Source organism: Ustilago hordei (assembly GCF_900519145.1).
Source record: "Ustilago hordei strain Uho2 genome assembly, contig: UHO2_mito, whole genome shotgun sequence".
Classification (NCBI taxonomy): Eukaryota; Fungi; Basidiomycota; class Ustilaginomycetes; order Ustilaginales; family Ustilaginaceae; genus Ustilago; species Ustilago hordei.
The window spans coordinates 1-144,179 of NW_024545271.1; the positions used below are offsets into that span (position 1 = coordinate 1).

At 37.9% G+C, this 144,179-nt stretch overlaps 27 non-coding genes across 27 annotated transcripts; 14 read left to right on the forward strand and 13 right to left on the reverse strand.

Annotated features, from left to right (window-relative positions):
* Positions 1 to 4,990: 4,990 nt before the first annotated feature.
* tRNA-Lys(TTT) lies at positions 4,991 to 5,064 on the forward strand. The gene has a single exon. It is a non-coding gene; the product is annotated as a tRNA-Lys (tRNA).
* Positions 5,065 to 8,136: 3,072 nt separating this feature from the next.
* On the reverse strand, positions 8,137 to 8,207 carry tRNA-Pseudo(TTG). The gene has a single exon. It is a non-coding gene (tRNA).
* A 1,061-nt stretch (positions 8,208 to 9,268) lies between these two features.
* tRNA-Thr(TGT) lies at positions 9,269 to 9,339 on the reverse strand. The gene has a single exon. It is a non-coding gene; the product is annotated as a tRNA-Thr (tRNA).
* Positions 9,340 to 9,483: 144 nt separating this feature from the next.
* Positions 9,484 to 9,554, reverse strand: tRNA-Glu(TTC). The gene has a single exon. It is a non-coding gene; the product is annotated as a tRNA-Glu (tRNA).
* Positions 9,555 to 10,279: 725 nt separating this feature from the next.
* tRNA-Met(CAT) lies at positions 10,280 to 10,350 on the reverse strand. The gene has a single exon. It is a non-coding gene; the product is annotated as a tRNA-Met (tRNA).
* A 2,137-nt stretch (positions 10,351 to 12,487) lies between these two features.
* tRNA-Trp(CCA) lies at positions 12,488 to 12,558 on the reverse strand. Its single transcript has one exon. It is a non-coding gene; the product is annotated as a tRNA-Trp (tRNA).
* An 11,675-nt stretch (positions 12,559 to 24,233) lies between these two features.
* tRNA-Gly(TCC) lies at positions 24,234 to 24,304 on the reverse strand. The gene has a single exon. It is a non-coding gene; the product is annotated as a tRNA-Gly (tRNA).
* A 2,045-nt stretch (positions 24,305 to 26,349) lies between these two features.
* Positions 26,350 to 26,421, reverse strand: tRNA-Asn(GTT). The gene has a single exon. It is a non-coding gene; the product is annotated as a tRNA-Asn (tRNA).
* A 2,356-nt stretch (positions 26,422 to 28,777) lies between these two features.
* On the reverse strand, positions 28,778 to 28,851 carry tRNA-Pro(TGG). Its single transcript has one exon. It is a non-coding gene; the product is annotated as a tRNA-Pro (tRNA).
* A 22,696-nt stretch (positions 28,852 to 51,547) lies between these two features.
* On the forward strand, positions 51,548 to 51,618 carry tRNA-Trp(CCA). The gene has a single exon. It is a non-coding gene; the product is annotated as a tRNA-Trp (tRNA).
* A 2,137-nt stretch (positions 51,619 to 53,755) lies between these two features.
* tRNA-Met(CAT) lies at positions 53,756 to 53,826 on the forward strand. The gene has a single exon. It is a non-coding gene; the product is annotated as a tRNA-Met (tRNA).
* Positions 53,827 to 54,551: 725 nt separating this feature from the next.
* tRNA-Glu(TTC) lies at positions 54,552 to 54,622 on the forward strand. Its single transcript has one exon. It is a non-coding gene; the product is annotated as a tRNA-Glu (tRNA).
* A 144-nt stretch (positions 54,623 to 54,766) lies between these two features.
* tRNA-Thr(TGT) lies at positions 54,767 to 54,837 on the forward strand. The gene has a single exon. It is a non-coding gene; the product is annotated as a tRNA-Thr (tRNA).
* Positions 54,838 to 55,898: 1,061 nt separating this feature from the next.
* tRNA-Pseudo(TTG) lies at positions 55,899 to 55,969 on the forward strand. Its single transcript has one exon. It is a non-coding gene (tRNA).
* A 3,071-nt stretch (positions 55,970 to 59,040) lies between these two features.
* On the reverse strand, positions 59,041 to 59,114 carry tRNA-Lys(TTT). The gene has a single exon. It is a non-coding gene; the product is annotated as a tRNA-Lys (tRNA).
* A 4,021-nt stretch (positions 59,115 to 63,135) lies between these two features.
* Positions 63,136 to 63,209, forward strand: tRNA-Ala(TGC). Its single transcript has one exon. It is a non-coding gene; the product is annotated as a tRNA-Ala (tRNA).
* A 2,481-nt stretch (positions 63,210 to 65,690) lies between these two features.
* On the forward strand, positions 65,691 to 65,762 carry tRNA-Phe(GAA). The gene has a single exon. It is a non-coding gene; the product is annotated as a tRNA-Phe (tRNA).
* A 968-nt stretch (positions 65,763 to 66,730) lies between these two features.
* tRNA-Tyr(GTA) lies at positions 66,731 to 66,814 on the forward strand. The gene has a single exon. It is a non-coding gene; the product is annotated as a tRNA-Tyr (tRNA).
* A 573-nt stretch (positions 66,815 to 67,387) lies between these two features.
* On the reverse strand, positions 67,388 to 67,474 carry tRNA-Ser(TGA). Its single transcript has one exon. It is a non-coding gene; the product is annotated as a tRNA-Ser (tRNA).
* A 4,059-nt stretch (positions 67,475 to 71,533) lies between these two features.
* tRNA-Ile(GAT) lies at positions 71,534 to 71,605 on the forward strand. Its single transcript has one exon. It is a non-coding gene; the product is annotated as a tRNA-Ile (tRNA).
* Positions 71,606 to 86,184: 14,579 nt separating this feature from the next.
* Positions 86,185 to 86,258, forward strand: tRNA-Asp(GTC). The gene has a single exon. It is a non-coding gene; the product is annotated as a tRNA-Asp (tRNA).
* A 19,091-nt stretch (positions 86,259 to 105,349) lies between these two features.
* Positions 105,350 to 105,423, forward strand: tRNA-His(GTG). Its single transcript has one exon. It is a non-coding gene; the product is annotated as a tRNA-His (tRNA).
* A 429-nt stretch (positions 105,424 to 105,852) lies between these two features.
* tRNA-Met(CAT) lies at positions 105,853 to 105,926 on the forward strand. Its single transcript has one exon. It is a non-coding gene; the product is annotated as a tRNA-Met (tRNA).
* An 860-nt stretch (positions 105,927 to 106,786) lies between these two features.
* tRNA-Arg(TCG) lies at positions 106,787 to 106,860 on the reverse strand. Its single transcript has one exon. It is a non-coding gene; the product is annotated as a tRNA-Arg (tRNA).
* A 210-nt stretch (positions 106,861 to 107,070) lies between these two features.
* On the reverse strand, positions 107,071 to 107,153 carry tRNA-Leu(TAG). Its single transcript has one exon. It is a non-coding gene; the product is annotated as a tRNA-Leu (tRNA).
* Positions 107,154 to 114,965: 7,812 nt separating this feature from the next.
* Positions 114,966 to 115,036, reverse strand: tRNA-Val(TAC). The gene has a single exon. It is a non-coding gene; the product is annotated as a tRNA-Val (tRNA).
* Positions 115,037 to 143,752: 28,716 nt separating this feature from the next.
* Positions 143,753 to 143,826, forward strand: tRNA-Lys(TTT). The gene has a single exon. It is a non-coding gene; the product is annotated as a tRNA-Lys (tRNA).
* Positions 143,827 to 144,179: the final 353 nt, after the last annotated feature.

Here is a 144,179-nt window from a genome sequence, read left to right on the forward strand (position 1 = left end):
TTTGATTTTATATGGCGCGAGCAGGGAAAATTAGCAGAATATTTAGACCTTTAACAGAATTATTAGTAATAACAGTAAAAATAAAACATACTATAACCATCCCCGCGACTGCTCCTTGAAATTTTCTAAGCCAAGAATTCTCACTAGTCACAGCACCTTTATTATAAATAATAGAACTAGAAATAGTCCCGCCCCGCGCCTAATAAAATGAAATTTACTAGGCGCGCAAAATTTAACTAGTTAAATTTCTTCTCGAAGATTTTGCGCTACGCGCGGCATTTCTAGATTTAGACAAATCGGACGCCGAAGGCACCTTCTAGTGGTAGTAGTATATATTTACAATGTTTAGTTAGAAATTTCTACAGATCACTATCTTTATCTAGAGGCCGCGCCAATAAAAATCGGCGCAGAGCGCTTTTTATAGGCGCCATACATTTTTTGTATGTTCTTGTTGAGCTTTACTAAGCGCGTACGCGCGGGTCGGCTTTTAGTAGAAATAAGAAGAGTAGTCATAGTATATGTAAGTGATTTTAACTACAACTTTATCCTCAATGTAAACATTTATATCGGAAGCTATAAACATAGTAATAGTTTCATACATTTGTAGTGCGAAATAAATAAGGATTACACTTAGAATAAAATCTACAAAAGTGATTCGGTTGGAGCGTTCACCTTCGTTAGAAATAAGGGAAATAATTGTGATTTTATTGATTAGGATTTTTTAAGATAGTTTTAAATAGAAATGAAATTAGATAGTACAACAGTATAACATTTTATAATTACACTGGCCGCGCTACGCGCAAAATCTTCGATTGGGCGCCCTTCTTTTTTTTATAAAAAAAGCGCGGCCTAGTGAAAAATCTTTGATTGGGGGCTTCGCCCGCCCCCCGTTGTGTGGAGAGAACAGGACTCCGAACCTGCATCAGCTTCCTTGCAAAGGAAGTATACTAACCAATTGTAATATCTCCCCGCCGAAGGCTTTTACTAGATCTATACCGCCGAAGGCGCCTTCGGCAGTATAAAAAAGGAAAGTAGAATAATAAATAATAAATTTCGAACCTCCTTAAATAAATATATATTTCTATAAAGAAAGAAACTTGCAGTATACTAACCAACTATACTATGCATTCTTTTTGTGCTAATATAATCGAAGATTCTAGCGGATTCCTTTTTGTTTTTTAAGAAGGGCTTCTTCGATTGGGCTCCGCCCGGCGCGGTAATTTTCCCCGCGCCTTAGAAAATATCTGATTTGATTTTATATGGCGCGGGGCTTCGCCCGGGGCGCTACGCGCATAAGAAAAAGGCGCTTACGCGCGGGGCGCCCAATCTTCGATTTTATAACCCCGCGCGGAGCGCTAATATGGGGAATATTTATATTCCTTTATAAACCTTTATTATTTAAACTAGTCATAAATAAATGCGTTTAACAATGGGCGGAGCCCGAACTATTATGTACTAAGAATAAGTGAACCTAATTATTTTCGTAGGGGCGTAGGAATTATATCCCGCCGCGTACGCGCGGCTTCGCCCGCCCCGCTATTATGAGGGCCACTAATGAATATATTAGCCCCCAATCTTCATCTTCGATTTTATTAGGCAGTATATAAAAGCGCTATAAAAGATGGCTTATTTACACAAACTATAATAAGATAAACATGGTGGGTATCCTGAACATTATAGCGCCTTATATAATCTTCGATTATATTAGCCAGCACACTAAAAAAGAAAGACTACATTTTTTGATTTCTTTTTCTTATGCGCGTTATAAAATCGGCGCAGAGCGCCCCTTCCCAAAGGGGCGCTTCTTTTTTATTAAAAAAGCGCTACGCCTAATCGGGCTTCGCCCCCCTAGGAAATTTTTGCCGCCTATAAAAAAGATTCTATCTTTTATTGGCGCCCAGGCGGGCGCGCGTAGCGCCCCGCGCGTACGCGCTTGAAATTTTCTAGGGCGCGCGTACGCGCTTTAAAAAAGAAGCGCGTACGCGCGCCCAATCGAAGGCGCTACGCCCTCTTTTTTTATTTTAAAAAAAGAAGGCGCCCAATCGAAGAGGGCGCGCGGGTGGAACCCTATCGAAGATTTTGCGCTACGCGCGTCGCCTTATTTTTCCGGAGCGGAGGGCGCTACGCGCATTAGAAAAATTAGCAGCGCCAATAAAAAATAGGCGCGCCGAAGGCGCGCTTTTTTATAGGCGCCGATTATATTAGCAGGCGGGGGGAAAATAATTTTATATTAACTTATTGGAATATAGTGTGTAAAAAGGTATAGAATACCATGAAATGCACCAATAAGAGCGATAGATGTGTTAATTTGTAGGAAGATTACTAGAATATTATAAAATAGGTACTGATTATTATAGTCTTGTTTTTCTTCTTTTAGATTAGGTTGGAGAAGCGCTTCGCGCGGACTGATAACACTTTTCTTAAAGAAGTAAATAGTCTTTTGAAGTGTTACGGAAATTAGCACGGCAAGTAGTGAGTAAAATAGTAGCTTGGTAGACGCATTACATGCTTCACACATCTTGATGAATGGAATATCATTTGTAGTATCATTATCTACTAGTACGACTTTCAGGATATAATCACTAATTTCATGGAAGTAATAGATAATTGTAATCCCTAGAAGATGTTTTTTAAAGTTAGACCATTCTAGTGTACGAACTAGAAGATATGTACGATAAAATCCAAAAGCTATTCCTAGTACAAGCTGAGCTGCTTTTTGGAAGTAATGTACTGGAAGAGTTAGAATAGTTATACCAATAGGAACCTCTATAGATGTATTATATTTCGCTTTCAGAATTTCACAAAAATGGCTAGAAAAATAGATAGGAATAGTATAGTTCTTATAAAGAAACATACTTAGAATTAGAAGAATAACAAAAAGAGAAACAATAACCACTTTGTTAATTGAAATAATACCGCGCATAGCGCCTAGTGATTTATTGAACTCTACTGTTTTCAGGTCAGTTTCGTTTTGCCCTGAAAAAAGTTTACTAACTTTACCTAGCCATGACGGAATCTTTTTGCTAAAATAGCTAATAAAGATTTGTGTAAAGATAGAAAGTACAAAAAATAGTGCCACTGTAAACAGAATATAAACAATTAGATAGGGCTCCGCCCGTAGTAAAAAAAAGAATACATTGAGATTCCTTCACTAGAGACGCAATCCAGTTGACTTACATCTGTGTTAGATGGACATCGACTAGCATCATGGAATTTCATCCAATTAACTAGATAATCATAGATAGAAGTTACAATATTAGTATAAGCATTCGGCGTATCCTCAAGAGGAGAATGAATAGGAAAATCCTTGTTACCACTGCTAGTGTCAGCTAGAGTATTAGGAGTATTATTAGCTAGTTCAGCTTCTCGAAATTTAGCTTGTAGACGATCGCGGTCTAGAAGATTATTTTCATGTTGTTGAAGGCGCGTAGCGCGGGTTATTACTTTGAGTAACTTTGTTAATAGTTGAGACACTATTATTAGTATTATAGGCTGTATTCCCTTTGGGTTGACCATATACCGCTGTGGTAATAGTAGATGCGGTATGTTTTATAAACCCTTCCTGATTCAGCGCATTTACAAATAGTAGTCCCGCAAAAGTTGCAATTTTCGTTTTGGGACCTCCCCGAACACTCGACGTTGCTGTAAGAATACCCGTTGTAATAACCCCCTGGTAAAGGGCTTCTTTCCACCAGTTAAAAGATGGTAGTCGTTGCACTGCTGATTGGATGTCCTCAGCTGTTGCTCCTACTTGTACAGAGATACCAGAATTCATTGCTTTACGAGCTAGCTCTTTGCCTACTTTAGTAACAGTTTCTTCTGTCTCACTCTGTTGAAGCTCTGTACAATAATTTACATCCTCCCCACTATAAGCATATGCTACTTCTATAGTAAAGTAGAGATAAAGAAAGAATCCAGTTACAAACAGAAGAAATTTGTAAGGAAGACGTGCCTTTTCTAGTTTCCAGAGCAGAAGCTCCATATTGTCCTTAAGCCAAACAAATACACTTAGATTCTTAGTTACAGGATTATTTGTGTGAGAAAGAGCGAAAGTACAATACTCTTTATAAGAAGTATAAAGATAGTGTAGAATAAATACTACCGGGACGACGACCCAGTGTGGGGACTGTAGGTTTAGTGATACACCATTGTCTACAAGTGCAAGGAGTGATAGCTGGGCCTCTTTTAGAAATCCAAGAATAGTAAAACTATTCCAGTATTCTGCTGCAAAGTATACTAGTTTCATTAGAATTAGTACTGAAAATGCTGTCCCAATCATAGCTGCAAATACAGCAAAGATTAGATACAGTGTACCAATATCTTTAGCATTTGTAGAGTAAAGCCATCGTACCACTGCAAATTGCTGTGGGAAATCCTCTTAGTCTAGTTACTTTCTTTTTAGTTCAATCTTTTGCTTTATACTAATGCATTTTACTATTTTATTCTCGCTCCGCGCCTAATCAAATTTACTAGTCGCCGAAGGCTTCTAAGCGTAGCCGCGCCTAAGATTTTGCGCGGCTACGCCGGAATAAAAATCGTATATTTTTTTGCGCATTTTTGTAATAAAAAAATGAAAATAAAAATGAAAATCAAAATCAAAAAAAAGAAAAAGAGGGCGCCCCCCGATCGAAGATTTGGCGCTACCCGCCGTAGGCAAAATCGAAGGCGCTACAAAATAAAAATCGAAGATTTTGCGCTACGCGCGGCGCATTTCCTAATTAGCAAAACCAAAAACAAAAAGCGCGTACGCGCGGGAAGGCGAAGCCCAGTCGCGTTGAGGACTTCATTTTTAGTAAATACGAATATGAAGAGAGTAGCTAAAAAAGTTTCCCATTTTTTATGTATTTTGGAATTCCTATATATAGGTATATTATTACTAACAACGGACAAAAGGAGATTCGAACTCCTAAGGGAGTTTGTAATATCCCAGACAATTAGCAATCGCCGACACCTCGCCAATAGTGGTTTGTCCTTAAGTAACCTATATAAAGAAGGTATAACTCAGTTGGTTAGAGTGCGATACTTTTAATATCGAGGTCGTAGGTTCGAGCCCTACTATCTTCATATATTTCTATGCGCGTACGCGCGGGGGGGGGGGCGAAGCCCCCCTATCGGAGAGGGCGGGCGAAGCCCGGGTTGAATCGAACAACCATTCTCATTACATTCTCTAGCAGTAAAGAGAGATATCGTTTATAAGAATTTATCTTCCTATATTAGTAGATATCTATAATAAACTTTATATACTTCTTTATTATCCAATACATGCACTATATAAGAGATTTATTATATAGGGGCCCCAATGTTATAAACATTGTCAGGTATTCCTTCATTTTAAAGGAATATTCTTAGTAGTAGATGTATTAAGCTATCTACAGAACCTTTTCATAATTTCTTTCTCATTAGAACGGGAAATGTTTTCTAAGACGGTCAACTTTTTTTTGGGTCCCCTATCGCGCCGCCGTAGGCGCCCTATAAAATTGAAAATAAATTTGCCTACGGCGGGGGCGCTCTGCGCCGATCCCTTCGGCGCCCGCAAATTTCTTTGAAATTTTCTAGGGCGGCGCATTTTTATAGGCGCCTTCTTTTTTTTTTAAGAAAAAAAAAAGAGGCGTAGCGCATTTTTCCAAAAATTAGCATAAATTTACAAAACAAGAACGTAAGAGACGAGATATTACAGAAATTTCTAATGGTACTGATCCGCGCCCGCTTTTTTTTAATGCGCTTTATATAATCTTCGATTATATTAGCGTCAAAAAGAAGAAAAGAATGCGCCGTCCACTACCTCTATATGCTAAAAGTGTAAATACAAAAGTTAGTGGTGCAAATTGGAGTAAGAATTTTCCGCCAAACGGCGGAACAAGTAACCTACCTCCATGTACTTTTGATATGCTAAAGGTTAAAGACCCGCGCAACAATCGAAAACTAATTAATGAGTTCAGTGCGCGGCCGCGGCCCCTCTTTTTTTGGCTCTATATTTGGACTTATAATCCAACAGGAGTATCTCTAGTAGGCCAAAGTACACGTAAGACACCGAAATATTCATTTTATACCGCCACTATACTTTAATGAGAATTTTCTATCAACACAGCTACGACCTATAAAAATCGTAGATTTTTATTGCTACGCGCGTAGCGCATTCTTTTACTATTATGGGAGGCCGGGCCTATAAAAAATATTCTATCCCTTCGGCGCCTACGGCGGCCCGCATCTTTGATTTTATAACTACGCGCGGGTTACACCCGGCCGCTAATAAAATCTTTGATTTTATAACGCCGCGCGTACGCGCGCGCGCAAAATCTTCGGCCCGCGCAAAATTTCCGCCTACGGCGGGCGCGCGTAGCGCCCCTGATTAGGCGTAGCGCCTTCGATTTTCTAACGCGCATAAGAAAAAGAAGCAAAAATATTTCACTAACTCTTCTACGTATTGATCCTACTCAGTACAAACCAATTGATGTAACTAAGATAAAACAATACTTTATCGATACACTACATTCAGAACTAAATGTAGTTCGAGATCTTTTTAATCCGACTGTTACAAGTGAGACACTATCACAAAAAAGGAAACTTATTAAAGCGGAAAAATCGCACCTGTTTACTTTTATAAGCGCTACGCCGGGCGAAGCCGCGCGTACGCGCGCCCAATCGGCGCCGCCGTAGGCAAAAAGATTCTATCCCTTCGGCGCCCGCAAATTTCTTTGAAATTTTATAGGGCGGCGCGGGCGCGCGTAGCGCCCCGCGCGTACGCGCTTGAAATTTTCTAGGGCGCGCTACGCTTCTTTGTTTTTTTTTTAATGCGCTACGCCTAATAAAATGGAGGGCGGGCGAAGCCGCGCGTACGCGCCCTAGTAAAAGTAAATTTTGCGGGCGCCCAATCGAAGGCGCTACGCGCGGCGCTACGCCATAAAAAATCGAAGATTTTTGCGGTGATAAACTACTTTTCAGCTTTGAATCTAAAGCACAAGCACAACTACTTGCTGGTATTACCTCTTCTACAATTAAAAAGGCTATTGAAAGAGCCTAATAAAAATCGGCGCAGAGCGCTTTTTATAACGCCGCGCGTACGCGCGCGCGCAAGGGCTTCGCCCTCCTAGTCGCCGAAGGCTTCTAAGCGTAGCCGCGCCGAAGATTTTTATAGGCGCCTACTTTGCCATTACTACTACACCAATTGAAAATGCTACCACAGAATATCAACTTACTATGGAGTTATAAAATTGAAAATTTTCTTAGCCATTCTTTTTGTCGCGCCTTATTTTTCCGGAGGAGCATAAAAAGGCGCGTACGCGCGTTATAAAAGATTTTATTAGGAGCCCCGCGCGTCAGCGCCTTTTTGTTTTTTTTAACCCGCAAATTTCAAGCGCGTACGCGCGGGGCGCTACGCGCGCCCGCCTGGGCGCCGCCCTATAAAATTTAAAAGAGGGCGAAGCCCGCCCAATAAAATTTCTTTGAAATTTTATAGGGCGGGCGCCGAAGGGATAGAATATTTTTTATAGGCGCCGATTGGGCGCCCTTCTTTTTGTTTTTAAAAGCCTTCGGCGGGGCCGCGCGGCTACGCTTATAAAATTTCCTAGTAAATTTTGCGCTCCGCCTCTTTTTTTTTTTAAAAAAAAAAAAGAAGGCGCGGAGATATTTTATTAGCATTCATGAAAGTTCGTAATGAAAACATGAAAGAGAGTAGTTATAATTCTTCTATTCAAAAACCTATTCTATGCACGCGCCAATGGGCGAAGATTTTTGCGCGCGCGCGTACGCGCGGCGTTGCCCTAGAAAATTGAAAAGAGGGCGCCTACGGCGGGCGCGCTCTGCGCCGAAGATTTTGCCTACGGCGGCGCATTTTATTAGCGCACTCTAGAACCTAGCCAAACATTTATTGCTAACTCTCTCTCGTAATAAAGCTTGTGAGAAACTATCCCAACTAGAAGGAATTCATATCCCTTCGTATTTGTTCGACTACAAGATGGTAAACTATACCTTAACAAGTGGATTCTTTCTTACATTAATATAGCCGCGCCTATAAAAAATATTCTATTTTTTATTGGCGCGCGGTTATAAATTTAACTAGTTAAATTTCGCGCGGCCGTTTAAACTTCTACTTTTATAAATACTTATAAATATTCGGTTTATAAGCACAAACAATAACTAGGATGAGTTGAATCGAACAACTATTTTTCTCACCAAAAAAGAAAGTCTTTCCTTTAGACGACATCCTACATTTTACTTTATTAGTATTCTTATCATAGTAGTCTACTATCAGGTAGTATTACTATTACTTTTTTTAACCATTCTCATTACCGCCGCAGGCTTTCCTTTAGACGAGATCCTATATTACCACTTATACTTATAATTCTATACAATTATGTAAAAATAGAATACTATATCAATAGGAACAGAACCTCACTATAAGGAGGGCTAATAAAATGCGCTACGCGCGATTTTATAACTACGCGCAAAATCGAAGATTTTTATTTACATTTGTAAAATTTTGCGCTACGCCTAATCAAATTTACTAGTAAATTTTGCGGGCGCGCCGCCCTATAAAATTGAAAATAAATTTGCCGGCGCCGAAGGGATAGAATATTTTTTATAGGCGCCCCACCCTATCGGCGCAGAGCGCGCCCGCCGTAGGCGCCCTCTTTTCAATTTTCTAGGGCGCGCTACGGAATAAAAATCGAAGGCGCTACGCGCGCCTATCGGCGGCCCCTTCTTTATTACTACAATCTATAAGATCCGCGCTACGCGCGATAGCACATTTATATTAACTATTATTAGGTGATAGCCACATTCCATTTATAGAATTTATATAGTGGAAATTTCTAATTCGTTTATATATAAATTTCTTTTTATAAAAAGATTCTAAGATTTTAAAAGACGCGCCTAATCAAATTTACTAGGAAATTTTTCGCCTTTTTTTAAAACGGGCGCCCCCCGCCCTATCGAAGGCGCTACGCGCGGCTCCGCCCTATAAAATTGAAAGCGCGTACGCGCGGGGGGCTGCGCCCGCCCGCCCAATAAAATTTCTTTGAAATTTTATAGGGCGGGGGCGCTACGCGCGATTTTATAACCCCCCGCCGTAGGCAAAATCGAAGATTTTGCGCTACGCGCGGCGCTTTTCCCTTATTTTTCCGGAGGGCGCATCTTCGATTTTATAACGCGCATAAGGGAAAGCGCCTATAAAAAATCTTCGATTTTTTATTGGCGCGCACAAAAAGAATGCGCGATCTTAGATTATATAGTATTTTTATAGTTACTACTATTTATATTTACAGTATATTGCCGACTACTAGAATCGAACTAGTGTCAAGTAATTACAAGTTACCTATTCTACCACTAAACTAAGTCGACATTTTTATTATATTATAACTAGGCGCGTACGCGCGGCTTCGCCCGCCCATTACAATTTAACAGCCTACGGCGGTTTTAGAATATCGCGCGTAGCGCACTATTCCGCGCGGAGCGCATATCTCTTTTTTATAGATCTAAATCTACTGATCTCTAGGAGAATCGAACTCCTATTAGTAAAATGAAGATCTACTGTTTTACCTTTAAACTAAGAGACCTATACCTATATATATATATATACATAAATTAAACCCATCCGCGCGTAGCGCTTTATTAGTAGTGGCCGCGCTACGCGCAAAAATCGAAGATAGGGTGGGGCGCCTATAAAAAATATTCTATCCCTTCGGCGCCCGCAAATTTCTTTGAAATTTTATAGGGCGGCGCCCCCGCAAAATTTACTTTTACTAGGGGGCGCGCGTAGCGCCCCTGATTAGGCGTAGCGCCAAATTTTCAATTTTATAACCGCAATAAATCACAATTTATAAAGTAGTGGCTATAAAATCCCTTATTTTCAGGGCGGGCCTATAAAAAATATTCTATCCCTTCGGCGCCTACGGCGGCCCGCATCTTTGATTTTTTAACCGCTAGTAATTTTATTAGCACTATACAAATACAAGCATTATGATAGGGAGAATTAAAATCGAAGGGGGCGGTAATAAAGTATGATAGAATATTTCTATATTCAACTAGATGTGAGGTTAGAAAATTTTCAATTTTGCGCTACGCTTATAAAATTTACTAGTAAATTTTGCCGCTTTTTAAAACGGCCGCATCATTTTAGTTTAATAGTGCGCCGCGCTATGCGCAAAAATCTTCGGCGCATAGCGCGGCTACGCTTAGAAAATTCAATTTACTAGTAAATTTCATTTTATTAGGCGCGCTCTTTTTATAATATTAATTCATTTTTAAATATTCCTATTTCAAGGCGATAATTATTTAATTGAGTACATTCCAGGATTCGAACACTGGTCTAGCAGGACATGAGTCTGCTGTGCCACCTTTACACTAAAGTACTTTATATATTTAATCTTTGCTATTCTTATACTAACTATATATATACAGATCTATTATCAAATAAAAAGTTACTCTCTAATGATTGAAAATATATATAGAAATATATTTGGTTGGGCGCGCGTACGCGCGGCTTCGCCCGCCCCCCGCGGGGTCCCCGCGCCAATAAAAAATAGGCGCTTTTTTATAGGCGCCCCGCGCTACGCTTCTTTTTTAAAATAACAGCGCTACGCCTAATCAGGGGCGCTACGCGCGCCCACTAGTAAATTTTGCGGGGACCCATTTTTATAGGCGCTGACGCGTGGGGGATAGATATATAATATCGTTTAATTGAATACAAATGGATGGTTGATTATAAACTTTAGCCCTACAACAATTGTTGAAATGTTAACAACTACAATAATTTGTAGAACAGTAATTAGATTATATACCACTTTATCTGATGGGATAATATTACTAAGTAGTGTAAATTTCTCAACGATACTATCTCGATATTTTACACAGTATCGGTAGATGGTAATTAGAACAAGGGGCGCCAATAAAAATCGCGCCGCCCTATAAAATTTAAAAGAGGGCGGGCGCAGCCCCCCTATTGGGCGCGCCGAAGATTTTTGCGCATAGCGCGGCGCATTTTTATAGGCGCGTACAATAATTGCAGTTACTCCAATTAGAAGTACAACGATGTTGTATTGGAAGTGTAGCACGTCAATAGCGCTTAGTTCACTGAAATCTGTTGCAGGTACTCGATTTCGCAGTTCCTGCTTCATAGAATTAGGAAGAAGTGAAAATAGCCAATCAAAAATAGACCAGGGCGAATCCCCGCGCGTAGCGCCAAGTGGGGGCGGAATGAGATGATTGCTATTCGTAGTATTACTACTACTGTTCATGTTAAGGCTACCTGATAGTTTGTTACCGCGCCGCCCTATAAAATTTCAAGCGCGTACGCGCGGGGGGCTGCGCCCGCCCGCCGTAGGCGGGCTTCGCCCTCTTTTCAATTTTCTAGGGCGCCGAAGGGATCGGCGCAGAGCGCCCCCGCCGTAGGCGGGCTTCGCCCTCTTTTAAATTTTATAGGGCGCCTACGGCGGCGCGATTTTATAACTACGCGCAAAATCTACGATTTTATTGGCGCGGGCGCGGAATGTTATTTTATACGTACTGAGGTATCGAAGGTGGAAAGGGGGAATATCTATCCCCCCCCGGATAGGTTAACTTAGCGTTAAGTACTCAATAATTATGAGTAAAGTAGCAGGAATGATACCATTAGCGCAAATAGTCCAGTAGCCTCTGATAGGGCAAATCCTAGAATTGCGTAAGTAAATAGTTGCATTGGGTATTAAACATACCTATTATTAGGTATGACCTAACTCTTTTTAATAAGTTAGCTAGTAGTCACCTACTAGATTAGACTATGTCTTCTATTTATAATACAATATAAATAGCAGGGCGCTCGTGTCCGGGTTATTGTTAGTGCAACTCACCGATTAGTCGTTGAACTTTCTTAAATCGCTTTCTAGTTTCTATTCTATTTACTAGAAGGGCACTGACTTAAGCTTAGCTGCAAATTCTCTTATCTTTACATAAGATCTCCTTGCAATTCACCCTGTAGAGGCCAGATTTTAACCTCGTAGGCTAGGGTTTCGTGAAACTCCTTGGATTAGAGCAGCGAATACGATTCCAACTCCGATTCCAGCTCCGATTAGTCCTAGAGCAGCTACTCCTGATCCGATGTATTTAGCAGCAGCAAGCATAGTAAATAACAATGATATGGTGCGCCAGTATGCCAATAATAGAGAGAAAATCTTTATTACGGTAAACACTAGCTGGTGAACAGATGCTGAATATCTTTATAAAAGATGTTTTCAGTTCCTATACAATAATCTTAATTAAGCGGAGCCCGCCCTATAAAATTTAAAGCGCGTACGCGCGGGGGGCTGCGCCCGCCCGCCCAATAAAATTTCTTTGAAATTTTATAGGGCGGGGGCGCTACGCGCTGATTTTATATGGCGCGGGGTTTCACCCGGGGCGGGGCGCTACGCGCATAAGAAAAAGGCGCTGACGCGCGTTAGAAAATCGCGCGTAGCGCATTTTATTAGGGCGCGCGTACGCGCGCCCAATAGTAGATTTTATTAGCACAAGTTTACAAGAACAGCTGGAATCGAACCAACATAAATGACTTTGGAGATCATAGTATTACCATTATACGATATTCTTTTCTAATTATTTCTTACTATACTTATAAAATACTTCATACTATTTTATTGACAAAAGTATCCGCGCCTAATCAAATTTACTAGTCGCCGAAGGCTTCTAAGCGTAGCCCTATCGGCGCAGAGCGCGCCCTATAAAATTTAAAAGAAATTTTATAGGCCGCGCATTTTTTATAGGCGCATTTTATTAGCGCTTTGTTTTTAAAAGGCGCGGGGTTAGAAAATCGCGCCGCCCTAGAAAATTTAAAGCGCGTACGCGCGGGGGGCTGCGCCCGCCCGCCTACGGCGGGCGCGCTCTGCGCCGAAGATTTTTATAGGCGCATTTTATTAGGGCGCCCCCCTTTTGACTGCTAATCTATATATATAAATAACTAATAGTTGCGCGGATATATTTTCATGTATCTAAACGCGCTTCTAAAAATTTTTTGTTTGATTTAGTGGCTCTTATAAAATGCGCTACGCGCGATTTTATAAGGAGGGAGCAGATAAACCTTATAAATCAAAGGTTTTAACTCGCGCTAATAAAAATAGAAGGCGCCTATAAAAAATGCGCGGCGCTACAAAATAAAAATCGGCGCAGAGCGCTTTTTATAGCCTACGGCGGCGCGGTATTTACAATAATGAGTTGGTAAGATATTGTAGAGTCGAGAGGGAATTGAACCCTAGATGGTAGAATTTGCAGTTCCCCAACAGAAGCCATCTGTACTCGACTCAGAGTATATAAAAGATAGCTATTCTTATAAAGGGCGCCAGTCGTGGGTTCCATCATTTTATCAAGGCAATAAAATAGGGATTAATCAGTATTACTTTTATTAGGCCGCGCCGAAGGCATCTTTGATTTTATAACGCGCAGGAAAACAGAGCGCGTACGCGCGGTCTATTGTAAATAGTAATCCAATCCTTATCTAAAAACTAGTTACGATAAAAAAATATTTTCGGCCGTCGCGCCTTATATAATCTTCGATTATATTAGCAGGGGATAATTATAGTTGAATTATCCCCTAACACAAAGTTATAAAATGAGCGCGGGGTACAATTATTAGATTGTCACATATCATTCCGCGCGAAGCGCTCTCCTGGAATAGGGTTTATGTAAAGAAAATAAAGTCCATAACTATATGATACAGCATAAATGATAAGCGATACTTTATTTATAAGGATGCGCTACGCGCGCGTCAAGAACTGATTTAGAAGGTAGAAACTTAGCGAGAAATGTTGGTAGTACCTTTTCAATCAGATACTCTCGATTGTTTTTAGTCCATGTAAGAATACTGATCAGTCCAATACAAAGAAGAGTAAAAAAAAACAGGATACACAGAATATAAATAAAAAGATTATATTGCATAAATAGGCGCTACGCGCGGTATGTCCCATTATTCGGAGAACTAGGAAGTCGACTAGCAATATCCTGGTTCATCCAGTCAGGTAGGAATTTAGGTAGGTAATCCCAAAATAGTGAACCGGTAGAGTCCGTGTTATTCTCGAGAGGTGAATGAATATTGTATGTTCGTTGCCCTGCGCGTACGCGCGGTCTTCTCCCGCGTGTAGTGTGGGCTACATCTGAAATAGGAGTACTAGGAGTAGGAGCTTTACGCGCAAATACTGGCGCGCTCATATTTGCCATGTGGCCTTTATTAGCTGTTTCAAGCATTCCGTTAATACCGCGCCTATAAAAAATATTCTATTTTTTATTGGCGCCCCCCGGCGAGTACCGTTCCAAAAAAGATCCCTGTTTTAACTACTGGTGATCCTGCTTTCACCTTGAGAATAGCAGCACCAACCGTTCCAACCATCCCAGTATACGCGACAATTGCTGCTTTGGTATTTTCGCTCATTGAGCGATTTGTGTCTTTTCGTAGCTCTAGCTCAAGATCTAGTTCTGATGCACATTCGATAGGTCCGGGACCTAGATAGTTTCATACTAGATAGAAGAGGCAAATAATACTAATATAGATAAGTACATCTGCTACTATATTTAGTTCTTTATTATACTTATCTCGATAAGTATCATTGCAACTAATAAGAACAAGAATAGATAGTAGAAAGACTAGTGAGATACAGTAAATAAGAGATGGTGATGCTCCATCTTGGAATCCTAGTTGCCAAGGTTGTGGTGCTTCGTTAAAAACTACTGTAATAGGAGCTCGAGATAGATTAAACATTTTAACAATATATTTATATAGAATAATAGCTTTGCTAACCCTAGATCATTACTAAGTAATTGTAACCAATTATAGTAAGAAAATAGTATTCTATAAAACAAAAGAGTGCCGCCGTAGGCAAAATCGAAGATTTGGCGCTACGCGCGGCGCTTTATTTTATAGAATAACTTTATAAGATAGAAATATAGTAATATTACTAAACTGTATATAAAGCAGTACTTTTAGATTGATTAATTAATAAATAAAATAACCGCGCGCCAATAAAAAATAGAATATTTTTTATAGGCGCGGCTTTAAAAGTGAAAGCAGCACAAAATAATGAAAGTAAAGAAATGAAAATTTCTTCATTTCCTATAAAATAGTAGCGCCAATAAAAAGCGCTCTGCGCCGATTTTTATAGGGGGGCGGGCGAAGCCGCGCGTACGCGCCTCCTTTTAATTAATTAATTTTATACTTCAGTCGTTCTTTTTTATCTTTATATGTAGAGTACTAAAAGTTTTCTTCTTTTTTTTTTAAGCGATTATAGATCTATGACTTTATAGCGTTGTTGTCATACTAATAGTTGTTTATTCTAGCGCTTTCTTTTTTAAGGCGCGTAGCGCCTTCGATAGGGCTACGCTTAGAAGCCTTCGGCGACTAGTCAATTTTATTAGGCGCGACTATTATATTTTAATCAATCATTATTCTAGCGCCTTAGAAAATAGAGCCTACTAAAAGTCTAAGATTATATTAGTACTATTTTATCTAATAAGTAAATTCGATTGTAAAGTAAATAAGAAGAATTTGTAAGGCGCGCGTACGCGCATCCAATTTTCTATTTCCTAATCACTGTTGTTAAATTTTTATACGTATAAAAACTAGTCTAGCAATTTATTTACTAATATAGATTCCTCTTTTTGCATCAACAAAAGATTTTAGAGTAAAACGTCCCTTCCTTTTTGTTTTAATTTGAGTGCTAATTTTTCTAATTTTTACCGCGCATTCTTAAAAAAAAACCCGGCAAAAAATAGAATATTTTTGCGCATAGCGCGGCGCCGATTATATTAGCAAAAAAGAATGCGCCTAATTAAATGCGCTACGCGCGGCCTTCTTTTTTTTTAAGAAAAAAAAAAGGCGAAAAATCGAAGGCGCCTATAAAAAATCTTCGGCGCGCGCGCGTACGCGCGGCGTTATAAAATCGCGCCGCCGTAGGCGCCCTATAAAATTGAAAATAAATTTGCCTACGGCGGGGGCGCTCTGCGCCGATCCCTTCGGCGCCCGCAAATTTCTTTGAAATTTTCTAGGGCGGCGCATTTTATTAGCTACGCTTAGAAAATTCAATTTACTAGTGGCCCTCATTTTATTAGGCGCGGTGGGCGGGCGAAGCCGCGCAAAATCGAAGATAGGGTTACACCCGCGCATTTTTTTAAATTAAAAAAAAGGCCAAATTTAAAAGAAATTTGCGGGCGCGCCAATAAAAAATAGGCGCGCCGAAGGCGCGCTTTTTTATAGGCGCCGATTGGCCCCCCTTCTTTTTCTTATGCGCGTAGCGCCCCTGCTCGCGCAGCGGGGCCGCCGATAGGCAAAATCTTTGATTTTGCGCAACGCGCGGGAAAAATTAGCAGCGCCAATAAAAAATAGGCGCGCCGAAGGCGCGCTTTTTTATAGGCGCCGATTATATTAGCTAAAAAAAGAATGCGCGAGCAGGGGAAAATAAGGCGCTGCTAATAAAATCGAAGATTTTATTAGCGAGAAATAATTTAATTAGCAGAAATTTTGTTCATTGAAAGTGTAATAGGTCCGCTAGAAGAAGGATAACACTTGCTACAATTAGCCATAGAGCACCGCCGAAGGCGTATAAATACTGTAACCAATACGCCTTCGGCGGATTTGTAGGAAACTAGCTAATTGTGTATCAGCAGCGCCCTGTTTCCCGAAGGGAGGGCTTCGCCCGGGCAGTATTAAATGTGTAGTGTACATCACTAATAGGGCGCGCGTACGCGCTTGTGCGGATTTAACACCGCGCATACAGAATTAAACCAATTAAGGATACCTAGTTCAGCTTGAGGTAGAAGATTAGTAACTGTACTAATATTAAATGTACCGTCTGATCCTGAGCCAAATCCTGGTACAATTGATACTAGTACAAATAGGGCGCATTCTTAAAAAAAGGCCGCAAAATTTAAAGCGCGTACGCGCGGGGGGCTGCGCCCGCCCGCCTACGGCGGGCGCGCTCTGCGCCGAAGATTTTTATAGGCGCATTTTATTAGGGCGAAGCCGCGCGTACGCGCGCCCAATCGAATATTTTTATTGGGAGGGGCGCTACGCGCATTAGCAGAAATGATTACCTTGTACAAAATAATTTCATTTTATTAGGCGCTACGCGCGTAGAAATCCCCCGCAAATTCAATTTCTTATAAAAAATAGGGCGGCGCGAGAGTTAATAAGTTTAATAAAATGCGCAACGCGCGGGACTCTTAATAACTTAGTGGATCGTACTAAAATGCGCTAATAAAATGCGCCGCCCTATAAAATTTAAAGCGCGTACGCGCGGGGGGCTGCGCCCGCCCTATAAAATTTCTTTTCAATTTGCCTACGGCGGGCGCCGAAGGGATCGGCGCAGAGCGCCCCCGCCGTAGGCGCCCTCTTTTAAATTTTCTAGGGCGCCTACGGCGGCGCGATTTTATAACTACGCGCGGGCGCGCGTACGCGCTTGTTTTTTAAAAGAAGGCGCGGGGGGGGCGGGCGCCGCTATGAGAACTACAATTTAGAAAATTTGTATTGAAAGTTTATTTCTAGATTAACAAAAAAGCGTCAAAAAATAAAAAAGAAGGCGCGGGCGGTTATAAAATCAAAGATGCGCCCGGCGGTCCATTGTAAAAGAATACTTAGTGTGATCTACTAAATATTAAATACAAAAGAGAACACTTTTTTATAATATGATCCGTAAATAGTAACTAAACTTTTAACGCCTTTTATGTAGATTGAGAAGGGCTCATTTTATAAAAGAGAGGGCAAAATATTCGGCGCATAGCGCGGCTACGCTTATAAAAGAGGGCGGGCGAAGCCGCGCGTACGCGCCTACTAGGAAATTTTGCGGCTTTTTTAAAAGAAGGCGCGGGAATATTACGACTACGCGCCAATAAAAATCGAAGGCGCTACGCGCGGCTACGCCCGGCGCTAATTAAATTGAGTAAAGTAGTCCGGATGTGGAAGCATGAACGGAATCTAGGAGAATATTAGGGAAGATACCGAATACTACTGCAACAAATAGAAGAGGTAGTAGAAGCATAAATTCTCGTCGAGTAAGATCAGTAGTGTTGTTTAGGTATTTACTCCAAGAACCAAAGGCGATTCGGTTGTATAGCCAGATAGAGTAAGCAGCACTTAGAACAATACCAGTACTTCCTAGTACTGCAAATACAGGGTTTCGTTGGAATGCTCCAGCAAGACATAGGAATTCACCAGCCCAATTAGCACTTAGAGGTACAGCAGCATTAAAGATTGTAAATACAAAGAACATAATTGAGAATAGTGGCATATAAGCAGTCATACCTCGGTAGTATCGAATAGTTCGTGTATGGTATCGATCATATAGAACACCACCAACTAGGATAAATAGTGCTGGACTAACAACACCATGAGCAATACTTAGTAGTAGAGCACCATCAATACCTTGGATAGTATTACTAAATAGTCCAAGTACTACTACAGCCATATGACCAATAGAAGAGTAAGCAACTAGAGCTTTGAAATCTGTTTGTCGTAGTGTTGCTAGTGAAGCATAAATTAGAGTAATAACAGCAATTGTTTGTACTAGTGGAGAGAAGTATGATGTAGCATCTGGTAGGAATTGAATTAGAATTCGCATGTATCCATATGTAGCTAGTTTTAGAATTAGACCAGCTAGAATAACACTACCAGCTAGAGGAGCTTCAGCATGAGCTCGTGGTAGCCAAACATGGAAAGGTAGTAGTGGTGTTTTAATAGCCATACTAATAAATACTGCTAGCCATAGTAGTTTTTGTGATTCAAGATTAATTTCAGATAGTGATACTACTTGGAAATCTGTTGAACCTACATTGTAATAAATTACTAGGAAAGCTAGTAGCATAAATAGTGATCCAAATAGAGTATAAAGGAACAGTAGGAAAGCAGCTCGTACTCGTGTTGCGCTACCACCCCAAATACCAACAATAAGGAATAGAGGAATTAGTACACTTTCAAAGAATACATAGAATAGTAGAATATCAAGTACAACAAATACAGCAATTAGTAGTGTTTCTAGTACTAGGAAACACATTAGGAAGTATTTAAGTTCTTCTTTAATATTCTCCCAATTACTTAGAATACAAATAGGTATAATAAATGTAGTAAGTAGAACAAAGTAAAGTGAAATACCATCTACTCCAATGTGTAGATGACAGAAATTAACTTGATTAAATTCTTGTGTAAATTGGGATTCACTAGTACTTGAATCAAACTCACCCCATAGTACAATACTTAGAAGAAAATTAATTAGTGATGTTCCTAGTGCTAGTCGTTTCATTTGTGACTCTGATTGTACTGTATTTCCTTGCATAGGTGCTAGTATTAGAGCACCTACCAGAGGAATAATTAGTAGTAGTGTTAGCATTCTCTTTTTCTTTTTTTCTTTTTATTATGCGCTCAGCGCCTCCTTCTTTATTTTTCCTTATCTCTTTTATTATTTTCTGCTAAGAAAATCTCGGAGATATTCTTTCTTTTCTCGCGCTTTCCTGCGCCTTCTTTTTGACGCGCCTGGCCGCCCTATCGAAGGCGCTACGCCTAAGAAAATTTTCTAGTAAATTTTGCGGGGGGGGGTTTCACCCCCTAGAAAATTTCTTTTAAATTTGCCTACGGCGGGGGCGCCAATAAAAAATAGAATATTTTTGCGCGTAGTTATAAAATCGCGCCTAGCGCTTTTTATTAGCGCCGATTTTTCGCATAGCGCGGCCGGGTGTAACCCTATCGAAGCGCGTAGCGCGGCCCCGCGCTACGCGCGGGGTCTTTTTTTAGGCGCTACGCCTAATAAAATGGGGGGCTTCGCCCCCCCTAGTAAATTTTGCGGGCGCCCAATCGAAGATTTTGCGCGTAGCGCGGCCCCTAAGAAATTACCTTATATAATAAAAGTATAAGTACACCTATACTATACTTTTAATAAACAGTATAAATAAAAATAGAACTTAAATTCAGTAGCGCCACGTTAGAAAATGGATGCGAATTTTTTCACGCGCCTATAAAAATCTTCGATAGGGCGGGGCGGTAGAAAAATTAGCAGCGCCGCCCTATAAAATTTCTTTTAAATTTGCGGGCGCCGAAGGGATAGAATATTTTTGCGCATAGCGCGGCGCCGATTATATTAGCAAAAAAAGAATGGCGCTAGGATAAACAAGTAGGATTGAATTTCCACCCATTAGCAATACACTTACGAATAGAGTTAACACTAGCATATTTATTAGGACCTAGTGTCTTTGTGAATTTACTCATTTGAGTAATACTTTCCTTATAGTAAGTATTCCCTGTATCTAGACCATATGCTGTAATACCGCTTCTGTGTATTAGATGCTAGTAGTTTTTCAGGTGTTAAGTGTGCTTTAGGCATATTAGCATAAACAGTACGAGCTTTATTGATCTCATTAATAAACTCTTCTCTTGATAGTAGGGCAATTGTATTACTATTAATTGGAGTATCTTGACTAATAGTAAATTTCCCATAAACTAGGTGATTAGGATTTGCTCTTGCTACACCGATCGACTAATACCTCTTTCACGTTTTAGTTGTGCAGCACTGGGTTATAAAAATCGAAGGCGCTTCTTTTTTTGAATAAAACAAAAAGAACGAAATCGAAGCGCCTATAAAAAATCTTCGGCGCGGGTGGGCGGGCGAAGCCGCGCAAAATCTTCGGCGCGGCTACGCTTATAAAATTGACTAGTCGCCGAAGGCTTCTTAGGGGGCTTTTTGACGCATCGAAGATTATATAAAGCGCATGAATGGGGGGCGGGCGCAGCCCCCCTATAAACTAGTTTCTCATTATCGTAAATGTAAATAGGCGTAGAGTTAGCTTTTGTAATACTAGCTTTAGCTTCCTCTGTAAGTTCAGTGATTGGAGCAATACCAGCAACTTTAATAGTATGCGCCTTCTTTTTGTTTTTTAGAAAAAAACAAAAAGGCGCCGCGCTATGCGCAAAAATATTCTATCCCTTCGGCGCCCGCCCTATAAAATTTCAAATAAATTTTATTGGGCGGGCTTCGCCCTCTTTTAAATTTTATAGGGCGGCGCCGATTTTTCGCATAGCGCGGCCACCCGCGCGGGTACTATTAAGAGTAAAGATATAATATTGTTCTAGACTTAGAACAAGACTTTGTACTTTATAGTAATTATCCGACTTATATCCGTTTTTACTAATCTAAATATCAAGTTTGAAATCTGTAAATAAATAAAGTGCTAGATGTTTAAAAAATTTACGAGTACTAGTAGCAATAGTACTAGGTTTGAAGTAATGAGCTAGTCGAACAGAAAGATTCATACTGCTACCGCGGGCCGCGCTACGCGAAAAATCTTCGATCTCGTTCTTTTTGTTTTTTTATTAAAAAAAAAAGAAGCGGCCCGCAAAATTTACTAGGAAATTTTCTTAGGCGTAGCGCCAAATCTTCGATCTCGTTCTTTTTGTTTTTTTAAACAAATGCGCGGGAAAAATTAGCGCCTTATAGAATCTTCGATTATATTAGCACAAAAGAATGCGCGGTAAAAATTAGCAAAATTAGCAAAAAAAGAATGCGCTAGAGCCTTCGGCGCCTACGGCGGGCGGAATATAATGAGGAGCTTTCTGTACCTCATTAATAGTTGTGTGGTCGCGCCTATAAAAATAAAAATCTTCGGCGCGGCTACGCTTAGAAGCCTTCGGCGACTAGTCGCCGAAGGCTTCTTAGGCACCACTTTGAATATGCCGTTGTGCTTTAATATGCACGTTCTCCGTAGATTGTCCGCGCGTAAGCGCCTTTTTCTTTCTTTTTGTTTTTTTCTTTTTCCGGAGGGCGCACAAAAAGAATGGCATCAGCTAGATAAGTGGATTTTTTTCTTATCAACTTCGTTATTGTTAGTTTCATTTTTACTATTTTTTGAAGCGCCTATAAAAATCTTCGGCGCGGCTACGCTTATAAAATTCAATTTACTAGTAGGCCCTCATTTTATTAGGCGCGTAGAATAACTTCGTTTTTGATTAGGCGCTACGCGCGGGGGAATTAGTAGGTTTAACCCCTTTTGAATAGAAGATCGTTTATCTGTGAAGTATAGAGCACCACTACCAAACTCGTAAACAAAACCAATAGTTAGTACTAGGAAGAAAATAACAAATACCCAGAAACCATAACTACCAGTCTCGTATAGGCTTACAGAGAAAGGGTAAACTAGTACCAGTTCAAGATCAAATACAAGGAATAGAATACCAACTAGATAAAACTGGATTGAAAAGGGATTACGTGTCTGACCATATACAGGCGAGAACCCGCATTCATATGGTGTTACTTTTTCTGAATCAGGTCGGTGTACGGCTAGTAGAAGATTAGCAAATAGAAGAATAACTGCTAGAATAGGGATAAAAATAAAAAATAGTGTAATTGTGTTCATTAGTAGTAGAATAGTGATAGAGCTAGGATATGAGAGCTATTTAGTAGGATTGACGGTTGAAGTACAAATAGTACAATAATCATAGTTAGACTAGAGATTAGTAGACTATGTACATTAGTAAGGGCTACGCCCGGTGTTGTAATAGTGGGCCCTGTTAGAAAATCGAAGATTTGCGCGGGCGCCCGTGAATTTACAGTACTATCAGTATATACTAGATCAGTATTAATATCTTGAGTATCAAAGTAGATAACTCGAATAATTTTTAGGTAGTAAGAAGCACTAATAACACTTACTAGAATTGCAATAATAGATAGGAAGTAGTATCCACCGTGAGTACTTGAATATAGAACCATTTGTTTTGCAAAGAATCCAATTAGAGGTGGAATACCAGCCATAGAGAATAGACAAAGAGCTAGACTAAGTCCTAGTAGAGGATTTTCTTTAAATTGACCTTTAAGTTGATCAATAAATTGAATATCTATCTTATTAATTGATTGTTTATTAGTAGTTCGACTTGATAGTTGATATGATTTACTTGTACTCATAATATATCCAAATGCAAGAAGAATTAGGAATGTATTAACATTTGTTAGTGAGTATTGAATTAGGTAGAATAGGAAAGATTCAATTGATTCTTCAGTATTGATAGCTAGAGCTAGTAGTAGGAATCCAACATGACTAATAGTACTATAAGCTAGAAGTCGTTTAATTCGGTATTGGCTTAGTCCAACAACAGTACCAATAATAAGACTAAGAAGACTAGCAATAAGTAGAAGATTTTTCCAGATATTAATAGCTGTATCCTCATTTAGAAGAAGACTTAGTGATTCAAAGCTACCTTCTAGTCCAGATTGTAGTTCTAGAAGGAATACAAAGATAGAAATTTTTGGCATTGTTGTTAGCCAAGATGTCACAATAGTTGGTACACCATCATATACATCAGGTGCCCAATTATGTAGTGGAGCAGCAGCTACTTTAAATAGAAAACCAATACCAATTAGAAGTAGTCCATATGTAAGACCACCACTATAAGCAGCACTATAAGCAATAGAATCAGCACCGGGCGAAGCCCCTTGTACTAGAGTATAAATACTTTCAAATTGTGTTAGACCTGTATAACTATAAATTAGAGCAGTACCTAGTAGGATTAGAGCTGATGAGAGTCCACCTAGTAGGAAGTATTTAAGACCAGCACTTGTGGCAGATTCAGAATCTCGGTAAAGTGTTGCTAGAATATATACAGCAAAACTTTGTAGTTCAATACTTAGATACATACTTACTAGATCTGAACTACTTAGTAGTAGTGTAGCACCCATAGATGTAAATAGAATCATTAGTGAATATTCACTAATTGTTGGAACTATTGTTGTACCACCTCGTACAATTGATTTCTCTGTAACTGGTCCCCAACCTAGTAGAATTAGAGCACCAATGAAAAGTAGAAATCCTTCAATAGCTAGTGATACTGTAGTAACATGAAATAGTCCACTGTAGATACCTACTCCGGAAGCTAGTGACTCAATATGTAGACCATTAAAAGCCAGTAGAGCAGAATAGATTAGAACTACAGATGTAATTCGATTAAATAGACTTGGGGTAATTCGGTAGGAGAAAACAGGAATGGCTACTAGTAGTGAAATTAGACCAATTGAAAGCATTACTACAACTACGCGCGAAGCGCTAATTAAATAAGGCGCCGCGCTACGCGAAAAATCGGGTGGCCGCGCGTAGCGCAAAATCGTAGATTTTTATAGGGGCCCCCTAGAAAAATCTTCGATTTTTTATTGGCGCGATTTTATAAGCCGCGCAAAATCTTCGATTTTTTTTCGCATTAAAAATAAAAATGTTCCGCAGTACAGGGTATAATCAATTTTTATTTATACATATTATACTAGTATTCGGAATCGAACCGAAAATGTGAGAGTGGAAGTCCCAAGTTTTACCATTAAACTACACTAGCTTTATAATTACTAATATTATAATAAATCATTAGAATACTATACTATAATTCATATCCCTATATAAAATAAGGATAGCCGCGCGTACGCGCGGTAACAGATAATAAAGATTTATTTAAATAATCGCGCTCCGCGCGGGCGCGTACGCGCGTTATTAAATCAGAAATGCGCTAATTTTTCCCGCGCGTACGCGCGGCTTCGCCCTAATAAAATGCAATGCGCCTATAAAAATCTTCGATTTTGCCTACGGCGGCGCGATTTTATAACGCGCCGGGCGTAGCCGCGCTATGCGCCGAAGATTTTTGCGCGTAGTTATAAAATCGCGCCAATAAAAAATCGCGCGTAGCGCATTTTTTATAGGCGCATTTTATTAGCGCTTTTGTTTAATTGGCGGGCGCGCGTACGCGCGGCCGGGCGCGAATTAAACAAAAAGGCGCTTACGCGCGGGGCGGTAGAAAAATTAGCAGCGCCGCCCTATAAAATTTCTTTTAAATTTGCGGGCGCCGAAGGGATAGAATATTTTTGCGCATAGCGCGGCGCCGATTATATTAGCTAAAAAGCGCGTACGCGCGGGGGGTAAATGAAAAAAGAGAAGTATTTCTTATATTTAAGCTCGTTGAGAGATCCAAACTTTTACTGTAAAAGCACCTAGTTCATTTTTAGTTGTAAATTTACTGTAATCAATAGAGGCCCGGGCCAGTGTACTATTGTTAGCATTACATTGGAAAGAACCAATAAGAGAAGATTTTACAGTAATTCGTGGAATTGCGGTTTCAGTAACTAGTCGTCCAGATACTTTTACTTTAATACCACTAATATGTGCTAGTAGATTCGTTTTATGTAGACTAGGATTAGTTAGAATAGCTTCTTGGAAATCCATAAAAGTGTTACTTGGTGCATTGTAGGCAAGGTATTGACTTAGGATATGACTATTTAGATATGGATAATATAGTCGAGTAGCAATTACATTCACTTTTTTTGGATATAGCTGATCAAGTGTAGTATTTAGTTCAGAGAAGTTTTTTCGGAATGATTCTAGTTCATTTGTTGAGGAATTTTTATCACCGAATGCTGTATTAGAAGCAGTATAATAGAAGAATTGAATAGTAACTTTACTATTAGTATGACTAAAGTTTGGTTTACTAATAATAAAAAGAGAATTAGATACGTTACCACTAACTGTATTCATTTTATTTGCTGTAGTAGTATTATTATTTAGTGTACTAAAATAAGCATTAATAATACAAATAGCACTATTATTTAGTGAAGTATTTCCAGATAGAGTTGAACCTAGTCCTGAAGATTGTTTACTAAATGAATGCGCTGGCGCGATACCATAATTGTTCATTTGCATTTGTGGCTCTTGTAGACGTCCACTACTTTTTAGGTAAACACTAGGAATTGTTGGCATAGTAATGTTCATTTGAGTTATATAAAAGTCGCCAAAGGCGTGGGTAAAGAAATGCTATGTATAAAATGATTTAATTCATTATTTAAATAATATCACTTTATAAGCCCGCGCCCTTCTTTTTTTTATTAAAAAAAAAAAGGCGCTGACGCGCGCTTCGCCCAATCGGCGCCTATAAAAAAGATTCTATCCCTTCGGCGCCCGCCCTATAAAATTTCAAAGAAATTTTATTGGGCGGGCTTCGCCCTCTTTTCAATTTTCTAGGGCGGCGCGGGCGCGCGTAGCGCCCCTCTTTTAAATTTTCTAGGGCGCGCTCTGCAATAAAAATCGAAGGCGCTCTGCAATAAAAATCGAAGATTTTGCGCTACGCGCGGCGCTTTTTAGTAGTAAGTAAATATATACTATTAAAAATAGGTACAATTACCAGAAAGGAAGAAGTATTTTTGTATTTTCTTTTTCTTGGAAAGCGCCTATAAAAAATATTCGGCGCGGCTACGCTTAGAAAATTCAATTTACTAGTGGCCCTCATTTTATTAGGCGCGCAGAAAAATTAGCAATCTAAGATTTTGCGCTACGCGCGCATAAAAAGAATCCTTTTTTATTTATAGTATGAGACTATACTGTTAAACTATGAAAATAAGGCACTAGAAAGAATCGAACTTTCGTTAAACGTATTAACAGTACGCCACATTACCACTATGTTATAGTACCTACATATTCTAGCGCTGGCGCGACAACTATTATTTGTATAACTTATAGAAATATTCTATTTTCTTTTCTTTTTCTGCTTATTTTTCCTTATGCGCCCTTCTTTTTTTTAATTCGCGCCCTCCGGAAAAATGCGCGGGTGTAACCCGCTACGCCGGGTGGAACCCTATCAAAGATGCCTTCGGCGCGCCTTTTTGTTTTTATTAAAAACGGGCCGCGCTACTCGAAAAATCTTTGATTTTTATAGGCCCAGGCGCGCGTAGTAAAAATCTTAAGTATAAATATTTCAGAAGCGCCTATAAAAAATCGCGCGTAGCGCATTTTTTATTGGCGCGTAGTAAAAAGTACTAGTCTTATAAATTTTACACAATTCATAATAGAGAAGAATTCTTTGTATATTCTATTTACCTATAATAAAGTAGTTATTATATTGATAATAATCAAAATGCTGAGACTTGAACTCAGTACTATCTAGAATTTAGTATTCCCGCTTTCTTTGAAATTTTGCGCGGCTTATAAAATCGCGCGTAGCGCATTTTATTAGCGCTATGCGAGAAATATTCGATAGGGTGGGGCGCTACGCGCGCCTAATCAAATTTACTAGTAAATTTTATAAGCGTAGCGCGCCCCGGCCCAGTAATAGACTATAATAGGACGTTAACTCTTGTAATAGGCGCCTATAAAAATATTCTATTTTTATTCCGTAGCGGCGCCTATAAAAAATAGAATATTTTTTATTCCGTTTTTTAAGCGCCCCCGCCGTAGGCAAATTGAAAGCGCGTACGCGCGGGGGGCTGCGCCCGCCCGCCGTAGGCGGGCGCGCTCTGCGCCGATTATATTAGCACAAAAAGAATGCGCGGGGATAACAGTTAATATTCTAAATTAAGTCCGCGCGTACGCGCCCATCAATAAAATCAAAAGAATATTCCTGATAAGGTTTATCACTCATATGTTTAATTCGTTCTGATTTTTCTTTAGCTCTTACCCGCTTTTTCTAATGCGCCGCCACTCTGTTAGAAAATCGAAGATGGGGGGGGGGGGTTTCACCCCCCCCGCGCGTCAGCGCCTTTTTTTTTATTAAAAAAAGAAGGCGCGCAAAAATCTTCGATTTTTATGGCGTAGCGCTTCAATTTTCTAACTCCGGAAAAATAAGAAAAATAAGGCGCCTTATATAATCTTCGATTATATTAGCAAAAAAAGAACCGGAACATGTTTAAGTACATAATATTTACTAGGATAGATTTCACTTCGAACGTTTGTAGTAGCATCAATAAGTACAACTCGTTTACTAGGAGCACGATTTGTAGAATTCTTAGAAAGTTTTTTCGCGCGTAGCGCATTCTTTAAAGTCATTTTATAGGGGACCCCGCGCGTAAGCGCTTTTGTGCTTATTTTTCCTTATGCGCCGCCACTCTGTTAGAAAATCGAAGATGGGGCCCGCGCGTAAGCGCTTTTTTTTATTAAAAAAAGAAGGCGCGTACGCGCAATTTTCAATTTTCTAACTCCGGAAAAATGCGCGGGTGTAACCCGCTACGCCGGGTGGAACCCTATCAAAGATGGCCCCGCTTTTGTTTTTATTAAAAACAAAAAGGCGCTGACGCGCGGCTTCGCCCTGGGGCTTAAAAAGAAGGGCGCCCCGATTTGGCGCTACGCCCTTCTTTTTTTTTAATTAAAAAAAAAGAACGAGATCGCGCCTATAAAAAAGCGCTCTGCGCCGATTTTTGCCTACGGCGGCGCATTTTGCGCGGCCCAATCAAAGCAAAGATGGCATATTCTCTTTACTATTTTTAATAGGGGGCTTCTGAGAAAAAAAATAAACAAGCGCGTACGCGCGAAGAAAAACAGTATTACGATACATGCCACCACGGTTGATAACTTGAGCAACCCGCCGAAGGCTATAATAATGACCAAGAATACTAGCTAGTGCATTATGGCTAGAAGAGATTTGAATTAGAGTGTAAACTTAATTTTCTAAGGCGCGTAGCGCATTTTCCATTTTATAACCTCACATAGATTTTCTTACCGCCCCGCCCCCTAAGAAGCCTTCGGCGACTAGTCGCCGAAGGCTTCTAAGCGTAGCCGCGCCGAAGATTTTTATAGGCGCCCGCCGAAGGCTTTCTATAGAAAAAATAGGCGCTTACGCGCGATCTTGAATACTTTAATTAAAAAGTGATCTCAATTATAACAGGAAAGATTCGAACTTCCTATCATATTTTTCTATTTAGATTATATATTATACCGCAAAAACACTCTTATATAATAAAGCGCGTACGCGCGGGATAATATATATCCCCACTAAGTAACATTATAGTGTATCTATTATAAATAATGAGTAAAAAACTATCTTAAAAAAAAAATCTCAGACTGGAAAGACTTGAACTTTCGACTATCACTCCCAAAGTGATCGCCCTGAACCATTAGGCCATCAATCTGTTATAACTTACTTTAGTATAACTGTATATATATTTACTAAGAATCTATATATAATTCTAACTAGCGCATTCTTTTTGTGCGCGCCTAATCCGGGCTTCGCCCACTAGTCAATTTTATAAGCGTAGCTAATAAAATGCGCCGCAAAATCTTCGGCGCAGAGCGCGCCCGCCGTAGGCGCCCTCTTTTCAATTTTCTAGGGCATTTTATAACGCCGCGCGTACGCGCGCGCGCCGAAGCTTTTTGCGCTACAAAATAAAAATCGAAGATTTTGCGCTACGCGCGGCGCTTTTTCTAATGCGCGTTATAAAATCGAAGGCGCTACGCGCATAAAAATATTCTATTTTTATTCCGCGGGTTATAAAATCAAAGATTTTATTAGCGCTACGCGCATTAGCAGAAAATGGAAGATTTTATTGGCGAAGCCTATATCTAAAAGCCGGTGTTAAAAAAGCTTCGCTTTTTTTAGCTAACGAAGGTGGACGTTACTAATTAATATATAATATAGAATATACTATAAAATAGTAGACAATGTTTTACGATTAAGTAAATCAATAAATTAGTAGTGCTAAACTGAATATATTACTATACTTACATTTGCACCCTATGGCTATTCACAATATAACTTTCCATATTTATAGTTTAGTTTATAAGCTAAGCTATAAGAAAAATTATATCTAAATAACAAGAAGTAGTCTTCTTCTTATTTCTTGTAATCTAATAAGGTGTGCTTCGTGCTTAAGATGCTTTCAGCGCTTATCTCTCATGATTGTGGCTACCCTACGGTGCTATATCTAAAAAGACGTAACAATAGGTACACCATGGAATCATCCCCAGCGGTCCTTTCGTACTAACCGGAGGTCCTTAATCGATTACTTTTTCCTTCAGAAGATAGGGACCATACTGACTCCTAATACATTAATATTCTAATTTACAGAATACTTATGGTATGGCCTATTTTAATGTTATCGTAATATTTAGAATATTACTTCTAATTATCTCTAATTAGTTCGGACTATATCTTATCTTATTATTCTTAAGATGGAAACACATAGTCTCTGAGGATCCTACTTGTTAATAAACTTAACTTTGGTTTCCTGCTGATTGCCTAATTTCTTAGATTTTAACTGAATAATTTCTAGTACTAAGAACTATAAAGGTGTTCCAGCATACAGTTTCCTTACGACGCGAGTCTTATCTTCTGTTTATTTTGTTTATTTATGTGTAAAAATTAAGGGGGGGGCATAGCCCATTACAGTTTATTATTACTGAATAGTTTACCTTGGTAAACTTGATTATATTTACGTACTCGTTTTAGATGAGTACGACTAATATTGTATTTCAGTTCACATTCTTTTACATTTTTCTCATAACTAAGAAATTTTTTAGTGTTGGCATCATAAACCCGCCGAAGGCACCACGAGATCGCTTATCTGATAGTTCTTGATTAATATCAACAGAATTTACAATTACATTATTTGTTAGAGGTTCATCTGAAAAATAAAATTTATGTGTTGGTGTAACCCGCCGAAGGCTCATTTTATTATCAAAATGTCCTTTTAGAGTATCATACTGAATGGAGAAATGTTTATTATCCATACTAGTAATTCCAAGTCGACTAGTTTCTTTAAGTCCGCGCGTAGCGCAGAATTTTTTCAGTATTAGGGATAATAGCATTATTACTATCAATTTCATATTGATAAATCATAGTACTAATCTTCATTCGATCCTCTTCAGACATGATACTTCCACTATTACTTGATACCGCCCTTCGGGCGACTACGATTTAGTGTTGGATTAAGCATCATCCATAGCTGTTCCCAGTTTTGAATTATTGACTTATCAAGTTTATTAGAAATTTCTTGCTGAGGAATTAGTAGTGTAAAATTTTCAATACCATAAATAGAAATAGCAGATGCTAGATCTTTACTTACTTTTGTACGCCGAAGGCACCTTCTAGACTCGCTTTAACACGTCCTGGCATGAAGTAGTCCGTTAGTCGACCTTTATTAGTAAAGAATCGTAGAGCGGAACCTACATAGAACATACCGTTACTTTCACACCAAAGTACATAAACACCACCGCGCGTAGCGCTTACTAAGTTCAAATTGAGCTTTAGCTTTATCTGTTTTAAGATTATAAATTAGGATATTATTAGGTAGTGAATAACGTTCTTGCATAACTTTAATTCGTTGAATTAGAGATTGTAGAAAGATAGGATATTTAGTAATAGTGGTAATTGGGATGAAAAAATCCTGTGAATTGAAATGAATTCGCTTCATAACTTTAATTAGTGCCGTTGTCATTATATAAATTATAATTAACATGTATATTACCTGCTTATTTTGCTGCTATTAAATAAACTATTTGAATTAACCTATGCGATATAGTTGGGAAATCAATAATTAAAATTAAATTTCACGTCGTATTGAACCCAACTCGCGTACCTCTTTAATCAGCGAACAGCTGAACCCTTCCAAGCTACTGCACCTGGAGGATGAGATGAGTCGACCATTTTCCTCTTCATTACTATTAGAATGAATGGGAATCTAATATAAAGGGGATATTTATCCCCTGATGAAGAGTGTAAGTTGTTTATACTTACGCCATTAGTCACCTAATGGATTAGACTATATCATCAATTATACTACAGTTTACGTGGTAGTTTGTATTGCATAGTTGGAATAAGATGTGGCTTAATAAGATCATGTAGCTTATTAGCATCACTAGTAGTGAATTGTACTACAAACTTATTCTTATGCTTTACTACTTTACTCTTAAACCCGCCGAAGGCTTTTAGGTTTAGTTCTTCGCTAATCATTTTATTCTCGTCATGACTAAATCCTTGAGTATGTAGAGTAAGTACTCGTCCTTCTCGATGGAGACTTCCATCTCCTATTACCCAGTATGCTAGACCGCCCGAAGGGCCATCTAGATAGTTAAGAATTGTACCGCCCCCTTCGGGGGCATTGATAGTCTTCTTAATTACATCATTAGAAGTATTATAGAATGGGGCTGCGCCCCCCCAAATAACAGAGAAAGATTTATGACTAAATGTCTTAAACCAGTAACTCTTCACTTCACCTTGTTTAGTTCCATGAATATGTTTACGAATTCCAGGTTCAGTCATAAAGCAATATTCTTTACACTCTTGGAATAGATGAAATAGAAACTCTTTCTGATCGGGGCTACGCCCCCCTTGTTCAAACTTAACTAGAGCTTCATGGCTAACACGATACATTGTAGCATCACTTAGAACCATACCTAGAATAAGTTGAAATAGTTTAGGGTTGATCATAGGGAGGCGCGTACGCGCCTTCCAATCTTGCCAATATTTAGAATTGAAATGATAACCGTTTCGAGTATTAGTAATCTTCTTCATTATTTAAATTGTATGAGAAGTACGTCAGTATGCCAATAATTACTAATTAATTACGGTAAACACCAACTGGTGAACAGATGCTGGATATCTCTAAGATGTTTCCAGTTCCTATATTAATCACATCAAAATACAATTTAAATAAGGTATAATTGTCGGGCGCTCGTGGAAGGATTATTGTTGGTATTACTCACCTTCTAGTCGTTGAACCTTTCTATTACAATTTAGTTATACTAAAATACCTTAATAGACTTGGCTGCGGATTGTCTCACTATTGAGTTAGATAATGAGAGTTTCCCGCAATTCACCCGATTTAACCTCGACTGTGACTCTTTTATTTAATCGAGGTGTCAAACCGTTTGGACAATATGAACTCTCGCAAACGATAAACCTGTTCATTTTTTATTACTAATAGCACATTTAATACTATTTTTCTATATATCACTATATAGTTTAGACTATGTCATCATTTAACTACTAACACAAGACTAACTCTATTGAAATGAGAGCTCGGTCCTGAAATAAAAATAAATCACTTGAAAAGGGGGATATTAATCAATAGATTATCGCATCCGAAATTTATGTTTCATACTATCATAGATATATTTACCGCGCGTAGCGCCTTCAATAAATCGTTCATATTGATTAGCAGGAATATTAATAACAGGTTTAGATTTATTTACACCCATCCAAGCATTAAACTTATATCGTGAATTTAGAACTTCACAAAGTTTATTAACTTCAAAATGGCTAAAACCTTGTGTATGGAATTGAAGACCATGTGAATGGCTACCGGGCGAAGCCCTCCACCGGGCGAAGCCCTCCATGAACCAACAAGCTAGTGTCTGGGGGCTAATGTTTTCATAGACTTTACTATTAAGCACCGCGCGAAGCGCACCATCTTGTAGGAACAGATCCCCTAGATAATCTAGATCGGGATGTACAATAGTTTGAAAGCACCATGTGATATTTTCATTTCCACTAGTATTAATACGTTTTTGTTCCCGTGGTGGCGTAATAACATAAGATTTAAATTGTTCATAAACATCCTGTGCATATTCTTTACTAGCCCATTCAAACTTCATCAGATGTCCGCCGAAGGCCCGCTTTTGGCCTGTTCGATTCGAGCATCTCCTAGAAGATGTCCGCCGAAGGCGCACTATCTTTTTGAGATTCAGATAGTCCAGTTAGCGTTTTTTTATATTCTTTAAAATAATTTGAATTAGGACTAAGTGGGGTTTCACCCCCCTTGTTTAGCTAGTTCCTCCTTAATAGAAACTAGCATTTCACGTGTCATTTTTTTATTGTTCATGATATATTTTATTATTTTATTTCTCGTAGTCTGTATTAGTACTGTTAAATGTCGGGCGCTCGTGTCCGGATTATTGTTAGTGCAACTCACCGATTAGTCGTTGAACTTTCTTAAATCACTATCTAATATATATATATTTATATATAGATGGGCACTGATTTAAGCTTAGCTGCAAGTTGTCTTATCTCAAGATAAGATGTTCTTGCAATTCACCCGATTTTGTATCTACTTACTTTTATGTTATAGCGGTTCTAAATCTACAGTATAGAATTAGTAGCTATTTCTAACGAAGTGGCCATTAACATAAAGAATAAATAGATAGGGACAACAGTTTATCCCTAGCGTAACTTTTATTTCTTGAGCGATGACCATTCCATTATGAATCACCGGATCACTATATCCTACTTGCGTATCTGATCGACCGATCAGTCTTTCAGTCAAGCATGCTTATACTATTACGCTTTAATAAACTTTACATAGTTCATTGGTTTCTGACCAATATATGCATACCTTTGAAGGCCTCTGATACTTTATTAGAGGCTACCGTCCCAGTCAAACTGACCACCTGATATTTTCCCAGGGAAACCCTTATCTCCTCTCTCTATAGTCCAGTTGTATGCTGGCGCTAGGTCTTTAGTATAACTGTAACAAAGCTATACTAAAAATGGACTGTCCCTATTCATTTACTCTTAGAGAGGGGTTTGACCCCCCCCCCGCGCGCCTGCGCCTTTTTTTTAATAAAAAAAGAGGCGTAAGCGCTTTCTTTTCCTTTTTCTAGCGCCTATAAAATTTCTGCGAATTTTTCCCGGGCCCCCCCCCAAAAAAAAAGCTTCGACTTTTTCTTTTTCTTTCTCTTTTTCTTTTTTTAGGGGATTTTTCAGGGCGCGCCTTTTAAAAAGGGCGCGCATCCGCGCCTAATAAAATTCCCTTGGGAATTTTATTAGGCGCGTTAAATAATCATAGATAATGCGCGGGAAAAATGAGGCGCACAAGTGAAGTCTTATAATGATAAATGAATAGATATTTTAGGAAATTAAATGAAAATTGAAGCTATAGAGAAATAAAATATCATAGAGAGAAAAAGATAAGAATAACGTTAAACTTCTTAACATTAGGTGAGTTACTTCTTTAGACTAGTCAAGGTATTTCACTGACGTAGAAAATAGAAATCTACTCCCTTGTATACTACATCTAGCTATAGAAGTAACAATATCAAGTTACAGTAAAGCTGCATAGGGTCTGTCGAGATAGGTCGGATTCTCACGAATCTTTCCCCCTCCAAGAACTGTACGTGCGACTTTCATCGCATACAGCTCAAACATTTCAATTAATCAAAACTTATTTTCTGAGGGGGTTTCACCCCGCCCCATATATTATTTAATAGTAATTATTTACGATAACGATTCATCATCGATTTCATTTTTCTCCATTGCTTCACGTCCGCGCGAATGCGCTCTGTTTTATGTAGACCTTCGTTCTTCATATCGCGCGAACGCGCTGTTTCTTCCAGTCTAGATAATCCAGTTGTTTCTGTCTTTTTAGCGGATAGTCATCCAGAAAAGCTGTTACTTTACCTTCATTGTTAGTAACATATCGACTAACAGATCGACTATCAAGAGTTTCTGACAGAGACGTCGTGTCAAACGCCCGGTTTTACATAACCTGATTCTATAAAACTTTTAATTGCTTCTAGAATAACTACATCATGGTTACTTTGAGCAATCTCTAGTGTTGGATTAGCTGCAATGTAATGACTGTTTCGGCTAATTTGATCCCGAAATTGAAATGATCCGCGCGTACGCGCCCATCAATAAAACCTTGTACCCAATTAGGATGTAGCTTAATGATGCCCTAATAAAATGCGCCGCGCTATGCGCAAAAATCTTCGGCGCGCCCAATAGGGCTTCGCCCTCTTTGAAATTTTCTAGGGCGGCGCGATTTTATAAGCGCTGGATCATTCAGATAATTCCACCGCTCTGCTTTAGGTCGAGCATTATTCATACTTCCCTTAATATCAATCAGAAGTTGTTGGTTGATAATGCGACTTATTTGTCAGTACATCCGCAGCTTTACTCCAATCTTTGTAGTCTAGAGCTTTACTTGTTTGTAGTGGATATTCTTGAAAGTGAGGAAGAATACGTTCATGAATTGATACTAGATCTTGTACTTGATATTTTAGAGTTCCTGTACTACGATTATCGATATGTACTTTCCCTGTTTTAAAATAGTCGACTAGATCATGTAGTACCTCTTCGCTACTAGCTAGTTGTGTCACTTTGTATTGAAGACCGGCTTTAAGTTTGTCAGTGGCTGTAGTTGTTGTGTTGATGCTAAAAGAACCTTCCGCATCTGTAAATCCTGTCACATACCAGTTTAGAAAAACTACGGATTTTGACAGAATACTACGAGAATAGTCTAGTAGTGGTTGCTCAATTAGTGTATCTTCTACAAAATTTTTTTCATAGAAAGTAGAATCATAAGTGGTATTCATATTCATTTCTGAAAATTTCTCACTTATAGTGACCCTCCGGAAAACTGAGCGTCAATAAAATTAATACAAATTGTAACTGTAAATAAAAAAGTAAATTATGTTAATACTATTACTTTCGAGCTCTATCGTAGATTAGGGTGTCAGCCTGTTACGACCTCGATATTCTGGAATATTTTAGTTACTAACTATACGGGTACTCTACAATATAATAGTATATTGTGTAACGCCGAAAGGCTCCCTGATATAGGCATATCAGTCTATATTTTATATACTAATTTCACAATGAAACTAGTGAAAATAAGTTTGTAAAACAGTAAGGGACCGGGCGAAGCCCCATTGATTATAAAATGCCTGCTCTAAGTCTGCATCCTTTCGGATTAGCAAAAATGCGCGGGTGTAACCCGCGCGGCCTATATCTACCATTACCGTAAATCATTCGCTTTTTAGAGCATCCTTTACCCACTAGTAGTTATTTTACTTTACAGTAAAACCTCTATTAATAAATAATAGATACTATTGGGCTTACCAAGTTCCTATTATAGCACTTTAATGTTATCCTTAGAACCCCACTATACGTAGGTTGAAATTAGATCCATAAAGTAAAGTACGGGAACACTTTACTACATTCAACAGTCGATTATTCTCAAGGATAATCGTCAGTTCTACGCTTCTAACGTGGATTCACTTATGTTGTTCATAGATAACTAGCTCACCATCTATTCAAATATTATCGATAGATGGATTTAGGTGGGCTTCACACTAAAGTATTACTACTCTAGCATGCCACTTGAGCTCAGATAATGGATTATCAGGAGGGGTTTCACCTCATTACTATAATAGACTTCTTGTCGCACTCCCGTCTAACTGAAGGTAAACCGCATCTGCACGGCTAATTCAATTTCACTGAGATGCTTGTGGAGACAGCAGGGCCACGTTACCTCATTCATGCAGGACCACATTTAATGGCCACATAGTAATCAAATTTATCGTATTTTTTAGTTTTATCTTTTCTACTACTTCTATCCATTCTTTAAATTGTTGATATTTAGTCCCTATAACGGGATATTGTATGAAAAATTTCGCAATAATTATAGTGTTCATTTTATTCGAATAAACATTATAACTTGCTGTTTTTCGATTAATATAAACCGTACCACACTGAAAATATTCACAAATTTTGTTCATTAGATCAATATCACGCACATGTTGTGTGATGTTAAATCGAAGACGCACTTGTGAATTACTTTTTCGTAGTACAGTAGTGAAACATCCTTCTCCAGTAACAAAACCTGAAATTCATTCGGGATGGCGCGCCAGCGCGCCGGAAAAAATAATAGGTCGTTCTACTGGCACTGTATTAGGAAAATAACACATTAGAGTATTATTAATCCCCCAATTTATACTTGCCTTAAGTGATACAATATCTTCTATACCAGACGTAGTAAGATGAGATTTATTTTTTATCATATGAAAAGCTTTTGCGAATAGGATGAAATCAGCTCCTTTTTGAGTTTGTAGAGGAAATTCTGTAAAATGAGATACAACAACATCTAGATCTTTAATTGATCGAACAGAATAATAGATAACATTATTTGTTTCACGAAGAGTTCCAACATTAAAGAATTTATAAATCTGTTGTAGTAGTTCTTTATCACGAATATGCATTCCAACTGTAAAATCCAGTTGTACTCGCCATCCAATTACAGTTTTTGCTATTTTAATAGAGAAGCATCCCTCCCCATCAATTAGTCCAGTTACAAACATGGGGTGAAGTTTCTTTCCTATTTTTGTACTAAAAAATTTAGAAAGGATTTTGATTGGATATCCAATTTCTTGGACCATTAGAGTATATCTTACCTGTATATTATTATAGCCAATACAAAAACTGCCGTATACTCGTTGCACTTTTACAAATAGTTTATATAGACTTTGGCTAAAAAGAGAATATTCTATATAGTGGAAGGTTCCTCTATTTGACTTAGCTACGCGATTTTCCATTTCACTTTCGTTCATTTTATGACTTGTTACCATCTCTGAGTAATTACTTCAGCCACACATAATGTTTCCATTATGGCTTGGTATCATAAACTTTAGGAGGTCCCCATAGTTTGACAGTTTACACCCATAGAGTCGATTTCCTAGATCGACAGACAGGAATTTCGCTACTTTCAGATCCTTATAGTTAAGACCGCCATTCACCATGGCATCAGTTAGTGACTCTATTTATTACTATTAGTTTTCACTATAGATCATAAAAAAGATCACCTTCTTTACACGTCATGGCATTGGGCAGAGTTCACAACTTATACAAATACTATTCGTCTTAGCAAGTTGCTGTGTTTTTGGTAAACAGTCGCAGCCCTCGATTTTGTGACACTCAAAATAAAGGGGGCGTGCGCCCCATCTATTCTGGTTACCCTTATCGTCTAACTTACGGGCACAATTTGCCGAGTTCCTTCACAAGCATTATCTCTACGCCTTAGTATTCTCTACCTACGAACCTGTGTCGGTTTAGGGTACGGATTCACTATTTATATAGTGACACTTTATTCTTTCTTGATCATAACCATTCCTTTTGAAAATTTCCTAACCAATATAATGACCGTTATATAGATAATTCTGTGTAATTCTAATTGTTCTCATCAGATATAAGCATTCGCTTATAATCCTTAGAGTCCGCATAACTCATGGCAGATTAACTTCTCCATGAAACCCTCTCGTATTCGGCGAGGAGTGTTTTAACTCCTTTCTACGTTACTCATGTCAGCATTTTCTCTTCAGTACTGTCCAGAAAATGAAACATTCTCCTTCAATCAGATACTGAGTGTTCTGCTACCCTTATTTATAAGAAATTAATATTATTATAAATAGTCACGGTGTAGGTATATTGTCTAAGACCCGTTAATTTTCGACGCTTCACTCCTCAAACAATAAAAATGAATTTATTGAATTTTATAGGACCACTGAGTTGTTACACTATCATTAAAAGATGGCTCAAATTGTTCTATAATTTTCATTATAGTTTAGACTATACCTTCAACTCTATTTTTACCTTAGACCTTGTTTACAATTAAACATCGATCATATTTATAATAAAAGCTCCACTCTGTTAGAAAGGGGGGCGCGTACGCGCATTCCCCATAATAAATGTATTACAAAGGTATTAACTTCAGGATTTTTGATAGAAAAGTAGCCTTATCCACTTTTCGTTTCAGTCCGCGCGTACGCGCCGATTCATATCATAAACTAGATTTACAATCTCTTCTAGATCGGCATTTGATTTTACTCGATTTTTAGTCATAATATCCCATGCTTTAAGAGTTGGCTCAACATAGAACTGTTTCACCGTATTAAGGTGAATAGATAGTAGTGCGCTACGCGCGGTTGAATTTTTTCTAGTAGATTTTTATAACTATGAATTCGATATACACAAGCATCCTTATTAGTATATTTCTTTACTTCACCGCATCCGAAATAGTCCATAAGTGCTATAAGCACATTATAATCATCATTAGATTGAGTTACTTGAAAGAAACTAGTAATTCGTGAACTTGTTGTACTAAAATTAAACCCGCGCGTACGCGCCTTCCATCCCCATCGATAAGCCCTGCTAGATATTCTAGTGTTATTGATGTATTCATCTTTTGACTAAAATCTAGCATTAGCATATTATAATTCTTTGATTCATTATATACTGAAGCAAACTCAGAAGAACTACTCATAATTGTATCTAGAATTACTTTAAAAGATTCTGGATTCCGAGTAGAAGTATTGTTCATAAAGTAACATAGATTAAGAATATCTAGGAAACCGCGCTTACGCGCGCAGTTAGATGATAATTATCATTCATTGCTAGAACAACTTGACGGAAGATTAGATAAGATACAAACTTTCCACCCGGTATTTCTCAAAGTGTGGCAGAATTACAGTAATAATCTCTTTTAGAGAAGTTACTACAATGCTAACACGTTCTCGATTAATAACCAGTCGACCGACACCAAGATAAGTGTGAAGAGCTTGCATTAGTTCAAGATCATGAATACTTTGAGAAAGTTCAAAAGTAGGTACAAATCGATAAAGGAATTTACCGCCCTACGGGCGGTTGTTTCTTGATAATAACCAGCGCGTACGCGCCTTCCATCAGCTTGAGTAAATCCGCGCGTAGCGCAGCCACCAAGGACTAAATTTAAATAGTTGTTTCATTGTTTTCATTGTTTTCATTGCTTTTATTAATAAATATATATAGTAAACTGAGATTCATAGAGTGCCAACGTGTTATAGTGTATTAAATACGGATTTGGTTCACCTTGTCCATACATTTATACTACTATCTCTTCTTTCGAATCAGTCGTTACAGGGTCAATATCAAAGTGAATGCTCTATAATGCATTCATATTTATTTTAGAATCTCTACGATGATACGACTTACCCACGGTATTACCATAATTTAATTAATCAATTAAACCTTAGGCTTCACCGTTTTGAGTTGGTACTATAATAGTAATCACTTACTATTGAGGCACTGACGGTCTCCCCGTACCTCCAAGCCTACTTCATGGTTGTATTAGGAGTTAAACTTTCTTATATTCACTTAACAATATTTTGGGACCTTAACACGTGCTCTGGGCTGTTTCCCTTTTGTCTATCCACCTTATCATGAATAGACTGTGCCCTTATCATTCACTATTATCCTTCCGAGGTTAACCATCAATGGTAGAGTTGTGAAACCCCCCAATTTAACATAGTGATGTAGAAACATCTAGCTAATGTATGATGATCAGTGCTGTACATATAAAAGTGTAAATAAAGGCCCTACCTAAATAGGTTTCGCAGAATACCAGCTATCATCCAAATTAGATTGGCCTTTCCAATATGCGCCCAATAAAATGTGCGCGGTTATAAAATCAAAGATTTTGCGCGGGGAATAAAAATCGGCGCGCCGAAGGCGCGCTTTTTATAGGCTCAATTTTATAGGGCGCCAGCTATAATTTTCATTATAGTTTAGACTATACCTTCAACTCTACTCTTACCTTAGATAATATAAAAAGAATACTATGATTTTAACTTTCATTTACATAGCGCGTACGCGCGGGGCCCCGAATTAATAATAAATTATTATAATTCGCATAATTCAATCTTTGATTGAATGGATGCCTCATTAATATATAGATACTCTTCCTTGGTATATTTACGTGATTTACCTGCCTGATTTATATTGTAAACTAGATTTACTACTTGAATAAAAACATGCGCCAATAAAAATCGGCGCAGAGCGCTTTTTATAGGCGCATCATTCATTTTTTGTGTTGAAAGAATATTTCAGACAAAAAATGTTGGTTTTAGATATAGTTGTTTTACAGTGGGCTTCGCCCGGTGAATATTTTCAAATACTGGTTGAACATTACTCATTAGATTATTTAGTCCGGGGCTTCGCCCCGGTGAAAATACATGCATTAGATTTTAGTTTATAAGTATGTCCGCAACCAAAAAAAGTAATGAGATCATTTATAACAGAGATATCTGTAATATCTCCGCGCGGAGCGCCTTTAAAATAGGTTGAAATTTTTCGTTTATTACTAAAACCAAAATAAAACCCTCCGCGCGTAGCGCCCATCAACAAGACCGGGGGGCGCCCACATATTCAGGATCTAGCATTGTTGATGTATTATTTTTCAGTTCTACTTTATATGTAGGAATAACACTTGTTATCTTAGGAAATTTTTTTTTATCGCTTTCATAATTTCTTCTTTAGTTTCAAGTGTACGATAGCTAGTACCGTGTGTAAAATAAGCTATATTAAGAATACTAATAAAACCCTCTTTGTTTTGCATAAGAAGAACAACTTGTCGAAATGCCTGACGGCGGTAAGAAATATATTTACCACCACGACAAGGATACTTATCAAAATGAGGTAGAATTACAAGAATCAGATCCTCTAGTTTATTAATAACTAGATTTGCAGAATCACGATTAATTCGTAGTTTACCTACACCAATGTGAGCATGTAGTGCTTTTATCATTTCAAGCTCCGAAATATGTTGTGTTAGAACAAAAATAGGACGAGGTCGATATGGTGGGCTCCGCCCTACCTTGTTTTCGCTTTTCGAAACACACTACGAAGCTACCATCCGCTTGAGTAAATCCGCGCCGCCCTATAAAATTTCAAAGAGGGCGAAGCCCGCCTACGGCGGGCGCGCTCTGCGCCGAATATTTTTTATAGGCGCAGCCACCAGGCTGTAAATTTAAAAATTCGTTTATTCGTTGTGTTCATGGTCATATTATTTAGTTATTATTTTTCTTTTATTATCATAGTAAGTTGAAACTGTAGAGTGCCAACGTGTTACATTTACTTATGGACTTACATCTAATTGATAGAATGCCAGGTTTTCAACGTCTCCTCTTTCGAATCAGTCGTTACGGGGTCAATGTAAAGAGAATATTAATTCTATTTCATTTTTCATATTAGAAAAATGAAAGCGCTTATAAAAATCTTCGATTTTGCGCTAACGTTATAAAATTTACTAGTAAATTTTATTGGGCGTAGCTGCGCGGACGCGCCTTATATTTTTATAAGCGCGGACGCGCCTTCGATTTTTATAACGGAGCGCGAATATTTTTATAGGCGCGGGATATTCAAATAAGTAAATTATTATAATACTTATGTTTCACTATTTACATGACTTCCCACGGTATTGCCATAATATTTAGTAGTTTATTTTAATATCTTAGGTTTCACCGTTATGAGTTGGTGCATAGTAAATATCACTATTTACCTGGGCAAAAGATCAATTCTAGTACCCCTTACCACAACTCATCAGAGAATTTTGCAACATTCACCTGTTCGGCCCTTTTTTAGCCTGGTCATGGTAAGATCATTTGGCTTCGGGTCTAGTTCATAAAACTATTTTTGATCCACTTATTACAGTCGCTTTCGCTTAGATTATTCATCTTGCTCTATAAACTAACTCGCTGACCCATTATGCAAAAGGTACGTTGTCATTTTTTACTTAAAACTCCAACTGCTTATAGGATTACTAGTTCAGGTTCTATTTCACTAGTCATCTACTTTCTTTTCACCTTTCACTCACGTTACTCTCCACTATCGCTAGATATGTTATACTTAGCCTTGGAGGATGGTACCCCCTTATTCATACAAGGCTGACGTCCTCATATTACTTATTAACATTCTTACTTTCAGAACATACAGGACTTTCTCCTTCTATGGGATTAGAAGAATTTTTTTACTATTCTAATGTCTACTTATTCCAAAGTACTATGTCCCTCAGTAAAAATTTAGGCTATTCTGGTTTCACTCACCATTACTCCCAGAGTCTCTTTTGATTTCCTTTCCTATTGGTACTGTAATGTTTTACTTCCCAACGTTCTATACTCTTCGGTTTACCTTAGGATTGTATGATTCTCCCTTTATGTATCTAATCTATACTTTTAGTATTCTACTTCCTTTTCAACATATCTGCTAGGCATCCCTAATAATCCCTTTAATTACTTAACCGTACATTCAACATTGTCATCGATTCCTATATTAATTACCGCGGAATAAAAATCGGCGCAGAGCGCTTTTTATAGCCCGCAAATTTCTCTGAAGCCGCGCTACGCGCGCGCCTCTTTTTTTTTTTAAGCGCTACGCGCGGGCAATCGAAATCCGCGCCAAGAAAAACCGAAGATTTTTCGCCTTTTTTTTTCTTAAAAAAAAAAAGAAGGCGCTATCAAAAGTTAAATCAGCACACAAAACACTTATCTGCTGCCGCGCGTACGCGCTTAATTTCCCTAGTTTTTAAGCGCGTACGCGCGGCCTGAAAATCTTTATTCTCTATAAAATAGATTTTATATGACTAATAACAAAAATTGTTATTAAATTAGCAAAATAACCTAAAACTCTATTTAATAAATTGGATTGCGCGGTATCGAAGATTTTGCGCATAGCGCGGCTATTATTCTAATTCTACTAATTCTTCTTTAAATTCAACTTATTATTATTCTAATTCTTATAATTGTTGAATTATATAAAAAAAGATCTCATCTCATTAGATGGGCCTCTTTTAAAAAAGAATGCGCCTATAAAAAGCGCGCCTTCGGCGCGCCGATTTTTATTCCCCGCGCAAAAATCTTCGGCGCGGCTACGCTTAGAAAATTCAATTTACTAGTAGGCCCTCATTTTATTAGGCGCGTAGTAAAAGCCGCGCCTATAAAAAATATTCTATTTTTTATTGGCGCGCGCTATTTTTCATTTTTATGTAATATACATAACATTGTATAGGAGGATCCTATAAGGACGATAGTATATAGATACTCTCAGATATTCATATAATTAGTTATACATTAAAAAATGCGTACGCCCCTTTTTTGTTTTTTTTTAAGAAGCGTAGCGCGGGAAGGGGCGCTACGCGCTGATTTTATATGGCGCGGGGTTTCACCCGGGGCGGGGCGCTACGCGCGCCCCCCGGGAAAAATAAAGATAGATTTTCTGCGCGGATATTTTTATTTAGTGCAATATTATTTATTAAGATAGAATTCAATAAATGAATTAGTAGCGCTACGCGTGGATATTATTAATAGTAGGAGCAAAGAGCGATCTACAAGACCTTTTCTTTGAGGATATTACTTAGTTTATTTATTTAGTAAACTATTTTTATTTTCTAATACGGTCGTATTTTACTTAAAATTCAAATTATGAACAACTTTCTACTTGATTTTCTAGCACTTGGTGCTATTCTTTCTGGAATTCTAGTTATTACATCTAAAAATCCAGTTATTTCTGTACTATTTCTAATCTCTGTATTTGTTAATGTTGCAGGATACCTTGTACTACTAGGAGTTGGATTTATTGGTATCTCTTACCTAATTGTTTATATTGGAGCAGTAACAGTACTATTCCTGTTCGTTATTATGATGCTTAATCTTCAACTTACAGAGCTTAGTGCTGTTGGTAATGAGTATACTCAAAATCTACCTCTAGCAACTATTATTGGAAGTCTACTCCTATTTGAACTAGTTTCTCTTGTACCTTCTTTTGATGGTTTCTATCAAATTAATACTACTTCAACTATTTTTAAATATCTAGGTGTAGGTATTCTTAATTGGTTTAATTCGGTTTCTCTAGGAGTTGGAGATACTTTTGCTTTTGCAGAAGTTCACCAAGCATTCAATAGTTTCGCTGCTGATACGCAATTTGCTAGTTTCCTACAAATTCAAAGTATCGGTCAAGTGCTTTATACTAATGGTGCTCTTTGGCTAATCGTAGCTAGTGTTATTCTACTTCTAGCGATGGTTGGACCTATTACTCTTTCTATGAATAAGAAAGATTCATCCCCAGCCCCGCGGTATTACAATAAATCACCTAGTAAACTAACAGGTAAACGGTTTTACTCTAGTAATAGCCGATCACATCTACCTGGAGATCATTATCGACGACGCCCTATAAAATTGAAAAGAAATTTGCGGGCGCGCCAATAAAAAATAGAAGATGCCTTCGGCGCCTACGGCGGCGCCTTAAGAAACTTTTTACAGAAAAAAACAAAAAGACCGCGCTTAATAGTAAAGAAAATCTGGATATGGCACTGGGTATTTCTATTTCTAAGGAGACTATTGATCTTTGTATGACTATCGTAGAAAATAGTATTACATGTGACTTTCCATATGCTAACACGGAAGCAAGTAAAGCTTTTACGCTTATCGCTGGTCCACATTCCACAAAAATCCTGCTAAGCGTAAAGCTGGTTCTTATCACATTCATGGTAATATTGATAATGTGCGCTACGCGCGGGGGGGGGGTAGGACAAAGTATTCTTCTAGGTCATCGTGTACGGGAAGATGCTAATCTTCGTTTTTCAACAACTAGTAGTTATATCACATCACTACAGAGCGCCTATAAAAATCTTCGGCGCGGCTACGCTTAGAAGCCTTCGCCGCCTAGGGGGCGAAGCCCTTGCGCGCGTTATAAAAATATTCGATAGGGGGGCTTCGCCCCCCCCGGCGCGGGGCGGGAAAGTAACTATTTATCTTGTACCGCCCTCTTACAATCTACCTCTAGATATTGCTACATTCCTAACTATTCTAGAACGCGCGCCAATAAAAAATAGAATATTTTTTATAGGCGCGGCTTCTTTTCTTCGTTCTTCAACCATCAGTCAATATTCGTCTAGTTGCTACTCCGCCCTATAGGGCTTCGCCCTCTTTTCAATTTTATTGGGCGCGCGTAGCGCCCCTTCTAATAAGGAACGTACAATTAGTGACGAACTACTAAAAGCGGGTGAAACTATATATTTACCGATATAATCTCTCAGATAATTCCTTTGAACTAATTCAAATTCTACCTAATACAGATTCTTTCTCTAAAATTGCTGGTAAGAGTAAGCTATGGGCTCGAGATATTCTTCGAGAAGGCGCCTATAAAAAATATTCTATTTTTGCGGGGTATCGAAAAGAACTATCTCTTTCTACTACTCCACTGGATACTAATAAATCATGTCTAATGAATCAAGAGGAACTTACAGATCTAGTTAGTAAACTTCAACAAAAAAAACGGGAAACAAATCATGGTTATTGCGGCCCGGGCCACTACAAACAAATACAGAAATTATTTCCCGCCGCGCGTACGCGCGCTATCCGAAGTTGTGCACGAGCTCTTAATGTTAGTCAAACTCCTATTAAACATGATGCTATCATTAACGCCGAAGGGATCTATAAAATTGTATCCCTTTAAAAAAATAGTATGCTCTGCATTTCCAAATTAAAGAAAGAATGAGAATAGAATGCGCCAATAAAAATCGGCGCGCCACAAATAAGGAGCTATTGCTATTCTATTCCTATTTGTTCTTATGATGCTTAATCTACAACTAACTTAACTAAGTGCAGTTGGTACAGAATATACAAAAATATACCACTAGGTACAATTATTGGAAGTCGCGCCAATAAAAATATTCGATGGGCGCGCGTACGCGCGGCTTCGCCCTAATAAAATGCGCCTATAAAAATGCGCTACGCGCGCCCTAGAAAATTGAAAAGAGGGCGAAGCCCTATAGGGCGGGCGCAGCCCCCCGCGCGTACGCGCTTGAAATTTTATAGGGCGGCGCGATTTTTTTATAAGGCCCTAATAAAATGCGCCTATAAAAATCTTCGGCGCAGAGCGCGCCCGCCGTAGGCGGGCGGGCGCAGCCCCCCGCGCGTACGCGCTTTAAATTTTGCGGCCTTTTTTTAAGAATGCGCCCTATTTGTACTAGTATCAATTGTACCAGGATTTGGCTCAGGATCAGACGGTACATTTAATATTAGTACAGTTACTAATCTTCTACCTCAAGCTGAACTAGGTATCCTTAATTGGTTTAATTCTGTATGCGCGGTGTTAAATCCGCACAAGCGCGTACGCGCGCCCTATTAGTGATGTACACTACACATTTAATACTGCCCGGGCGAAGCCCTCCCTTCGGGAAACAGGGCGCTGCTGATACACAATTAGCTAGTTTCCTACAAATCCGCCGAAGGCGTATTGGTTACAGTATTTATACGCCTTCGGCGGTGCTCTATGGCTAATTGTAGCAAGTGTTATCCTTCTTCTAGCGGACCTATTACACTTTCAATGAACAAAATTTCTGCTAATTAAATTATTTCTCGCTAATAAAATCTTCGATTTTATTAGCAGCGCCTTATTTTCCCCTGCTCGCGCATTCTTTTTTTAGCTAATATAATCGGCGCCTATAAAAAAGCGCGCCTTCGGCGCGCCTATTTTTTATTGGCGCTGCTAATTTTTCCCGCGCGTTGCGCAAAATCAAAGATTTTGCCTATCGGCGGCCCCGCTGCGCGAGCAGGGGCGCTACGCGCATAAGAAAAAGAAGGGGGGCCAATCGGCGCCTATAAAAAAGCGCGCCTTCGGCGCGCCTATTTTTTATTGGCGCGCCCGCAAATTTCTTTTAAATTTGGCCTTTTTTTTAATTTAAAAAAATGCGCGGGTGTAACCCTATCTTCGATTTTGCGCGGCTTCGCCCGCCCACCGCGCCTAATAAAATGAGGGCCACTAGTAAATTGAATTTTCTAAGCGTAGCTAATAAAATGCGCCGCCCTAGAAAATTTCAAAGAAATTTGCGGGCGCCGAAGGGATCGGCGCAGAGCGCCCCCGCCGTAGGCAAATTTATTTTCAATTTTATAGGGCGCCTACGGCGGCGCGATTTTATAACGCCGCGCGTACGCGCGCGCGCCGAAGATTTTTTATAGGCGCCTTCGATTTTTCGCCTTTTTTTTTTCTTAAAAAAAAAGAAGGCCGCGCGTAGCGCATTTAATTAGGCGCATTCTTTTTTGCTAATATAATCGGCGCCGCGCTATGCGCAAAAATATTCTATTTTTTGCCGGGTTTTTTTTTAAGAATGCGCGGTAAAAATTAGAAAAATTAGCACTCAAATTAAAACAAAAAGGAAGGGACGTTTTACTCTAAAATCTTTTGTTGATGCAAAAAGAGGAATCTATATTAGTAAATAAATTGCTAGACTAGTTTTTATACGTATAAAAATTTAACAACAGTGATTAGGAAATAGAAAATTGGATGCGCGTACGCGCGCCTTACAAATTCTTCTTATTTACTTTACAATCGAATTTACTTATTAGATAAAATAGTACTAATATAATCTTAGACTTTTAGTAGGCTCTATTTTCTAAGGCGCTAGAATAATGATTGATTAAAATATAATAGTCGCGCCTAATAAAATTGACTAGTCGCCGAAGGCTTCTAAGCGTAGCCCTATCGAAGGCGCTACGCGCCTTAAAAAAGAAAGCGCTAGAATAAACAACTATTAGTATGACAACAACGCTATAAAGTCATAGATCTATAATCGCTTAAAAAAAAAAGAAGAAAACTTTTAGTACTCTACATATAAAGATAAAAAAGAACGACTGAAGTATAAAATTAATTAATTAAAAGGAGGCGCGTACGCGCGGCTTCGCCCGCCCCCCTATAAAAATCGGCGCAGAGCGCTTTTTATTGGCGCTACTATTTTATAGGAAATGAAGAAATTTTCATTTCTTTACTTTCATTATTTTGTGCTGCTTTCACTTTTAAAGCCGCGCCTATAAAAAATATTCTATTTTTTATTGGCGCGCGGTTATTTTATTTATTAATTAATCAATCTAAAAGTACTGCTTTATATACAGTTTAGTAATATTACTATATTTCTATCTTATAAAGTTATTCTATAAAATAAAGCGCCGCGCGTAGCGCCAAATCTTCGATTTTGCCTACGGCGGCACTCTTTTGTTTTATAGAATACTATTTTCTTACTATAATTGGTTACAATTACTTAGTAATGATCTAGGGTTAGCAAAGCTATTATTCTATATAAATATATTGTTAAAATGTTTAATCTATCTCGAGCTCCTATTACAGTAGTTTTTAACGAAGCACCACAACCTTGGCAACTAGGATTCCAAGATGGAGCATCACCATCTCTTATTTACTGTATCTCACTAGTCTTTCTACTATCTATTCTTGTTCTTATTAGTTGCAATGATACTTATCGAGATAAGTATAATAAAGAACTAAATATAGTAGCAGATGTACTTATCTATATTAGTATTATTTGCCTCTTCTATCTAGTATGAAACTATCTAGGTCCCGGACCTATCGAATGTGCATCAGAACTAGATCTTGAGCTAGAGCTACGAAAAGACACAAATCGCTCAATGAGCGAAAATACCAAAGCAGCAATTGTCGCGTATACTGGGATGGTTGGAACGGTTGGTGCTGCTATTCTCAAGGTGAAAGCAGGATCACCAGTAGTTAAAACAGGGATCTTTTTTGGAACGGTACTCGCCGGGGGGCGCCAATAAAAAATAGAATATTTTTTATAGGCGCGGTATTAACGGAATGCTTGAAACAGCTAATAAAGGCCACATGGCAAATATGAGCGCGCCAGTATTTGCGCGTAAAGCTCCTACTCCTAGTACTCCTATTTCAGATGTAGCCCACACTACACGCGGGAGAAGACCGCGCGTACGCGCAGGGCAACGAACATACAATATTCATTCACCTCTCGAGAATAACACGGACTCTACCGGTTCACTATTTTGGGATTACCTACCTAAATTCCTACCTGACTGGATGAACCAGGATATTGCTAGTCGACTTCCTAGTTCTCCGAATAATGGGACATACCGCGCGTAGCGCCTATTTATGCAATATAATCTTTTTATTTATATTCTGTGTATCCTGTTTTTTTTTACTCTTCTTTGTATTGGACTGATCAGTATTCTTACATGGACTAAAAACAATCGAGAGTATCTGATTGAAAAGGTACTACCAACATTTCTCGCTAAGTTTCTACCTTCTAAATCAGTTCTTGACGCGCGCGTAGCGCATCCTTATAAATAAAGTATCGCTTATCATTTATGCTGTATCATATAGTTATGGACTTTATTTTCTTTACATAAACCCTATTCCAGGAGAGCGCTTCGCGCGGAATGATATGTGACAATCTAATAATTGTACCCCGCGCTCATTTTATAACTTTGTGTTAGGGGATAATTCAACTATAATTATCCCCTGCTAATATAATCGAAGATTATATAAGGCGCGACGGCCGAAAATATTTTTTTATCGTAACTAGTTTTTAGATAAGGATTGGATTACTATTTACAATAGACCGCGCGTACGCGCTCTGTTTTCCTGCGCGTTATAAAATCAAAGATGCCTTCGGCGCGGCCTAATAAAAGTAATACTGATTAATCCCTATTTTATTGCCTTGATAAAATGATGGAACCCACGACTGGCGCCCTTTATAAGAATAGCTATCTTTTATATACTCTGAGTCGAGTACAGATGGCTTCTGTTGGGGAACTGCAAATTCTACCATCTAGGGTTCAATTCCCTCTCGACTCTACAATATCTTACCAACTCATTATTGTAAATACCGCGCCGCCGTAGGCTATAAAAAGCGCTCTGCGCCGATTTTTATTTTGTAGCGCCGCGCATTTTTTATAGGCGCCTTCTATTTTTATTAGCGCGAGTTAAAACCTTTGATTTATAAGGTTTATCTGCTCCCTCCTTATAAAATCGCGCGTAGCGCATTTTATAAGAGCCACTAAATCAAACAAAAAATTTTTAGAAGCGCGTTTAGATACATGAAAATATATCCGCGCAACTATTAGTTATTTATATATATAGATTAGCAGTCAAAAGGGGGGCGCCCTAATAAAATGCGCCTATAAAAATCTTCGGCGCAGAGCGCGCCCGCCGTAGGCGGGCGGGCGCAGCCCCCCGCGCGTACGCGCTTTAAATTTTCTAGGGCGGCGCGATTTTCTAACCCCGCGCCTTTTAAAAACAAAGCGCTAATAAAATGCGCCTATAAAAAATGCGCGGCCTATAAAATTTCTTTTAAATTTTATAGGGCGCGCTCTGCGCCGATAGGGCTACGCTTAGAAGCCTTCGGCGACTAGTAAATTTGATTAGGCGCGGATACTTTTGTCAATAAAATAGTATGAAGTATTTTATAAGTATAGTAAGAAATAATTAGAAAAGAATATCGTATAATGGTAATACTATGATCTCCAAAGTCATTTATGTTGGTTCGATTCCAGCTGTTCTTGTAAACTTGTGCTAATAAAATCTACTATTGGGCGCGCGTACGCGCGCCCTAATAAAATGCGCTACGCGCGATTTTCTAACGCGCGTCAGCGCCTTTTTCTTATGCGCGTAGCGCCCCGCCCCGGGTGAAACCCCGCGCCATATAAAATCAGCGCGTAGCGCCCCCGCCCTATAAAATTTCAAAGAAATTTTATTGGGCGGGCGGGCGCAGCCCCCCGCGCGTACGCGCTTTAAATTTTATAGGGCGGGCTCCGCTTAATTAAGATTATTGTATAGGAACTGAAAACATCTTTTATAAAGATATTCAGCATCTGTTCACCAGCTAGTGTTTACCGTAATAAAGATTTTCTCTCTATTATTGGCATACTGGCGCACCATATCATTGTTATTTACTATGCTTGCTGCTGCTAAATACATCGGATCAGGAGTAGCTGCTCTAGGACTAATCGGAGCTGGAATCGGAGTTGGAATCGTATTCGCTGCTCTAATCCAAGGAGTTTCACGAAACCCTAGCCTACGAGGTTAAAATCTGGCCTCTACAGGGTGAATTGCAAGGAGATCTTATGTAAAGATAAGAGAATTTGCAGCTAAGCTTAAGTCAGTGCCCTTCTAGTAAATAGAATAGAAACTAGAAAGCGATTTAAGAAAGTTCAACGACTAATCGGTGAGTTGCACTAACAATAACCCGGACACGAGCGCCCTGCTATTTATATTGTATTATAAATAGAAGACATAGTCTAATCTAGTAGGTGACTACTAGCTAACTTATTAAAAAGAGTTAGGTCATACCTAATAATAGGTATGTTTAATACCCAATGCAACTATTTACTTACGCAATTCTAGGATTTGCCCTATCAGAGGCTACTGGACTATTTGCGCTAATGGTATCATTCCTGCTACTTTACTCATAATTATTGAGTACTTAACGCTAAGTTAACCTATCCGGGGGGGGATAGATATTCCCCCTTTCCACCTTCGATACCTCAGTACGTATAAAATAACATTCCGCGCCCGCGCCAATAAAATCGTAGATTTTGCGCGTAGTTATAAAATCGCGCCGCCGTAGGCGCCCTATAAAATTTAAAAGAGGGCGAAGCCCGCCTACGGCGGGGGCGCTCTGCGCCGATCCCTTCGGCGCCCTAGAAAATTGAAAAGAGGGCGAAGCCCGCCTACGGCGGGCGGGCGCAGCCCCCCGCGCGTACGCGCTTGAAATTTTATAGGGCGGCGCGGTAACAAACTATCAGGTAGCCTTAACATGAACAGTAGTAGTAATACTACGAATAGCAATCATCTCATTCCGCCCCCACTTGGCGCTACGCGCGGGGATTCGCCCTGGTCTATTTTTGATTGGCTATTTTCACTTCTTCCTAATTCTATGAAGCAGGAACTGCGAAATCGAGTACCTGCAACAGATTTCAGTGAACTAAGCGCTATTGACGTGCTACACTTCCAATACAACATCGTTGTACTTCTAATTGGAGTAACTGCAATTATTGTACGCGCCTATAAAAATGCGCCGCGCTATGCGCAAAAATCTTCGGCGCGCCCAATAGGGGGGCTGCGCCCGCCCTCTTTTAAATTTTATAGGGCGGCGCGATTTTTATTGGCGCCCCTTGTTCTAATTACCATCTACCGATACTGTGTAAAATATCGAGATAGTATCGTTGAGAAATTTACACTACTTAGTAATATTATCCCATCAGATAAAGTGGTATATAATCTAATTACTGTTCTACAAATTATTGTAGTTGTTAACATTTCAACAATTGTTGTAGGGCTAAAGTTTATAATCAACCATCCATTTGTATTCAATTAAACGATATTATATATCTATCCCCCACGCGTCAGCGCCTATAAAAATGGGTCCCCGCAAAATTTACTAGTGGGCGCGCGTAGCGCCCCTGATTAGGCGTAGCGCTGTTATTTTAAAAAAGAAGCGTAGCGCGGGGCGCCTATAAAAAAGCGCCTATTTTTTATTGGCGCGGGGACCCCGCGGGGGGCGGGCGAAGCCGCGCGTACGCGCGCCCAACCAAATATATTTCTATATATATTTTCAATCATTAGAGAGTAACTTTTTATTTGATAATAGATCTGTATATATATAGTTAGTATAAGAATAGCAAAGATTAAATATATAAAGTACTTTAGTGTAAAGGTGGCACAGCAGACTCATGTCCTGCTAGACCAGTGTTCGAATCCTGGAATGTACTCAATTAAATAATTATCGCCTTGAAATAGGAATATTTAAAAATGAATTAATATTATAAAAAGAGCGCGCCTAATAAAATGAAATTTACTAGTAAATTGAATTTTCTAAGCGTAGCCGCGCTATGCGCCGAAGATTTTTGCGCATAGCGCGGCGCACTATTAAACTAAAATGATGCGGCCGTTTTAAAAAGCGGCAAAATTTACTAGTAAATTTTATAAGCGTAGCGCAAAATTGAAAATTTTCTAACCTCACATCTAGTTGAATATAGAAATATTCTATCATACTTTATTACCGCCCCCTTCGATTTTAATTCTCCCTATCATAATGCTTGTATTTGTATAGTGCTAATAAAATTACTAGCGGTTAAAAAATCAAAGATGCGGGCCGCCGTAGGCGCCGAAGGGATAGAATATTTTTTATAGGCCCGCCCTGAAAATAAGGGATTTTATAGCCACTACTTTATAAATTGTGATTTATTGCGGTTATAAAATTGAAAATTTGGCGCTACGCCTAATCAGGGGCGCTACGCGCGCCCCCTAGTAAAAGTAAATTTTGCGGGGGCGCCGCCCTATAAAATTTCAAAGAAATTTGCGGGCGCCGAAGGGATAGAATATTTTTTATAGGCGCCCCACCCTATCTTCGATTTTTGCGCGTAGCGCGGCCACTACTAATAAAGCGCTACGCGCGGATGGGTTTAATTTATGTATATATATATATATAGGTATAGGTCTCTTAGTTTAAAGGTAAAACAGTAGATCTTCATTTTACTAATAGGAGTTCGATTCTCCTAGAGATCAGTAGATTTAGATCTATAAAAAAGAGATATGCGCTCCGCGCGGAATAGTGCGCTACGCGCGATATTCTAAAACCGCCGTAGGCTGTTAAATTGTAATGGGCGGGCGAAGCCGCGCGTACGCGCCTAGTTATAATATAATAAAAATGTCGACTTAGTTTAGTGGTAGAATAGGTAACTTGTAATTACTTGACACTAGTTCGATTCTAGTAGTCGGCAATATACTGTAAATATAAATAGTAGTAACTATAAAAATACTATATAATCTAAGATCGCGCATTCTTTTTGTGCGCGCCAATAAAAAATCGAAGATTTTTTATAGGCGCTTTCCCTTATGCGCGTTATAAAATCGAAGATGCGCCCTCCGGAAAAATAAGGGAAAAGCGCCGCGCGTAGCGCAAAATCTTCGATTTTGCCTACGGCGGGGGGTTATAAAATCGCGCGTAGCGCCCCCGCCCTATAAAATTTCAAAGAAATTTTATTGGGCGGGCGGGCGCAGCCCCCCGCGCGTACGCGCTTTCAATTTTATAGGGCGGAGCCGCGCGTAGCGCCTTCGATAGGGCGGGGGGCGCCCGTTTTAAAAAAAGGCGAAAAATTTCCTAGTAAATTTGATTAGGCGCGTCTTTTAAAATCTTAGAATCTTTTTATAAAAAGAAATTTATATATAAACGAATTAGAAATTTCCACTATATAAATTCTATAAATGGAATGTGGCTATCACCTAATAATAGTTAATATAAATGTGCTATCGCGCGTAGCGCGGATCTTATAGATTGTAGTAATAAAGAAGGGGCCGCCGATAGGCGCGCGTAGCGCCTTCGATTTTTATTCCGTAGCGCGCCCTAGAAAATTGAAAAGAGGGCGCCTACGGCGGGCGCGCTCTGCGCCGATAGGGTGGGGCGCCTATAAAAAATATTCTATCCCTTCGGCGCCGGCAAATTTATTTTCAATTTTATAGGGCGGCGCGCCCGCAAAATTTACTAGTAAATTTGATTAGGCGTAGCGCAAAATTTTACAAATGTAAATAAAAATCTTCGATTTTGCGCGTAGTTATAAAATCGCGCGTAGCGCATTTTATTAGCCCTCCTTATAGTGAGGTTCTGTTCCTATTGATATAGTATTCTATTTTTACATAATTGTATAGAATTATAAGTATAAGTGGTAATATAGGATCTCGTCTAAAGGAAAGCCTGCGGCGGTAATGAGAATGGTTAAAAAAAGTAATAGTAATACTACCTGATAGTAGACTACTATGATAAGAATACTAATAAAGTAAAATGTAGGATGTCGTCTAAAGGAAAGACTTTCTTTTTTGGTGAGAAAAATAGTTGTTCGATTCAACTCATCCTAGTTATTGTTTGTGCTTATAAACCGAATATTTATAAGTATTTATAAAAGTAGAAGTTTAAACGGCCGCGCGAAATTTAACTAGTTAAATTTATAACCGCGCGCCAATAAAAAATAGAATATTTTTTATAGGCGCGGCTATATTAATGTAAGAAAGAATCCACTTGTTAAGGTATAGTTTACCATCTTGTAGTCGAACAAATACGAAGGGATATGAATTCCTTCTAGTTGGGATAGTTTCTCACAAGCTTTATTACGAGAGAGAGTTAGCAATAAATGTTTGGCTAGGTTCTAGAGTGCGCTAATAAAATGCGCCGCCGTAGGCAAAATCTTCGGCGCAGAGCGCGCCCGCCGTAGGCGCCCTCTTTTCAATTTTCTAGGGCAACGCCGCGCGTACGCGCGCGCGCAAAAATCTTCGCCCATTGGCGCGTGCATAGAATAGGTTTTTGAATAGAAGAATTATAACTACTCTCTTTCATGTTTTCATTACGAACTTTCATGAATGCTAATAAAATATCTCCGCGCCTTCTTTTTTTTTTTTAAAAAAAAAAAGAGGCGGAGCGCAAAATTTACTAGGAAATTTTATAAGCGTAGCCGCGCGGCCCCGCCGAAGGCTTTTAAAAACAAAAAGAAGGGCGCCCAATCGGCGCCTATAAAAAATATTCTATCCCTTCGGCGCCCGCCCTATAAAATTTCAAAGAAATTTTATTGGGCGGGCTTCGCCCTCTTTTAAATTTTATAGGGCGGCGCCCAGGCGGGCGCGCGTAGCGCCCCGCGCGTACGCGCTTGAAATTTGCGGGTTAAAAAAAACAAAAAGGCGCTGACGCGCGGGGCTCCTAATAAAATCTTTTATAACGCGCGTACGCGCCTTTTTATGCTCCTCCGGAAAAATAAGGCGCGACAAAAAGAATGGCTAAGAAAATTTTCAATTTTATAACTCCATAGTAAGTTGATATTCTGTGGTAGCATTTTCAATTGGTGTAGTAGTAATGGCAAAGTAGGCGCCTATAAAAATCTTCGGCGCGGCTACGCTTAGAAGCCTTCGGCGACTAGGAGGGCGAAGCCCTTGCGCGCGCGCGTACGCGCGGCGTTATAAAAAGCGCTCTGCGCCGATTTTTATTAGGCTCTTTCAATAGCCTTTTTAATTGTAGAAGAGGTAATACCAGCAAGTAGTTGTGCTTGTGCTTTAGATTCAAAGCTGAAAAGTAGTTTATCACCGCAAAAATCTTCGATTTTTTATGGCGTAGCGCCGCGCGTAGCGCCTTCGATTGGGCGCCCGCAAAATTTACTTTTACTAGGGCGCGTACGCGCGGCTTCGCCCGCCCTCCATTTTATTAGGCGTAGCGCATTAAAAAAAAAACAAAGAAGCGTAGCGCGCCCTAGAAAATTTCAAGCGCGTACGCGCGGGGCGCTACGCGCGCCCGCGCCGCCCTATAAAATTTCAAAGAAATTTGCGGGCGCCGAAGGGATAGAATCTTTTTGCCTACGGCGGCGCCGATTGGGCGCGCGTACGCGCGGCTTCGCCCGGCGTAGCGCTTATAAAAGTAAACAGGTGCGATTTTTCCGCTTTAATAAGTTTCCTTTTTTGTGATAGTGTCTCACTTGTAACAGTCGGATTAAAAAGATCTCGAACTACATTTAGTTCTGAATGTAGTGTATCGATAAAGTATTGTTTTATCTTAGTTACATCAATTGGTTTGTACTGAGTAGGATCAATACGTAGAAGAGTTAGTGAAATATTTTTGCTTCTTTTTCTTATGCGCGTTAGAAAATCGAAGGCGCTACGCCTAATCAGGGGCGCTACGCGCGCCCGCCGTAGGCGGAAATTTTGCGCGGGCCGAAGATTTTGCGCGCGCGCGTACGCGCGGCGTTATAAAATCAAAGATTTTATTAGCGGCCGGGTGTAACCCGCGCGTAGTTATAAAATCAAAGATGCGGGCCGCCGTAGGCGCCGAAGGGATAGAATATTTTTTATAGGCCCGGCCTCCCATAATAGTAAAAGAATGCGCTACGCGCGTAGCAATAAAAATCTACGATTTTTATAGGTCGTAGCTGTGTTGATAGAAAATTCTCATTAAAGTATAGTGGCGGTATAAAATGAATATTTCGGTGTCTTACGTGTACTTTGGCCTACTAGAGATACTCCTGTTGGATTATAAGTCCAAATATAGAGCCAAAAAAAGAGGGGCCGCGGCCGCGCACTGAACTCATTAATTAGTTTTCGATTGTTGCGCGGGTCTTTAACCTTTAGCATATCAAAAGTACATGGAGGTAGGTTACTTGTTCCGCCGTTTGGCGGAAAATTCTTACTCCAATTTGCACCACTAACTTTTGTATTTACACTTTTAGCATATAGAGGTAGTGGACGGCGCATTCTTTTCTTCTTTTTGACGCTAATATAATCGAAGATTATATAAAGCGCATTAAAAAAAAGCGGGCGCGGATCAGTACCATTAGAAATTTCTGTAATATCTCGTCTCTTACGTTCTTGTTTTGTAAATTTATGCTAATTTTTGGAAAAATGCGCTACGCCTCTTTTTTTTTTCTTAAAAAAAAAAGAAGGCGCCTATAAAAATGCGCCGCCCTAGAAAATTTCAAAGAAATTTGCGGGCGCCGAAGGGATCGGCGCAGAGCGCCCCCGCCGTAGGCAAATTTATTTTCAATTTTATAGGGCGCCTACGGCGGCGCGATAGGGGACCCAAAAAAAAGTTGACCGTCTTAGAAAACATTTCCCGTTCTAATGAGAAAGAAATTATGAAAAGGTTCTGTAGATAGCTTAATACATCTACTACTAAGAATATTCCTTTAAAATGAAGGAATACCTGACAATGTTTATAACATTGGGGCCCCTATATAATAAATCTCTTATATAGTGCATGTATTGGATAATAAAGAAGTATATAAAGTTTATTATAGATATCTACTAATATAGGAAGATAAATTCTTATAAACGATATCTCTCTTTACTGCTAGAGAATGTAATGAGAATGGTTGTTCGATTCAACCCGGGCTTCGCCCGCCCTCTCCGATAGGGGGGCTTCGCCCCCCCCCCGCGCGTACGCGCATAGAAATATATGAAGATAGTAGGGCTCGAACCTACGACCTCGATATTAAAAGTATCGCACTCTAACCAACTGAGTTATACCTTCTTTATATAGGTTACTTAAGGACAAACCACTATTGGCGAGGTGTCGGCGATTGCTAATTGTCTGGGATATTACAAACTCCCTTAGGAGTTCGAATCTCCTTTTGTCCGTTGTTAGTAATAATATACCTATATATAGGAATTCCAAAATACATAAAAAATGGGAAACTTTTTTAGCTACTCTCTTCATATTCGTATTTACTAAAAATGAAGTCCTCAACGCGACTGGGCTTCGCCTTCCCGCGCGTACGCGCTTTTTGTTTTTGGTTTTGCTAATTAGGAAATGCGCCGCGCGTAGCGCAAAATCTTCGATTTTTATTTTGTAGCGCCTTCGATTTTGCCTACGGCGGGTAGCGCCAAATCTTCGATCGGGGGGCGCCCTCTTTTTCTTTTTTTTTGATTTTGATTTTCATTTTTATTTTCATTTTTTTATTACAAAAATGCGCAAAAAAATATACGATTTTTATTCCGGCGTAGCCGCGCAAAATCTTAGGCGCGGCTACGCTTAGAAGCCTTCGGCGACTAGTAAATTTGATTAGGCGCGGAGCGAGAATAAAATAGTAAAATGCATTAGTATAAAGCAAAAGATTGAACTAAAAAGAAAGTAACTAGACTAAGAGGATTTCCCACAGCAATTTGCAGTGGTACGATGGCTTTACTCTACAAATGCTAAAGATATTGGTACACTGTATCTAATCTTTGCTGTATTTGCAGCTATGATTGGGACAGCATTTTCAGTACTAATTCTAATGAAACTAGTATACTTTGCAGCAGAATACTGGAATAGTTTTACTATTCTTGGATTTCTAAAAGAGGCCCAGCTATCACTCCTTGCACTTGTAGACAATGGTGTATCACTAAACCTACAGTCCCCACACTGGGTCGTCGTCCCGGTAGTATTTATTCTACACTATCTTTATACTTCTTATAAAGAGTATTGTACTTTCGCTCTTTCTCACACAAATAATCCTGTAACTAAGAATCTAAGTGTATTTGTTTGGCTTAAGGACAATATGGAGCTTCTGCTCTGGAAACTAGAAAAGGCACGTCTTCCTTACAAATTTCTTCTGTTTGTAACTGGATTCTTTCTTTATCTCTACTTTACTATAGAAGTAGCATATGCTTATAGTGGGGAGGATGTAAATTATTGTACAGAGCTTCAACAGAGTGAGACAGAAGAAACTGTTACTAAAGTAGGCAAAGAGCTAGCTCGTAAAGCAATGAATTCTGGTATCTCTGTACAAGTAGGAGCAACAGCTGAGGACATCCAATCAGCAGTGCAACGACTACCATCTTTTAACTGGTGGAAAGAAGCCCTTTACCAGGGGGTTATTACAACGGGTATTCTTACAGCAACGTCGAGTGTTCGGGGAGGTCCCAAAACGAAAATTGCAACTTTTGCGGGACTACTATTTGTAAATGCGCTGAATCAGGAAGGGTTTATAAAACATACCGCATCTACTATTACCACAGCGGTATATGGTCAACCCAAAGGGAATACAGCCTATAATACTAATAATAGTGTCTCAACTATTAACAAAGTTACTCAAAGTAATAACCCGCGCTACGCGCCTTCAACAACATGAAAATAATCTTCTAGACCGCGATCGTCTACAAGCTAAATTTCGAGAAGCTGAACTAGCTAATAATACTCCTAATACTCTAGCTGACACTAGCAGTGGTAACAAGGATTTTCCTATTCATTCTCCTCTTGAGGATACGCCGAATGCTTATACTAATATTGTAACTTCTATCTATGATTATCTAGTTAATTGGATGAAATTCCATGATGCTAGTCGATGTCCATCTAACACAGATGTAAGTCAACTGGATTGCGTCTCTAGTGAAGGAATCTCAATGTATTCTTTTTTTACTACGGGCGGAGCCCTATCTAATTGTTTATATTCTGTTTACAGTGGCACTATTTTTTGTACTTTCTATCTTTACACAAATCTTTATTAGCTATTTTAGCAAAAAGATTCCGTCATGGCTAGGTAAAGTTAGTAAACTTTTTTCAGGGCAAAACGAAACTGACCTGAAAACAGTAGAGTTCAATAAATCACTAGGCGCTATGCGCGGTATTATTTCAATTAACAAAGTGGTTATTGTTTCTCTTTTTGTTATTCTTCTAATTCTAAGTATGTTTCTTTATAAGAACTATACTATTCCTATCTATTTTTCTAGCCATTTTTGTGAAATTCTGAAAGCGAAATATAATACATCTATAGAGGTTCCTATTGGTATAACTATTCTAACTCTTCCAGTACATTACTTCCAAAAAGCAGCTCAGCTTGTACTAGGAATAGCTTTTGGATTTTATCGTACATATCTTCTAGTTCGTACACTAGAATGGTCTAACTTTAAAAAACATCTTCTAGGGATTACAATTATCTATTACTTCCATGAAATTAGTGATTATATCCTGAAAGTCGTACTAGTAGATAATGATACTACAAATGATATTCCATTCATCAAGATGTGTGAAGCATGTAATGCGTCTACCAAGCTACTATTTTACTCACTACTTGCCGTGCTAATTTCCGTAACACTTCAAAAGACTATTTACTTCTTTAAGAAAAGTGTTATCAGTCCGCGCGAAGCGCTTCTCCAACCTAATCTAAAAGAAGAAAAACAAGACTATAATAATCAGTACCTATTTTATAATATTCTAGTAATCTTCCTACAAATTAACACATCTATCGCTCTTATTGGTGCATTTCATGGTATTCTATACCTTTTTACACACTATATTCCAATAAGTTAATATAAAATTATTTTCCCCCCGCCTGCTAATATAATCGGCGCCTATAAAAAAGCGCGCCTTCGGCGCGCCTATTTTTTATTGGCGCTGCTAATTTTTCTAATGCGCGTAGCGCCCTCCGCTCCGGAAAAATAAGGCGACGCGCGTAGCGCAAAATCTTCGATAGGGTTCCACCCGCGCGCCCTCTTCGATTGGGCGCCCTTCTTTTTTAAAATAAAAAAAGAGGGCGTAGCGCCTTCGATTGGGCGCGCGTACGCGCTTCTTTTTTAAAGCGCGTACGCGCGCCCTAGAAAATTTCAAGCGCGTACGCGCGGGGCGCTACGCGCGCCCGCCTGGGCGCCAATAAAAGATAGAATCTTTTTTATAGGCGGCAAAATTTCCTAGGGGGGCGAAGCCCGATTAGGCGTAGCGCTTTTTTAATAAAAAAGAAGCGCCCCTTTGGGAAGGGGCGCTCTGCGCCGATTTTATAACGCGCATAAGAAAAAGAAATCAAAAAATGTAGTCTTTCTTTTTTTAGTGTGCTGGCTAATATAATCGAAGATTATATAAGGCGCTATAATGTTCAGGATACCCACCATGTTTATCTTATTATAGTTTGTGTAAATAAGCCATCTTTTATAGCGCTTTTATATACTGCCTAATAAAATCGAAGATGAAGATTGGGCGGCTAATATATTCATTAGTGGCCCTCATAATAGCGGGGCGGGCGAAGCCGCGCGTACGCGCGGGATATAATTCCTACGCCCCTACGAAAATAATTAGGTTCACTTATTCTTAGTACATAATAGTTCGGGCTCCGCCCATTGTTAAACGCATTTATTTATGACTAGTTTAAATAATAAAGGTTTATAAAGGAATATAAATATTCCCCATATTAGCGCTCCGCGCGGGGTTATAAAATCGAAGATTGGGCGCCCCGCGCGTAAGCGCCTTTTTCTTATGCGCGTAGCGCCCCGGGCGAAGCCCCGCGCCATATAAAATCAAATCAGATATTTTCTAAGGCGCGGGGAAAATTACCGCGCCGGGCGGAGCCCAATCGAAGAAGCCCTTCTTAAAAAACAAAAAGGAATCCGCTAGAATCTTCGATTATATTAGCACAAAAAGAATGCATAGTATAGTTGGTTAGTATACTGCAAGTTTCTTTCTTTATAGAAATATATATTTATTTAAGGAGGTTCGAAAATTTATTATTTATTATTCTACTTTCCTTTTTTATACTGCCGAAGGCGCCTTCGGCGGTATAGATCTAGTAAAAGCCTTCGGCGGGGAGATATTACAATTGGTTAGTATACTTCCTTTGCAAGGAAGCTGATGCAGGTTCGAGTCCTGTTCTCTCCACACAACGGGGGGCGGGCGAAGCCCCCCAATCAAAGATTTTTCACTAGGCCGCGCTTTTTTTATAAAAAAAAAGAAGGGCGCCCAATCGAAGATTTTGCGCGTAGCGCGGCCAGTGTAATTATAAAATGTTATACTGTTGTACTATCTAATTTCATTTCTATTTAAAACTATCTTAAAAATCCTAATCAATAAAATCACAATTATTTCCCTTATTTCTAACGAAGGTGAACGCTCCAACCGAATCACTTTTGTAGATTTTATTCTAAGTGTAATCCTTATTTATTTCGCACTACAAATGTATGAAACTATTACTATGTTTATAGCTTCCGATATAAATGTTTACATTGAGGATAAAGTTGTAGTTAAATCACTTACATATACTATGACTACTCTTCTTATTTCTACTAAAAGCCGACCCGCGCGTACGCGCTTAGTAAAGCTCAACAAGAACATACAAAAAATGTATGGCGCCTATAAAAAGCGCTCTGCGCCGATTTTTATTGGCGCGGCCTCTAGATAAAGATAGTGATCTGTAGAAATTTCTAACTAAACATTGTAAATATCTACTACTACCACTAGAAGGTGCCTTCGGCGTCCGATTTGTCTAAATCTAGAAATGCCGCGCGTAGCGCAAAATCTTCGAGAAGAAATTTAACTAGTTAAATTTTGCGCCGCGCCTAGTAAATTTCATTTTATTAGGCGCGGGGCGGGACTATTTCTAGTTCTATTATTTATAATAAAGGTGCTGTGACTAGTGAGAATTCTTGGCTTAGAAAATTTCAAGGAGCAGTCGCGGGGATGGTTATAGTATGTTTTATTTTACTGTTATTACTAATAATTCTGTTAAAGGTCTAAATATTCTGCTAATTTTTCCCTGCTCGCGCCATATAAAATCAAAGATTTTTCGCGTAGTTATAAAATCGCGCCGCCGTAGGCAAAAATATTCTATCCCTTCGGCGCCCGCGGGCGGGCGCAGCCCCCCGCGCGTACGCGCTTTAAATTTTATAGGGGGGCGCATTTTATTAGCGCCTTCTTAAAAAACAAAAAGAGGCGTAGCGCGCCCTATAAAATTTCTTTTAAATTTGCCTGGGCGCCAATAAAAAATATTTTTTATAGGCGCCGATAGGGCTCCCGCCGTAGGCAAAATTTACTAGGGGGCGCGCGTAGCGCCCCTGATTAGGCGTAGCGCCTTCGAGAGGGCTACGCTTATAAAATGAGGGCGCCCAGTAAATTGAATTTTATTAGGCGCGGGGAAAATAAGGCGCGACTCTAATTAAGATTACTTGTTCTAGTAGTGAACTTGCTAATGAGATTAAAAACCGCCCTCCATTTAGTCGTCCCCACATATTGTACAATTTACTAGTATTAAAGCTGCACTATCTATGCTAAATTCCCTAGAACAATATCCACTTCGAATTAAGCAAGATATTCAGGTATGGTTCCAAGACATTATTAAACTAATTGAAGCAGGTGAAGATCGATCTACAGACCCTACTGTATTTACTAATCTTAAGAAACGAATTAAAGAACGACCAGAATAATAATAATAATAAGGGCTTCGCCCGCGCCAATAAAAAATCGAAGATGCGGGCTCCGCCCGGCGCGCTACAAAATAAAAATCGGCGCAGAGCGCTTTTTATAGGCGCATTTGTTTTTTTTTAAGAGGCGTAGCGCGCCCTATAAAATTTCAAAGAAATTTTATTGGGCGCCTACGGCGGCGCGCGTAGCGCATTTTGTTTTTAAAAAGAATCGCGCGTAAGCGCCTAATAATATATTCCGGTAGGTACTGATAAAGTAGAAAAAAATGCGCTACGCGCGCCCAGTCAAATATAAATACAGAAAACTACGCTCGGCCGCGCTACGCGCAAAATCTTCGATTGGGCGCCCTTCTTTTTTTTTATAAAAAAAGCGCTACGCGCGGCCTAGCGAAAAATCGAAGGCGCTACGCCATAAAAATCTTCGATTTTTCTAGGCGGGGGATAAATAAAGTAGGGGCGCCAATAAAAATCGAAGAGAAGATTGGGCGCCCCGCGCGTCAGCGCCTTTTTTTTTTAAGGGCGCGGGGAAATTTTAGAGAGTAGTATATATAGACTATATAGGAAATATAGTAAGAATATGTAGAGAAAGGATGAAGGATGGGAGAGAGGTTCGAGTCCGGGCGAAGCCGCGCGTCAGCGCCTTTTTTTTTTTCAGAAAAAAAAAGAGGCGTAGCGCAAAATCGAAGATAGGGTTCCACCCGCGCGCCCTCTTCGATTGGGCGCGCGTACGCGCTTTTAAAAAACAAAAGCGGGGCCGCGCGGGTTACACCCGCGCAAAAAAGAAGGGCGTAGCGCCTTCGATTTTCTAACGCGCACAAGGAAAAATAAGCAAAAAAAGGAAATTACTTTTACGCGGTCCATATAAGAAGATATTGAATTCTATATGGACTCTTAATATTAGCTTGTATATTTCAATTGTATACTATATGTAAAATGTATATAAGCCTCAATAGCTTAGATGGTAGAGCATAGAACTGAAGCTTCTAACGGATTGGTTCGATTCCAGTTTGAGGCATTTTTATTTTATAGAGTGGCTACTTATAAACAAAAGTTTTGTTAAGTAGATAGCGCTTATTAAAAAAAGAATTTTCTTAAAAAGAGATACGCGCAAAAAATGAATTTCTTTTTGTCGCGCCTAATTTTTACCGGGCGAAGCCCCGCTGCGCGAGCAGGGAAAATTAGCAGATATTTTGCGCTACGCGCGGATAAAAAAAATAGTCGCGGCGCAAATTTCTAAGAGAAATTTATTAGCCAGCGCAGAAAATCTTCGCCTAAGAAATTTAACTAGTTAAATTTTGCGCGGGGGGCGCGCGTAGCGCCCCGCCCTATCGAATATTCTTGCGCGCGCGCGTACGCGCGGCGTTATAAAATGCCGGCAAATTTAAAGCGCGTACGCGCGGGGGGGCTGCGCCCGCCCTATAGGGCTTCGCCCTTCTTTTCAATTTTCTAGGGCGCGCGTAGCGCATTTTTTATAGGCGCATTTTATTAGCGCTTTTGTTTTTTTAAAGAGGCGCCCGCCGTAGGCGGGCTTCGCCCTCTTTTAAATTTGCCTGGGCGCCGCCCTATAAAATTGAAAATAAATTTGCCTACGGCGGGCGCCGAAGGGATAGAATCTTTTTTATAGGCGGCAAAATTTCCGCCTACGGCGGGCGCGCGTAGCGCCCCTGATTAGGCGTAGCGCTTTTTTTTAATTAAAAAAAAGGCGCTGACGCGCGGGGCCATCTTTGATTTTTCGCGGCCCCTCTTTTTTTTTATAAAAAAAAAGAAGGGCGCTTCGCGCGGGAGCAGATAACGGATTAAAAAAAGAAAAAATAGAATCTTTTGCGCTACGCGCGCTCTTATTTCATTTTTGCATATTTGCATGTTAATCATATTCAGAAAATTGTATTAATCTATTTAATACAATGACCAACAATGTAAACAGATTGTATATATATATAGGTATAATAATAAGTAAAGGGCCTGGCCCTTTATGTAAAACAATGCAGATATGCTCTATTGGTAGGGGCGGTGCTCTGTAAAAGCATTGGCTATATGCCGTGGTGAGTTCGAATCTCACATCTGTAATTCTCTTTCATTTTTCCTAGCGCCTTACAAAATTTCACAACTATTCATTTCATAATAAAATCCCATTTTTTTCGGCGTACTAATTTATAGGTTGAATTTTCATTTCTTACTAAATTAATGTCGTTTATGGCTATGGCTCAATATAATAAAATGTGCGCTATGCGCGGGGCATTCTTTTTGTGCTAATATAATCGAAGATTATAGCGTTACGCGCGGTCCCGCGCATTTTTGTTTTTAATTAAAAAAAGAACGGGGCCCCTTCGGCGCGCCTATAAAAATATTAGATTTTTCGCTACGCGCGGCCGCCCAATCTTCGATTTGGCGCTACGCGCGGCCCCACTATAGCACTAGATTCTTTATTCTAGATATATCCTTGATTTTTTGTAAAAAATCCAAATAGATTGTTTTTCTAGTAAACTTGCGCTGGACGTCTGATCCTTTTATTAAAAAAGAAAAGACATTAATACTATAAATAATACTTTATCTATATTGCTTAAGACTGGTTAATTATTTATAGGGCGGGCGAAGCCCCCCGGTATATATTATATATATATAGTAAATAATATGAGTATACGGACGCGGGGAGATTCGAACTCCCGGTTCTCGGGTGAGAACTCCTAGACTCAAGCCAGGTACATTAAACCACTCTGTCACACGTCCATTCTAATTAGCTATATCTATGTAAAATCTGCTTTTCTATTTTCTTTCAGAAATGGACCGCAAATCGAAGCTTTGCGCTACGCGCGATCCACTATTTTATTATAGGATTAAGCCTTTTATACGGTTATAAAATCGCGCCGCCCTAGAAAATTTAAAGCGCGTACGCGCGGGGGGCTGCGCCCGCCCGCCGTAGGCGGGCTTCGCCCTCTTTTCAATTTTCTAGGGGGCATTTTTTATAGGCGCATTTTATTAGGGCGCGCGTAGCGCCCCGCCCTAATAAAATATAGATTGAAATTTTACATTTCTTTTTATTTCACTATGATATATAAATATATTTCCTATATATAGTTACTTATATAGGTATCGGTAAGCGTAATTAAAAAGAAAGCAGTACAAACGAGGTAGCGCGTAGCGCAAATCTTTTTGATATTCTCGCGAGTTAGAAAATATACAGTTTTATTAGACTGCTTTTCTTATCTTAATTTTCTTGCCTTATTAAGCAATCAAAGAATTTATTATCAATTAATATAATAAATAAATACCAGCTATTATATAGCAAAATTTCCGCTGAAGAGATCTAAAGAATTTGTGCAAATTAATCTACAGTTTAAGTTACTGACGCTAATAAAAATAGAATCTTTTTTTCATTTTTTTGTTTGTTTTTTTATTGGGCGAGGCAACTTAATTTTAGATTATAGAGCGTGATACTAAACAATTTTATTAATAGTAAGTAGTTTAGTAGCCAGTACAGAAATTTATATTCAATTTTGCGCTCTGCAATAAAAATCGAAGGCGCTCTGCAATAAAAATCGAAGATTTTGCGCTACGCGCGGTGCTTTCTTCGTCATTTAATATAAGAAAAAAATGGCAGTATTTCCAGTTATAAAAGTGGAATATTTTTCGGCGCATCTTTTTAATGTACACACTGTTTTTATTTGTATATCTACTTACTTTCTAGTTTAATTATTACTAAATTATTCTCCGCGCGTACGCGCGGCTTCGCCCGCCCCCTTCTTAAAAAAAACAAAAAGCGCTACGCCTAATCAGGGGCGCTACGCGCGCCCCCTAGTCAATTTTGCGGGGGGCTTCGCCCCGCGCCGAAGATTTTTCGCATAGCGCGGGGCGCCCTAATAAAATGCGCCGCCCAATAAAATTTAAAGCGCGTACGCGCGGGGGGCTGCGCCCGCCCGCCCTATAAAATTTCAAAGAAATTTTATTGGGCGGGCTTCGCCCTCTTTTCAATTTTATAGGGGGCATTTTTTATAGGCGCGATTTTATAACCCGCGCCGAAGATTTTTATTTTTATAGGCGCTTTCATTAGAAATATAGTTATTAGTATATATATTAATAATAGTTAAGCATGCAGATAATATATAAATAGGAAGTTTTCATTTAATTACTTACTTTTATTATTGCTTATTATATAAATTTATACAGTAATTAAAAGGTATATTATTGATATATGAAAAAGAATTCTTTTAATATAGATACATTAATTATCTATTTAATATAATTAATGTATCGCACTGTTGGTTTGTATTAATTATAACGCGCGTACGCGCCTATTTTATAATAATAGCTTTAGCTAAGTACTATAAATTGGAATATAGATTATGATTAATGTATCCAGCTAAATTAACATCCTTTTGCGAAGATAAGACAAAAATAACAATGAACACACAAAACACAACACTATCACGAACACAATTTCAATTTCAGCCATTCCATCTAGTTACACCTAGTCCATGGCCACTACTAACATCATTTGCACTTCTAATCCTAACTTCAGCTGCAGTAATGTACTTCAACGGTTACGCTAACCCTCTAGGAGGTTCAGGAGCTCTACTAGTTGGAATCGGGCTAGCAACAACAGTTGCTGCTATGGCACTATGGTTCCGAGATGTAGTAGCAGAAGGAACATTCCTTGGAGATCACACAATTCTAGTACAAAAAGGAATTACTATGGGTGTTGCCCTATTTATTATCTCAGAGGTATTCTTCTTTATCTCTGTATTCTGGGGTTTCTTTCATTCTAGCCTCTCTCCAACTGTGGAGCTAGGTTCACAGTGGCCTCCTGTTGGTATTGCAACTATTAATCCGTTTGAGCTACCACTGCTTAATACGCTGCTGCTTCTATCTTCAGGTGCTACTGTAACATATTCTCACCATGCACTTATCCAAGGAAATCGACGTGCAGCAATTCTAGGACTAGTTATGACACTAGTATTTGCTGTACTATTTACAATTTGCCAAGGAATTGAATACTATAACGCACCCTTCACTATCGCAGATGGAGTGTACGGAAGTACATTCTTCTTCTCAACAGGATTCCACGGTGTACATGTAATTATCGGTACTATCTTTATTGGAGTAGCGTTCTTCCGAATGCTAAGTTACCACCTTACAGATCATCACCATCTTGGTTTTGAGGCGTCAATTCTATATTGGCACTTTGTCGACGTAGTTTGGCTATTCCTATTTATTTCTGTTTACTGGTGGGGAAGCTAGTAAACTAAATATTCCAATTATTTCTCCCCGGGCCCTTCTTTTTTTTTTTTAAAGAGGCGTAGCGCAAAATCGAAGATTTTTCGCGTAGCGCGGCCCGACGCGCCTGGGCGAAGCCCCGCGCGTAGCGCATTTTCCCGCCGAAGGCATCTTAATAAAAAAAAAAGGCGCTGACGCGCGGGGGCGCCCAATCTTCTCTTCGATTTTCTAACGCGCATAAGGAAAAATAAGCAAAAAAAGAATCCGCTAGAATAAGAGTGTTATACTCTAAGAAAACTAGAATTTGTAATATACTTTAAATTATGTACTAAGTATTATTTACTATATCACCTAGTTTTTTCGTTATTAAATATTAATATGAATATGAGAAGTATGCAACCTATGCTAATGGATCTAATTAATGATCCTAATACACCACGATGTATTGCAGAGCTAGTTTCACGACTACTATCAGATACAAGAGAACTAGTACAAGTAAAAGAGCTGACACCTCAGGCACTAAAAGCTCTTCAAACACTAATCGATATGATTAATTCACTACCCCGCGCGTAAGCGCCTAGATTTCCTAAATAACTATGTAAAATATAGTGTAAGACCGGGCGAAGCCCCATGGAAAAAGCGGCCGCGCTATGCGCAAAAATCTTCGGCGCGGGGCGAAGCCCCCCGCAAAATTTACTAGTAAATTTGATTAGGCGTAGCGCGAATTTAACTAATTAAAGCCTTCGGCGGGGCGCTACGCGCGCCCCCCCTGTGTAGAATATTTTAGTCAACCTCTTAAATATTCAATGAGTGTATATTCTTCAGTATATTGTCTATCTGGCATTACAGATACACTAAATTATTATATAGTATCAGCTAGTAATACAGTAAATCGAATAGGTCAAGATCAGGATTGTCTATTTGGTAATCGACCAAAAGAATCTGTACATATTCGACTACTTGAATCATTTAATGCAAGTGATCTAACATGGAGTCTATTTTATACGCCTAATAAAATGCGCTACGCGCGATTTTTCGCGCCCCCGCGCTATGCGAAAAATCTCCGGCGCGGCTTCTTTGTTTTTTTTTTTAATAAAAAAAAAGGCGAAAAAATTGACTAGGGGGCGCGCGTAGCGCCCCTGATTAGGCGTAGCGCTTTTGTTTTTAATAAAAAAAAAGCGCCCAAAAATATTCTATTTTTTGCCTACGGCGGCGCCCAGGCGGGCGCGCGTAGCGCCCCGCGCGTACGCGCTTTAAATTTTCTAGGGGGCCCCTATAAAAATCTACGATTTTGCGCTACGCGCGGCCACCCGATTTTTCGCTTCGCGCGGCGACTAATTATTATAAAAGAGCTCTATCACTACTACCTAGTTCATATGAGCTTAGTTTTGGTGAAATTCAAATTCTACGTGCTATTACTGAATTTGTACCACGTATTCTTGAACGCCATTCTTTTTTTTTTTAAGCGCTTTATATAATCTTCGATTATATTAGCGACAAATAGTTTAATTTACTATGACTTACATAAAAATACTGCTATATACTACTATTATATAAGAATAGTAAATATTGAAGTTGTCCTTAATTCAACGGTTAGAATGTGTTTCCGATAAAGACATTATAGAGGTTCGATTCCTCTAGGACAAATTAAAGTTCTTATAATAATTAAGAGGCGCGCGTAGCGCCTTCGATTTTTATTGGCGCGTATCTAATTTTATCGCCCCGCGCGTAGCGCCTTTTTGTATTTTTAAAAGAGGGGGCTTCGCCCCCCCTATAAAATTTATTTGAAATTTGCCTGGGCGCCCCCCTATAAAATTTAAAGCGCGTACGCGCGGGGGGCTGCGCCCGCCCGCGGGCGCCGAAGGGATAGAATATTTTTTATAGGCGCCGATTGGGCTCCGCTTAGAAAATTTACTAGGGGGCGCGCGTAGCGCCCCTGATTAGGCGTAGCGCTTTTTCCAAAAATTAGCAAAAAATTTTATAGGCGCGCGTAGCGCGGCCTCTACAAAAAGGAGGGGACGAACCGCCTACTGCAAAACAGTTTAACTATTTTTTTTGTTTTTTTACTTCATTTCTATAGGTGTTGAGATAATTGAATCTATTAAAAAATATAGAAAATTTCGTAGAAATAGTAATATACCAAAGGGTAGCGTATATTTACAGAAGAGCATGAATATACATTCATGGAATATTCTAGAAGTGTTTTACTTCTTTATCTATTCTAAATCTGAAAATTTCTAGTATTCTGTAAATAATGCGCTTTATATAATCTTCGATTGATTATATTAGCGAGAAAAAGTTTATTAGGCGCCTTCTTTTTTGTTGCGCTCCGCGCTTCTTTAAAAAAAAAAGAGGCGTAGCGCAAAATCGAAGAGAAGATTGGGCGCCCCGCGCGTCAGCGCCTTTTTTTTTTTATTAAAAAAGGCGCTACGCCTAATCAGGGGCGCTACGCGCGCCCGCCGTAGGCGGAAATTTTCTAAGGGCGGGCGAAGCCGCGCGTACGCGCGCCCAATCGAAGATTTTTGCGCCTTAAAAAAAAAGAAGGGCGCGGATACAGAAATAATCGGATTAATAGATAAAATCCTTATCATAATATAAAAAAGAATACTTTAAAAAATAGGCGCGCCTTTTTATTTTATAGAATCTTCGATTATATTAGCGAAAAAATGAGAGGATTAAAAAAGAAAATAGTTAATGCGACTACTTAAATCACATCCTATTCTAGGTCTAGTTAATAGTTACCTAGTTGATAGTCCACAACCTTCCAATATTTCTTATATGTGGAACTTTGGATCACTACTTGGTGCTTGTCTAATTATCCAAATTCTTACAGGAGTATTTCTAGCTATGCATTATACACCTTCAGTTGATCTAGCATTTATTAGTGTTGAGCATACTTTTTTAAGTCCTATTGATGTGCTCATTAAACTTCGCTATATGCTGGAAAGCCTACTAAGCCTAAAGTACTAATATATCTAAATTAGTGAAAATCTTTATGGATCATAAGGGACAATCAGCAGGAAACTAAATCCTTTATTAAGAGATATTAGGACCCTCAGAGACTACACGCGAGGCTTTTATTTAATTATCAACCGCGCCGCCGTAGGCTATAAAAATGCGCCCCCCTATAAAATTTAAAGCGCGTACGCGCGGGGGGCTGCGCCCGCCCGCCTACGGCGGGCGCGCTCTGCGCCGAAGATCCCTTCGGCGCCTACGGCGGCGCGATTTTTATTCCCCGCGCCGAAGATTTTTTATAGGCGCACTAAAAAGACAATTGAATGTTAAATAAAAGATGATATAGTCCAAGGTAACGAGCACACATCTTAGCGTATCAGGTACAGTGCTTTCACTATATAAAAAAGAGATATGCGCTCCGCGCGGAATAATAAAGAATTTAAACAGTGGCTGCGCCCTATAAAAATCTTCGATAGGGTGCGCAAATTGAAAAGAAATTTGCGGGCGCGGATTTATTGATGCGCCCTTCTTTTTTTTTTTAAAAAGAGGCGTAGCGCCAAATCGGGTTCCACCCGCTTTTGTTTTTTATTAAAAAAAAAGGCGCGCGGGAAATTTCCAGGTTTTTATGGATCGTAAATATGTGCGTGTTATGTTTCGAATTCGACTGCATGTCGATGACGTTGCAATTCTTTCCCGAATTAAAGGCGCCGCGCGTAGCGCAAAAATCTTCGATAGGGTTCCACCCGCGCGGGTGCGAAGCCCCGCGAAAAATCTTCGATTTTGCGCGCGCGCGTACGCGCGGCGTTATAAAAATATTCGATTTTTATTAGGTGTTGGGAAAGTAGTTATTGAGAAAGATGCCGCGCGTACGCGCGCGCTCTATTTGTTATTACTAATGCAGGAGATCTTATTAATGTACTATTTCCAATTCTAGATCAGTATAAGCTTCTAACTACGGGCGAAGCCGCGCGTACGCGCCTAGATTATCTAGACTTTGCTAAAGTAGTTAAAAAGCTAGTAACTAATAAAAGTTCTGTATTCACAGGTGAAGATCTAACATGGCTTAAAAATTGTATTAAAAATCTGAATGCGCCTATAAAAAATGCGCTACGCGCGATTTTTTATTGGCGCGGCCGAGATGTTATTGACTTTTCTAACGAAGGTGTTAAAAAAGCTTCGCTTTTTTTAGCCGCGCCTTTTTTTTTAAGAAAAAAAAAGAGGCGTAGCGCACACCTGTGACTCTGCTCTGGCTTCTTGGTTTTATTGAAGGGCGCCGGGCGTAGCCGCGCAAAATCTTCGGCCGCGCTTTTTTTTTTAATAAAAAAAAAGAGGGCGTAGCGCCTTCGATTGGGCGCGCGTACGCGCGGCTTCGCCCTAATAAAATGCGCTACGCGCGATTTTATTAGGCGCCTTTTAAAAAAAAAAAGAATCCGCCATAAAAAAATGCGCTACGCGCGATTTTTTATAGGGCGCGGATTTAAAAATCTAGTACCGCCCCCCTTTCAAATCGGACAGCATGCTAAGAATACTTATGTTCTTGTTGCCATCAGTAAATTCCTAAGTTCACTATCGAGTGAATTTAAATTCAGCACATTTTCTGAAAAGCTATCACTAAAAGAGAATAGTACGCTTAATAAACGTACTAATGTACTAGTTATTTCGTATAGTAACATTGATTCTCTTCATGATATCCTAGCTCATTGTCTAATTCAGTTTCCATTCCAAACACGAAAAGGAATTGACTTCTATTACTGGTGTATTGTACTGTATATGCACAAATTTTGTTATATTTATCTGACGCGCCCGCTTTTTTTTTATTAAAAGCGCTACGCTTAGAAAATTTCCTAGGGGGCGAAGCCCTGATTAGGCCCTATAAAATTTAAAGCGCGTACGCGCGGGGGGCTGCGCCCGCCCTATAAAATTTCAAAGAAATTTTATTGGGCGCCGAAGGGATAGAATATTTTTTATAGGCGCCCCACCGCGCCTAATCAAATTCAATTTACTGGGCGCCCTCATTTTATAAGCGTAGCCGCGCTATGCGCCGAAGATGCCTTCGGCGCCTCTTTTTTTTTTTTCTAAGGCGCCGGGCCTCTTTTTTTTTTTAATTAAAAAAAAGAAGGGCGAAAACTAGCAGTAGCTGTCGCTGCTTTCGTTAATAAATCACGATACAGTACATCACCTAAACAAGTTGATAGACCTATTATTGATATAACACTATTCAATCAATGGGGGCCCGCGCGTAGCGCAAAATCTTTGATTGCGCTGTTTTTTAAAAGCGGCCGCGCACTCCTGAAATGACTCATCTGGAACTAGCACAAAGCTTTGCTAAAACTTATAAAACACGAGGTGCGGGTTTATGACAATGGGCGGAGCCCGTACTAGTAAAAGGTAGTCCTTTTATGAGTAATGCTGATGCTGCCGCTAGTGTTGGACTAAATCGTACCACACGAGCTGTAGCACGATATCTTGATACTGGAAAGTCATAACAAGAACGATATCAGTTTATAACAAAAGCTAAGTAAATATTCTTTATTTTTCCCCCCGCGCTATGCGAAAAATCGAAGGCGCCTATAAAAATGCGCTTCGCGCGATTTTTATTGGCGCGGCTCTTTTTTTTTTATAAAAAAAAGAGGGCGTAGCGCATTTTTCATCTCTCTTTTATGTGGGATAATTAAAATAGTATTTTTATGTGTGTATCATTCTTTGATTATGCGAGATGTTAACTACGGATGGCTAATTCGATACCTACATGCTAACACAGCATCATTCTTCTTTATCTTTGTATACCTTCACATTGGACGAGGACTATACTATGGATCATACAAATCACCACGAACACTACTATGGTCAATTGGAGTCGTGATCCTGATCCTCATGATGGCTATTGCTTTCCTGGGTTTTATTGGCCTGGCCCAAAATGAAATAATCTAACTATTGAAAATCTTAATATAGATATATCTATCATAACTTCTTTTGGTATTATTAATATACCAAGTAAACGACTACAATATATTCTTGATCAATACAATCTTAATTTCAAGATAGTGCTAGAAATGAATGGGAAAACTAAAGGTATTAAAAAAATGCGAAATGAAAACGCAAGCATCTACATGTGTGTTAACCTTACTAATGGTAAAATATATATTGGTAGTGCTAGTAAAGGATATCTTTATGACCGTTATCGTGCTCATCTTTTTCTAGCTAAAAAGCAAGGTAGTAAAATTGTTTGCGCCTATAAAAATGCGCCAATAAAAAATCGGCGCAGAGCGCTTTTTTATAGGCGCGATTTTTATTGGCGCGGGAGTAATCAAATATGGTATTGAGAATTTTGCTTTTGTAATTCTAGAATATGTGAAAAATGAGAAAGTTAGAATTCTAGAACGGGAACAATATTATATTGATCTACTTAAACCTGCTTATAATATTGCTAAAATTGCGGGTAGTGTTATGGGTATTCGACGATCTATGGAACAACGTATAAAACTTAGTATTAATATGAGACAAGATCATATTAATAAAATCATTAAGGCACATACTGGTAAAACAGTAAGTGTGGAAACTCGTGAGCTGATTCGTCAAGCAGCTCTAGGACGAATCATAACTAGTGATACACGTATAAAAATAAGCGATAGTAATGCTAAAAAAACAGAAATTCTGCTATTTGAAAATAATGAACTCAAATATACATTTCCAAGTATTGCTAAATGTGCTCTTCACTTCTTTAATGATGATAAAAAACGAGGAGCTATTCGTTGGTCTATTTCATCTGGAAAACCATTTATAAACAAATATATTGTAAAACAAGTTAAGTTAAGTTAAGTTAAGGTATTCTACATTATTTTATTTCATTACGTTTTTTATATTTATAGTCCTATTACTTCCCCCTTACAAATCTGTATAGAGAAAAGGGGTTATAAAATCGCGCCTATAAAAAATGCGCTACGCGCGATGCCCAATAAAATTTCTTTTAAATTTGCCTACGGCGGGCGCCTACGGCGGCGCATTTTATTAGGGCGCCGCGCGTACGCGCGCCCATAGTAATAGAATACCTCGACAGGGGTATTGGAGATTATTTAATCTCTGGCAATGCAAGTGAAAACGGTCAACGAGAGTTATCACCTTTCAAGACCGTCGGTTGTATACACGATCGCTACAGACTGGGTCACTTGTGGGTGCCTGTAATGGTGCTTAATGTACAGTCGGACATCTAAAGTATAAGAGCCATACTTTTCAAGGCCTAAGATGATATAAATAATAGTAATATGATTATTTATTGATTAGGTACAACTACTATTTACTGTGATATAAAATAGTAAATAGATAGAGATGTTGTATGTTCTTCCTTACGGACAAATGAGTCTTTGGGGTAAATTTTATTGCCCCACATGCATTAATAACAGTTATACTATCTTTGGATCCTTTATCTTCATTACTGTTTATCTTAGCAAAAATCTCCTAGCAAAACGCCTACCAGCTACATCTCGAGTTGGAGCACATAATGTGGATATTCTATCTATTATTTTTGGTTCTCTTCTGGGGGATAGTCACGCTGAACGGCGTGCTATTGGAAATGGTACTCGTATTAGTTTTACGCAAGAAGCTATTCATAAAGAATATCTTTTCTGGATTCACAATCTTATTTCAAGTCTAGGGTATAGTACACCTAATGTACCAAAAATTCAAACTCGACTAGGTCTAGGTGGTAAACTTCGATATGTTCTTCGATTTCACACTTTTACTTATAGCAGTCTAAATTGGATTCATGATCTTTGGTATGGCGCTACGCGCGGTGTTAAATGCGTTCCAAAAAATATTGGAGAGTTTCTAACACCTCTTGCCCTTGCTATCTGGATTATGGATGATGGAGGTCGAGTTGGTAAAGGACTTAAATTTGCTACTAACTCTTTTTCTTATGAAGATTGTCTTCTACTATCTAATGTGCTATTTGATAAGTACAATCTACGTACATCAGTACAATCCGCAGGTGTTGAAAATCAGTATATTATTTATGTATTTAAAGAGTCAATGCCTGCTCTTCGTGAGATTGTACAACCATATATGGTTTCATCTATGCTATATAAACTTGGAGATTTGCACTTCTTAAATATATTTCTGTTATTAATGTATAGTCTTAAATATATATTTTTTTTTTAAGGCGACACTGATGAAAACGGTCAAAGATTTTATCTCAAATCTAGACCGTCGGCTATTCTATTGCTCCGCGCGTAGCGCACTAAAAATTAAGTACCGCCCCCGCGCGTACGCGCTCCCGAAGGGGGGAGGGCCGCCGATAGGCGCGCTCTGCGCCGAAGATTTTTATTCGCCCGGGCACTATCAAATTTAGTATGCACCCCGCGCCATTCTTTTTTAAAGGCTAATGCGCGTAGCGCCCTCCGGAAAAATAAGGCGCGACAGAAAGAAATATCTCCGATATTTTATAAGCTGCTAATAAAAATGCGCTTCGCGCGATTTTTATAAAGCGCGGAAAAATAGAATGATCGCTACAGACTGGTCCATCGGTGGGTATTTTTCCTCTAATAAAAGAAAAATGCTTAATGTACAGTCGGAGTGTTTTTAGTTTATTACTAACACAAGGCCCATTTCAATTTCTATGTATCATGGATAAATAGGGTACAGGGTCATATATTAGGAGACAAGGTTATTACCACTATATATGATTAAACACTTGGCTACAGTTATTACTAACCTTCTAAGTGCTATTCCATGGATTGGTCAAGATTTCGTTGAATTTGAAAAACTACTACTATTTATTATAACACGCGCGTACGCGCCTATTTTTTTATTATCTTATTACTAAATGCAACAACAATATGAATACTATTGGAAAAGTAAATGAATCTGCTCTACGAGGTAAAAAATCTCGTACTGATCAAGAAAAACAAGCTTTTCTATCTTCTATTTCTTACGAATTTATAAGTATGTTGCGCCCGCCGTAGGCGGGCTTCGCCCTCTTTTAAATTTTATAGGGCGGGCGCAGCCCCCCGCGCGTACGCGCTTGAAATTTTATTGGGCGCGGTCTTATTGACGGGCGCTACGCGCGGTTATATTGCTATTACTAAAATTGGACTTGATAACATTCGAATGGAACTAATTCTAAGTGTAGATATTAAAGATCTTAAAATACTACAACATATTCAAAATGTACTAAAAATTGGACGTATTAATGAATATCCAAATAGTAGTACTGCTAAACTAATGCCCCCTTCGGGGACGGTAAAGTAGATCTACAAGAAGTTCTTTTTCCACGCGCCAATAAAAAATCGAAGATTTTTTATAGGCGCCTTCAATATAAACTATTCTTTCTGACTGAAACACGACGAAAACAATTTAATCTTTGTATGCATCTTCTAGAAAATAATATTACTAAATTTAGTACTATTGCTACTATTGATAATATCAAAGATCTATTTAGTCTGCCTCTATCTAGTATTGGATATGTTAATCTACCTTTCTTTACTGCCTCCGGCGGATTGTTGGATTTACTATTGCGCGCCGCCGTAGGCAAAAATAGAATATTTTTTATAGGCGCGGGTCTTTTCATATTAAGAGTAGTGGAGAGCATTTCTTTTCTCTACGACAACGATCACACGCAACACTGTTTGAAGCATTTAAACTAGTATTTAATACAAATCGTAAAATTGAAGGCGCCCGCCGTAGGCAAATTTAAAAGAGGGCGCGCCGATTTTTTATTGGCGCGGTAAACATATGAAATTTAGTGTCTCTTCTACGCGCCAATAAAAATCGAAGATTTTTATAGGCGCGATCTAATTAATGTTGTTACATTCTTTAGTAATAGTGGACTGTATAGTCTACTCGGACTAAAAGCTGATCAATACAATGCTTGGCTGACTAGTCTTAAACAAAATAATAAGAAGTTTCAAATTTAGTTATAATAAATAAATAGTAATAAAGTTCCCTTATATCATGAGATATATTGAATAATCGGGTGAATTGCAAGAAACTCTTCGTGTATCCCCCTAATAGTACTTACTTATAAAATAATCTTTTTTTGTAGTACTATTTAGGATACAAAAGACAATTTGCAGCGAAGCTATTATCAGCACCTTACTTTACTATAATACGGTAAAATATAGAGGTAATAGAACGTTCAACGACTAATCGGTGAGTTGTGCTAACAATAAACCGGACACGAGCGCCCGACATCTATAGAGCCTTCGGCATATTTATAGAGGATGACATAGTCTAAGCTTATTAGAAATAATAAGAATATACAATTAAATGTTGTATAGATAATAAAACTGTTGTTTGGGGTGGATTCTCAGTTAATAATGCAACACTAAACCGATTCTTCTCACTACACTACCTTCTTCCATTTGTACTAGCTGCTCTAGTAGCTATGCACCTACTAGCTCTACACGAGCACGGAAGTAGTAACCCACTAGGAGTTTCAGGAAACACAGATCGACTACCATTCCACCCTTACTTTACATTTAAAGATCTAGTAACTATCTTTGTATTCCTACTAGCTCTATCACTATTTGTATTCTACATGCCTAATGCACTAGGACACTCAGATAACTATATCCCAGCTAACCCTATGCAAACACCAGCATCAATTGTTCCAGAGTGGTACCTACTACCATTCTATGCTATTCTACGATCAATTCCTTCAAAACTTATTGGTGTACTAGCAATGTTTATGTCACTACTAATCCTTCTTCTTATGCCTGTACTTGACACTAGCCGAGTACGAGGAAACCAATTCCGACCTTTCGCTCGGTTTGCATTCTGGCTATTTGTTGCTGATTTCTTTGTTCTAATGTTCATTGGAAGTCAACATGTTGAAAGTCCTTACATTGAAATTGGAGCTGCAGCTACAGCATTCTACTTTGCCTGGTTTATTATCGTAGTACCTGTTATTGGTATCATTGAAAATACACTAATGGATATTGCTCTAGCAGAAGGAACTTCATCAGAAGTTATTTCACAAAAAACACCGGGGCGCCTATAAAAAAGATTCGATTCTATTTTTTATTGGCGCGCGCGTACGCGCGGGGTTTCACCCCTAATAAAATGCATAAAAAATAGAATATGCCTTCGGCGCCCAATAAAATTTCTTTGAAATTTTATAGGGCGGCGCGATTTTATAACGCCGCGCGTACGCGCGCGCGCAAAATCTTGGATTTTTATGGCGTAGCGCACTACGAAGTGTTGTATAATATAACATTTTCCCCCGGCAAAATAATAGAATATTTTAGCGGGCATACACAATAATAAATAGTAAAAGCAGTATCCGCCCACTAGAAAACAGAAAATATTTTAACCTCTTTATGCGGCCCTTCTTTTTAGCTAATATAATCGAAGATTGCGCGACAAAAGAAAATCAAAAATTTCGTTCTTTGTTTGCGCTACGCTTATAAAATTTACTAGTAAATTTTGCCGATTTTTGCGGGCTGAAATGAAAATAATAGATAGGGTTCCACCCGCGCGTACACAAAATTAGAAATTTCTCATAAATACTAATTAAAATAGAATATAAAAAAGATATAGTATAAATAGTTATATAAATATATATTCTTCTCATGATAGTAACTTTAAGATAATTTCATTTTATTACAGTGCGCCCCGAAGGGAGGGCTTCGCCCGGGCTTTTAAGCGTTTATATACTTTTGATTCCTTGTATCTTTATATATGAGACCCTTATTAATACTTTGTTTATATTAGTTTAATATTAATATCCGCGCGCCCCCTAGTCGCCGAAGGCTTCTAAGCGTAGCCGCGCCGAAGATTTGGCGCGGGGAATAAAAATCGCGCCTATAAAAAATCTTCGGCGCGCCCGCCGTAGGCGGGCTTCGCCCTCTTTGAAATTTTATAGGGCGGCGCATTTTTATAGGCGCTTAATCTTATATTGTAATACGGAAGAACTACATTGCTATTCTATATATAAAAAATATAGATTCAATTTCTTAAAATATTAGTAGTGATAGCAAATTAAAGCATAGAAAGAATATAAATGTAAATAGGCGCGGTATTTATATCTATGTTTATAAAGGTATAGATAAGAATGATCACTGAAAAGTGTATCCAATAAATAATAGTAACTGAGTAAATTTAGTTAATTATTATGAGATGCGTTTTAAGTTTTAAAAGAGAGTAAACGCTTAGTAATTGTTTAATCGTGGCAAAGTTAGAACGTTATCTGGTAGTTTTACTCATGCAAGTCGTATGGTATTAATGAATATCATGGCGTACAGGCGAGGATGAAAAAGTACATACCTTTAGTAGATGATAGAAACATCTAATTAAGAAGGAAATTTTCCGACTAAAGATTGGCTTTATATTTAGCAGGTAGTTGGAGTGGTAAAGGCGCTCCAAGCCTATGACGGATAGGAAATAGCGAAAGCTTCAATTCCCGCAATTGGTTTGAGAATAACCAATGGTGTCTTTAAGACATGCTGCAGAGGAGGATCTTGGGCAATGCTCGAAAGAGTGACCCAGCTAACCAGAACTCGAAAGAGTGTCGTAAGGGAGGATAATGACGTTACCTTACTAATAGTCCAATCTAAGTCTCGTGCCAGCAGACGCGGTTATACGAACTGGGCAAACGTTTAATAAATTAATAGGTATTAAGGATCCGTAGGCCGTTTCTAATAAAGAAACTAGAATCTAATAGAGGATAGTGGAATGCTAGGAGGAGGGATGATATCCATTGATATCTAGCGGAACACTAATGGCGAAAGCAGCTATCCAGCTAAAGATTGACGCTCAGGGATGAAAGTCTGGGGAGCAAAACAGATGTGCGACCTGCTAAGTCTATATAAATATAGTACTAAAAGTACAATTTCTTTCGTTCGAAATTAGTCTACTTAAACATGCATCTCGAGTAATTGGTTTGTATGAAGCTTTAAGGAAAAATAGTTCTATTAATTATTAAATTAATACGAATTATCTGGCTGATTCCTAAGATTAGGGAAACCGAATCTATGTAATAAAACTATCTTATTTGACATTATGTAATCTGTGCTTAATGGGAATGAACAGCTATATTTAGCAAAGTAAGAATAGTAAAGTAGGAATCTAAGGGAATCTATCGTATTTATATAGAAACAGGGTAATGCCAATAATCTGCAATATACTACATTATTATTTATTTATAACTTGTATTCTTATATATAATTTATTCTATATTTATTTTTTAAGGTGGTTTATTGCTAGCTATTTTGTGAGAAATAGTACATGATTAGTGGTAAAAGGATAATGCAAAAAGCAAAGGCTAGCCTGTAATGGGTTAGATAGGTCCATTGACTAACCTGAAAGGGTGCTGACTTGCATATAGGTGGTTATTCCAATCGACTTTCTTCTTATAAACTATTAATTCATTATATACTTTCATTTATACACCGCGCGTAGCGCAATAAATATATAGATATATACCGTTGATCATATTAAATTAATATTGTTAATATATTGTACCTTTTTATTTACATCTTTGAATAATTCTTATTTTACTATATTGGCTTAACAATGGGCCTATAAAATCACAGATTTTATTGACCCGTACAACTATTAATACAAATAAACTCCTATCTGACTAATTCATTTTTTGTCAGGTTGTAAAAGAAAAGAGATTATCAGTCAATATCTACACAGCACAAAGTTAGTCCTAGAGCAGTTAGAATCCGTATATATTAAGTAGCAATAAAGCAATAGTAAATGATATAGAAATAATGAAAGAATTTCACATGAAAAAAGATTTTATTAATTGGCTAATTGGTTTTCTAGATGCTGAAGGGAATTTTCAAGTATTTCCTAAAGTTCAAAAGAATAAAGAAGGTCTTATTACTCGTTATGGTATTGGTGTGGGATTTCATATTGGTCTACATATTCGTGATATAGCTATTCTAGAACTTATTAAAATAGAACTAGGAGATCTAGGGAAAATTTATGAATATGAGAAAAAAAAGGAAGCACACTATGCTATTACTAAAAAAGAAGAGCTTCGAGAGTTTATTTGTAAACTATTTAAAGAGAATAATCAACTACTAACAGATTATCAGTATAATCGTTTTATAGTAATAAAAACAGTACTAGATAAAAATCTAAAGAGTACAATTACAAAAGAAGAATTTGAGAAACTAATTAATATGCAATTTAATAATGAATCCCAATATGATAGTATTACTAAGGATATTCAATTTGTAAAAAGTTGGATTATTGGCTTTATTAATGGTGAAGGTTCTTTTTATACTGTTAAAAATGCTCATCGATTTGTTATTGAACATACAGATATAAAAGCACTATCTCTTATTAAAGAACATATAAATCTATCTGTAACTATTGCTAAAGTAAAAATTCGAGGTAATCGAAAACAAACATATTGTATTTCAACAACATCAAAAGAAAATAGTAATAAAGTAATTCAATTTATTGAGAATAACAATCAACTACAAGGTTATAAACTAAAGCAATTTAATGAATTTAAAAATAGTTTTTATAAAAAGAAAGTAGATAATTTTACAGACTATGGTAAGAATAACTGCTTGAGCCGTATGCGGTGAAAGTCGCACGTACGGTTCTTAGCGGGGGAAAGATTTGTGAAAATCCTACCTATCGCAACTAGATACCTGTGTAGTCCAGACCGTAAACTATTTACATTTCTTATTTGGCCACAAATCATATTGATTTATAATGTCAGATAAGCAGCAAACCGCTGTATGTGTAACACCTTGTAAGTACAGTCCCAGGACCGAAAGCAAAAAGATTAGACCATCCTAAAGACCCGGAGTGGAGCATGTTGTTTAATACGATAATCCGCGTAGAACCTTACCTCTCCTTGAATGGCTTACAGAACTTTGTTTGTAAGATCACAGGCGTTGCATGGCTGTCGGCAGTTCGTGTCGTAAGATGTCAGGTTGAGTCCGCCAACGAACGCAATCCCTATAAGAAGTTGTTTTCAGTAGTAATACTGCTCTTCTTATTTGCATTCAATAAGAAGCATTTTTGGGAATACGATAAGCCTTCATGACCCTTATGGAGTATGGGCTACAGACGTGCTACTTGAACCTAACAAACTGATGCAATACCGTAAGGTGGAGCTAACCAGTAAAATATGGTGATACTAGGATCGTAGTCTGAAATTCGACTACGTGAATCAGGAATTCCGAGTAATCGTTGATAAGTACGCAACGGTGAACCTTTACATTTGGGAGATACTAACCGTCTATCAAGTGTTGGTCGTTTATCAAGCTAGGAACTAGTGTTTCCTTTGATTCTTTCTCTATTTAAGTATCTACTATGTAGGTCTGCTAGTAAGTATTCGTACTTACTAGCAGACCTATGTAGGCTAAATAGGTGCCTTTTTAGTTATAAGTTTCTATAGTAAATACATGGAATAGCTTAGAACTCCTAACGCTAAGTTATAGCAAGGTAGCCGTAAGGGAACTTGTGGCTGATGGATACTATTCAATTATCCCCTACCGGCGCGTACGCGCGCCCCTAATAAAAATCGGCGCAGAGCGCTTTTTATAACGCGCGCAAGGGCTTCGCCCCCTAGTCGCCGAAGGCTTCTAAGCGTAGCCCGATTTTTTCGCGTAGTTATAAAATGCCGGCAAATTTAAAGCGCGTACGCGCGGGGCGCTACGCGCGCCCGCCGTAGGCGGGCTTCGCCCTTCTTTTCAATTTTCTAGGGCGCGCCGAAGATCCCTTCGGCGCCCGCCGTAGGCAAATTTCTTTGAAATTTTATAGGGCGGCGCATTTTATTAGCGCTTTTTATAACGCCGAAGGCTTTTAATCCCACACGCGCCCTTCTTTTTGTTTTTTAATGCGCTTTATATAATCTTCGATTATATTAGCGTCAAAAAGAACGAGATCGAAGATTTTGCGCGGCTTCGCCCGCCCACCCGCGCCGAAGATTTTTTATAGGCGCTTTTGTTTTTTTTTCCGCGCGTACGCGCTTTGTTTGTTTTGCGGGGGGCTTCGCCCGCCCCCGCGCGTACGCGCTTATAATTTAAGAAAATCGCGCCCCCCTATAAAATTTAAAAGAGGGCGGGCGCAGCCCCCCGCGGGCGCGCCGAAGATTTTTGCGCATAGCGCGGCGCATTATTTTTAACTTACACTTTTAATTTCTTTAGTGCGCGGACGCGCAGTAACTTATTAATACCATATTATATATATATATTCAGTTATATAAGTATAGAAATAATTACAGATATATATATTATATAGTAGTGTATAACTCTCTATAAAAGAAGAGATAGAATAAGTCTGTAGTTTATTTACAAATTATTTCAGGGAATCTAGCATAATTGGTTAATGTCCTAAATTGTCAGTTTAGATGATGCCCGTTCGAATCGGGTGATTCTCGTATTTTGTATTTATTGTAATATTATTTGTCTAATCAAGAACGGGTCAAGGAAATCTGTGATTTTATAGACCGCCCCCTTTTTTAATAGCCGCAAAGCGCTAATTATAATAATCTATATAAAGAATATAGAAATATTATAGTAGGACATTAGTATTAACAATTTTTAGTATTGTTTCTAAGAGAAGTTTTACGTTCTATTTATATAATAGAATAATTATAGAATATATATCGGAACTAGAAACAGAGGATGAGGCGTCAATAAAATAGATGAGATCTATTTTATGGCTCTACAAAAATAAGAAACTTAGAATCCTCTTTTCTGTAGAATTTCTTAGTAGGCGCGTACGCGCCTTCTTTATGCGGGATTCTTTTAAAAACAAGCGCGTACGCGCGCCCAATCAAAGATTTCCTTTTTGTTTGGGCGCCGCGCTACGCGCAAAATCTTCGATAGGGCGCCGGCAAAATTTCCTAGGAAATTTGATTAGGCGTAGCGCCAAATCTTCGATCGGGGGGCGCCCTTCTTAAAAAAAAAGAGGCGTAGCGCAAAATCGGGTGGCGTAGCGCTTTTTAATTAAAAAAAGAAGGGCCGCGCGTACGCGCTTTCAAGGATTATTCTTATTTTAATCTTAAAAGATTATAGTATAATCTTTCTATAATTTCATTTTTTTTGTACGCATTATTTAGAAATCTTTAGGAATATTAGTAGAGTATAAAATATACGCCAAATTAGAATATTTTCTTTCTTTTTGTGCTAATATAATCGAAGATTCTATAAGGCGCGACAAAAAGAATGCGCGGATAGTTTTTTGTTATAAGGTCCTTAAGGAAGCCAGATAAACTGGCACTATATGAAATGAATCTTTCAGTAATTCTATTTCTAATTGGGATTCTAGGATTTGTTCTTAACCGAAAGAATATTATCCTAATGCTAATTTCAATTGAAGTAATGCTACTAGCTGTTACACTACTAGTACTAGTAAGTTGTTACAGTTTTGATGACATTCTTGGTCAAACATATAGTATTTATATTATTGCAATTGCTGGTGCTGAATCAGCAATTGGTCTAGGAATTCTAGTTGCTTACTACCGACTACGAGGAAATATTAGTCTACGACAATAATGTATCTATCACTTCTTCTTCTACCAATGTTCGGATCTGCTGTTACAGGTCTACTAGGACGTAAAATTGGTGTAACAGGAGGACATATTATTACATGTTCTTGTCTAATTACGTCAGCTATTCTAGCTATTGTAGCCTTCTATGAAGTAGGACTATGTAATAGTCCAGTATCAATTAATCTAATTAGTTGGATTGATTCAGAACTAATGGACGTATCATGGGGATTCATGTTTGATAGCCTAACAGTATCAATGCTTCTACCTGTTCTAGTAGTATCTAGTCTTGTTCATATTTTCTCTGTTGATTATATGAGTGCTGATCCACATAATCAACGATTCTTTGCATACCTTAGTATGTTTACTTTCTTCATGCTAGTACTAGTAACAGGAGATAATTATCTAATTATGTTTGTAGGTCCAATTTTTCCGGCCTAAAATGTAACATCGTTACATTAAGCACATCACTATATGCTGGAATATCCTAAAGCAACTAAGTACTAATTATTTATTAGTAAAAATCTTAGATGATAATAATGGACAATCAGCAGGAAACCAATATTTAATGTAAAATTGAAATTAGTAGGATCCTCAGAGACTATACGTGATGCAATTTATTTGATTACTATATGCTTATAAATTGAAGATATAGTCCGATATAATATGAAAATATTCTAATTTAATGTGTGATATTACTGAATGTTTTAATAATATTAGTAATCCTAGTTTCTATGTACAATCTAGTGTACTACTAACATGTCTACAGAAAGATGTGATTGTCGGAACACTTCTAGGTGATTCTAGTCTAGAACGTGATAAACCAACACATAACACTCGGATTCGATTTGATCAAAGTTATCCAAACCATAAATCATATCTAGAATCTCTATACGTTATTTTTGCAAATCTTTGTGGTACACCACCTCGAGTACACACTCGTAAACCTGACAAGCGAACTGGTAAAATTTCTCAGACTATTGCTTTTAAATCACAACGTCATATCTCTCTTAATTACTATTATGATCTATTTTATGTTTATGATAATAATGGAAAACGAGGTAAAATTGTGCCTAACAATATTACTGAACTACTTACACCTTGTGCACTAGCTTATTGGATTATGGAGGGCTTCGCCCGGTGGTATTAATGCTTATAATGCTACTATTATAAATACAGATAGCTTTACACTTGAAGAAGTAGAACGACTACAAAAAGCACTAGAACAAAAGTTTGGTCTACGAACTCGAAAAGCAGAGAAACGTAAAGGGCGCCTTCGGCGGATTATTATTATCCCTGTACGACAAACAGTACAACTATGTGATATTGTACGACCATATATGCATGAAACTATGCTATTTAAAGTAAAAGGACTAAGCTAATATTATATTCCACCTTCTTGATGTTTTTTTTATTATAATAAAAAAAACAGTAAAAAGAACGAAATCGCGCCGCCGTAGGCGCCGAAGGCATCTTCGATTTTTTATTGGCGCATTTTTATAGGCGCATTCAATAATATTACACAGAAATACCAAAAAAGTGGGAAGGAATTGGTATCTCTTCATATCTACTAATTAACTTCTGGGTTACACGAATTCAAGCTAACAAAAGTGCTATTAAAGCTCTAGTAGTAAACCGAGTAGGTGATATGTTCCTATCAATTGGATTTTTTGCTATCTTCTTTGTATTTGGTAACCTTGATTATAGTACTGTATTTAGTATTGCACCATTTATTAATGAAACTATCATTACTATTATTGGTCTACTACTACTACTAGCTGCTATGGGGAAAAGTGCTCAACTAGGACTACATACATGGCTACCAGATGCGATGGAAGGTTGAGAATATATCGACACATCTATTCTTTTTACCACTTCTGGGGCTACTAGTTATTGCATAACAACCCTACCACTACTACTACTAACTCATAAGAACCTACTTGGAGCTATTACTGGATGCATGCTAGGAGATGGTTCTATTCAACTTAAAAAGAAAAGTGAGAAAGCAAATGCTCGTTACATAATAACTATGAAAGCATCTAGCAAAGAATATATAACTACACTAACACAAACTGTCTTTCATCCCTTTCGATGTAGTAACTTTACACCTTATCCTAATCCTAATCTACCTCAACATAAAGACAAAGAAATTCAACATTATTTCTTTTGTAGTGCTAATCTACCATTTTTCACTATTCTACATAGTCTATGGTATAAATGGGATCCTTCACTAGAAAAATATACAAAGGTAGTTCCTAAAAATATTAGCAAATTCTTTACAGTAGAAAGTCTAAAACATTGGATTATTCAAGATGGATATTATGATGGCCATGGACGTACTAAAACTGTACTTCTTTGTACTGAATCTTTCACGAAAGAGGAATGTTTTCTACTACAAAAAGTTCTACTCAATTTTCAACTAAAAAGTTCCCTTAAGATTCGTGATAAACAACGAGAAACATACCGTATTCGAATTAGTAAAACTAGTATAAAACAACTACAATCTATTCTACTACCTATTATACCCGTGGAATTTCACTATAAACTTGGTAATGGTAAATAACTTGGGCCTTCCTTAAACTTCACTATATGCTAAAATACCCTAAAGCCTGTAGCACCATAGTAGTACTATTTCATAAAACTTATCAATTGACAATTAGGTAAGAAAATAGAATGTACTATGGTAACAGTATTCAGGATAGTACAATGGGCAATCAGCAGGAAACCGGGGCATTTTGTAAAATACTATGTAAAGGGTTCCTCAGAGACTACACGTGAAGCTACTATTTCAATTTTCAATTTTCGCGCGTAGCGCTTCAATTTTCAATTTTCAATTTCAAAAAAAGGAAGCGCTACGCGCGAAACAAAAATAGTAGAAGATATAGTCCGATCAATAGTGAAAGCTATTGCTATAGTTTATTTTGTGTCGATGTAAACTATAGATAATAGTGGACTCTTTCTCGTCAAAAGATGATACTATTAGTAACAATTTTGCCAACACCAGTTAGTGCTCTAATCCATGCTGCTACACTAGTTACAGCAGGAGTATATCTACTACTACGATCCTCTCCAGTTATTGAATATGGACCAACAACACTTATTGTTATTACTTGGGTTGGTGCTCTAACAGCATTCTTTGCTGCATCAACAGGTCTACTACAAAACGATCTTAAACGAGTTATTGCTTACAGTACTTGTTCACAAATGGGTTACCTGTTTATGGCTTGTGGTCTAAGCCAATACAATGTTGCACTATTCCACCTTGTAAACCATGCTTTCTTCAAAGCTCTACTATTCCTAGCAGCTGGTGCTGTGCTACATGCAACATATGATCAACAAGATCAACGACGACTAGGTGGTCTAATTGGATTCCTACCTTTCACATACACAGCTATTCTAATTGGTAGTCTAAGTCTAATGGCTCTACCTTGGCTAACAGGATTCTATAGTAAAGATATCATCATCGAGCTAGCATATGGTCAGTATCAGTTTAGTGGTATGGTCGCATATTGGCTAGGTACTATTAGTGCAGGACTTACAGCATTCTACAGTCTACGACTTATTAGTCTAACATTCCTTACATATCCGAACGCACCTAAGTCTGTATATAACAATGTTCATGATGCTCCTACTATTGTTATGATTCCTCTGGCAATTCTATCTATTCTAGCAATCTTCTTCGGATACATTGCTAGTGATCTATTTGTCGGAATTGGAAGTGATTTTCTATCACAAAGTCTGTTCACACATCCTTCTCATATTACTCTAGTAGAAGCTGAGAATATTCCACTACTACCTAAGCTACTACCAATTATTCTTTCAATTGTTGGAGCAGGTGCTGCACTATACTTCTATCATGTACTACCTACAGTACTAATTAACATTACAGATACACAACTAGGACAGAAACTATCTAAATTCCTAAATGGTAAATACTATATTGATGTTATTTACAACCATTACATTATCAATGGCGCTCTTCAACTAGGATATACAATCAGTAAAGTACTTGATCGTGGAATCATCGAACTAGTTGGTCCACATGGTCTAGCTACAGGACTAACATCAGGAAGTAAAGATATTGCTAAACTAGATACCGGGCGAAGCCCCCTAACTAGTTATGCTCTATATCTAGCTATTGCTCTAGTAACTCTAGTAATGATTCTACTAAGTCCTGTACTACTTAATGCAGCACTAATTAATGGACCGCTAATTCTAGTACTACTTGTAGCAATGGTATGTCTTCCATATATTAATTCTCGTACTGCTAATTTTTACTCAACTGCCTTCGGCGTACCTACAAAGCAATCTGTACTGCAACTAAGCTTTATGCTTCCTTTCCTATTTATTTATCCAAACGCCCTTGGTGATAGTGCTATTTTTAATTTCGAAGATCTCGCATTTACTTGTAGTATTTTCGGTCCGGTATTTATTCGGTCAGCTAGCTACAAAAAATCTACTCTAGATTTTATTACTTCAGTAAAATGTAAGATTTCCGCTATTCTCCTAAACCTTATTATGTCGCCAATCTTTCGGGTTTTTATCCTGCTAACTGTTGCACTGCTGACTCAGAGCCTATTTTTTTACGATCCAGTATATTGCGCAGAGAATCCAATGGCCAATATTGCTACTACTTCAAAATCTATTGATAGTACTACACCGTCGGAGGCTAAAACTTTTCCAGATAAGAATCATGCTACTATAACAGAACCCGAGAACGGTAATAACGAGAGTACTACGGTAAAGCTGCTAGCTAAAGGTGCTGGAGCAGCTACTGAAACTGCAATTGAGAAAATGCCTTGGGGTAAAATTCTTGGAGGATATGCAACAACTAAAACAGTTGTTGAGATCTTTAAGTCAACACCAGGACCTGTTCGAGTTAAAGCTGCAGCTGCAGTAGGGGGCTTCGCCCGGTCTAACAACAGGAGCTTTTGTTTATTCTCAAGGGGGGGGCGTAGCCCCCCCTAACGCTATCATGTCTAATGTTCCTAATAGTACTAGTCCTGATACAGCTAATCCTTTTATTCATTGTCCTCTTGAAGAAGGAGACAATACATTTAGTATTATAGACGACGGAGGCATCTATAAATCTCTACTACAATGGCTGAAATCCAATAGTAGTGACCGTTTTCCTTCTGACACAAGTGTTGGTATGATCGATTACATGTCTAGTGCTGCTTTTTTTACTAATTATAACCTAATTGTTTATATTATGTACACAGTAGGATATTATTTCCTATTTGTTGGTTTTATTCTATTTTCGCTAAACTATTTTAGCAAGAAGATGGAATCTTCACTAGGGGGCGAAGCCCGTAAAAAAGTCTCTTCAAAGACTGTTGAATCTATTACACGGCTGCGCGTACGCGCGGTTATACTATTTCAATTAGCAAGGTGATGCTAATTTTTCTTTTTACAATTCTTCTAGTATGTAGCTCTCTTCTTTACTTTAATTATAATATCTCATCAGATGTAGCTAATCATTTTCTTACTAATATAAAAGAACTATATAACGAACCTACTAAGGTTACTATAGAATATCTGTATTATGATGTTCCTGTGGAAATTTTCCGCGCGTACGCGCGGCATCTATAGGACTAATAGCATTTTTTATTGGGCTTTATCGTTCATCTCTTATGTTTAAGCTACTTAAAGGCCATCCTTTTATTCAGCTTGCGCTGGTCCTTGCTATTGTTTCTTGTATGCGAAATATTTCTTGTTATATTATAGATATTACTACAGTAAAGAAGCCTACTGTTCTTCAAATGTTTACTAACTATAATATGTGCAGCAAACTAGTGTTCTACTCTCTTATTTTTATTCTAATTTTCTTCACAATTGTATACATTATTTCTATTATTAAAAAAGAGGTACCTATTTTCGAACTTATTCTATCAGATAAAAAAAATGTAGACGATTCTAATTATAATAAGTATCTATTTTTTAACATTCTAATTATTGTTGCAAAAGTTGCAGTATCCGTAGCATTTGTGGTAGCATTCCAAGGTTTTCTATATCTTTTCTCACATTATATTTCAAGTGATCTACTCCATCTTTTTTATTAAATTAGTATTAACGATACTTTCCCCCGCGCGTCAGCGCCGCGCCAATAAAAAATAGAATATTTTTGCGCGTAGTTATAAAATCGCGCCGCCGTAGGCGCCGAAGGGATCTTCGGCGCAGAGCGCGCCCGCCGTAGGCGGGCGGGCGCAGCCCCCCGCGCGTACGCGCTTTAAATTTTATAGGGGGGCGCATTTTATTAGCGCTGTTTTTTTAAAAAGAAGCGTAGCGCGCCGGGCGGAGCCCGCATCTTTGATTTTATAACGCGCGTAAGCGCCCTTTTTGTTTTTATGCGCTTTATATAATCTTCGATTATATTAGCGTCAAAAAGAACGAAATCGAAGGCGCCAATAAAAAGCGCTCTGCGCCGATTTTTATTGGCGCGGCCTTCTTTTTTTCGCGCAATCTTCGATTTTATTAGCAAAAAAAGAATGCGCCTTCGAGTACTATTATAATGAGTATTCTATTTCCAGTAGTGTTTATTCATCCAGATATGTCTATCCGTGGGCGCCCGCCGTAGGCAAATTTAAAAGAAATTTTATTGGGGGCGCCGATTTGTTCTTTTTTTTATAAAAAAAAAGAAGGCGCCTATAAAAATCTTCGATTTTGCGCGGGTGGAACCCGCGCGGGTGTAACCCTATCGAAGATTTTGCGCGGCTTCGCCCCCCCACCGCGCGTAGCGCCTTCGATTTTGCGCGCGCGCGTACGCGCGGCGTTATAAAATGCCGGCAAATTTAAAGCGCGTACGCGCGGGGGGCTGCGCCCGCCCGCGGGCGCCGAAGGGATCGAAGATTTTTATAGGCGCATTTTATTAGCTACGCTTAGAAAATTCAATTTACTAGTGGGGGGCGCCCTCATTTTATTAGGCGCGGAGAATAAGAAATATGCGCGGTTTATAATGTTACAATTATTGTACTAAAGGTGATAAGATCTGTGGCATTTATCATTAGAGGGTATTCTCTATCTTTATACACATTATATCTCAGGAGATCTATATCATTTTTCTACTTTATTTATTATCTAAACTCATCTTCCTATAAAAATGGAGCCATCTTTGATTGGGCCGCGCATTTTTGTTTTTATTAAGAATCCGCTAGAAAGCGCGATAATAAAATTGTTAATTTTCTAGGCGCTCTCTTATTCCTTTTTATTTCCTTAATAACACTCTAAATTAATGATCGCGCCAATAAAAATCGATGCGCTACGGTTATAAAATCGCGCGTAGCGCATTTTATTAGGGCGCGCGTACGCGCGATTTTGCGCGGGGAATAAAAATAGAATATTTTTATAGCCTATCGAAGATTTTGCGCATAGCGCGTTCTTTTTTTTAATAAAAATGCGCCTGGCGCATCTCTCTTTTTTCTTTCTTTTTCTCGCTAAGCTTATATAATCGAAGATAAGATTATATAAAGCGCTTTCATTTATATAGGTGTTGAGATAATTGAATCTATTAAAAAATATAGAAAATTTCGTAGAAATAGTAATATACCAAAGGGTAGCATATATTTACAGAAGAGCATGAATATACATTCATGGAATATTCTAGAAGTGTTTTACTTCTTTATCTATTCTAAATCTGAAAATTCAATTTATAGTATCCTTAACAGAATGCGCTTTATATAATCTTCGATTATATTAGCGAGAAAAAGTTTATTAAGATAAGATATATAAATAATAATCGGATTAATAGATAAAATCCTTATCATAATATAAAAAAGAATACTTTAAAAAATAGGCGCGCCTTTTTATTTTATAGAATCTTCGATTATATTAGCGAAAAAATGAGAGGGATAAAAATAATAGTTATAATTAATGCGACTACTTAAAACACATCCTATTCTAGGTCTAGTTAATACACGATGCTGCGCAAAAATTCTTCGAAAAATTTGGTCCTAAGTATTATTATGACACTTATCATTCTCTTTGTACTGGCACTAGTTGCCTCACTACTACTCAACTGTATCTTCATTACAGAGCCACTCCATTGTCAAGATCTAACTCCTAATGCTTATGCCGCTGCTAAAGACTCAACAGGAAAAGTACTAGCTGAACTAGCTTCTAGTTCTTCACGTACACTTTCCGAAGATGTTGCAGGTGGAAGTAGTTCAATCAGTCTTGGTCAACAACAAGAGATCGCTCCTAACACTGTAAACAACACAACTCGTGCTGCACTAGCTCGAATAATGGGTCAAGGTGTCGAGTACACAGTTAATAACTTTAACTTCTCGTATCTTCTTGAGATAGGACTTCCAGCTGGAACAGTTGCAGCTGTGGCTTGAAAAAGCACACGAGGAGGTGTATATGCCAAATCAATTGCTGCTGGACTTGCTGCTGCTGCAACATCTACAGGACTAACTGTAGGGAACTCAATTAAAAGCCTACAGTGGCAACACCGCGCGGAGCGCACTCCTGTAGTAAATGCGCTACGCGCGGGGAACTCTAATAGTGTTAGTAATACCAACTCTAATGTTAATAGTGGTAATCCTGATTTTTTTGCTCCGGGCGTAGCCCCCTCTTGAAGAGGGAGACTCTATTAGTAATTTTATGGAGGCAATTTATCAGTACCTGCTAGATTGGATGAAACACCATGATTCTAATCGGCTTCCATCTAATACAGACGGAATTGTATTTGATCTTTCTAGTTACAATCTTCTCTTTACTAGCTTTAATCTAATTGTATATCTTATGTTTACAGCAGTACTATACTCTATTTTTATTGGTTTTGTACAGCTATCGCTAAAATACATCAAGAATATTCTATCAGAAGTAGTTAATCGTAATGGTCTAGTTTATATTACATCAGCAATGGAAAAAATGATTGTAATTACTAAAGTAATGCTTGTTCTGGTATTTGTATTTACTATGACATGTAGTGTATTTCTTTATATTTATTATCATCTACCTGTTGATGTTGCTAAACATCTTAATTCTACTATGATAACACAATATGGCAAATCAATGGATTATACAATTGGATATTATACAGTAGGTATTTCTTTCTACTATCTTCAAAAGTTTTTTACTATTGTAATAACGTCTATTCTAGGATTTTATCGTACATATGCCCTTATTAAGCCACTTGAATGTAGTAGTTATCTAAAAATTGCAATTGTTTTTCTTTCTGTAAATTTTGTAAGCTTTGTAACTCAATTTATTACAAGTATGGTAGCTATTGAAAAGACTGGTCTGACATTTATGGAACTATTTAACAAATGTAATAATAGTATTGATCTAGTATTTTACTCATTTGTTATTGCCATTCTTTCGTCCGTGATTCATTATATTCTCTTTTATAATAAAGAGAAAAGCGTCACAAATTCAGCTCTATTTCTTGAAAACAAAGAATACCCGCGCGTAGCGCAAATCTACGATTTTTATTCCGGAGCGCAGAATATTCTAAGTATTTTCTTTAAGCTCGTAACATCTACGGCCGGTGTATTCCAAGGATCACTATTCCTTTTTGTAGCCTATATCCCTGGTAATACTTATGATATTTACTGTTAAATCCCCGCGCGCAGCGCCTAAATAAATCAAAATTGAATCATATAAAAAAGAGCGCGCGTAGCGCCTTTTGCTTTTCTTTAGATCTTCTATCTTATTCCATATATTAGTAGTAGTTTAAATGATACTAACAATGGGGCGCTACGCGCGCCCCCCCGCTTCCAAGGGAATCGTATTCAATTTCATACTTTCACTTCTATTTATTTGTTCAGGTACATCCATGCGAACTAGACTCTTATCTTACTTCTTGTTCGTAGTATACGTACTATAAATACTAGAGACCGCCCCCATATAAAAGCGCTACGCGCGGCCTTCTTTTTAAAAAAAATCCGCGCGTAGCGCAAAATCGAAGGCGCTACGCGCGGGCTCCGTAGCGCAAAATCTTCGATAGGGCGCGCGTAGCGCAAAATCGAAGATTTTTATCCGCGCGTACGCGCGCCCTAATAAAATGCGCTACGCGCGATTTTATAACCGTAGCGCAAAATCTTTGCGCCTATAAAAATGCGCCAATAAAAAATCGAAGATGCCTTCGGCGCCTACGGCGGCGCGATTTCGTTCTTTTTTTTTAAGAAGGGCGCGGGTTACACTTATAAAATTTCCTAGTAAATTAACTTAACTTTTATTAGGCGTAGCGAAAAATATTTGATTTTCTAACGCGCGTAAGCGCTTTTGTGCTAATATAATCGAAGATTATATGCTTATTTTTCCTCCGGAAAGCGCTACGCGCAGAAAAAGAAAGAAAATCTTTGCGCATAGCGCGGGCGCCCTCCCTAGTAAATTGAATTTTGCGCTCCGCGCCTATAAAAAATGCGCTACGCGCGATTTTTTATTGGCGCACAAAAAAAAGGTCCGTAGAATACTACTTCACATTCGATAAGTACGAAAGTTTGATTTACTCGACCTGGTACTTATAAAAGACCCTTCAATATTCGTATATTTTATATCTTCTATAATATAGGTGTACTTAGACTTTTATTATATAATAATATTTCTTAGGGGCCGCGCTACGCGCAAAATCTGCGATTGGGCGCCCGCAAAATTTACTAGGGGGCGAAGCCCTCCATTTTATTAGGCGTAGCGCATTAAAAAAAAACCCCGCGCGTAGCGCAGGGCCGCGCTACGCGCTTCGATAGGGTTACACCCGGCCGCGCTATGCGAAAAATCGGCGCCGCCCTATAAAATTTAAAAGAGGGCGAAGCCCGCCCAATAAAATTTATTTGAAATTTTATAGGGCGGGCGCCGAAGGGATATTCTATTTTTTATTGGCGCCCCTTCGGGGGCGAAGCCCCCCGCAAAATTTACTAGAAAATTTTCTTAGGCGTAGCGCCTTCGATAGGGCGGCCAGGCGCGTCAAAAAGAAGGCGCAGGAAAGCGCGAGAAAAGAAAGAATATCAGCGAGATTTTCTTAGCAGAAAATAATAAAAGAGATAAGGAAAAATAAAGAAGGAGGCGCTGAGCGCATAATAAAAAGAAAAAACAAAGAAAGAGAATGCTAACACTACTACTACTAATTATTCCTCTGGTAGGTACTCTAATTCTACTAGGTTGGGGACCAGTTACAGAGAAATCAATAACAGTACTTGGTACATCAATTTATTATCAGGTTATCACTATTGCAACCTCACGTTATACTCTATTCTTTCTCGGAATTCTACTTTCGTTTGTAATGAGTATTTATATACATTCACCAGTATATTGCGAAGATGGACCAACTCAAGCTGTAGCAGCTACCGCAACAGAACATAAGTCTTCTATTTCTACAACAGCAGCAGCTATTTCTCAAAAGTCGGAGGCCTCTACAACAGCACCAATTTTTAAGGATCCAGCAGCGATGAATTTCCAGGAGAAGGCGCGTACGCGCGCCTACGGTACAATCGTGGGTGGTATTGTTACAGGTGGTCTTCTTCTAGGAAATGTAATCATTGAGAAACATTTTCCAACAGGATTCCAGATGAAAACCGCTTTTTCAACTGGTATAGCAAATACTGGAGCTCGCCTAGCATCTATCACAATAGCAACTGGATCTGTTGCTCTGCTGTATAATGGAGTTATAGAAGGTACTGCAGCTTATGATACTTACAGCACTAGCAATAAGGCACAATATGGTCGTAATATCGATTCTAACCTTACTACTTCTTCTCAGCAACAAGCGGAAGCTATTAAGGCTATAAATCAATCTAGTGATGCTGCTATCTCAAAACGTCTAGAGACGACAGCTCCTGATACTAATCTCCTGAATAAGGATTATCTACAATCGAAATTTCGGGCGGATTCTGCTGTAGCTAGTAGTCCTAATACTATTACTAATACAGATAGTGTTAGTGGTTCATATACAATTCCCTGTATTCTTGAAGAGCGAGAAAGTACAACTTTTGTACAGTCTTGTAAGAATTTTGTGGTAGATTGGCTTAACTCTGAGTATGGTAGCCGAGTTCCTGGTAATCTAAGTGGTAATCTACTTGATTATTTTACTTTTGATTTCTCTTTTGCTAGTCTTAACCTTATTATCATTTTCATGCATAGTCTGGTATACTGGCTTCTATTTTTCCTCTTTACGCTAGTCTCACTGAATTATTTCAGCAGTAAGCGAGCATCGTGGCTAAACAAAGCTAAAAATAGTGCAGCAGTAATTAAGGTCTTTATTTATACGAATATCCTAGTAGTTGTTTTTCTATTTCTTGTAATTCTAATTTTTAGTGCCTATATCTATTTTTATTGTAATATCCCTGAGGGTGTTGCTCTCCATATTAATAATACCATGAAGATCCTAAAAGATCAGACCACAGATATTACAATTACGAATAGCTTTATGGGTGCTCCTAGTCATTATTATATGAAAACCTCTGGAACAGTAGCACTGTGTATTCTAGGTATTTATCGAACTTATGTTGTAATTCGCCCTATGACTATGCATCTTACTAAAACAATCACAAGTTCTTTCATTGTACTTGTGATTGTTACTGTAAACCTAACACAGAAACTTCTAACACAAACCACAACAATGACGGATAATGCTGAAACTATTACACTTTTTGAGCACTTTGCTCGATATAATGAGTGTAATCACGTCCTATTCTACTCAATGATTATTATTATTGTATCACTTATTATAGTAACTATTCTTACTCATTATAAAAAGAATATGATTGTTACAGATAATGATCAATGTAATCCCGAAAATAATAAGATCCGGTATTCTAAGAAATTCCTTATTTATGAGATTCTAGTCGCATATAATAAGGTTATTACATCTATGGCACTCTATTGTGCCTTCCAGAGTATTGTATTCCTTCATGTATACTCTCTTCCGGGAGATCTAGACTGTTATCTGACTCTTTATTAATAGAAGCGCCTATCGGAATAAAAATATTCTATTCTATTCTATTCGATTTCGTTCTTTTTGCCTACGGCTATAAAAATCTTTGCGCGCGTTATAAAAATATTCGATTTTTATTAGGGCTACGCGGAATATGAAATAAGAATAATCTATCTTCCGCCCCTAGCGCAGTGCGAGTCACCATAGACCATCAATAGTGACCACTAATATCTTTAAATTAGTAGCTACACTATAGACCTAAACAAACTTCTATAGCCCGCGCCAATAAAAGATCGAAGATTTTTGCGCGGGGAATAAAAATCGAAGATTTTGCGCTACGCGCGGCGCATTATTTAAATTATCTACTAAAGCATAGGGGCTCCGCCCCCCCCACTTAATTAACATTAATAATTATTTCCTCTAACACCACACTATTATTATTTATATATCTTTACTAATCATGGCAACTACAATTAAAACTCTATTTAACATTAAAAGTGTACTATTTATCATTACCCGCGCGCAGCGCATAATATTGCATATATTCTAGATACTCCCCCGCGCGTAGCGCATCCTTATCACCTTAACTATTTACCTACTAGTACCTATTATATATATATATTTTTAACCGTGTTAAAGCACCGCGCTATCCGCAAAATATTCGGCGGATAGCGCGGCTACGCTAATAAAATTGACTACTAAATTTGATAACCCCCCAAAGAACTAATTAACCTACATATTAGCGCTCTTCTAAGTAATATTTCTCTCACTTATTATCTCTCAATTATACTACTTACCCGCCCGCAGCGCATACTAATCATTCTAATAACCTCTTACCTAGACTTTAACCCGCGCGTACGCGCCCTATCCTATCACTATTTAAACCACTATTCTCACTATTTACAATGAAGAAAATGGAATGTACTTCATATCTAATGCCACATCATCTAGAAGATAGTACTTTTAATAACCTCACTATTCAAATTATTAGTGGAACTATAATCATAGCTGACTCTTAAATACAGACGATTGGTAATCAGATGGTCACATACAATCCTCTATATATTGATATAGAGATTAATGAGGATACTAATCAATCTGAAACAGGATCAGAAAGCTCTTCATCAGAATCTTCCGAAAATAATACAGTTGATAGTTATATTACTATTATACAATCACGGGCTTCGCCCTGAGGTAGTAGTAGTTCCACTGAATAATCCGAGAACAGGAGAAACACTGAAGAATGCACTAATCACACCTAATCATAACATTCAGCTTAATAATCTAGCTGATACAGTACACTATAGTAGTCTAATCTTTCGAGATACTACATCCAATTCAGTATACACCCGAAACCAAGAGGCCCGTACTCCTGAATAGCCTCAGTAGATCCATAATCCTGATCAACCATACACCATTAGTCAAATCCAATACAAAGCCCAAGAGATAATTCGAATACCAAATAGTCTGAACTCATTTAATGCAATCTTTTTCGATCTCCAACTATTTTTAAAGTATGCTAATATCCACTATATCAATCTCGCTTATAACGGTACTCAACAGAATAACCATGATATAGTTCTTTATTATATTCTAATCCAATATATAGATACTCAACACAAACTAATAGATCCTTATAACTTCACATCACGTTTTTATACAGTTACTCTAGAGATTATGAAAATTTACTATTCACCTAAACTAAAGACTAATAGTGGTCAACTTATAGTTAATTCACCACTAACGTACTCTAACTTCATCCCACGAGTTATCAACTTCCCACTATATACTACTAATAGTATCATCTCATCATTCTCACCTACTACAATTATCTCCACTATCGGATCAGCTTCAGCTATAACTAATTATCTATTCACTCCCGATGAATCCCAATATCAGGAGATTCTATATTCAACCCCTAAAGCTATTGAATATATCGCCAACGAGATCCAACCACTACCACAACCCGATACATTCAAAGAGGTTGCTCAGAACTATATGAAGGCGCGCTCTGCGCTGAATAATCCAAAGAAGACAATAACTCTTCTATCCGCCCTCCTTATATCTCTTATTCTAATCTAGCTACTTATATAATAGAACCTCGGGTCTATAACTAACACTACCTACTAACTATTCAAATATAACCGCACTATTATCAGCACTAACCTACCTACAACCCGCGCAAAAATCAGAGTTATTTTATCCCCCGCGCAAAATCATAGATAGGGGCGGCCCCCTTCCGTAGCGCAAAATCTTAGGCGCGTAGTTAGAAAATCAAAGTTTTTTATTAGGGCGTAGCCCGGGCTTCCCCCCCTAGGAAATTATATAACCGTAGTGCATCGATACTCCCCAATCACCACCATATGACCTAAGTCAATCACCAACTAATACTAATACCCCACACTCAATTAACCTACCCACAACACAACCTACTACCAGCAATACATCTTCTAATACAGCAGTCAATACAATTTATATAGTTATTAACCACGTATATAATTTAAGAATTAATTAATAAGAAGAAGGCGCGTACGCGCGAAAGAAACTAAAAGAGGAAAGCTAAAGGATGCGCTAAGCGGGGATCAAAATAAAGTATCAAAGAATGAAAATAAGTAGATAGATAGATACAAGAACAATTAATAGAATAATATCTAGAAATCCCGCGCAAAAATCTTCGGCGCTACGCCTCTTTTAAAAAAAAAGGGCTATAAAAATGCGCCAATAAAAAATCGAAGATTTTTTATAGGCGCGATTTATTATTCCGTAGCCAGTAAATTTTATAACCGTAGCGCGTAGGCGCGGCGGAGTAAATTGAATTTTATTAGGCGCGGCCGCGCTTCTTTTCTTTTATTTTATTTCATTTCATTTTATTTAAGAGAAAGCGCTACGCGCATACTTGAATTAGGCGCGGGTTTGGCAGCAATCAGAAGCACCTAAGTCCAATAAATGTAATGATATAGAGTTACTTACTTTTTACAAATTCCATTTCATTTCATTTCATTTCATTTATGAAGAATCTTTTTCTATAGCTATTAGAGTATATCTTTTACCCGCCCCTCCTACATTATACAGGTATTATGCCCTACGCGCGGGTTTTCAGTATGTAAGCAGCACCTATCTCAAATATATGTACTTATATAGAGTTGGGGGCCTTCTTTATAATATTATTTAGAGGCGCTACGCGCCCGTTGGATTACTACTATCCCTCGATACCCCCCGCCTCCCATAGATTATACTAGGATTACAGTAGCCGCCCCCCTAATTCCATCCACCACCGGGCGAAGCCGCGCGTACGCGCCTTCTTAAATATGTACAGATATAGAGTTAGACTATTTTTACCGCCCTCATTTTATAGAAATATTTTTCAGGTTGAGAATCACTATCCGTCCTAACCCCATGTATTCCCCCTCTTAAAAATGTACAGATATACGGTGGAGATATTTTTACAATTTTCATTTCCAAGAATTAGGCGCCTATAAAAATCTTCGGCGCGGCTACGCTTAGAAGCCTTCGGCGACTAGTAAAAGGCGCCTACGCGCAGGCGCGGGTTGATTACCAGTACCCGTGTCTAGCCTGTGTATTCCCCCCCTCTTAAATATGTACAGATATATAGTTAGGGAATTTTTGCAATATTGTTTTAATAGAATAATTATACGGGTTGATAATGAGTATACGGTCTAGGGCTGTGTATTCCCCCCAGTGTATTCCCCCGAGTCACACCTATGTATTCCCCCCTCTTTATTAACATTAACTATTATTTCCTCTAACACCACTCCATTTTTATTTCTTTATTTATTTCTTTATTTATTAATTAGAGGCGCCGGGCCTATAAAAATATTCGGCGCGGCTACGCTTATAAAATTGTAAATTTGATTAGGCGCGGTTATTTATTAGGAAAATATTTCTTTATAGTTTAATTTCCTTAATTATTTTTGTTTTTAAAGAATGCGGCGCCTATAAAAATCGAAGATTTTGCGCGGGGAATAAAAATCGGCGCAGAGCGCTTTTTATAAGATTTTTTCAATTTTTATCTTCGCATTCTTTTTTAAAAATGTAAAAAAAGGTAATCTAATGTGATGATCTCTTTTTCCCTATATAAAAAACAATTATAAGAATTAGAATAATAATAAGTTGAATTTAAAGAAGAATTAGTAGAATTAGAATAATAGCCGCGCTATGCGCAAAATCGTAGATTTTTATTTTTGTAGCGCAATCCAATTTATTAAATAGAGTTTTACGTTATTTATTCGCAAAATATTTCTTTTTAGTTTAATTTCCTTAATTATTTTAATTTAGCGCCTATAAAAAATATTCGGCGCGGGGAATAAAAATCGCGCCGCCGTAGGCGCCCTATAAAATTGAAAATAAATTTGCCTACGGCGGGGGCGCTCTGCGCCGATCCCTTCGGCGCCCGCCGTAGGCAAATTGAAAAGAGGGCGAAGCCCGCCTACGGCGGGCGGGCGCAGCCCCCCGCGCGTACGCGCTTTAAATTTTCTAGGGCGGCGCATTTTTATAGCCTACGGCGGCGCGGAATGGATTAAATATTAATAGAAAACGAATTAATAGTAAACTAACCTCACATAGAAATAGTAATAGAAATAGAAATAGAAATAGAAATAGTAATAGAAATAGAAATAGAAATAGAAATAGAAATAGAAATATATACATTTTCACTATCACAATCAGTTTCACTTACACTTTCTCTACCGGCTCTAAAAGAGGAAAGCTAAAGGATGCGCTACGCGGATCAAAATAAAGTATCAAAGATTGAAAATAAGTAGATAGATAGATACAAGAACAATTAATAGAATAATATCTATAGGGGCGCCTTTTAATAAACAAAAAGAGATAGCGCGTAGCGCCTATAAAAATCGGCGCAGAGCGCTTTTTATTTTGTAGCGCCCCCGCGCAAAATCGAAGATTTTTATCGGCTCGGATCTCTTTAAAAAAAAAAAGAACGAAATCGGATATTTTGCTTTGCGCGCCGGAGGCGTTATAAAATTTACTAGTGGGCGAAGCCCAACTTTTATTAGGCGCTCTTTTTCAGTTATTATCAAAAAAGATTTGGATATACTATAGGAATACTATTAATCGGTATATTAAGGTAATACTAGCTTAATTGGTAAAGCGCCAATCTGTGGAGTTGTGTTTATTTCGGTTCAAGTCCGAAGTTTTACCCGTGTTAGTCATAGACAATACTAATTTAATAGTTGTAAATAGCTTATTTGTTGTTATTATAAAAATAACTTTGTATAGGTAGACTATATTATAATAATTATGCTTCAATGAAGTAGAAAGGTCCAAGGTTAATAAATATTAGAAAATATTTCCATCTAGGATAGAGAAAAGTTAAAGAAATTAATAAAAGAATACGCCCGCGCAAAAAAATATTCGATTTTTTTATTGGGCGTTTTAAGTAAATATTCTTTATTGTAAACAGTCTCCTAATATTATCCACTATTAATAGTATGTGCAAAATAAGAAATATACACTACTAAATATAGTATATTATCGTTTTATATAATAAAATGCGCGGCCACAAATATAAGATTTTGCGCGGTGTATTTAAACAAAATTCGGCCTAATTATAATTAGTTCCCCTTTACAGCTGGAATAGGCTAACTGGTTAAACCATACCATTCATACTGGTAAATCGACGGGTTCGAGTCCCTCTCCCAGCTATTTTCATCGAAATACTCAACTAACGCTTTTAGTAAATTAGAATATAGTGCGCCAATAAAAATCGAAGGCGCTACGCCCTTCTTTTTGTTTTTTAATAAGAACAAAAAGAACGAAATCGAAGATTTTGCGCGTAGCGCTTAAAAAAAGAAGGCCGCGCAAAAATCTTCGGCGCCTTCTTTTTTTTTAAGAAAAAAAAAGGCGAAAAAATCTTCGGCGCGCGCGCGTACGCGCGGCGTTATAAAATCGCGCCGCCGTAGGCGCCGAAGGCATCTTCGGCGCGCCCTAGAAAATTGAAAAGAGGGCGAAGCCCGCCTACGGCGGGCGGGCGCAGCCCCCCGCGCGTACGCGCTTGAAATTTTCTAGGGCGGCGCATTTTATTAGCTACGCTTATAAAATGAGGGCGCCCAGTAAATTGAATTTGATTAGGCGCGGTGGGGCGCCTATAAAAAAGATTCTATCCCTTCGGCGCCCGCAAATTTCTTTTAAATTTTCTAGGGCCTAATCAGGGCTTCGCCCCCTAGGAAATTTTATAAGCGTAGCGCTTTTAATTTAATTTAATTTACTAAAGTAATTTCTCTTTACTAAATATAAAATTAGTAGATTAGCAATATTCAAATTCTTTTTTAGTTATTTGTATAAATGTTATACTTCCCGCCGAAGGCTATCATCCGCGCGTAGCGCTTAAATAAAATACTACTTTTTAATAACTCTTATAGTTAGCTAGAATATTAAATAGTTAATAAAACGTTTTTTAATCCTAATCGATACAAAAAATTTTATACTACTATATAAGATTATAAGAAATTACATTCTAATTTTTTGCGCTACGCGCGTAATTCTATTTTTTTCTTTTCTTTATAGCACACTAGAGGGCTCGAACCCCTACATCTCCTAATCCGAAGTTAGGCGCTTTACCAATTTAGCTAAGTATGCTTTCTAATTTTATATCTATTAATGAATAGGCGCGGACGCGCGCCCTCTTATAAAAGAGAAAATTTAGAAATTAAAGATAAGGAAAGATATTGCATATTTTTAACATGTAAATTTGTGGGTTATAAATTTAATTAGTTAAATTGCGCTACGCGCGGCCACAAACTGATTATTAGTGCAATCACTAACCATAGAATTTTAGTCTATTTATGCTGTGAGTGATAGGACTTGAACCTACACAGTCTAAGACTACCGACTCCTAAGGTCGACTTGGCTACCAATTTCAACACACTCACATATATTTATATACCTATATAAGTTAAATAGAGTATATATTAAAAAGTATCTTTACTAAAATATACCGCCCCGCCCCCGCCGTAGGCAAAAATCGAATATGAATATTTTTATCCGAAGATTTTTATTTTTATAGGCGCTTCTATTCTTGATGGGCGGGGGAGATTGAACTAATATCAAAAGCTACCAGAATACTTGGTACTAGAATTAGGAGTGCGATAGCCATAGGTAGCATACCTGTCCAACAGAATACCATAAGTTGATCGTAACGAACTCGAGGTAGTGTAGCACGAATCCAGACAAATAGGAACATAAATAGGACCGCTTTAAATCCTAGAACTAGACTTTGTAGATTAATATAAGTAGGATTCTCAAATAGTTCAATAGCGTTATATCCACCAAGAAATAGAATGGCAGAGAATGTAGACATTAGAACGATACTCCCATATTCAGCTAGGAAGAAGAAAACGAAGATCATACCAGAATGTTCAGTCATAAATCCAGCAACTAGTTCAGATTCACTCTCGGCAAGATCGAATGGTGTACGGTTAGTTTCAGCAAGTACTGAAATGAAGAATAGAATAAAGATAGGTAGTAGAGGTACGATATACCATACACTTTGTTGTGCCTCAATAATTTCTGTAATATTGAATGTACCACAAAGCAGAATAACGGTTAGTACAGCAGCACTATAAATTAGCTCATAACTAATCATTTGAGCAGTAGATCGTAGTGAACCAAGGAAAGCATATTTAGAATTAGCAGACCATCCAGCAAATAGAATACCGTATACTCCAATACTTGATAGAGCTAGAGAGTAAAGAATACCTAGTGAGAAATCACTAAGAGCCAGACCAGGTCCTAGAGGAATTACACCCCAACCTAGTAGACTAAAAATTAGTGTAACCATAGGAGCTAGAAAGAATAGACTTTTTGTAGCTTGTGATGGAATTACTTGCTCTTTAATAACTAGTTTTAGAGCATCTGCGACTAATACTTAGTTACTATTATTATTATTTATTATTTGAGGAATCTTTACTTGTGGGGGGGGGGGTTTCACCCCGCCCTAAGTAATAAAACCCTTTAAATGGTTTTCCAGTATTTATCTTTGACGGAAGTGTAGCAGGTGAAATAGGTAGAACACTAGCTGCAGAACGTAGACTACGAAAGGGTTTATTATTTCCGAGTGTGAAAGAATCAGCACTGTAAACGTATACTTTTGTACCTGACATTTCTGCAGCTTTATCTAGAGCCGTACTACCAGGTCCTTTACCAAAGAAAGGATTAAGAGTCCCTAGTCGTGATTTCCTTTTTTTAACTCGAGTTATTTCTGAATCTTTACGTCCAATAAGACTAGCACTAATGCCTTCGGCGCCCGTGTTAGTAGTGACATAGTGCTAGAAATGGGTTGAACACCGGCAATTGTTAGTACATTAAGTAGAGGTTGAAATTGAGCAAGATACCGCGCGTAGCGCCTCACGTGTAAATAGATCTTTACATGGGCGCGCGCGTAGCGCGGCTTCAACTACAGTAATAGAAAAGTATTTCCATCCAAATACACGGAGAAATAGACCAAGAAAATTAGTTTGATTTGCCCGGCGCCTATAAAAAAGCGCGGGAATAAAAATCGCGCCTATAAAAAATGCGCTACGCGCGCCCGCCCTATAAAATTTCAAAGAAATTTTATTGGGCGGGCTTCGCCCTCTTTTCAATTTTCTAGGGCGGCGCATTTTTATAGCCTACGGCGGCGCGGTATTTAAACCGCATTCCAAGATTAGAAGAAGACCCATAATATGTAAACATTCGGAAAGGTAGAAAAGTAATTTTGTAAATACCGCGCCTATAAAAATGCGCCGCCGTAGGCAAAAATCGAAGATTTTTTATGCGATTTTTATTGGCGCACTCCGTTCCACTTACGTCGAAAAGCAGCTAGATTAGTAGGTACATCCTTACAATGATCTACTGCTTTATGGTTTTTAAATCGTTGAATGCGCTGCGCGCGGCCAAGAAGTAAAACGGAGAACGTGTTGATAAAGTTGACTAGGGTTTGCTGCTATAAAAGGTACTCCCGTCATGATAACCGAACTGTATTCATATTCTTCAGAATATGAATATACGAGCCAAGTTATTGCAATAATAATAAAAATAGCGACTAAGAGTGGATTATATCATCATCCTTAATAAGGATGCGGAACGCGTAATCTCTGAGGATCCCATAAAAGTAACTTCGATGGTTTCCTGCTGATTGTTCATTGTAATATTCGCCAGATTTTTACACGAAGTACTGGTCGACATTAGAGGTTTCCAGCATACAGTTCCGTTTTCATTTATTTCTTACGAAATAACGCCGCTCGCCAAATTAATTAGAATAAACGGTTGCAGTAGAGCATAGTATCCAACAACATTAGGTCCAATTCGTCGTTGCATTGATCCCATAACTTTTCGTTCGATTACTGTCATGAAAGCAACACTTAGTAGAATTGGTACTAGTACTACCAGAATCTCTAGTAGCTGGGCAGCGCCCTGATATAGAATTGTAAGCATTTTTAAATTAATGAAATTTTTCTGCGTTACTAATTTCTACTTGTTATAATTCCATTTTATTTACATAACTAGTAGATACGCACGGTAATAAGTCTATACTTATTGTATAGTATAATTAAATCGCGCCGCCGTAGGCAAATTTGTAAGAAAAAGCCGCGCTACGCGCGCTCCTACCAAATGGAGGAAAAAGCGCTACGCCTTAGAAAATTTGCCTACGGCGGGGGCGAAGCCCTGCGCGGGGGGCGCGCGTAGCGCCCCGCCCTATCGAAGATTTTTGCGCGTAGTTATAAAATCGCGCGTAGCGCATTTTATTAGCGCTGTTTTTATTAAAAAACAAGCGCGTACGCGCGCCCTATCGAAGATGCCTTCGGCGCGCTACGCCTCTTAAAAAAACAAAATGCGCTACGCGCGGGCAACAAATAAATAGATTATTATGTATAGAACGCTAATAAAATCTTTGATTTTAGCCTACCCCGCGCATTCTAATTTATTTAAGAGAAAGTAATAAGTATAGACAGGAGTAAATCAAATTTAGATTCTATTCCTATATCTCGAAATAAATAATGCGCATTCTGCTTATTTTTCTAATTTTTCCCGCGCATCTTCGATTTCGTTCTTTTTATGCGCGCCAATAAAAAATCGAATATTTTTTATAGGCGCTTTCCTTAGCGGATTCTTTTTGTTTTTTAAAAAAGGCGCCTTATAAAATCGCGCGTAGCGCATTTTATTAGGGCGAAGCCGCGCGTACGCGCGCCCAATCGAAGGCGCTACGCGCGGCTACGCTTCTTTTTTTTATAAAAAATGCGCTACGCTTATAAAATTCAATTTACTAGTAAATTTCATTTTATTAGGCGCGGGGCCATTTTTATAGGCCCAGGCGCGAATTAAACAAAAAGGCGCTTACGCGCGGGGCGGTAGAAAAATTAGCGCCAGCGCACAAAAAGGTCCGTAGAATACTACTTCACGTTCGATAAGTACGAAAGTTTGATTTCCGGTACTAATAAAAGACCCTTCAATATTCGTATATTTTATATCTTCTATAATATAGGTGTACTTAGACTTTTATTATATAATAATATTTCTTAGGGGCCGCGCTACGCGCAAAATCTGCGATTGGGCGCCCGCAAAATTTACTAGGGGGCGCGCGTAGCGCCCCGCGCGGTGATACATTTACACTTATCCAAATTAGGCATTCTACTGCAGCTTTTTCACGACTTATGAGTAAAACGGGCTCGAGCTATTGTTAAAGCGCCTATAAAAAATATTCGATTTTTTATTGGCGCGGTGCGCTACGCGCGGATTCGTGATACCATTTTTATTAGTAATACACCGCGCACCTAATGCAAATATTAATACTCTACTTACTCTTACGGAACTTAAATCAATTGTTGATAACATTCTTAAACTACCTATTACTCTACCAACATCCAAAAAAGTGAAAGTTACTAATACTCTTACAAATGAAATTCTTTATTTTGATTCTCTAGGTAAAGCAGCTATTCATTTTAATAAACCTCCGGGCGAAGCCCCCCTTTCACGACCTGTTAACCTCAACACACTTTATCTTAAAAAATAGAAGCGCCTATAAAAATCTTCGGCGCGGCTACGTTTATAAAATTTACTAGGAAATTTTGCGGCGCGGAATATCTTTATTCCCCCGCGCGTACGCGCTTTTTGTTTGTTTTTTTTAAGAAAGAAAATGCGCCGCCGTAGGCGCCCTATAAAATTTCAAAGAAATTTTATTGGGCGCGCTCTGCGCCGATCCCTTCGGCGCCCGCCGTAGGCGGGCTTCGCCCTCTTTTCAATTTTCTAGGGCGGGCGCAGCCCCCCGCGCGTACGCGCTTGAAATTTTCTAGGGCGGTTTTTTAAGAATGCGCTGGCACGGAAGTAAAATTACTATACGCGCCTATAAAAATCGAAGATTTTTATGCATTTTTTAAGTATAATTACTATACTTTTTTGCAATGCGCCAATAAAAATCGAAGGCGCGTCCGCGCAGGCGCGTGTAGAATTGTGAAAGGGGGAGATTGTAAGTTATAATATTAAGCTTGGCTATCGATCCATGCAAGGTATTTTTTTGGTGTTACTGCCTCAATAGCAATTTTTGTTTCTTCTAAATGGTCCGTATTATTTTGATTATAATTAGACGCCTCTACAATTAGGAAACGATTTTTGTATAGTTTTCCTCTCATAATATATTTAGATTTGATTGTACCTGAGTTAATAGTACTTCCCATATTAATAGCTCGTTTAGCGTCAGCAATACTAGAATAAGAATAAGCGGTATTTGTTTTCTTATCTACAACTACTACAGCAATGCTATTCTTAGCAGAAGTTAGTGTATTACGACAAAATAGGATAAGTACTGGTAGACCATTAACAATACATTGAGTGAATTTTTTGTTAATATTATTCTTGATTGGACTACGAGTAATATTAAAATCCTTTGCTGCTTCTCCACTAGTTGAATATTCTCCGCGCGTAGCGCTTATTAAAATTCTCATCGTAAGCCGTTTTTCAGGAATACTAGTGTAATCAATTTGACTAAATAGAGAGAGATGATCTTTATTTTGAACACCCACGTTAAGAATTGGTTTAGTATTATCTACAAACCGTACATATTCACCTAGAACATCTGATTTATGGTAAGTTATATAATTCATAGATGTTTGAATATTTCGTTTATCAATATCTAGCAGTTGTCCTGCTCGACGAATTGAAGAGAAATCATAGACTTTATCAGTATCACGAGTGATAGCTTGAATTGGTGTTGTATTTCGATTATCAACAAATTCTTTAGTCCGCCGTAGGCAATATTAAAAGAGACTTCTTGCCCGTGCTGGTTCCACACTATGAATAATAGCTTGTTCATACATACGTGCTTCATATTGAGTAAATTGCTGTAGTACATGAAATAGTTTATTATCATTACTGTAACTATTATCTTTATTATACTCCTTCATGAAGTCAAAATAAGAATTAGGAATTGTTTTAATGGCGCGCGTAGCGCACTATAATTCTCGATACCATTTGCAAAGAGAGTTTTATGGAATTTAGCACCTTTAGTACTATCGTCGTAAAGATCTCGAATAGAACTGTAATGATTTCCAAATCGTCGCTCAAAATCTGTAGCACTTCCGACGTATTTATCATCAGATACATTATCTTGTACAATATATAGCGCCTATAAAAATCTTCGATTTTTATTGGCGCGGATTCGTTATTAAATTGAGATCGAGGCGCAAAGCGCGGTATTTTTTAGATTTACTGTATTTTCATTATTAAGAATACCTTCTTTAGATACCTCATAGTAACTAATACCGGTATTCCCAGTAGGTTCTTTTAGTAGGGCGCGTACTTTTTTATCAGCGCGCAGCGCATTCTTTAATGATAGAATGCGCTGCGCGCGGAGTAAAAATTAGAAATATCATTAAGCATTAGTCGACTAGCTTTCATCATATTTGTATCACTCCATGGAATATAAATACTACTTGTAGAATTATTATTCGCATCATCAAAAGTACTAGTAATGTAATTACTAAAGTAACCACTAGTACCAATCATATCAGTTTGTACTGAATTAAAAAGGGGGGAAGCTTGGCTATCAATCCATGCTAGGTATTTCTCAGGTGTTACTGCTTCAATTGCTACAGGCATGAAACCATGGTAAACTCCACAGATCTCTGAACATTGACCATAGAATACACCTTCTCGTTCAATCAGAACAGATGTTTGGTTAAGTCGACCAGGAATTGCATCAATTTTTAGTCCTAGTGATGGTACGGCAAAATCATGAATAACATCGGCACCAGTTACAATGAACCGGATATGTGTATCAATTGGCACAACCATTCGGTTATCAACTTCTAGTAGTCGTAGTTGACCATCTTCTAGATCTGTCTCTGGTACCATGTATGAGTCGAATTCAATACTTTCACCGTCTTCGTTAATGAAGTCTGAATATTCTGCACTCCAGTACCATTGGTGTCCTGCTACTTTAACTGTCATAGAAGGACTAATTACCTCATCCATAAGGTAAAGTAGTTTGAAACTAGGGAAAGCAATAGCAATAAGTACTAGAGCAGGTGTAATTGTCCAGATTAGCTCAATTAGAGTTCCGTGGTTAGCATATTTGTATACTAGTTGTGATTTGTTACTATTGAAGTTAATAATAACTGATGATAGTACCCACAGTACTCCGAAACAAATAAATACTAGGTAGAAGAAAATGGAATCGTGTAGTTCTGTAATTCCTTCTTGTGTTGGTGATGCACCATCTTGGAATCCTAGTTGCCAAGGTTGTGGTGCATCGTTAAAAATTGCTGTAGTAGCAACTCGAGATAGATTAAACATTTTAACAATATATTTATATAGAATAATAGCTTTGCTAACCCTAGATCATTACTAAGTAATTGTAACCAATTATAGTAAGAAAATAGTATTCTATAAAACAAAAATTATCCGCGCGCCCCCTAGTCGCCGAAGGCTTCTAAGCGTAGCCGCGCTATGCGCCGAAGATTTTGCGCTACGCGCGGCGCTGTATTTTATAGAATAACTTTATAAGATAGAAATATAGTAATATTACTAAACTGTATATATAGCAGCTCTTTTTAATGATTACTTAAAAATAAAAAGAAAATGAAAGCGCTTTGCGCACTAAAAAATTCTAGAGAGTAACCGCCCTATAAAAATATTCGATTTTTATTGGGCTTTAAAAGAGAAAGCAGCACAAAAAAAAAACAAAAAGAATGCGCTACGCGCGGTAATTTTCCCCTTCCTATAAGAGAGAATAATTATTATAAACAGTTATTTTACTCTTCACCCGCCCCTAATAAAAATCGAATATTTTTATAACGCCGCGCGTACGCGCGCGCGCAAAATTGACTAGTCGCCGAAGGCTTCTAAGCGTAGCCGCGCCGAAGATTTTTGCGCGGGTGGAACCGCGCTATGCGCCGAAGAGGGCGCCCGGGTGGAACCGCGCTATGCGCCGAAGATTTTTGCGCTACGCGCGGCGCATTTAGTATTAATTATAAGAAATGTATATACTCTAATTTTTAGATCATACAAAACGATATAAAATATACTTTTTATCTACCGCGCCTAATAAAATGAAATTTACTAGTAAATTGAATTTTCTAAGCGTAGCCGCGCTATGCGCCGAAGATTTTTGCGCTACAAAATAAAAATCGAAGATTTTGCGCTACGCGCGGCGCTTTCTGAGAATTTTTGTTTTCTTTTTATAAGAGTGAGCGCCCCTCACTAAGTTAATTTAAGAATTAGAGGAATCGAACCTCTGTCCTCGATGTGTAAGATCGATGCTAAACCACTCAGCTAAATCCTTACTTGTATCTTTACGTATTCCTATATATAAACAGCTTGTATAAAATGAAATAATGAAAAAATAAAGAGTTCATCTATTTTCTATAAAAATATTAACATTACTTATATTAAAACTGTATTTATTAATTGAAAGAAATATAACCTAATACTGGATTATTTATAATCAATATTGAATGAAAGGGGGGTTAAGGTGCTTAGCACCGCCCTATAAAATTATTATTTTGTTTTTTTTATCCCCTGCCGCGCTATGCGCAAAATCGAAGATTGGGCGCCCTTCTTTTTTTTAATAAAAAAAAAGAGGGCGTAGCGCTTTTTATTATTTTTCCGGAGGGGCGAAGCCCCGCGCGTAGCGCCTTTTTAAAAAACGGGCCGGCCGCGCTACGCGCAAAATCTTCGATTGGGCGCCCGCATTTTTTTTAATTTAAAAAAAAGAGGGCGTAGCGCCTTCGATAGGGCGCGGCGCATTAGAAAAATTAGCGCCAGCGCACAAAAAGAATGCGCGGGCTTGTCAATTAAGTTAATTTCTTTAGTGTAGATCAATAGCATCTTTAAGGTATGATGCTGTTAGAATACAGAATACGTAGGCTTGAATGAATGAAACTGAAATTTCTAGTCCAATTAGTGCTATAAAGATACAGAATGGGATTAGAGTAATAAGAGCTGTAATAGCACCTGATGTGAACATTGGAGCTAGGAATCCTGAAAGGATTTTAAGTAGAGTGTGTCCCGCTACTGTGTTGGCGAATAGTCGAACTCCAAGTGAGAAAGCTCGTGCTAGGTATGAAATTAGCTCAATAGGTACTAGTAGAGGTACTAGTCCTAGAGGTGTTCCTGAAGGAACGAAGAATGAGAAGAAGTGTACTTTGTGTAGTTGTAGACCAAGAATTGTAACTCCGATGAAGATTGTCATACTTAGACCAATACTTACCATAATTGATGTAGCTACTGTAAATCCGTATGGTACGTTACCACTTAGGTTTGCAATAAGGATAAAGAAGAATAGAGAGTAAATAAATGGTAGGTACATTTCGTTAGCTCCACCAATTTGTGATTTAACTAGTCCTTGTACAGAAGCAAAACAACTTTCTAGTGAGATACTCCATCGACTTGGAATTAGTTGTTTGTTGTTACTTCCCATAATGTGAAGTGCTAGTACTAGATATACTGTTAGAATTGTATATAGTCCTAGGTTTGTTATACTTAGATTAATGTGTCCAAGTACAGGTAGGTTTAGAGAAATAAGACTAGTTACTTCAAATTGCTCTAGTGGAGAATGAATTAGGAATGTCATTGCATAAAATAAGAAGAATTGGATTATTACTTAATGTTTTAATGCCGCGCTACGCGCGCGGGCGGGCGAAGCCCCCTTAATGAAATTTCCCGCGCGTAGCGCTATGCCCTCCGGAAAGCGCTTACGCGCGTTATAAAAGATTTTATTAGGAGCCCCCCGCGCTACGCGCAAAATCTTCGATTGGGCGCGCGTACGCGCGCCCTAATAAAATGCGCAACGCGCGATTTTCTAACGCGCGTCAGCGCCTTTTGTTTTTTTTTTAAGATGCGTAGCGCGCCCTATAAAATTTCAAGCGCGTACGCGCGGGGCGCTACGCGCGCCCGCCTGGGCGCCGCCCTATAAAATTTCAAAGAAATTTGCGGGCGCCGAAGGGATAGAATCTTTTTGCCTACGGCGGCGCCGATTTTGCGCTACGCGCGGGGGGCTGGCCTTATATAATCTTCGATTATATTAGGCGCGATCAGGAAATCATATAAGACGTGAAACACGCCCTAATAAAATGCGCTACGCGCGATTTTATAACCGTAGGCGCGCGTAGCGCCGAAGATTTTTATAGGCGCTATAATAATAGTCTATTATTTCGAAATTGTTTTTATTCTAATTTTTTATAGCCGCGCTATGCGCAAAATCTTCGATCGGGCTACGCTTAGAAGCCTTCGGCTCCTAGTCAATTTTTCGCCTTTTTTTTTTTTATAAAAAAAAAGCGCTAATAAAATGCGCCTATAAAAAATAAAAATCTTCGGCGCAGAGCGCGCCCAATAGGGCTTCGCCCTCTTTTAAATTTTATAGGGCGGCGCGATTTTATAACTACGCGCAAGAATCTTCGATTCTATTTTTTATTGGCGCGGGGCTACGCCCGGATTCTTAACTAAGATATTTGAGAACCTATTTATTATAATATACCGCGCCAATAAAAATCGAAGATTTTTTATAGGCGCAATCTATTTTCTAATAGGGCTCTTTATATATAAAAAATGGTTAGTTCGAGTAAATATAGAATTTTATAAAAGATCTTAAGTGGAGACTCTTATAAAAAGTCTTTTTTAGTATTTATTAGAAGGCGCGCGCGTAGCGCGGCTTCTTTGAAATTTGCCTACGGCGGGCATCTTCGATTTCTTTCTTTGCTAATATAATCGAAGATTATATAAGGCGCTAATTTTTCCCGCGCCTAATCAAATTTCCTAGGAAATTTTGCGGGCCGAAGATTTTGCGCTACGCCTAATCAGGGGCGCTACGCGCGCCCGCCGTAGGCGGAAATTTTGCCGCCTATAAAAAAGATTCTATTTTTTATTGGCGCCCCTAATAAAATTTACTAGTAAATTTTATTAGCGTAGCGCGCGCCTCTTAAAAAAAAACAAAAAGAAGGCGCTAATAAAATGCGCCGCCCTATAAAATTTAAAAGAGGGCGAAGCCCGCCTACGGCGGGCGCCGAAGGCATCTTCGGCGCGCCCTAGAAAATTGAAAAGAGGGCGAAGCCCTATAGGGCGGGCGCAGCCCCCCGCGCGTACGCGCTTGAAATTTGCCGGCATTTTATAACTACGCGAAAAATCTTTGATTTTATATGGCGCGGGGTTTCACCCGGGGCGGGGCGCTACGCGCATAAGAAAAAGAAGAATTTTCTAGGAACCCGCATCAGAAAGTAATTTGCTTTCTGATATTCTTTAATTACAGTTTAGTAATGTACATTCGTGAAACAAATAGTTCTACAAATGCTGGTAGGATGTATTTAGAAAATACGAATAGTAGTACAAATAGTCCTAGGAAAGCAAATGAAATTTGATTTACGAAGTAAAAAGGTAGTAGTTGAGGCATTATTTTTGGTTAAAAAAAAGTTCCTAACTAGAAGACTTTCACGTTTATAATCTATTTTGCCTACGGCGGGAGATCTTTTTTTTTTGCTAATATAATCGAAGATTCTATAAAGCGCATTAAAAAAAAAATGCGCGGGAAAATTTTTGTAATAATACTGCTCCCCGTTTAGATATAATGTATATATAAAAATATTCTACTGGAACTGTTAGTACTTATTTATATAAATAAGTATACTTTTCTTAGTAATATTACAATTATGGCTAGTTCTAATATTACTAGAAAATAGGAAACAAAAGATAGTGCGCGTTATAAAATCGAAGGCGCTACAAAATCGAAGATTTTTATAGGCGCTACGCCTCTTTTAAAAAAAACAAAAGCGCTACGCGCGGCCGACGCGCATAAGGAAAAGCGCCTATAAAAAATCTTCGATTTTTTATTGGCGCGCACAAAAAGGGCTAATAAAATGCGCCTATAAAAAATGCGCTACGCGCGGCCTAGAAAATTGAAAAGAGGGCGAAGCCCGCCTACGGCGGGCGGGCGCAGCCCCCCGCGCGTACGCGCTTGAAATTTGCCGGCATTTTCTAACTACGCGAAAAATTTGCCATTTTTTAAGCGCGCCCTGTTTCCCGAAGGGAGCGCGTACGCGCGGGCATATTTTCTGGATATAAAGTAGAGTACATAATAGTTAGTAAAATCGCGCGCAGCGCATTTTCTTTTCTAAAAATAGCAATGGCCCGGGCCGAAGCAATATTGCTTTTATAGTTAATTACTCTTTTTGTTTTTTTCAGCGGGGGCGGATCAAGGGGAAAGCTAAAAGCGTCTATCACTCTTTTAATAATTGAATATAAAAATTCTGATTGTACAGGTAGCATGTTGAAACTATGGAATGGTGTTGGTGATTCTAGAGCCCATTCTAGTGAATAAGCTGTGTGGCTTTCCATCCAGAACTCAGGAGTACTTTGGAAGAATGCTGGCACGGGTTAGCATCTACTGGTTTACCATTTACAAGGATATCGGAAATAATGTAACCGAATAGTGCTGTAGCAACTACTGATACTAGACTACCGAAACTACTAATAGCGTTCCATGCAGCAAATGCATCTGGATAGTCTGGAATCCGTCGTGGCATTCCTCCCAGACCTAGAAAATGTTGCGGGATTTCTCTACTCCTTTGAATAAGAATAGATACGTCCTTTGTAAACACTATTATTTTTAACAGCAGAAAGAATCTTTGCAGAATTACCTGTCACTGCAGATAGTAGTTCATTAACTGAACTATAAGTAGTAATCAGTTCTCCTGAATTAGCATCATAGCAATTAATTGGTTTACATCGACTGATAGGTGTTTTCACAATAATCAGTCCTTCCCACTCTGTTCCTATAGAAATAGCTTTTCGTACTTTACCAACATCAACATTGAAATGTCGAGCCATAGCACGTAGGGAATCAAAAGCAAGAATACTATTTCCTAGTTTATCAACTAGTTCTACATTAAATCGCATATTACCTGAATTAGGTAGATATTTTTGAGAATTCACTACTTGTTCTTGAGAAAGAGGTATAAAAGATAGTACATAATTACCATCATGAACAAGATGATCATTAGCACGAGAAATAATTGTTGCATTTTTCAGTTGTATTTCTTTTTGGCAGGCATTAGTAGAATTAGAAACTAGAATTAGTAGGCCTGTAGAATAATTATAAACAAATACTGGTTTACCAATAGTTGTTATTTTAACTTGACTAGGATCCGTGTTATAGGCGTTAATTGCTCGTTCAATCCGATCAATTAGCCACTGGAAAGCAAGAAACTCCTTACTTTTTTTAGGAAAGTAATCTTGATATTCTTTTGAAATATCTAGTGCTATTGACGCATATTCCATATGCATATGTGAAAAGTTGGGGTAAGCAACTAGATATGTATTCATATTTGGATAAAACATAAACATTGCTATTTGTTCCTCCACTAGACAAAGAAGGCGCCTATAAAAAAGCGCGTACGCGCGGGAATAAAAATCGCGCCTATAAAAAATGCGCTACGCGCGCCCGCCCTATAAAATTTCAAAGAAATTTTATTGGGCGGGCTTCGCCCTCTTTTCAATTTTCTAGGGCGGCGCATTTTTATAGCCTACGGCGGCGCGGAACAAAACAAAGAAATACTACATTCACATCACTACAATTGGATAGTTCTCGTTCAGCACTACTTTTAGTCTTTCGAGTACCGCCGAAGGCATTATATTAGAGTACTCCTGCATTCGACGAGCAAGATCAACAGAACTACCGATGTAGCGTCGCCCGGTAGGGGAAATTAGCATGTAAACCCCCGATACATCTTTATACATTCGCTGAATATCTGATAGATTTTCATTAAGACTGAAAAATGTAATAGGACATGATTTTGTAGGGGGTGAAACCCCCCCCTCTTTGATGATTTACTAAGCGCGTACGCGCGGGGGGGGTGAAACCCCCCCCCCGTATTCATCATTGAAATCATACAATTATCAATTACATAACTATCTACCGCGCCAATAAAAATCGAAGATTTTTATAGGCGCATTCAAGAATAGAAAAATTTGTATCTAGATAGCAATAGCAATAGCTATATACAACAAAACAAAAAAGGCGCTTACGCGCGAGTCTTTTTTATTTATGATTGTACAGGTAGCATATTGAATGAGTGGAATGGTGTTGGTGACTCTAGTGCCCATTCTAGAGATGATGCTGTGTGACTTTCCATCCAGAATTCTGGTGTACTCTGGAAGAATGCTGGCACAGCCCAAGGGTTAGCATCAACAGGTTTACCGTTTACAAGGATATCGTAGATAATATATCCAAATAGAACAGTAGCAACTACTGATACAAGACTACCGAAACTACTGATAGCATTCCATGCAGCAAATGCATCAGGGTAATCAGGAATCCGTCGAGGCATACCAGCTAGACCCAGCCAATGTTGAGGGAAAAATGTTAGGTTTACTCCTACAAATAGTGTCCAGAAGTGGATTCGTCCTAGGTTTTCATTAAATGTTTTACCAATGATTTTTGGTGTCCAGAAGTAGAATGCACCAAATAGAGCAAATACTGCTCCCATTGATAGAACGTAATGGAAATGACCGACAACGTAGTATGTCATTAAATCGGTAATAAAAGGAGAGGTCTTTAGATAAAAACCATGATATAGAATATCCTTATTTAGTCGACGTTCTATGGTAGCCTTATTCTCAAATTTACGCCCTGTAAGATCAAAAGTACACTTTTCTTTTGATGTTCATTGGCGATACTCTTTTGTTGTTGGATTATACCCGCGCGAAGCGCAATCATTTTACCTGTTAGGGCGTTAGAATTACGTGGTACCGTTACAGGTTTAATAGGTAGTTTTGGGAAAGAAAGTTCAAGAATACTTGGTTCAATAAGTGTTATAGTAATAATATAAGAAGTATATCGAATACCTACAACTCCTATTGATACTATTAGTTTAGCTAGATTTGTTCCAAAATTTTTGTTACTATTAAAAAAAACAGCTAGTTTAGAAGCACTTTCAAATTTATATGGCGCTGCGCGCAGTGTAAAATTATCAGAATAAACATAGAATTTATAAGTACCACGGGCTTTAGACCAATTAGTCTTATTTTGTTCAGAATGAACATTCAGCCAAGCGTGGGATTTATCTCCTGTTTTCCGATGAGAAGGATTTTTCTCTCCAACATTTACTTTGTTTGTTGAACGTTTATAAGCAGCAGAACTAGCTGTTCGATTAATATTATAAATAAAAGTATAGTTATCTAGAAGATATTGTTCTAGTTCAATATAATCAGGTTGGTTCTCTTTTGAATAATTCTCTAGATTTTCAATAGAAGGACCTAGTACTTTTACAGATAGTGTAAAGTTATTATAACCATATTTAAGTAGTGCTTTACAAATAGAACTACCACGAAGACTCTGATCCATAAGATAACTAATTATAAAATAATCCTTAAGTCGTACACCAAGATTCTTAGAACTACCAACATACTGTTTTCCATTAATTTTGTTCGTGAAAACATAAATACCACGGAACCCGCGCCTATAAAAAATCTTCGATTTTTTATTGGCGCATTTTTTATTGATCTCCCATTTCTCATCTATATTCTTTACTGAGAAATGGAAAGTTTCAGTAAAATTTACTTGGTTTGTACTTAGAATAATACTATAAGAACAAGATACAGCACAATTTATAAAAGAGTCGGAATAAGGAGCTACAACATAGTATGTCAATTAATATTTAATGTCTAATAAAGTAATTAGACAGAGCATCTACCTTCGCAGATAGGATCGGACCATATCTTACATAGGAGAGAGACGGATCTCATAAACCTATGCAACCACGTGTGGCCTCTACGGAGTCTCTTCTTATAATAAGAAGAGTTCCCACGGTATTATCTTATTCTCTTTAATTTTCTATTGCACTAAATAGATCAAATAAGACTTCACCGTTAGCATCTTTAAAATTAAAGATACCGAGAGATGTGCTCATATCTCTCACAGTGGTTTGACAACACGACACATACCTAAGTAAGAAACTCTTTAATTCCGCTTTTTAGTGATTTGCTTTTATTAATGAATTCTATAAGTTGATGATATTTATATCCTTGTAGAAGAGGAATGCAGTGAGTAATTACACGGGTAACCCCTGCTAGACTAGCAATAGAGATTTCGTATAGTGGGTATCCACTTACTTTTCCAAACTTATTAGAGATTATTAGGTGGGAAACACCATAAAAATCCCGAATAGCTTCAATAAGATAATAATCATGATTCTGAGCGATACTGAAGGACGATGTCCCAGAAGATCGATTTACAAAAGATCCCTCAGATTCAATAAATCCACCAAGCCAATCAGAAAAATAAGGCGCGTACGCGCGGGGCGAAGCCCCCCGCCGTAGGCAAAAAATCGAAGATTTTGCGCTACGCGCGGCGCCGAAGAGAGGTGAAATTTTCTCTCGATCAATATATTTCCAATTACGATGCTTAAAGTAAAGATCTAGATTAGGATCATTAAAGAATAGTAGGAAAAAGTGAAGTTGAAGATGCATACGACTAGTTAGAGGTGGATATTTTTTAAATAGTGGTAGAATTGTTCGTGTGAATGTTTTCTTATCATTCACAGTCCAAATAACGTAACCTCCTTTTAGTACACGTCGTACATTTCCACCATAAATAGATGAAATTGCACAAAGCATCTCATAATTCATAGGTTTATCCGATAGTTTTACCACTAGACGAAACTGTAGAATTTTATATTGCCAATGATTAACTTGTAGACTACCATCACCATCAATAAGACCTACGACAAAAGGATCAAGTTGTTCTCGAGATAGTAGCGCTGCGCGCGGTTTATAGCAAAGCGGCCGTTGTGTAATAAGAGTTCCTGTAAGTAGTTGTTTTATACTTTGAGTATCGTGTAGCGCAACATCTAGTGAAGCATTAGCTAGAATTACTCCAGTTAGACCTCCAATTGTAAATAGAGCAATAAATCCTAGAGCAAATAGCATAGGTGTAGTAATTCGTAGTGAACCACCGTATAGTGTAGCTCGTTTTCGGCCTTTAACCATCTCAGGTTACAGCTAGCCTATTCGTCTCAATAATATGAATAGATCATCTATAAATAAGCAATCTATCGATATTATCTTAGTCAAAGTTCTACCTTTAACAATCATTACTGATGACACGGACTATGTCTTACTATCCCTTAGAATCTAATCGAATTCCTTAGGAATAGTGGGGCGTATAGTCTCTACGCTTTTACACAACCGTTTCCAAATTGTGACTTAGTTCGACGATCGTCCTCTATTCATTCAAATTCTGAAATAGAGGGGTTCTCTCGAGTTTGCCCCGCTCTTATTAATAAAACTAATTAACACGTGATGTTTTTCCTGTTAGTTTATAATGCATACTCTCTGGCATATGTTTTAGTAGTTCTGTACGTAGTTTCCGAACAGAACGACTACTGATATAAATAACAGGTTTATCCTCTTGATAATGAATAGTGCATTTACAGTTAAACTTGAGAATAAGCACATTAATTAGATATACTACTTCAATAACTGTGAAACTTTGTGTTTGTAGGTAAATACCTCCTCCTTTGACAAAAGTACCATCTCCACAAATCCAATGACTGAGTCCTTGAATTGTAAGCATCTTATAAATATCTGAAGGAACACATTTTTTACCGTTTTCATAGAAATTATTATATAGCTCAGTAAAGCAAGTAAGTGTACGTGTGCTAAAAGCTACAGCAATAAATCCACGTGAATTAACAATATAAGGGTAAGAGGAACAATAATGACTTAGTAGAGAAAAAGTGTAGAATAGATAAAAGGCATTATTAATTGATTGTTTAAGAAATAGACGTGCTTGACCATTCACATTCTTTTTACTCATCCAAGCATCTGATAGCGCCGAAGGCGACCAACTACTACACCATAAAGATAAGACGTAAGACTTACCATATGTTGTAGAATAATATTGTATCGAGGATAATGCATCGTACCTGTAAGATAATAACCATAATGTACTAGATCTGTACATTCATTATTAATAAGACTGTTTTCAGGGTAAAGATTAGCACGTGGAAAGCGCTGTCGAAGAGTTAGAACTGCTTCAGATAGCACATTAATAGAGTTGGCCAGAAAGGTCTTGCTGAAGGACCGCTTAAGCCATGAGAAAATTTTAATTCCTGTTGGAACTGCAATAATCATTGTAGCAGCTGTAAAGTAAGCTCGAGTATCAACATCAAGTCCTACAGCATACATATGGTGCAAGTGTTTTGTAGGACTTATAATAAAATATCTATTCTCACGAATAGGGTTGGACTATATCTTCATCTCTGTTCATTATTTAATTTAGTATGCGCTGCGCGCGGGGATACTAATAAGTAAATAAATAGTAAATAGAATCTTCATTTGTTACATCGCTCTATAAAATTTTATTGTAATTTGCCTATCGGCGGGCACTATTTTTTAGATTTCGAACTTTGTTAAGTCCGCGCGAATGCGCTCTGTTAGATGTTCCTTGTTAATTACCATCTTATAAACTTCCTTCCAATTACTTAGTGTTACTGCTTTCTTTGTTTTAAGAGGGCGCGAAGCGCGCATCAAAGTATGTAATAATAGGAGTTAGTCCTACAAATGTATCACAATAATATCGATACATATCTTCTTTACGTACAATTACTTTTCCATGATTAAATAGATTTTTAATTAGAGTAAGTAGTTGTACAGCATATTTTTGATCTAGAAGATATCGTAGCTGAACACGATAACCAGTTGTAGTGTTATCACGTTTAGTAATATTAATATTAAAAGTACCCTCAGCATCAGTAAATCCTGATAGCCAAGCATCTGTAAGAGTAGGTAGAAATACAGTAGTAATTAGAGTAATAGTTGATACTAGGTTGAAAATAGTGGATTTAGGATTATCTAGTTTTCCATTAATACAATCAATCCATTTATAAAGTTGATTAATACGGTTTGGAATAGCTAGATTACCATTGAAAATTAGAGCTAGAAGTAGTACTCCTTTAAAATCTTCTACAATGTAACGATAAAAGGTTTCTTTTCCAGAAGTAAATTTACGTACTGTACCGAAGCCTAGATAATTAGCAATATGAAAGAGAATAGCACTTTCTTTCTGTGTTAGGACGGTCGTCCATTAGAGATAAGAAGAGCACCATCACCTTCAGTAAAACCTACAAACCAAGAAAGCCAAGTATTACTAATAGAATTAGTAAATCCAAGTTGTTTATAGAGAGAATGAAACGATGTAAAATTATGATTATGAGATGTCTCGCATGTAGTCTCTGAGGAGCTCGTCTGAATATTCAGATGATTTCCTGCTGATTGAGTATAACTATATAGATTTTTACTGCTTAGAGTACTATATAGTATATAACTGTTCCAGCATACAGCGAGATTTATTACTCCTACTTCACAGTAGGAGAGAGCCACCATTTCTTTATTAATATAAAGAGAAGTAAGAAGACTCCATACTAGGAATCCTAGAATTCCAATACTGAACATAGCATAAACCATACCAAGATACTAATTAGCTTTACAGGCTAATTGTGGACTGTCTCTTTAACAAATAGTCTACATTGGCGTAGTCTTCCCATTTTTTCACAAAATTATCACGAAGCTTGATCAGGGATTGATCCTTCGATGAGAATACACCTAGTTTACTAAGCCGATAATACTCTTTAATTATGTTAAATCGTTTATTTTTTGCGGAAACACAATGATTTCAATGAAAATAGTTTTCTAGTAGATATAGTACTTCCTCTTTTTTATAAAGAGTTCATTTATATGCGGATTTCTGTTTATTAGCACTATAAACTTTACCACCATAAATAGTTTGTAGTATATCAAGAAGTTCTCGTTTTTTTTGTGAAATAGTAAGGAATACCTGATTTGACTTAATATTTATATAAATACTTCCATCACTATCAAATAGACCAGAAAGGTAAGCACTTTTATAGAATAGAGATGGAGAAACTTTCATTTCAATATTATAAAGTAGACAAAGATTTGAAAATTGTTTCACTCGGATAGGGTTATATAGCATACCATTTATATCTGAAATAAAGCGTAGTAGACCTTCTTTGTGATGTAGTCGATAACGAAAAGCGTTACCATGACTAATAGATTTAATAGAACCACCATATCGATGTTTAATTTTACTTAGACAGGCAATATCACGAATTTCTATTACAATTTCAATAGTTACATAACCTTTTTTAGAAATATGAATGTGTCCATCACCATCAATAATACCACCAATTCACTCCCGAATTTTTTTTTCGGAATTTTCTTGCGAAGTTAGACGATTTGAAAACATACGTACAGTCTCTGAAGTTCCTACTAGCATGCTGATATTTTCTATAAATAGAAAATGTGCGTTGGTTACTTGCGGATTAGTAACTTCACTATAGATTATTACTATAATAGATAGTAGTACTATGTACTTAATCATTTTAAATATAGTACTATAGTAAATAATATTACGTTCCTGCATATAGTATGTTGCGATATAATCAATAGAAAAAATTGGATTACAAGGGCCATCTTGGATTTGACCAAATACTGGTTTACCTGAGAATGCACTAACAATGTGACTGATCATTCCAAATCCAGGGATAATTAGAATGTAAACTTCTGGGTGCTTCTTATTAGTTAATTATTTAATAAAAATGAGTAAAGAAAAATGCGCGCCTGCGCGGACGCGCCTTCGATTTTTATTGGCGCAGTAAAAAAGAGAGCGGCAAAAAATAGAATATTTTTGCGCGTAGTTATAAAATCGCGCCTAGCGCATTTTATTAGCGCCGATTTTTTATGGCTTTTTTTTTTGCGGGCGCGGAATTGAAATTTCTACATATTCTTATTTTGAAGTGCAATATCTGTAATATTCCCAATATTAGAAGGAATATAGTTTACAAATATAAAGCAAAGACACTGACCTAGTACTAGGAAATTTAGGTATAGGCAAAGAGTTAGTAGAATAATAGAATAATCAATATAATGACTATTAGCTAGCTTTCCTAGGAAATTAGGATAGTTTTGTAGAGCGCCTATAAAAAGCGCTCTGCGCCGATTTTTATTGGCGCGGATTTATGCGTTTTAATGAAATTTAGAAAAAAAATGCGCGGCAAAAATCGAAGATTTTTTATAGGCGCGTATATAGAGAAATAAGAAGAGCTAGGCTAAATAGGCTAATTAGTACCGCCGAAGGCATTATATTGTGTAAATAGTGTCTGATAAGTCGTAAGAAAATTTTCAGAAGATTCATTAGGTAGTCGTTCAAGAAGGCGCCTATAAAAAATATTCTATTTTTTATTGGCGCGTCTTAAGACTAGGAAAATAAGAGAAAAGAGACTTAATCAGATCAATAAAATGAAAAGGAATCACACTAGCTTCTTTCACATTATTCTGATTTAGAGGGTTTAGTGTATCCGATGTAAATACCGCGCCCCCCTATAAAATTTAAAAGGCCCGCCGTAGGCGGGCTTCGCCCTCTTTTCAATTTTTTCCGCGCGTAGCGCATTTTTATAGGCGCACTACTGCGTTTTTGAAAGCTACCCAGTTCTGTGGTTCAGAAACTTTGTTTGCTAGATTTAGTGCAACAAGTCCTCCTAGGCGCTACGCGCGGGGCTTCGCCCCCACCAAGAAGTTTCATTTTTAGTGCGCTGTCACAGTTGCAATTACTGCTCCGGTTGCGGCAATCCATGCAGCTGCTACATTATTATTAACGCCCATAAAAGTTGAACTAGAACTATTTTCAGCAGTTGTATTAGGTACTTCTTCTGGACCTATACAATATACAGGACTCTGAGCATAGATAGTTAGGAGAATATAAATTACAATAAATACAATAATGTAAATGAATGTATAATTAGGAGAGTTACTAGTACGAAACTTAACTGCTTTAGGCGTTGATTTTTTTACGCCCCGCGCTAAATAGAACCAAAATAGTAAAAAATAGAAAGAGTAATTAGTGTTGTGAAAAACCCAATTAGGCGCTACGCGCGGTTTTTCAATCAGAATTGAGAAATTCTCCGCTGTTGTAAAATAATTTATAGCTGCCCGGCGCCTATAAAAAAGCGCGCCTTCGGCGCGCCTATTTTTTATTGGCGCGGGCATAAAAAAGGCAGTTGCATTTGTGGAAATTCGCTCTTAGCTCTTATTCAATTTCTATATTTCGTTTTTTTTTTTCTTTACCCCGCGCCAGCACAGCGCCAGCGCAGAAAATTGTTTATTAATTACTTAAAAGCGCCTATAAAAAGCGCTCTGCGCCGATTTTTATTGGCGCGTATTCTAATATTTCTCTATAAATATAGAAAATAAAATAACTAGTAAGTTGGACTATATCTTCAACTTAATTATTTAATAGATACTAAGATAAAATAAGAGAGTAGTTATATTTTAAATTAAAAGTCTATTGTAATCTTCTGCGGTTATAAATTTAACTAGTTAAATTTCTTAGGCCATTGTAAGTATAATTTAGAATGATTATAATATAAGTTGTCGCGCGTGTAGTCTCTGAGGATCCTACTAAGAAGTTTCTTCTTCCTTTGGTTTCCTGCTGATTATTGTATTAGAACTAATATTTTCACAGTAATTAACTTATATATATACATATTGTAAAAATAGTAATATACATTATAATATATAATATTACTTGTAATTAGATCTATATTTTAACATAGAAAATTACAGTTTTCCAGCATATAGCGCGATTTATCTTGATTTTTCCCGCGCATTCTTTTTAAGAATGCGCTGGCGCGACAAAGAAAGAAAATCTTTGATTGGCTTTTATTTATTAAAAAAAAAGCGGGCGCGAGCAGGGGCGCTACGCGCATCTAAGAAGGCCATCGACCAAAGAACCCACTTTCTCAAACTCTTAATTATTTCTTTTATTACTTCTCTTAAGAGTCCATGTATCTCTTTTATCTCTTATAGAGGAAGTGACCTTGTGTATCATAGGATAGAGAAAGCCGACTGTACATCAAGCACCGTTGCAGGTACCCACAAGTGACCCAGTCTGTAGCGACATTTTAAACTGCCGACGGTCTTTATACGAAGATATATTAACCGTTTTCACTTGTATCGCCAATGAATAGATCTTATTCATTCTAATGCCTGTGGGCATTAGTATACCCTTTAGTAATTGTTTTCCTTTAAAGGTTACACAATTTTATCATAGTATAGACTAGAAATTGGTAGACTTACATTCGTTTGTCTTTATATAATATAGGTCTTTAATAAAAAAAAAGATAGTACACCTGCCTAATTATATTTCATAATTTTTTTCTTATCGTTCATAAAGAATAACTATTTGATAAGAATTATATTAAACCAATTCCTGTATTCCCGATGGGCAAAAAAGCTAAGCTTTTTAGGTACATTTATTTGTTAATCTGTTGTGTTTTCATTTTTAGATCATTACGACTATCTGGAGATAGGTGTTCACCATTTTTAATAGATTCATAAATTTCAAGCCAAATTTGATAAGACTTAGCTTTTTTACTATAAAGTTTATGATTAGTAAAATAATCAATAATTTTCTCCATATTTCGAATTCCATTTACTGTAATTTCGTAAACATCTTTTACAGAATGAGATCGTACTGTTCCCTTCATTAGATTAGCAATATAAATTAGCACCTCTTTATTCATTTCTCCTTTTTGAGCTAGTAGAAATCGAAATCGGTATACTGTGGAATTACCTAGTAGTGAACATGTAAAACATCCGCGCGCATCAGTAAAACCACAAAACCAATTATCATAATAAGTTGGTAGTGTTAGTGTATTAATAGTAGCAACAGTTGTAAAATTAGATAGTTTATTAAAATGGCTAACAAATTGAAAGAAACTATTTTGTTTACTAGGGAAAACAATATTCCCATTAAATAGCTGAATTAGAATATATAGATTGCTTATCTCTTGAACAATAAATCGACTAGTCTTATGTCCTTGTTTAATAACACGACCAAAACCTAGTTCTTGTTCAATATAATGAAGTACTTGAATATCTGCAGTAGATTGCGTGATAACAAACATAAGGTTACCACGAGTGCTTACGATAAAGCTTCCGGGGCGAAGCCGCGCGTACGCGCCTTCTGTAAAGCCCACAAACCATTCAAGAAAAGAAGGCGCTACGCGCGGTACTTTAGTATTAGGATATGTTTTATTGTATTCAAGATAGAAGTTATAAAAATTGAAAACGTTGTCTGCTGTTGTATTACTTGTATTAATATAAATATTATATTTAGTTAGTACTAGAGCAGATTTATAGATTAGATAGAAAAATGAAATGTACATAGTTATTTTTGAGAATAGGTGTTGGTAAAGAACTGGATCTCCACCTCCTGCTGGATCATAGAATGAGGTGTTAAAGTTACGGTCTGTTAGTAGCATTGTAATAGCCAAAAAATCTTGATTTCCAGACTCGAGATCTATGTATATCCTATTAATAGAATATACTCTTTTTATAATAATGTATTATAAAAGGGGAAATACTCTTATATTCACATATAAGTTGAGACTGTATCTTACTATCATAATTTCTTATTGTAGATGATCCCAGTTATACAGAGTTCGATGTTGATTCATCTGTGATTTAATCTCTACAATATGAGCTGTATTTTCTATATGTGTACCTTGTTCAAAATAAGAAAGTACCTTACACCAATCTAGAAAATCAAGATATTTAGTTCCCTTTAGAGGATATTTTACTAGATAATCTCGAAGATTTTGATTTGTTTTTAGACTACTAGTTCGTAGTCGATATTGTGGATTTTTACGGTCAGATCGAATTTCCTTAACATTCGTTTTTAGAAAAATTGCAATCTCTTCCATAATAGTAAACATAGTAAACCCATAACGTGTTATACGACTTTGAACTAGTTCAAAGCTTAGGGAAAGACGAGGATATTTAGAACTAAGACTAGTTCGTACTTGAAAAGATCCATCAGCTTCAATAAATCCTGATAGCCAACTATCAGATTCTAGTGGTGATTGATTAAAACCAAGAGGTTTCATATTAAGATTAGGACACTTTTTATTAATATATTCAATAAGAAGTGTAAATTGAGAATATTTAGGACCACGCATTTTTCCATTAATTAGATTACTTAGTACAATAAGTCCTTCAATATTATTAATTGTTAGAATATAAGCAGCAGTATTCTTTTTCTTACTAATAGATCCATGTCCAATTAGTTTTTGTACAATTTGACATAGTGGAAAATCTTTTAGTTGAAATACAATTTGAACACTTGGATAATTTAGTTTCCCTTTTGTAGATCGTTCTTGTTTAGGCACAATAATAGTTCCATCACCTTCAATAAGACCTGCAAAATAAGAACCAAAAAACATTATAGAGCTCATATGGGAAATAGATAGTTCTGGCGCACAGTCGTTGAGGTTGCATAGAAAATTGAAACTTTCATATGTTACCTGCTGATTGTCTTTTACATTGCGCGAAACACATTTTAAGAAATACGGATGTAAAGAGTTCCCAGCATACAGCCAGATTTAGAGCTGGCACAAATTTACCAGCTAGTACTGGTAGTGATAGTAGCAGTAGGATAGCAGTAACAAAAATAGCCCAAACAAATAGTGGTAGTTTATGTAGTGTCATTCCAGGATTTCGCATATTTAGTACTGTAGTAATAACTAATAATCTCATATGTTAATATAAGTATGGACTATATCTTCAGCGTATCTAATATATTATGATACGGTGTTTCACACATAGTCTCTGAGGATCCTACTTGATTAAATGAATTAGAAAATCTTTGGTTTCCTGCTGATTGTCCAATCTTTTGTATTTTTACTTAAATAAAATAACGAATTTATAGTAACAAAAGCTCTAAGGAGTTTCCAGCATACAGTGAAATATTTATATGAATCTTATCTTTTAATGGCGCCTATAAAAAAGCGCTCTGCGCCGATTTTTTATTGGCGCGGGCATGTTAGAAGCCTATTTTCTAATTTAGTACTTATGACATGTAAAACCATAATATGGAACATTCGTATTAATTCGTTTAACAAGAGTTCGTTGATCTGCTGGGTAAGATGCATTTTTAATAAATTTTACAGTACTTCCTAGACTACTAAATTTGTATTCTTCCTTAGTTTCAATATTAATTAGAGTTACAGCGACACTGCGCCGGAGGCGCGGTACTAGTGTTTTATTTTTATTATTAGTAACTCGATCAATATCTAGCATTATAGCTACTTGCTCTACTGTCATATCTGATTGTTCTGCATTTGGTAGTTCTTCAATAGAAAATAGATACTTATTTAGGTAATAAGTACCTTGTTCTAGATGTTTCATAAGAGTTACTTTATGAATACCAAGTGTACGTACAAAATCGATCTGTTTAGTTGATTTATAGTAGCAGATACTACCATCACGATTATACATAAATAGAGGTTTAGCTGTAGATCCACTAGGATTATTAGAAACTCGGATAGTATTAAGATTAAATGGCCCCTGCGGGGCCGGTTGAAGAAGAAAGTATTGTTCTAGAACCATTTCTGATCGATAATCTGAAGAAGGAGTAAAAATAACTTCTAGAGTAAATTCACTAGCCGAAGGCGGTGTAGATTTTAGAAGTGGTAGAAATTTACCGCCGTCAGGCATTCGTGAAGGTACAATTTTCTTAAAGTAATAACTAAGACGAGTTGGTAGATGATTAGCTGATCCTACATATTTGCTACCTGAAGGAATATGTGTTCAAATATAGATACCTGAAAAAGTATTATATTTTTTTCCTAGATTACGAATAGTTGCTAGTACCTTTTTATGATCTGTTAGGTCTTTAAATAGACGTTTAGGCCCATTAAGAAGAGTAGACAGATCTTTATCTGTAATTTTAGTACCGGCTAGTGGATTAATCACAGTACTATTTGGTTCTTTACCGGCTATAATAAAGGTTTTAGCAACTTCAAAAGCATGTAGAATAGTATCACTAAATTTCCGCGCGGAGCGCTTGTTAGGATCTTTATTGAAATTACTGTTATTAGGTGTTGAAGTATTCTGTTTATTAAACGAATTAGTTTGAATATTGTCATTTAGGTTAGATGGTTTATTCACAGCATAAAGTACGATTCCTATCCAAAAATTCATAGCTCCCAGCATTGAGGAAATTCCTGATAGGTGTAGACTAAAGATAGCTAGATCTACTGAACCACCAGAGTGACTTTGTAGTCCTGATAGAGGAGGGTAACAATAAATAATGAATTACTATATATTACTAATAATTCATTGCCAATACTCTCATATTGGATTGGACTATACCTTCATTTTCTCCTAGTAGTAAATATTGCGGGCGCGCGTACAAAATAAAAATCGAAGATTTTGCGCTAACGCGCGGCGTTATAAAATTTACTAGTGGGCGAAGCCCAACTTTTATTAGCCGTAGGCGCCGAAGGCATCTTTGATTTTATAACGCGCGTACGCGCAATCACAGATTTTATGCGCTGCGCCTCTTTTTTTTTTATTGCGCTACGGTTATAAAATTTCCTAGTAAATTTTATTAGCTACGCTAATAAAATGCGCCGCCCTATAAAATTTAAAAGAGGGGGGCTGCGCCCGCCCGCCTACGGCGGGCGCCGAAGGGATAGAAGATGCCTTCGGCGCCTACGGCGGCGCGATTTTATAACGCCGCGCGTACGCGCGCGCGCAAAATCGAAGATTTTTATAACTAGCGCCTTTGATTTTATAACGGCGTAGCCGCGCAAAGATTTTGCGCTAACGGACCCCGTAGATTTTGCGCTAACGCGCGGCGCCAATAAAAAATAGAAGATTTTTTATAGGCGCGGGTAACTATGAGCTAATATGAACTTACTTTTTATTAAAGTTTTTATCTAGTCGAATACTTCGAATATTACGCATAAGATTTTGAATTTTTGTCATGTATTCAAAACCGCTTGAAGCTTTCTTATTAAAAGATCGTCCCCAAATTCGATATTCAAGAGCTTTCATACCTTTCATAGTCTTAAAATAATAACTAATAATATTTTCAATTGATTTAGAATTTGTTGTTACAACTGTCATATATGTTTTTTTAGTTATCACTTTTATACCTAGAATAAGTGCAATAGCTTCTAGAACAATTTTATCTCGTTTTTGTGTGATTTCAAAGGCATGAACTAGTCGAAGAGGTCCTTTCTTAACAATAAAAAAGCTACCTTCTGCTTCTGTAAATCCAATTAGCCAACTTTTAGTCATAACACTCATAACATCTAGAATAGAAGTTACTTGGTTATTTACCTTATTCCAAGCAGGGCTAATATAATTGTCAGGTAGGGGGGCGCGCGTAGCCCCCGTTTTTAGATAAGAAATTTTCTCATCTTTTTCTTGGTTAGATAGAGATGAGTCGTTCATAATTAGGATAGCTTTCTTAAAAAGATCATAGTTAAAATATTTACTAGTAAGTAGTGGATATGCATCAAAAATAGGTAGAATGTACTGAATAATATGTTGAATATTACGCACTCGATAATGTGCTGTATTATCTTTTGCATCAGTTGCTGATACAGAACCAATACCAAGCATAGATTTAATATAGTATAGAAGACGTAGATTATAATTACTTTGACCAATTTGGAAAGAGAAAGTTCAAATTCCTTTTTTAGTCTTAGCAAAATAAAATGTACCATCTCCATCTGTAATACCAACTAGCCATTCTTTAAAATTTGTGCTATTATTAATCATTTCACTAGAAAATGCATTACGTTGAGTCTCTGATGGATTCTTACTAAAACTAACACTGTTACGAATTATGTTAAAAATAGCAATAGTATACTTACACATTTTATAATAACTATTAAATAGTAGGCCGTTTCACCCCGCCCCTAGATTAGTAAAAGTAATTCCACATGGTATTATTATTTTGTATAGAATCCAGGCGGATTGTCCCCAAGTTGATGACATTTTTACATCATTCCAAATAGTACTAAAATATTTTAGTACGAAATGAGTATTCATCTCCGAGTAGAGGAGTTTCCCGCATCGAGTAATGTTTAGTAGATTATAAATACTCACAAACAGAATTAGAATCTGGGACAGCTTACACTTAACTGTCCATCCTGTTCCTGCTCCTTGCTCTACAAAAGCACTTGCTAGTAGTAGAATTAGTGATGGAGGTAGTAGCCAGAATGAAATGTTGTTTAGTCGTGGAAAAGCCATCAAATTATTTATATTATTCCATTTTAAAGAATAATCTCTTGATATTTCTATCAAGTTTAGACTATGTCATCATCTAGTATTTTATTTCTAGATCTCGGGCGCTCGTGTCCGGGTTATTGTTAGTGCAACTCACCGATTAGTCGTTGAACTTTCTTAAATCACTATCTAATTTATTATTAGAAAGGCACTGACTTAAGCTTAGCTGCAAATTCTCTTAAATAATATAACCTGGGTTATAATTATATGAAGACTTCCTTGCAATTCACCCGATGCAACTCTATATTTCACAATATAGAAGGACTATGGCTATAAGATTAATTTACTACTAACAATTTAGATTCTTTATTTAGTTTATCTAGGTGATCCCAATTATAGTATGTTCGTTTACTGTTCATACCTTCTTTTAGGATTGAGATCTTTTCTCGACCTGAAATAGTGAGATGTTCTTTATTTAGCATCATATCTACACAATTAGAAAAATCTTTGAAATTTAGGTATTTACTAGTAAATGCGCCTATAAAAAATATTCTATTTTTTATTGGCGCGCGCGTACGCGCGGGGTTTCACCCCGCCCCTCATTAAGATAGTTAATTAGAATAGCTAGTTTAGCAGGACTAGTAATAGCAATTACATAATAATAAATGTTACCATTATGAATAGTAGTAGTTAGTTGAACTCCAAAAGTTTCAGCGATAAGTTTAAGAATTGATTCGTAAGATTTCCCTGTGCGCCAATAAAAAATAGGCGCGCCGAAGGCGCGCTTTTTTATAGGCGCGGGTCTTCTTGCCGTTGTTCAATACGTACTCGAGCCTCAATTCGATCCTTTCCTTTTCCGCGCCATCCTCTTTTAAATTTTCTAGGGCGCCCGCCGTAGGCGCCCTCTTTTCAATTTTCTAGGGCGTTTTCTTTCGAATATTGATAGAGAAAGATCCGCGCCTATAAAAAAGCGCGCCTTCGGCGCGCCTATTTTTTATTGGCGCGCATCAATAAATCCGCGCCCGCAAATTTATTTTCAATTTTCTAGGGCGCAGCCAAGCATTTTTCAGAATTGAACTAGTATCATGTTCATTAATAGTAAAATTGTTATTACTATTATTATTGATCCAAGTAACTAGTTTATTAAATTGATCCATTTTTGGAGTACGTAGATACCCGCCGAAGGCATCAGATTAATAATCATAGTTAGTCCGGAAATACTAGTAATTACTAGAACGTAAGCTGAATTTTCCTTTTTATGTCGGATCGTTCCACCTCAAACAAAGTGGGGCGTAGATTTTTAAGTACTAGTACTAGTGGGTAATCAACTTCATTAAAAGTAATTGCAAAATGAGGAGTATATCGCTTTCCACTTGGAGCGTGTGTAGTATTAGGAATCCGCCGAAGGCGTGTCCATCTCCTTCCCAAAGTCCTGCTAGATAAGCACCAAATTTAGGTCGGGATGTTATAGTTGTTAGTAGTCGTATAAATTTCTTATATTTATAATCAGGAGCACCGATCATAACAGGTACAAGGTAATTCAATTTTCTCATAATATTTCTATTATGTTTGGACTATCTCTTCATCTTATTTAAGTAGGTTGTTTGAATGCGCCTATAAAAATCTTCGATTTTATTGGCGCGGTTAATAACTGTAATAAAAAAGATTACTAGTAGTCCCGATTTTAACTTGTTGTATCTATATAGTTTTACGTTATAATATACTATAAATAAGAGCGCTACGTATAGTCTCTGAAGATCCTATTTTCTACGATATGGTATATAAGTAAATGTAGATTTGGTTTCTTGCGGATTGTCAATGTATCACATAAGATTTTTACTTTTTTCCTACGATAGTAGCAATTATAAAATTGAAAATATAGCTATTTTTAGAAAAATAGTACTTATGGCTTTAAGAGTTTCCCGCGAATAGTAGCGTAATAAGTTTTCATTGCTGAAAACACGGCAATTTATTTAAATTAAAGAGATGTATTCTATTCTCCGATTAGGCGCGGACGCGCGTTATTAAAATTCGATAGATGCTTCCAAGTAAAAGTAGTACGAGTACTATTAAAATCTTTTCGCAGTAGAGAAACTTGTTCATTACTAATAGTGTCTTGATTAGCTTGAACAGAAATTTTTCAATCTATATAATCTAGATACTTACTTGACCATAGTGGATATTTCTCAAAATAGTGTATTACTTGCTCTTTACTATTTTTATTAAAACACATCACAATATAACTGTAATATGTTTTATTTTTTACAGTTCGTGATCGAGTATATAGACTACCATTAAGTAGTTCAGCAATAGATATCATAATACTAGAATAACTTGTTTTTTCTTGTAGATTAGTATCACGATGATAGTTTATACGTTGTTCTAGTGAGAAACGAGAAATAATACGAATTTTCCCATTACGACGTTTAGTAATAGAAATGGCAAAATGACCATCCGCATCAACAAATCCACTTAGCCAACTATTACTACTGAGATTACTAATATCAATAGGTAGAATTACTAGTTTTGGAAGATTCATAGAATAGTCAGTGCTATCTATACTATAATTATTATACCATGTTAGATAACGAATAAGTGTTTCATGTTTGGGTGTTCGCATATATCCATTAATGACTGAAACTATAATATAGACATCAATAATTTTCGTAATTTTCCATAGTACGTAATTACGATCTTTTTTTACTTCTACTTTACCACAACCTGTGAACTTACATAGAAAATTAGCTAGTTCTAGATCAGCTATTTTAAAAACTACTATAATATGAGGATTATAGTGATTACTTTGATTAGTAGGATTTTTAATAGCAAAAGTACCATCACCCTCAATAAGACCTGCTAGATAAGGACCAAAGCGCCGAAGATCCGGAATTTTTTCTTTAGCGTTGATAATACTTTGAATAATTTTCTCTTTTTTTGATCGATTAATTTTATAAAATGAACGTTGAATAGAATACTCTCCAATTTTTATTTTACCAAAACCTCCTACCATAGCTGGCATACGATTTTCTCTACAGTTTCCTGTAGAGTCGGACTATATCTTCATCCTTTTCATTATTTAGTAATTATTTATATAATATATACTACATATCAATAAAAAAAAACGTCTCGCGTGTAGTCTCTGAGGATCCTACTTGATTAAATAGTTAATAAAATCTTTGGTTTCCTGCTGATTGTCCAATCCTAATATATTTTACTGAATTTTAGTAGAACACTAAATTCTAGTTTATTAGGCTCTAAGGAGTTTCCAGCATATAGCAAGATTCGAGTTATACTTACATAACCCGGCTATGCATTATTTGTATTATTTGAAGGGGGAAAACAAAGTTCCTTATTTAATATAACTAAGTTTCCATTGTTCTCGATATAGAAGTTTAGATTCACTATTCAGATACTTTCGAATAGTAACTCGATCTCCTTTAATTTCCGCGCGTAGCGCCCTCTTTTAGAGGGCGCGGCAAAAGAATGAAGACTCTTATATTTTTTAGTTAGTGCCTACGGCGGATATAGCACATTTTCTGCTAGAATAGGTTTACTATTAGGTTGTACTGTAGCATTATTGTGTTCACTACGTGTATTGCTTAGAAGATTAAGAAACTGATCTAGAGTCATACTTTCTGTATTCTCCATTTCAGTAATAGGGGCCCGCTAATTAGAAAACGATTAAGAAATAGTTCTGCAGTAGTCGTATATCGTACAATTGTAGATCGATGGATACCTACATGATCTGCAATGTATTGAACACTATCGCTCATAAATACAAGTTGTGCTGTTTCAGTATCATAGATAAATACTTTAGTTCCTCGTAGTTTTCGAAGGTAATCACGCCAATATTCTGACGCCGAAGGCGGTTCGTGGTAACCAGAACTACTAGCTACTGGATCTACATTAAGATCTGGCAGCAGAGTATCCATACAATACTGTTCTAGCTGTACTGCCATTTCACTAGTGCTATTAGGATCCATAATAAGAAGAGTCAGTGTAACATCTTTAAATCCATATTTGTGGAAGTATCGAAGTACTCGTCGATCTCCTTTCTTAAGGATGCCCGTAGGGCGGCATAAAGTAAGAAATAACTCGAGCATATAGAGAAATAGAACTACCGATATAACAAGCACCATTTTCAGTTGTAAAAATAGAAAGACCGACTGCTTTCTTAGCAATAGCAGCAATAAGATCACGATTATTGCGCGTACGCGCGGATCTTTAATAATATGTTTGGTGTGACGGTGTGGTGCTTTATTAGGATCTAGTTTTTTCTTATTCACATTGCTAGCTGTACTATATTGTTTAGTATTAATAGTTATATTAAATAGTCCTTCATTGTATGAGGTAAATACAAACATAACCATAAAGAAGATCATTACAAAAGCGTGTGCTGTAATGATTAGTAGAGTAGGTAGACTTAGCCATGAATCGTGCTTGCCGTTAAGATTTATAACGTATAAGACAGGACTGTTAGGCCACGAATCCTCTCTCCGAACCATACGTGATACTTTCGCATCATACGGCTCTCCACAAGAAATTATACCCATTACAAGAAGTGTTTCAAACAAAGTATATCTCTTTCAAGGGGGCGCAACAAAAAAAACTATTTCCCTTTAAGATCTGCCTTTGTTACTGAACCATTATGAATCCGATTGTGACACGGTCGGCAAACTGGGATCTGCTTTCGGTTCATCCGTGAGATCATTGCAGTCATGAAGTCCTTAGGATGCTTTGACACATCCTTGATAGCACGAACATGATGCATTTCGAGATCAATTTCCGTACCGCATAGCGTACAAGGACTATCTAGAACGGCTTGTGACCGGAAGGTAGCTCGCCCAAGTTGTTCAAGTCGAATGCGCTACGCGCGGGTTAGTATCATTAGTAGAAAATTTGAAAGTATTGGCAAGAGAAGGATTTGGCATTGAAGCAAGTGTTTTACCATTTGCATCTAGGATAGCGATCTCCTTACCAAATCGCTTAAACACTTTCGCTTTCGTACCAAGTTTTAGTTTGGCCGCCAGCGTAAGCACACATGAATATTTTAGGATGTAAAAGATTCGCCCGAGGCTACCTGTGTTATTGACAAAGCTATAGTAATTACTAATACCTAGCCAAATAGTCCAGTAGTGTTTAACAATCTGATGAGTTTCAAAATGAATCATCCGACCCCAACGAGTTGGTACCCCTCCAGGTTTAGCCATTCCTCGAGCTACTAGCTTATCTACCAGTTTATTAATAGGGCATAGTAGTTGTGGACGAGTTCCTGCCTTACTGATAAGAGTTTCCCCTGATCGAATACTTGTTCGAACTGGTCGAAGCTCTAGTGGAGTAATCCGAATATCAGTTCCTAGGAAGTGTGCCAGCTCGCTACGAGCGTGTGTGATCTTAGTCTTTTGCATACTAAGCTCAAGTTTAAGTTGATCTGCTAGAAAGGTTCGAAGATTATCTCGAGTTTCAGTAGCATCTTCTTTAGATCCAATAATACCAATAATGAAGTCGTCCGCATAACGAACAAACATCATTCGTTTGTAATCTGGATCATTTGCCATCCGGCAACCAATATTACGGGCATGAACTTCTGACAGTTTCCCTGCACGAGTTAGGCGACGCGGGTTTGTCTTTCGCCGAGAGCCTTTATTAAAGCTACTCATATACTCTTCTAGCCATAGATCAAGCTTATTCAGCAGGACATTGCATAGAAGAGGACTAACTACAGACCCTTGGGGTGTTCCTAGCTCGGATGTGAAATATTTCTCCTGGAAGATATATCCCACCTTAAGTGCTTTGTACAGAAGGTCTATAAATGCCTGATCTTGCACCCGCTCAGAGACCGCTAGCACTAGTAGTTTGTGGTCAAAGGAGTCAAAACATTTGGAAATGTCTGCCTCAATAAACCAGTTCACTGAAGTGAAGGTATTACGAAGCTCTTTCAGAGCTGTGTGACAGCCTTTACCAGGCCGGAATCCGTGTGAGTGCACACTGAAACTAGAATCAAAGATTGCTTCGAGAACTAGATGTATAGCCGCCTGAACAATTTTATCTCGAGGGCTAGCAATACTTAGCGGTCGAGTACCATTACCATTCGGTTTTGGGATTTCGATTCGCCGAGCCGGTCGGAACTGGAATGCTCCTGATCGTAGATTTCGTTGCAGTCGTAGGAAGTAATCCATGTTGATTCCATCCAGTGTCTCAGTGTCGATACCTGGAGTCATGTTACCAGGTTTACTTTTGATTCGAGCATAAGCAGCGATAAGTAGATCGAGATCAGACATAATATGCATAATATTGGTATTAACCAGAGCTTTATTATTGACATTGCTTGTAATAAGCTGCTGCAGTTTCTCCATACCCGCCGGCATAGAGTCCACAGCGAATCCATTGCTGCTCCCCTTCACTTTAGTACTGTAATTTCGAGCATTAGAAATCTTGTTTCGAGTTACAGTATTAGAAGCTAGTACGAGAGCTCCGTCACCCCACGAGTTTCCTCGATCGGGTGATCCCGAATTCCACATTGGTACCGCAGGAAGACGATTGCGCTACGCGTCCTCCTATTGGGCTACTTAGGTGTCCCCACGCATTGTGATCACTACTTGTGACCCATCCACTCGCCCAATTGAACCAGAACGACACAACGTAATTCGTTCCGGCCAGAAATAGAGCCTTACCTTTTCGAATGAAACAAGTAAGTCCAGAACTAAGACTGGTGTTGCATGTTGAAAGGGATTTGTTAACCTCACCATATAGCCCGTAGCTCGCTACGATTATTGCACGCAGCTTTCCTAGCATGCTATTTTCACCACCCCGTTGGCCGGAGTTGGCTGAGCTAGGTGCTTTACGGTTATGATCAGAACCCTGTTTATTACGTTCGAAGAATCGACCATAAATGTCATGACTGTGACCCGATTGGGATCGAGTCCATTCGTAACCAGGTTCCGAACCATCAATTGGGTAAACCGGATATGCGCTATCTACGTTATTCCAGCAGAGGATCTTATGAGGGAACATCCGGAAGTAAAACCGTTCGAACCACGTAAGATAATTGAAGAAATGAGCACGAAAGATACGATATCGACGATACCAAGTGTTAGACGGCGCACCGTTGTATAGTTGATGGTCTCCGTTAAGGTATTGTACTCCAGGTGCTGCTAGTTCCATTCGGATTAGTACTGAAAATGCTGTCCCAATCATAGCTGCAAATACAGCAAAGATTAGATACAGTGTACCAATATCTTTAGCATTTGTAGAGTAAAGCCATCGTACCACTGCAAATTGCTGTGGGAAATCCTCTTAGTCTAGTTACTTTCTTTTTAGTTCAATCTTTTGCTTTATACTAATGCATTTTACTATTTTATTCTCGCTCCGCGCCTAATCAAATTTACTAGTCGCCGAAGGCTTCTAAGCGTAGCCGCGCCTAAGATTTTGCGCGGCTACGCCGGAATAAAAATCGTATATTTTTTTGCGCATTTTTGTAATAAAAAAATGAAAATAAAAATGAAAATCAAAATCAAAAAAAAAGAAAAAGAGGGCGCCCCCCGATCGAAGATTTGGCGCTACCCGCCGTAGGCAAAATCGAAGGCGCTACAAAATAAAAATCGAAGATTTTGCGCTACGCGCGGCGCATTTCCTAATTAGCAAAACCAAAAACAAAAAGCGCGTACGCGCGGGAAGGCGAAGCCCAGTCGCGTTGAGGACTTCATTTTTAGTAAATACGAATATGAAGAGAGTAGCTAAAAAAGTTTCCCATTTTTTATGTATTTTGGAATTCCTATATATAGGTATATTATTACTAACAACGGACAAAAGGAGATTCGAACTCCTAAGGGAGTTTGTAATATCCCAGACAATTAGCAATCGCCGACACCTCGCCAATAGTGGTTTGTCCTTAAGTAACCTATATAAAGAAGGTATAACTCAGTTGGTTAGAGTGCGATACTTTTAATATCGAGGTCGTAGGTTCGAGCCCTACTATCTTCATATATTTCTATGCGCGTACGCGCGGGGGGGGGGGCGAAGCCCCCCTATCGGAGAGGGCGGGCGAAGCCCGGGTTGAATCGAACAACCATTCTCATTACATTCTCTAGCAGTAAAGAGAGATATCGTTTATAAGAATTTATCTTCCTATATTAGTAGATATCTATAATAAACTTTATATACTTCTTTATTATCCAATACATGCACTATATAAGAGATTTATTATATAGGGGCCCCAATGTTATAAACATTGTCAGGTATTCCTTCATTTTAAAGGAATATTCTTAGTAGTAGATGTATTAAGCTATCTACAGAACCTTTTCATAATTTCTTTCTCATTAGAACGGGAAATGTTT